The 144,179-nt window shown below is 36.8% G+C and overlaps 1 protein-coding gene and 1 non-coding gene across 6 annotated transcripts; both read left to right on the top strand.

Moving 5' to 3' along the window:
• The first annotated feature begins 28,195 nt into the window (after positions 1-28,195).
• BRAF (B-Raf proto-oncogene, serine/threonine kinase) lies at positions 28,196-143,694 on the top strand. Of its 5 annotated transcripts, none has more exons than XM_053925997.1 (20): positions 28,196-28,531; positions 54,745-54,846; positions 62,927-63,190; positions 74,316-74,419; positions 75,214-75,316; positions 80,773-80,921; positions 81,933-82,052; positions 88,235-88,394; positions 93,142-93,178; positions 96,878-97,014; positions 98,248-98,365; positions 100,689-100,773; positions 101,639-101,815; positions 120,945-120,991; positions 121,776-121,894; positions 125,707-125,838; positions 131,926-132,060; positions 135,875-136,028; positions 136,889-136,910; positions 143,429-143,694. In XM_053925997.1, exons 1-20 carry the CDS (start codon positions 28,406-28,408, stop codon positions 143,511-143,513), a joined length of 2,376 nt encoding a protein of 791 aa, XP_053781972.1. In that variant the 5' UTR covers positions 28,196-28,405; the 3' UTR covers positions 143,514-143,694. The 5 variants fall into 5 exon arrangements, with proteins under 5 accessions (XP_053781972.1, XP_053781974.1, XP_053781975.1 ...); XM_053926000.1 differs by lacking the exon at positions 136,889-136,910 and adding an exon at positions 94,573-94,692 and having other exon boundaries at positions 28,206-28,531; XM_053925996.1 differs by having other exon boundaries at positions 28,206-28,531; positions 74,316-74,428.
• Positions 83,269-83,372, top strand: LOC112299970 (small nucleolar RNA U13). The gene has a single exon (XR_002974345.1). It is a non-coding gene; the product is annotated as a small nucleolar RNA U13 (small nucleolar RNA).
• Positions 143,695-144,179: the final 485 nt, after the last annotated feature.

Below are 144,179 nucleotides of genomic sequence, written 5' to 3'. Positions count from 1 at the left end.
CACCACTGGCCTGTCATTATTATAAATTTGCTGGCCAAGACCCAGGCTGCTAAGGGCATTTGTCCTGATTATCCTCTCTACCCCAACCTGTGATGCATTTCATATTGTAGATTTTGTGAATGGCAGCCCCTGAAATTTTGCAGCCAAAGACAGTGGTCCTGCCAAGATTTATTTTAAGGATAATCAGTAAGTCTTAAAAGCTTCCCATGTCTTTAAAAACATGGTGAAATACACAGGCTAATATGTCTCTTAAGAGAATAATCTTAGAGTCCTCTTGATCTTAATCTTCCCAGCAAAAAACTTACATGCCCTGTGGGTGAGAAACTCTAACTGACATGAAGAACTTGGACTGGGCTTCCTCCTGTGAAGGCTCTTTAGGCAGTGCAGAGCCCGCCCGTCCTGCCCAGGGTCTGTCTGAGCACCTGTAAAACAGGCTGCCACAGCACATGCTTGTGGCCTGCCCAAGGGTGATCGCCAAGCCAGAGAGCACACCGATAGGCTCTGGAATGTCTGGCATGGTCTTCATCTGATCGCTTACCAGCCAAATACAACTGTCCAGAAATGAGGCAGGGCCATAGAAAAATATTCAGTCCAGTTCCTGGGCCAGCATCATGGAATCTTGTGTTAGATGGAAACAATCATTCTTCCTTGGTTATCATGTTAGCCCAGGCAGTGATACATTACATAAAATTTAAAAAAAATAATTATTAAAACTATAGAGACAAAAAATTCTTTCAATGTAAAGTAAAAACATCTTAAAGTAAACAAAATGTTAGATCCACCATGATTATAATTGGATAAAAATCAGTATAAACCTGGATAAGGTCTAAAAGGAATATCAAACTAAAAATGATTATCTCAGGATGCTAATGAGTATGAGTTTCTTTTGGAGGTGATGAAAATGTTCTAAAATTAGATTGTGGTGATGGTTACATGACTCTGAATATATTAAAAACCACTGAACTGTACACTTTAAATGGTGAATTTTATGGTATGTGGACTGTATCTCAATAAAGCTTTTATTTTTTTTAAACTATTTGCATACAAAAACCTTTTATCAGGGTAGTAAGATTATGGGTCTTCATCTCTCAACCCTCCCAACTTTATCCCTTTAAACAAAAAGTGGTTTCCTTGGACCTCAGATGCAAGGGATGAGTGGAATGTGAAAAGAGTCAGGGGCAATGCTAACAGGAATAACATCTAAAAAAGAAAGAGCAAGTCACTCCTATTGTCTCTAGGTTTCCAGTCTACTTCTAGTGTTGCTTATCGGCAAAGCCTAACAGGGAGCCAGCTAACAAAGGAGAAAGGTAGTTTGCAAAGTCTCAGGCCCAGCATCTCAGAGCAGAGAAGAAAAGATTTAAAAAGACAATACTTTGAGTTAAAGACAATAACTAAAAAATCAGCACAAATACACTTCAGCTAAAGAAATGGGGACTTTTGGAAGAAGTCATAGAATCAATAAATAATGCAAAGCCCAGAAATTAATAAAAAGTAATTTAAAGTTGGTAAATTTAAATAACTACTAATGGTAACTTAAAAATAAGTAATTTCTGTTCAATTTAAATTGATAGTCCACAAAACTACAAGGTTGAAAAGAGAACGGTGTTGACTAAAAAAAACAAACAATGCAAAGCGTGGTAACAGCCTGTGGCTATAGAACCCTGAAGCAATCTCTGGGCCAACCAGATTGGCTTATAAAGGACATTTTCTGCAGAGGCAGGGAGTCCTCACTGTTTCTGTCCAGTAGGATTCAGTAATTGTCTAGCAGGATTTGATAATTTCTAAAGATCTATAACCATTATCATCTCCTATTCTCTACTTTCTCTGAGCGGGAATTTTTATTGAAGTTATGCTGGTCTTCCCCACCATTGTATATTAGGTGTACTGGACACTAGAAATGTGTCTTTAAGCTTATAAGTTGCAGGACCACAAGAAGCCAAGTTCATACCTGGTGGAGAGGGTAGTACTCAGCTAGAGCTCAGGAAGTCACACTGGACACAGTCCATGGATGAGACCTCATGGCTGTCTCCCTTAGGGAAGGCAGAGTCGCTCTGTGTAAATGGAAGGAGGTTGTGCACTGAAAGATGTGAGGGAACAGTGGGAGGTGGTCTGACCCATTCTCACCTCTAACCCCCTTATCTCTTGCCTGCTGTACTAAGGAGGCTATAAAACTCTTTCTGGCCTTCCTTAATGCTACAGGAGGCCATTGTTGGGGAGGAAATATAATTTTCCCTCTATCCTTCTAGGCTCTCCTAGAAGCCTCCCTGTAACGACAACAACAACAACAAAAAGCTTAACAGAAGAAAAGTAAATTTAATTATGTACACGTGTATGGGAGCCCTACACAACTATAAGACCCAAAGAAGTGCCCAGAGCTGGAAGCTTTTATACCTTTTAGAAAAGAAAAATAAAATGTCAATAATTGACAAAACAAAGGGGTTGAGGGTAGAGTTACTGACAGGTGAGGAAGTAACAAGGTTTGTTTTATACCACCTTCTTGGCCCTAATTCCCTGTCTCTGTGATAAGTATGCCTTGTACCCTCTTGGTACAGGGAGGGTACTTTAACATGAGAGATTTATCTCCTGTTTCAGGGAGAAAAAGGAGGGTCAGAGTGTCCTTCTGGTACCAGCTCTTTCTTCCAAGCACCTTTAATTCAAAATAATATGCCCAAGTGCCATATTTTGGGTGACATATTCTGAACTCTTATACTATGTAACTGAGATTTGACTGAAATATAACAGAAATCTGCTGGAAACTTGAGAAAATGATAGCAGAACTCAAGAGTTAAAGATTTTAGCCTTAGATGATAGGCTTAAGTGATTAATGCATGTGGAAAGCTTTATTCCAGGAACTGGAATGCATGACCTATGTGACTCCAGGTGGTTGACTAGCAATTCAACCTTTGTGCCCCAGGGGTTCTGCAAGCAATGGAGATGGAATCTGAGCTGTTGATCAAGAGGTGAGGTACTAGGAGAATTGCCCCTGGACTGCAGATCTTATCCTGATTAACCTTTTTACCAAACCCCTTACCTATGCTTTCTTCTCCCTATAAAAAGGTTGGCTTGAAATGAAATGTTAAGATGATGTTTGAGGGTATATAAAACCTGCTGTCTTCTCATAGTGCCAGCATCTAAATAAAGCACCCATAAAGATTCGATCCTTGTCTCTACTTAATGGTTCTGGTAGTGACAGGCAGCCCAAATACCAACTTTTCTGCTTTCATATTCTGAGGACTGTAGTGGAATACCTTCTTGATACCTGCTTCCTGCTTTTCTTTTCCTCACTAGAACCCAGACATGAAGCTGGAGGTGGAGTAGCCATCTCCTAACCACATTCAACAAGATAAGGATAAAAGGCCAACATGCTACCAATGATGGGAAAGGAAGGGAGAGAAGGAAACAAAAATAAATAAATAAAAGAAAGGGCAAGTTAAGCTTTCATCCTAATTGGCATTATTAAGTAGCTGTACCCACCCAGGATAACTTACCTATGAACTTGTTATATGAAAAGACAACAACAACAAATCTACATGTTTAAACTTAGTAAATCTATACATTTTACACTAATAATCAGGAAAATGTACATTAAAATAGCAAGATACCTTTTTATGCTCATCAGAGGGGCAGAAATTTTAACGTCAGACCATGCGAAGCATTGGCAAGGAAGTGGACATACACGAATTTTTATACATCGCTGATGAAGGGTAAATTATTGCAACCACTTTGGAGAGCAACTTGGAAAAAACTAATGTAATTAAAGACAAACATAACAATTCTATTTCTAGATACCCATATTTTGCTGTGTATATTGCACTCCCATGTTTAATGCATACCCATGTTTTTGACCCAAACTTTCAGGAAAAAGATCTTTAATTTTTTAATTCAATTTTTTATTTATTTATAATTACATATTTGTTTTTTGTATTATAAAGGAATTTTAGCATTTGTTTCTGAACATCTTATGGTACAAGAAATTTCATTAACAAGTAATTACAAAACACAAGGACAGATATAAGGTATTTCAGGTACTGCCCATGTATAATGTGCATCCTTATTTTTCCCTCAAAAATTTGGGCAAAAAAGGGTGTATTATACACAGCAAAATATGGTAAATCCTAGATCCTTGCTATTTAATGTATAGACTTCGGACTCAAAGAATCCCTTGCATTTCTGCATAAGGAGATGTGACACATATATTTATTACAGAAGAAAAAAGGGAGAGGGGACACTTAAATGCCTATCAACAAAAGGATAAATATTGTTACATTCATATGACAGTTAAAATATACAGACTGGAGCTTCATAAATCAACCTGTGTGAATCTCAAAAACAATGTTAACCTTAAAAAGCAAGTTACAAAGTAACAAGTACATTATAATATTAGTTATATAAATTTTTTAAAATGCAAAATCATTCTATAAATTTTATGGATATTTATATATATGAAATACAAGCATAAAAATGCATGAGAATAATAAATATAAAATTCCAGATAATGATTACCTCTAAAAATGAGGGACGGTAACAGACTAGTGGGTTCTACCTGTCTTTTATTTTATTCAATGTAAATTGGAAGCAAAAAGATAAAATGGCAATATTCAATAAAGCTTGGTCATGGGTGCCCTGGTGATTTATTATTTTCTCTGTGTTGGTAGTATTTCACAATTTCAAAAGGAAAGAAAGGAAAAGAGAGATATTCAAAGCAAATACTAGAACAAGGGCAAGGTATTCTCAAAAAAGAAAAATAGACACAGAGAGGTTGTCAGATGGAAACATACCAATTGGGAAAAGAACAATCATAGGCTTCAAATGCTGCCTAAGTGTTGCAAACCCCTGTCTGCCTACCAATTAATTAACCCAGCCTCCTTCTGTGATTTGCCTGATCAGAAAGAAGAAAGGTCTTTTATTGCTGAACTTATTTGAGCCCCGAAGTACTTGAACATGCCCAAGGGAAGTTTTTAGATGCAATTCTTCATTCAACAAACTTAATAATGACTAGCTTCTTAATTTGTAACAATCTAGTTTTGATTAGTACCTACTTAATTTCAATAGAAAACTTTGCTCTTATAAGCTACATGCCCTTCCTGCTCCTTTGAACCACTGTCATAAAAAATACATTATATGTGCATTAACACATTTCTAATTATTGCTTTATGCCCATCTTTTAAATCAGATAGGAGAAATAAAGAGTTACAAACAAAAAAATACATTTACATTGTCTTTTATGTTTACCTATGCAATTACCTTTACCAGTGCACGTTGTTTCTTCATGTGGATTTGAGTTACTGTCTAATGTCCTTTTACTTTATCCTGAAGAACTCCCTTGTGTTTCTCATGGGGTAGCCCTGCTAGCAACAAATTATCCCTATTTTTGTTTATCTAAGCATGTTATTTCTCCATCTTTGAAAATATATATATATATATATATATATATATATATATATATGTATGAGGTTTGTCCACAATGTATCCAGCCATGTAATATGAAAAATAGAGACATTTATTGAAGAAGATACAAGATACAAGAAACATTGTACATAGGATAATGATGCCTCTGTCCCCTTCAAAGTAGGCACCTTGGGACCTTACACAGTTCTCTCAATCACCATTAGCTGCCCCATCGTATTTTCCTAAATTTCATTGACAATCTTAAATCTCTTCCCTTTCAAAGGCGATTTTAGTTTTGGGAAAAGCCAGAAGTTGAAGGGAGACAAATTTGGGCTGTAGGGGAGCTGAGTCACCTGGGTGATTTGATGTTTTGCCAAAAAACTCTGCACAAGAAATGACACATGAACAGGCGCGTTGTCGTGAGGAAGCTTCCAATCACTAGTTGCCCAAAGCTGTGGACTTCTGAATCATCTGAATAGTTTCCACAAAGAAATGTTCAAGCTTAACACAAAATCTGATGCAGATTTGTTATTCTACTTACTCAGTCATTTTGAATGCGATGGTCACACAGTACAGATGCTCACTCAATGGTGTCTATCCTGCCCACTGACTAGTACAGTGAAACTGTTATTGTTCACGCATTCACATTCCAGTCCACTTTCCTTGGCTGCCAGGTTACATCGATGTTGTGCTAACCATTCTTGTTATATTAACAATGGCTGGACTTTTTCCAGACAGACTTTGTATGTTCTATACTTTCTTGGGTGACAATATTTTTCTTTCAGCATTTTCAATATATGATCTCAATGCCTTCTAGTCTCCATGGCTTTTGATTAAAAATCAGATTATAATCTTACTAAAGATCACTTGTATGTGTTAAGTCACTTTTCTCTTGCTGTTTTCAAGATTTCCTTTGTTGTCTTTTGACAGTTTGATTATGATGTGTCTGTGTCTGAATCTCTTTTACTTTATCCTACTTGGAGCATTTTGAGCTTCCAGGATGTGTGAATTCATGTATTTCATAAAATTTGAGAAGTTCCTGGGCATTATTTTTCCAAATAATTTCTCTGCCCTTTCTCTGACTCTTCTTCTGAAATTCCCATTACAGATACGTCGGCACACTCGATGATGTCCTCCAGGTCTCTGGTGCTCTGTTCATTTTTCTTTTTCTTTCTCTTTTGCACACTGGATAATCTCAACTGAGTCTATCTTTAAATTCCATGAATTCATTCTTCTGAGTGTTTTAATTGGCTGTTGAGCTCTTCAAGTGAAATATTCACTTTTGTTAGCATACTTCTCAACTCCAGCATGTCTATTTCTTTTTTATAATTTCTATTGCTTTATTGATATTCTGTATTTTATGAGACATTATTCTTTCTCTTAGGCATTTATACATGGTTTCCTTTAGTTATTTGAACATATCTAAATTGGCTGATTTAAAATCTTTATGCAGTAAGTCCAACATCTGGGCTTCCTCAGAGAGAGTTTCTTTTGAATGCTCTTTGTCCTGTGTGTGAGCTATACTTTTATGTTTCTTTGTATGTCTCATATTTTTTGTTGGAAACTGCACATTGAAATAATAAAATGTGGTAATGCTGGAATTAAGATTCTGCCCCCTACCAGGACTCACTGGGTTTTTTTTGTTCTTTAGTGACTTCTCTGACCTACTAACTAGGTTAATATCAAACAAAATAGATTAAGGAATAAAAATTCAAAACTATTATTAAGGACAGAAGTTTCACAAGACTTTCTTCTCTTGGCTTCCATGACATAATGCTCCTGTAGTTTTCTACTGCTTTATTGCCTGCTCTCACTCACTGCCTTTCATGACTTCTGTTCATTTCCATGACCTCTAAAAGTTAAAGTTCTCCAGGTCTCAAAAACTGACTTTCTTAACCATCTTCACTCTCTCCTTAGTCACACAGATCCAAGACTTTACAAGAAGCTGTCAGACCCTTTTGCAAAAGGATTGTTCCATTTTACACTCTAATCAACAACATGTGAGATTCAAGTTCTGGTTGTTCACATCTTTGCCGAGAATTGGTGCTGTTCTTTTTAACATAAGCAATTTTGGTGGGAATATAGTAGTATCTCACTGTGGCCTTAATTTACATTTCCCTTATGACTAGTGATGTTAAAGGTTTTTTGTATACTTATTAATCACGTTTTTGTTAAGTGTTTGTTCAACTACTTTGCCCATTTAAATAATTTAAGATTGTCTTTTTATTATGATGTTGTAGTTCTTTATTTCTTGAGTACTAATCCTTTGTCCAAAATAATTTTGTGTCTATATTCTCCCAGCCTGTGGCTTGCTTATTCATTTTCTTAAAGGGTTTTTTGATGAGAAATCTAATTTACCATCTATTCTTTCTTTTCCAGCTTTATTGATATATGATTGATGAATAAAAATTATATATCTTTAAAGTGTACAAGATGATGTTTTCATATATGTATACATTGTGAAATGATTACCACAAAAAAATAACTAACATATCCATCACCTTACAATTACTTTTGTGTGTGTGTGTGCATGTGTGTGTATGGTGAGAACACCTGAGATCTCTCTTAGTGAATTTTAAGTATAAAACACATTGTTATTAACTATAGTCATCATGCTACATATCAGGTCTCCAAAACATTGATCTCATCATATAACTAAAAGTTTGTACTCTTTGATCAATACCTCCCCTTTTCCAATCTATTATTTTATGACTATATAGGCCTGTATTCCAGGAGACCTGCGTTTACCAATAAGTCACAAAGATATTCTCCTATCTTTCCTTTTAATGTTCATAAATTTTTGAATATGAGATAGTTGAAACAATTCTTAAAGGTTCATTTTATTTATGAGCTAGTTAAGGTTCATTTTTTAAAACCACATTGATATCCAGTTGTTCTAGCATAATTTATTGAAAGGATTTTCCATTTCTCATTGGATTGCTTTGGCATCATTGTTGAAAATCAAATAATTATATAATTGTGTGTCCATTTCCTAGATTTCTCTTCAAGTCTATTTATCTGTTAATTATTTGTTGATTCTTCTACCCATACTATGCCGCCTTGATTATTGCATATTTATAGTAAATACTGAAGTCAGATAATATTAGCCTTGAAAACTTTTTCTTCTTTTACAAAATTGCTTTAAATAAATTCTAAGCCCTTTTTGCTTCTGTACAATTTTTTAATGAGACATTCAATTAAAAGAAACAAAAGCCTAGTGGGATTATGATTGAGATAACATTGACTTTATAGATGTAATTGGAGGAAATTCGATATCTTAGTAATATTAAACTGGCCAGTCCATGTGTTTAGCGAAAGCGCAGTCCTCGTCCTGTGTTGTCTTTCCTTTACACTCACGTTACTATCACACTCAAAACGGTTCTGACTCCAGATGGGTGCGTTTCTTCCCACACCAAGCAATTCTTTGTGATGCCAGCTGGATAACTCTATTCTGACACTATCTGCCGGCAGACAACATTAGATCCCACAGGTTAAGCGTTCAGTCCCATCAGCCTGCTCCCCAACTCAGATACCAATTGCAGAAGGTGCTCAGGTTAGGTTACCCACAACTTCTGTATTACTTGGCTAAAATCAGAGGTTCCCATGACCTCCACCCTGTTAGATTTGATTATTTGCTTAGAACAGCTCACAGAACTCAGGGAAACAAACATATATCTGTTTATTGTATAATAAAGGATATGATAAAGGATACAAATGAATAGCCAGATGAGACCTTAGGGCAAGGTTTGGGAGAGTCCCAGGCACAGGAGCTTGGAGTTGGGGTGCATCACCCATCTAGTATGTTGTTGTGTTCACCAACCTGAAAGCTCTCTGAAGCCCATAGTATTGGGATTTTTATGGAGGCTGCATCACATAGGTATAATCAACTATGAACTCCATTTCCAGTCCCCCTCTTTGTCCAGAGAATGGGTGGGGCTGGAAATCCAAGCTTCTAATCAGAGCTCGGTCTTTTGGTGACCAGCCCCCAACCAGAAGTCATCCAGGAGTTCACCCAGAGTCACCTCATTAGGACAAAAGACATGCCTAGGGCCCAGAAAATTCCAAGGGATTTAGAAGCCCTGTCAGGAACCAGGGTCAAAGACCAACTACTAGAACAAAAATGCTCCTAGTGCTCTCAACACTTAGGAAACTACAAGAGTTTTAGGAGCTCTGTTGGGAGCTGGAGTCAAAGACTAAATATTAGAACAAAAATTCTTCTAGTACTCCTATTTACAAGTGTTTCAAGAGCCCTTTGTTAGGAACCCAGGGCAAAGACATGTGTATATTTCTTCTTACTTCAAACCATGAATGTGGTATCGTTTATCCTTTTTTTGGATCTTATACAATTTCTCTCAGCAATTTTTATAATTTTCAGTGTAGAGGTTTTACATATTATTGTTAAAGTGGAGTGTTTTTAAAAATTTCATTTTCTAACTATTTCCTGTCATATATGAGTATAAAACTGCTTTTTGTAGATGACTTTATGTCCTAACACCATGCTAAATTCACTTACTAGTTTTAATGGTTGCTTTCTGGAATCCATAGGATTTTTTCACATTTGATCATATTATCTGTAAATAGAGACACAGACTCAACACTTATATCCCATCAATATTCTTTTTTTTTTTTTACAGTGCTCTGTTTCTTATTCACAGAAAACTAAAAGTCCAGTTCTAGATGTTTCTCTTGAATACTTCATTTGTTTTATTAGTAAGCAGAGCCCTATAAAAGGTGGCTCCACCTAGTCCTCAGACTCAGGTCCATCTTCATCTTGACTAATCTGGAAGTATCGAAGTTCGTAAGTCTCCTAGTCCGATGCAACCACACAAAGACAATCGCAAAGACTTCTTCTTAAGGTATTTCTTTTTTTTTTTTCTTTAAGAAACAAATTTACTATCTCATAGGCTAGAAGTCCAAAATCAATGTGTCAGCAGAGTCAGTTTCTTCTGAGGGCCATGAGGGAGAAATCTGTCCCATGCCTCTCTTCTAGCCTCTGGTGAGTTGCTAACGATCTCTGGCATTCCTTGACTAAGTGATGATAGGAGATAACCTGTTCTCCCAGAACAGGAAGTGGGAGATCAGTGGTGGAGCCTATCTGAGGTGCTGCCAGGTTATACGTTTGTGCAGCTGGTTGCCAGAGCAATGGCTGGAGTATATTCGTGGGCCAACGTGACGTGAGGTAGAGCATTAGGGGTTTTCAACACAATGGAAAGAAATGCAGGCTTTGTCTTGAAATCAGAGTTATGTATCTCTAAAGCCCATATGCATGATCCCTGCAGGGAGACACACCATGTATGACACAGTCATTTCCAGTACTAAAAAAAAGGTGGCCAGTTTCCTGGGGCAAAGTTTGAAAGCTTTCTTGGCCACTGTCAGCAATGAACATATGGAGTTCATTTCATTGATGTTGGTAAGGTATTTATAAGAAATAGGGAAACCATGTTCTTTATAAGAACAAGTCAAGGACGAGACATGGGTAGTTTGTTTACTGATCATTTGTTTATCTTTTCTGGAAAAATATCTATTCAAATCCTTTAGTCATTCTTAATAGGATTGTTTTTCCTTTATTGCTGAATTGTATGAGTTAATTTATACAGGGTGGGGGGAAAATAGGTTTACAGTTGTGAGTACACGAAACACAGTTTATCCTTGAATTATTATTTATTAGTTATCATATTACTTTCCATATGAACAACTGTAAACATACCCTACCCTGTATACTCTGTATACTAGACACTTGCCAGTTACATAATTTGCAAATGTTTTCTCCCATTAAGTTATCCTTTCACTTCTTTGGTAGTGTCCTTTGACACATAAAAGCTTTTAATTTTGATAAAGTTCAATTATCCATTTTTTTCTTTTGTTTCTTGTGCTTTTGATGTCATACTTAAGAAACTATTGCAGGATCCAAGATCATAAAGATTTACTCCTATGATTCATTCTAAAAGATTTATAGTTTTGGTTCTTACATTTAGGTCTGTGAAACATTTTGAGTTAATTTTTATATACGGTATTAGGTAGGGTACTCAATTATGCTTTCAGATGTAGATATCCAGTTGTCTTGGCACCATTTGTTGAAAAGATCATTCTTTCCCTAATGAAAAGTCTTGATACCTTTGTCCAAAATCAATTGACCACAGATGTATGGGTTTCCCCTAGGCTTTTAATAGGCCCACTGTTCAAAGAAGAACTCCTGATTTCCACACCACCCCTCTCTCTGCCCCAATAATGAGTATGTATAAATTTGGTTCATTAGATGATACAAATATAATAAAGCTAACACTCATATTAGCACAAGCAAGCATGGGGAAAAAAAGACTACGAGAAACTACACCAGAGAATAGGATGGAAGATAAGAAAAGATGAGATTGGAGATAAAAGCAAGTCTGATTTATATAGAGCCTTTTAAGCCAAGGTATGTAAGTTTTATTCTAAATGCATTAGGAAGCCATTACATAGTTTTGAAGAAGAAAGTGAGATAAAATAATTTACATTTTTAGAAGATCAGCTGGCTGCCAGGTGAGTTCTGGAGCATAAAGTGGCAAGAATGGAAGTAGGATGACTTTTAGAATGTTATTAATAACTGGTATACAAATAATTATAATATGAGGCAGAATTCATTGAGTGCTATGACTAGGATAAAATAAAAGCATGAAATTGAAAAAAAAGAATGTTATTAATATCTAGGTAAGAGATGACAATCATTTACACGGTGTAGTAGAAGTGACAAAGAGGGGAAGTAGTTTCAGGATGTGTTTTGGGGGTAAAGGTTTGGAGGTAGAGATACTGGTTAGTGGTGCTGTGGAGAGGGAAACAGAAATCAAGTATGGTTTCTAAGTTTATAGCTTGAATAACTGGATGGGTGATTACCCAATTACACCCTACATTTGCTGAGATGTGTCAAACTGGAAGAGGAGAGGAACCAGTTGGAGGGGTTGGGTGAGCTTACTGGGAATTCATGTAGAGAGCAGGCCTAGACCCCGAGCTCCACGGGAGCAGTCATCATAGTTGTAATTAAGTTGAATGTGCTCAGATGTGTCTTGTATGTTGATAAAAAAGATACATGACTCTCATACTGAGAAGGTAAATCAAGGATGAGAGAAAGGCTTCTGGGGTTGTGAGAAGGGGAGGAAGTAAAGAAAAAGGGGAGGGGCAAGGAGGATATATCAGAGGTAGAGAAGGTAGTAGGGGTATTTGTATATATGTGGAAAGGATTATGTACTCTTCTGCACTAGGGATACTGGAAAAGCCCACTGGCGCATTGCATAGTCAAACTACTTTTCAGAAACAAATAATTTTTAATATATAGGGACACCAAATTTTTCCCACTTATCTATAGGGACCCGAGAAACACTAGAGGTATTCTGACCAATGGCATAAAGTGATGTTGGGCAAGATACTTATAATACATACATACAGGGTTGTTGGGAAGATTAAATAATATTATTATTTATTTTACTGCCTGGCATATAGTAATCTATTAATAAGTTATGATAATTATTATTAAATGTGAAAAATCAAAGATCAGAATTAGCAAAAATTAGTGATGGTAATAGCAATATTTTGCCTTACTGTATGTGTATGTGATATTTTTCTTATGTTTTTGCCTCTGGCTCATGAGACTGCAGTAAAGAAGACTGACAGATTCCTTAATGACTAGCAGCTTATGCTGTTATTTATAATAAAACTGTAACTAGTTAAATGAAATGGCATTATTTTAATTAGTGATACTTTAAGTATTAGTATTGTGGACATGATTATTTTTATGAACTGTCATGCAAAACAATTTTTAATACTCTTAAGTTAACAAAGAGAATGAAAAAAAATGAAGACACCAAATAACCATTGCCTACATTTAAATTACTCCTGGTTTCCATTTCCTCCACCTTTTTTCTCCTTTTTGGTCACAGATGTTTTCAACCTTATTAGAAATTTTAGAGATTTCTTATTTGGTTTAGGACAATGGTGTTAACAAATGCAATTTACTTATGTGATGATGATAAATATTTTAATTTAAAGACACTTTTTGACCACAAAATAAGAAGAACCAAACATTACTCCCACAATACTCTCAGACAAGACACCTCAATAACTTAGGAAACTTTTCTTTCTTGGTTAAGTTGACTGCACTTCTCCCACCAAGCAGAGCACTCTTAGCAAGGCCCATATGCTTAAGTGAATACATATATTTGTTAAAGATTTTTACTTTGAGTTCATAATGACAAAATGATTATAATTAATTCATACTTATTTTTCATTTTTCTCCCCATTATTTTCTGTCTGCCACATAATTGTCTGCTTTGCCTATTTTGTGGGGTTTTTTTTTTAAAAAAGTTTCTTTGAGCCCTGGCTGGTGTGGCTCAGTGGATTCAGTGCCAGCCTATGAACCAAAGGGTTGCTGGTTTGTTTCCCAGGCAGGGCACATGCCTGGGTTATGGGCCAGGTCCCTGGTAGGGGGTGTGTGAGGGGCAACCACACATTGATGTTTCTCTCTCTTTCTCCCTCCCTTCCCCCTCTCTCTAAAAATAAATAAGTAAATAAAATCTTTTTTAAAAGTTTATTTGATATTCTTCTGGGGAAATACACTGTCCCTCTTCATCATCATACAGAGATATGTGATGCCTTGTAACTTCAGTTATTCTCTCTTAATAACATAAAACACATGTTCTTTGTAAAGACTATAATATTAATACTTTTATGAGTCTCATCATAGAGACATAAAGGGAATAAAAAAAACAGTATTAGGAATGAGAAAGGAGATGTGCCAGGCACAGAGTGATTAAAAGAATTCTAAAAGAATACTATTAAACATACTTTTTAAAAATGTATTGATTTTAGAGAGAGGAAGGAGGAGGGGAGAGAGAGAGAAACAGACAGACAGAAACATAGATTTGTTGTTCCACTTAATTCATTCTTTCATTAGTTGCTCCCTGCATGCACCCTGACCAGAGATGGAACCCGCAACCTTGGTGTACTGGGACGACACTCTAACCAGCTGAGTTATTCAGCCAGATTCCTTAATACACTTTGATGTCAGCAACTTTGAAAACTTAGGTAAATGGATGATTTCCCATATAAATGAAACTGACCCAAAACTGATGGTAAACATGAATAGAACAAACACTGTAGATGGAATTGGAAAAGTGTTAAACTATAACATTGAAAAGTGCACCACAGCTAGATGGATTCTTAGATAACTTTTATCTATTCTTTAAATAGCATAAAATTTCAATGTGCTTTAAACTGTTCCAGGCTATTAATTTAAAAAAATAGAAAGCCCACTAACTCACTTTATAAAGTCAGCCAACTTTAAATCTATTTTTTGATATATTTATTGATTATACTATTACAGTTGTCCCATTTCCGCCCCTTCACTCAACTCCATCCTGCCTACCCCCTCCCTCCCACATTCCCCCCCTATAGTTCATGTCCATGGGTCATACTTGTAAGTTCTTTGGCTTCTACATTTCCTACACTATTCTTACCCTCCCCCTGTCTATTTTCCACCTATCATCTATGCTATTTATTCTCTGTACCTTTCCCCTCTCTCTCCCCCTCCCAATCCCCTATTGATAACCCTCCATGTGATCTCCATTTCTGTGGTTCAGTTTCTGTCCTAGTTGTTTGCTTAGTTTTCTTTTGTTTTGGTTTTAGGTGTGGTTGTTAATAACTGTGAGTTTGCTGTCATTTTTACTGTCCCTATTTTTTATCTTCTTTTTCTTAGATAAGTCCCTTTAACATTTCATATAATAATGGCTTGGTGATGATGAACTCCTTTAACTTGACCTTATCTGAGAAGCACTTTATCTGCCCTTTCATTCTAAATGAAAGCTTTGCTGGATACAGTAATCTTGGATGCAGGCCCTTGCCTTTCATGACTTGGAATACTTCTTGCCAGCTCCTCTTTTGAGAAATCAGCTGACAGTCTTATGGGAACCCCTTTGTAGGTAACTGTGTCCCTTTCTCTTGCTGCTTCTAAGATTCTCTCCTTCTGTTTCATCTTGGCTAATGGAATTATGATGTGCCTTGGTGTGTTCCTCCTTGGGTCCAGCTTCTTTGGGACTCTCTGAGCTTCCTGGACTTCCTAGAAGTTTATTTCCTTTGCCAGATGAGGGAAGTTCTCCTTCATTATTTGTTCAAATAAGTTTTCAATTTTTTGTTCTTCCTCTTCTCCTTCTGGCACCCCTATAATTCGGATGTTGGAACATTTCAAGATGTCCTGGAGGTTCCTAAGCCTCTCCTCATTTTTCCAAATTCTTGTTTCATCATTCTTTTCTGGTTGGATGTTTCTTTCTTCCTTCTGGTCCACACCATTGAGTTGAGTCCCAGTTTCCTTCACATCACTATTGGTTCCCTGTACATTTTCCTTTGTTTCTCTTAGAATAGCCTTCATTTTTTCATCTAGTTTTCGAACAAATTCAACCAATTCTGTGAGCGTCTTCATAACCAGTGTTTTGAACTGTGCATCGGCTAGGTTGGCTCTCTCTTCCTCACTTAGTTGTATTTTTTCTGGAACTTTGAAGTGTTCTGTCATTTGGGCCATTTTTTTTTTTTTTTTTTTGGTCTTGACATGTCTGTTACTTAAAGGGGCGGAGCCTTAGGTGTTCACCGGGGCGGGGTAATGCTGGTCGCTGTGCTGTGACGCTGTACGTGGGGGAGGGGCCAAGAGGGAGCAATGGCGCCCACTCCACTCTCCAGATTTCAGTCACTCCCTCTGCTACCCACAATCAAACTGGGCCCCTCTGGTGCTGGTTCCCAAGTGGGTGGGCCTGTGTACACTCTAGGCCCCTGTGGGTCTCTCCAAAGACCTCTCCCTTGAGGCTGGGAGTCTCTCCTGCTGCCACCCAACCCCCACGGGCATTTTCAATCAGAGGTTTGAGGCTTTATTTCCCCGCGCTGGAGCCCTGGGTTGCGCAGTCTGCTTCGATCCCCCGCCGTTCGTCCTGGTTTATCTGTGCGCGAGTGTGGGGCTGAGGGGTACTACCCGCCGCTCCGCCTGCCCCGCTCTCCGCCACTCTGAGTCTGGCCCTCTTGGTTATTCTGTGCACGAATGTGGGGCCGCAGGGTCTGCTAGTGGTCGGACTGCCTGCCCCATTCATCCCACACTCCGCCAGTCTCGGTCCCGCCACGGCCACGCGAGTCCTCTCCACCCCGGTGCCCGTCTCCGCCTCTCCTACCGGTCTGGATGTTTGTTTCTTTTTTATCTACTTGGTGTCGGACTTCCTTGCTGTTTGATTTTCTGTCAGTTGTGGTTGTGCGAGGAGGCGCAGTGTGTCTACCTACGCCGCCATCTTGGTTCTCCCTAAATCTAAATTTAATGAAGACAATACCAAAAAACCAGGAAACTGTAGACCGGTCTCATTTCTAAGAATATACATGTCCAAGTTTATGACTATAAACAGATGATTCCAAGCAATTACATTTCATCCAGCAATGTAATCAAGTAGTTTTTTCAGATGGGTCAATAATAGAAATTCTATTAATATAATCCATCATCTCAACAAAAGTTATATGCAGTATAATTCAGCAGTAGGTGCTGAAAAGATTTTTGATAAAATACAGTAGCCAGTCCTAATAAAAATTCTACTTACAATAAAAAGAAACTCTTACTATAACAGACTATTTACCAAAACCAACAGAAAATATTCTAAATAGCAAGACACCAAAACCATTTCATTTAAATCAATAACTAGTCAGGATTGCTGTATCAGCATTATTATTAATATTTAACACTGTCTCAGACACCTAGTACATTCAATAAGACAGAACAAAATGGTATAAATATTAGGGGAAAAGGAGATAAAACTCAAGAGTTGCCAGTAAAAATACTACTAGAATTAATGAGAATTTGGAAAGATGACTGAAGACAAGATAAATATATGATTTAATGGCTTTTCCCTATTCTTATAATAAGCATTTAAAAAAGGAAATGAGGTGAAATGCACCACTCATTATAGAAGAATAACATCTAAATCACTTAGAGATAAATTTGACAAGTGCAGAACTTATATAAAGAAAATATTATTTCAGATTATAAAGCAAGCTCTGAACAAAAGGAAAAGCATTCATGTTTTTGGATGAGAACATTAATATTAAAGTCAATTTTCCCAAAATGATGTATAAATTTAGTAAAATTTTAATTAATATTCTAATAGGGTATGGCTGAGGATTGGAATTGGAAAAAATACATTTAAAGGGTGTATGGAAAAATAAATGACTAATAAAATAAAGAGTGAAGGGAAATGTAGATTTTAGAACACACTGAAAAGTCACTGTTATCAAATCATTACAGAACACTAGAAGATTAGACAAAGATATCAATGGAATGGGATAAGAATCTAAAAGAAGTCTTAGGATATTTATAAAAAGTAGTATGTGATAAAGGTGTAGTTGAAATCACTGTGGGCAAGATAAATTATTTCATAAATGGTGCTAGCACAACTAGCTATATATTTAAAAGAAACTTTGATCTCTATCTTGTGCCACATATAAAAAGAAATTATGGATAGATAAAATACTTAAAATCAATTAAACAAGCAAAATCTTTGGTGGGAAAAGTCTAGGAAAATATTTATTTAATCAACAGGTAGAGGACCATATACATTAAAAAAAAAGACACCTATGACTCTATAAAAGTTTTAAACTTTTGTATTAATATATGTGGAAGATACATCATAATTTAAATAACAGACAAATAATAGATTCAGAGACAATGCTTATAATACAAAGGAGAGATAAATATTCAATAATTATAATGAGCTCTTACAAACTGAGGCAAAAGAGAATAAAAAACTAGTAGAAAAGTAGGCAAAAGATATAAACTGACAATTCATAGAAGAGAAGTATCTAATGATCAATAAACACATGATATTATAGTAAACTTACTAGTAGCCAGGGGAATGAAAAATTAAGTAACAATAAGATATCACTTTAAGCCTATCTGTCAAAAATTTTAAAAGGTGATAATGTCTATTATTGGCAAGAATGTGAGAAGAAGGAAACTTTTATATACTGTTGGTGGAAATAGGAAGTATCAGAGCCTTTGTGTAAAACAATTGGCAATATCTATTCAAATTACATTTATTTGTACCTCTCCAAGGAATGCCACACATGTTTTATATCCCAGAGGATTAAAGAGCATCAAGAGGGAGGATTACACATAAATAGATACTTCCTTCAGCTTTGTTCATAGTAGAAAAATTAAGTAGAGCTCTACCAGTTGACTTTGAGGGGTTATCATGTATTTTTGGCATCGCATGAAAAAAGCAAAATGCCCAATAAGGTCAAGTTGCCACCAAGTGACCAAATGGTCTCCTCAATAAACGGTGTCATATTAGGGGCTCAGTGTTGGTCCCTGTAGCTGGTAGGTAGGTAGCAGTAGCTAGAGAGGCCTTGGCAAAGAGGAGGCCATTCTGTTGGGCCCATACATAACCTCAGCGTCTGTCACTGGAGCCAATTCACTCATGTGCCCATTGTGCCAGACCTGGGATGTCCTATGACATAGGATGGCTGGTATTAACGGTCCTAATTGCTTAGACTTCCTTGTAGCTGATTTGTCAGCCTTCTCCTGCTAGACCCCTGATCATTGACCACTGCCCAGGAATCTGCAAGTACTCTCATTTTGGTCCATTTTTCCTTCCACATAAGTGGGTAATCGGTTGTGCCACTCACTGTTCTGCCTACTAGGAAGATCTCCCCTGCCCACTATTGCTCAAAGCCATCCCTAAATGTGAATATAATTCATCCATATACATATTCAATTTTCACCCATGTACCTAGCTAACACAACTATGAACCAAGTTTGAGCTTTTCCCTCCTCCTTTAGTTGGTTCTACTGGATCTCTCCCACAAAATAGCCATAGGTATGAAGGTAGGGGTACCTGTGCAACTGTGGTGGGTGACAAGGAGGTCCAGGCTACCTAATCCTGCCTTCTGGTCCTGCTCAAGCCTCATCCAAAATATACCATTTCGATTTTTCAGTGAACTGCTGCTGGGCCCGTCAGACTTTATAACTTGCTTGGCAAGTCTGACAAAACCTCTAATGGGCATTTCTGGACCCACGGCCCCTACACAAGTGATAAAATTTCACAGAACTAAATACACACACGGGTGTGCACACACATGTGTAAAAGTGGTGAAATCTGAATCACGAGTGTATTGCATCAATGTCCGTTTCATCCTTGTGATATTATACTACAGTTTTGTACCCAGTTAGGGGAAACTGGTTGAGGGGTACATGGGATGACTCTGAGTTATTTCTTACAACCATGTGTGAATCTGCAATTATCTCAAAGTAAAATGATTAATAAAAAAAAAAGATTACAGGGATTAAACTCAAAGGTTTTTGTTACATCTGTAGCAGAGAATATGGAATTAGTATTTACCTTTAAATAAGAAGGTCAAAAGGTGGTGCCACCAATTGAAATTTAAGAAGAAAAAAGGGTGAGCAGCTGTTGAAGCAGAAAGCGGGGAATGTAGAGATCAGTTTGGGACTTTGGCATTTGCAGTGTCTGTGACATACCCAGGTGCAAACATCTAATGGGTAGTTGGAAAGATGCAAGGTTGAGGCCAGGTAGAGATATCTAGATGTGATACAGATTTAGAAGTCTTCACTGTAAATAAAGCCAAAGGAATGGGTAAGAGGGTAAAAGTTCTGAGAGAAAAAAGTGGGCAAAGAATAGAGCCTGGGGTTTCATTGCCAGTTACATTGCAAATGGTGACTGCTGACCCCCAAAAGAATGGACATTTTGTGAGGAGAATCTGTAGTGTGGGGAGTCATGAAATCAAAGGTAAGAGAGATTTTTGAGAAAAATAGCTGAGAGCATCAAATGCAAGGCAAGGAGTGACACATACTGTGAAGTAGGGGAGGAGAATAAGAATGAATAAAAATGCACAGAAGTTTGTACTTGGGACAGCTGGAAGCAAGAGTGTTCACATCTTAAAGCTTCTACTTTCTCTGTGAAGTAGGAAGCAAGATCACAGAAAGGCTTCCATACCTAAGAATCAAAGACAAAAGCAAAACACAGATTTGAAAATAAGCATTAAAGACACTAACACACAATTCAGCAGTAGAGGTTCTGATGTCTGTTCCAGTCGGGTACTGTTAAAGATTTGCTCTTTAACAGTCTACTGTATTCAAGGCTCTCCAGAGCAATGGTGTTAAACAAAAAATCGAAGACTCATTATTGTCTAGATGACATAAAAGTCTAGCACAGTGTCTGGTACTCAGTGAGTACACAATAAATATCTGTTGAATGAATGAAGGAATGGAAAAATGAGACACGATAAAATATCTTAGGAACAAGAAAATACCAGGAAGATTTTGCTGCTACTGTTTATAATAAAAAATATATATACTTTGAATAATACTAAGAATTTAAGATACAAGAAAATTTCTAGTTGATACATAAAGAGATACTACATAGGGTCTTATTGAAACCTGAGTGAGACACAGCAAAAATCTTGTCTCATGGGCTCTCACTATCTATAAATCATAATGTAAAAACAATTTAACTCTAAAATATCAGAAAACAAAAGGCATTATCAAATGAGATTTATCAGGAATAGACCCTAGAAAGATAACATAAGGTAAAACTAATGCTATATTAATAGTAATAGATGCCTACTAAGTTTTTACTTGCCTGAAAACATTTCTTTGGGTACATGTTTTATTTCTTGTCAAAATGTTTTATTACCATAAGCATGTACTACTTTCATATAATAAAAGAAAATTTCCCTCCAACATTTTTTTAAAATCTCAAATGTACACAAGTTAAAAGAATAGTATTATAAATACACTACTTCTAAATGAATCCTTCATCCAGATCTCCAAATTGTTAATATTTTGTCACTTTTTTCTATCTCCATTTTATGACTTTTTAAAGTTGCAGACATATTTCAGCCCTAAAAGCTTCACCATTCATCTTATAAAAACAAGAATATTAAACTAATTGACATTAATTCACTATTATCACTTAATACACAGCCCATATTTAAATTCCCCCTATCGTCCCAAAAATGTCTCTTGTAGTTTATTTTCTCATTCAGGATTCAGTTATATTTCCTGTGTTGCATTTGGTTGCTCTTTAATTTCTTTTAATGGAGAATAGCCCCCTTGACATTCTGCCCTTGACTTTTGTTCTTCACGAAAGGGAACTTCTTGAGTTAGAGTTGGTTGTCCTATGTAATGTCTTCCATTCTGGTATGATTGTTTCCTCATGGTTCCATTCAGGTTAAACATTTTTTTGGCCCAAATACTACATAGATGATGCACTGCCACCAGGACTTACATAGCATTGAATTTTCACCTATTGGTGATGCTAAGTGTAACAGTTTGATTAATTTAGTGACTGCCAGATCTCTCCATTGCAAACGAATACTTCCACATTTGTAATTAATAAGAAGTCTGTGTGGTGGTATTATGAAAACATAAATCTGTCCTGCTTCCCAACAGTCTTTTTACTCAATAACAGTTTTAGCAACAATTAATGGTCCTGACCTGGAGTAATTATTACCTTGGTGGTTGCAAAATGATGATTCCGTCTTGTCCTTGCTCTTCGGTATATGAAGTTGCATCCTGTACAAGCTCAATTTATACATTTGATATGTTTTCTGCCCCAGATTGGAATCAACCATTTCTCAAAGGAGCCCTTGTTACTTTTAGTGGAGAACGGCATTTTCAAAATCGAAATCCAGCCATCAGGTATACTTATTCTACTCCTATATACCTCTTTCAGTGGGGCAGATCTAAGACTCTATCTCTTAACACATCTATATAGGGTCCAGCAGAAGTAATGTGAGCCTGCTTGAATGTGATTGGTAGGATAATAATATGGATATAATAATTTATAGTTTTAATTTGAACATTTCACCTAAAATGTCATATGGCATGCTTGAGTGTGGCATTATGTTACAGCATTATATGCTTATGATTTCATAATAAAAGAGGGGTGTTATTTGTGCCAGACCTCATATGGTATGTATATTATAGTGTATATACATGTATATATATATACATACTTATTTGGTTTACTTGTATATTTCTAATTCTGTCACTGTTTCTCTACATATTTACTAGCATATATTCTTATAAAAATTATATAATGTGTCTATGTATGTGTGTATATAAATTTTTTCACCTAAATCCAATGTTAATACTGCTACTTCCAATTTAAATCCAATGTCAATACAAGGTTCTTCTTCACCTTCTGTTTCCCATACATATTTCTTACTTTTTCCACATGAGAACCCTGATTCCCAACATCAATATATATTCATTTGCTCTATCCCACAGTAAATACAAATTGTTTCAGAATTACAAAACTAATATCACTACCAATCGTAAACTTTCTAAATAAACCTAGAGATTTGTTTGTACTTCATTTGTGGTTAGAATATATTCTGGTCAGTACTTACTCAGAAGCAGAAGTACTAGGAAATGTAAATGATAAGGAACGTACCACAGGGAGTTGACCTTACGCAATGTGGAGCTGGTTAAACAGTCTGTGTGAGGCCGGGTGTCTGCTGCTGCAACCTAAAATCCTCCGGGCAGATAGTCAGGAAGAAAAGGTGGAGGTGACGTGGAAGAAGCAGGGATACAAGGTGGAGCTGGGACTGCAATACAAGTCAGACTCTTACTACCCCAGGCTGTCATCACAACTCCAGAGTGGGGGTCCTACAGGAGATGCCGCACACCTAAGCGTGTACCCCATCAAAATGGTAGCAGTTACTGTCATTTCTGGCACACAGAGGAGAGCTGTTGCTCTAACAGTTACCCTCACAAATGCATTTCTTACAGCCGTGGTGAGTTTGTCCAGCCCCTCTCTGGGGATATATTTAAGGAGTGGGTAAGGTCTTCCCTTATGGAAGGGGATTCTGGGAAACAGTTCCCGTTTAGCTAATTTGACACAGTGTTAATCTATGATAGTCTGTAGTCAGCAAACTACATTCATTATTATATAATTGACTACATTAATTATTTTCTCTGTGTAGTTGCTATCAATTTGATATACAATTAAGTTTATTTTGTTAGATTTTACTTTTTTCACTTATTCATGTCTCCTAGAGCAAACTATATTAAAAACTATACTCAGGAAAGTCTCATTGCTATCTTTTCTCCTCCACTTCATTCTTACCCATCTTTATCAGGTATTAGTTTCCCCTTGTTTCTTACAAAAAGGTAGCATACTGTATATAGTCTACTATACCTTGCAATAAAGGCAAACTTAAAAAAATTTAACACCCAAAATTACTAAATTTGCAAACCATATTTCAAAGAATTCTATATCTTGTTAACACACCCAAGGGTAGTATAAGCAAGATGTTATAAGATGAAATAACATACTGATATAAATATCTTTTGATAAATGTTAGAGGTATATCTAACAAATTTCATAAATCTAAAAGCAGAGTCTTCCTTCAAGAATCAAAAAGTATGGGAAATACAGCCTGGCCGGTGTGACTCACTTGGTTGGATCGTCATCCCATAACTGAAAGGTTGTGGATTAGATTCCCGATCGGGGTACATACCTAGGTTGCAAGTTTAAAACCTGGTGCAGGCGCAGGTGTATGTGAACCCTGGTCTGGACGCATATGATCCCCAGTCCAGGCTCACACAAGAGGCAATCGACTGATGCTTCTCTCTCACACTGATGTTTCTCTCTCTACCTCCTCTTACTCTAAAAGCAATGAAAACAAAAAGTCCTTGGGTGGGAATTAAAAAAAAAAAGTATGGGAAAAGTGAGTTTAGTAGAGTTTAGCATCATGACAATGATGCTGAAAAGACTAAAAATCTAGACTTGGTGTAAAAAGATTTTATTTGAAAAGACAACAAAGGTTTCTGTTGACTGCAAGATTCATATGCACCAATAATTAGGTTGCTTACATGGTTTTGATATTAACAAAAGCACAGTTCCTAGGTCACTGCAATCAGAGATTCTATTCTTTGTTGATTGGACCAAATCTGGAAGAGTGTTCAATTCGTGGGACCACATTTTAAGAGGAACATTTAGAAGAGTACACAGAAAGAAAAGGAACCGCCTAAAGAATACAGAACTTCCTTCAAATATTTGAAAGCAATTACATAGAATGAGCTCATCCTATGTTCCTCTAAAAGACAATACTCAGATCAAAATATAGATATCATACGAAGAGGACTTCAATCCAACTGAAAAAAATAATTACAGTTCAATGTACAGTATTAGTGAAGTTCCCATCACTAAAGGATTTAGATAGAGTGTAGAATTCCAGGGAGGAGATTCCAAGTGTCTTTCTGCAGGAAGGTTGTGCTGCATCAACTCTATGATTCAATTTTTCTATTCACACCTAAAGAGCTTCTGAGAGTAGCCATCTATTAAATAAAACAGGATGTGTTATTTGCAGTGGTGACTTTGATTCATAAATAAAATATTAAACTGTTATTAGCTATACATCATTGAACATGGTTGGAGCTGTGGACACTTCCCAGAGTCTGCTTACTTGTTTACTTGTTCTCTAGTCATTGACCAAATTAATGTGGGAATCAGACCTGGCTGATGGGTAGAACAATCCAGTGTCTATTAGAATGCAGGATTCAAGACAGGAACACCAGTTGGAAATACACTCATCTCCAGAGAACAAAGGGTCAGACATACCAGCAAGACTTCTTAACGTTCTCAATCATCAGCTGGAGCAATGTTCTAAACAGTGCTTCTCACCTAGATTTGTTTTCCAGCCTCCTGTGAATACATGAATGCCTTGGGGGGAAAGTGCACTGTGAGCAAGACCTAAAAGAACTGTGACTAAAAGGCCTGTTAGACTTTAGAATGCAAGATAACACTGCTTTGGTGCCCATATGACATATTAAACACAAAGGGAGGTGTTCTTTCTCTTTCTGCTCAGAACACAAACTGGCTGGCCCAAGAACACAGTGCTACTGCTTTGTGTAGAGGGGTCCAGCACCTCACCCCTGCCTAAGGCAGCACTGTGACTTGGGGGCAAGTGCCCAGAAGGAGGCGGTTTGGGTGTGTCCAATGGTCAAGGACCTGCATTTATTTCTGCATGCAGTGAGGCTTCAGAAGCTAAAGAAAGAAGGTAAAGGCTTGTTCTTAGCACACTGGAATGCCTTAGTCATTTCCAGTAATAAAAGGGGGAGAATTTGAGTGTAGACTCCCCTGTGGAGAAGGTGACCATAAGGAGCCATTTCTACAGAGTAGCCAGTTCATGATTCTAAACATGACCTGTCTGCAAATTAAAGATATCTATAAATTCTTTGACACTTCTTCCATTGAGAGGCAGGATCTAAATCCCCTGTCCTTGAATTTGGGCTGGACTTCGTGACTTACCTGTATCCCATTAAATGCAGCAGAAGTGACACCGTATGACTTTGGAGGCTAGGTCATACAATACAATAAATACAGTTTTTACCTTGCTTACAGGGACACCAGCATTTGCAGCCCCTAGCTAAGCTGCAAGAACTCTGACTACCCTGAGGCAAACATGCCACGAGGAAGCTCAAGGCACATGAAGAGAGCACGTTTCCGTATCTCTGGCTGACTGCCCCAGCTGAGGTCCCAGCTTCCACCACCAGACCTGTGTGGAAATGTGCCTCCAGATGATTCCAGTCCCAACCTATTGAGACACCCCACCCCACCAGGCACTGAGCCTTCCCAGATGAGCTCCCAGACATCACAGAGCACAGACAATCCTTAGCTGAGTTCTGACTGAGGGGGTCACTTTATATTTTGTAAAGGGCAAAACTATCATATTTTATCCTCACAATGATACATTTAGGTAGGTCGGACTGGTATCACTATCACCTTCTCTTTAGAGATTAAAATGACAAAAAAAAAAACACAAACCCACAGGGATTTGAGCTCAAGTGCTTTGAGAGTATATAGCCAAAAACGTGGCATGCTGACTAAAATCCCGATCTTGGAACTCCAAAGTTTACGCTTTCTTGATATCTTCCTATCTGAATACAGTGGGGCTTTAGAATGGTCTAGGGAAACCAAATAAAACAGACCCAGAATTTGAAGACAAGGTCTGAAACTGTTGAATAAGTGGAAGCTAACAAAAAGCGATATTAAATAAATGGTATCAACCATTCTGTGAAGAAATAACCATGTAAGACATGATTTACCGATTGTCGCTGGAAAGGAAGGCTATATATAATTTAACATGGAACCAATGAAAAAATCATCTTAGGATTTTTAACGTCATGAGGCAGTGTTTTAATGTAATATTTTCAGAGGATGATTTCAAAAAGTGAAATAAGAGTGGGAGAGGATGTTAAAACCTGCCCATTATAGTCCTGATGACATCAAGGGGGAAAGGCGCCACGACGGGCTGGCGGTGCACCTTCAGTCTGCTGAGAAGTATAGCAGAGACGGGCGCTTCAGGCCACTGCTTGACGACATCATCCCTTTCGATCATCTTCCTGTATCCTACTTTTCCACGCTGCCTTTTACTTTACTTTTAGTTCCTCAGAGAGACCTTCCTTCTGGGAAACGAAGTGCAATGATACTTAGGTGCAAAGCATATGCCACGCTCACTGGAGAGGCTGTGCTCTGCACAGTTCCATGCGGAGGGATATTAGCACTCTGTTTAGTTACGCCGCCCCACACACTACTTACCTTGGGAGTGAGGCTCAGCGCCTGGGCCCATGGTGACTCTGTCAATAGGCAGACATCCTGCTTCAGAGATCAGTTGGAGAGGTTTCTGTCTCTGGAATCGTCCTCGGTACTATAAGGAGGTCCCTGGTGACTTCCCCACTCGTGGGAAGTACAAAAACGCAAAGTCCACTCAGGGCTTCTCATGACTGGATGTGTAGGTTCCTTCGGTGATTAACTTTCCTGCCACCTAGGAGCCCACAGTAACTTCCACCATGTTTGTCACTCCTATTTCTCCCTTCCTTAAATTGTTTTCTACCTCCGAAATAATCCTCTTTTCCTTTGGAACAAATGTATTTTTAATAATGAACCGGGTTTCTTTAATTCCATTCCGTCATTGGGCCTCTCAAAGGGATTTTACCTCTCCTTTCTTAATGGTTTTCATGCGTATTTTGCACAGAGAATGCCTTGGAATGTTCTGTTTATGAAAGGCGCAAAAGTATTTAAAGTATTTTGGTTTTCTTCAAAACAGAAACGATCAAAGTTTTGATGCTTCAGACGTCTAGAATGTTCTGTGCCTTGTGCAGGTCCTAGTACATGGACGGTGCCCCCTCACTGACATTTGTTAACTGAGTAACCTGCAAAACGAAAAATATTCTAAAAGGAAACATTTTATTCCTCCACGATGGCGGGGGGGGGGGGAACTTTTATATTTCCGTTTAGACTCAACTTTAACAGACCAAATCTTTTCATGAAAAGGATACAGGCATCATTCTGGTAATTTGGCTGCTCTTAATATATTTCCATCAAATTCTACTCGGCTGTTTCAACCTTGAGGTTTCAAGTCTAATTGTTATGACAGACATTCGTTGTGAAAGAAATAACAGAAGTAGCTTGGGCTTCCCCGTCCTCCCTCTAGGATTTCAACTTCTCCTCCAACACCAACCAGCCCTGCTCGCGAGCCCTACGTTCCAGAACAGACTCAGGACGGAGAGGAGGATAAAGTAGGAAACCGAAGCCACGGAAACGCGGGGCGAAGACTGGCGATCGCCACCGTGGGCGAGCCGCGGAGGAAGCCTCCACAGCCAGGGGCGCGAGGGCGCTCCTAGGATTACGTCACGCACCGCGGATGACGTCACGACCGTGACACGCGGGTGACGCCGTTGCCGCGGCGACTTCTAGTGGTCTCCGCCCCCTTCCCCCGCCCCCCGCCTAGCGTCCTTCCCCCAATCCCCTCAGGCTCCGCAGCGCCGGGGGCCGCGGGCCGGTTCCTGAGGTGGCCCAGGCGTCCCCCGCCCCGCCGCCGGCGCCGCCTCGGCCGTCCCTGCCCGCCGCCCCCCGCCCTCCGCCTCCGCCTGCCCCCGCCCTCCGCCGCCCTGCCCCCTCCCCGCCCAGCAGCGGTCGCTCGGGCCCCGGCTCTCGGTTATAAGATGGCGGCGTTGAGCGGCGACGGCGGCGCGGAGCAGGGCCAGGCTCTGTTCAACGGGGACATGGAGCCCGAGGCCGGCGCGGGCGCCGCGGCCTCTTCTGCGGCGGACCCCGCCATCCCCGAGGAGGTGAGTGCCGGCGCCCCCTGCCCCCCTCCCGTCGCCGGGCTCGGCTGCCCGCTGTTTATTTTGTGTGAGGAGGTGGCGCTGGGAGCTCGGTTGCCCTCAGCCACCTTCTCCTTTGGGCTCTGCGGGTGGGAGAGGGGCATCCCCCCCCCGCGCCCCGTCCCTCTCCGTCACGCAGCTCCTTGCGACGTAAACACACACCGCGGCTCTGGGGGGGTTCCCTAGCCTGCACCGCGGCTTGGGGGATCCGGCAGCGGCGCGGGAGCGGGAGGCTGTCCATAGGGGGCGAGCCTCCGCGTTGGTCCTAGAAGGTCACGGCTGGCTGAAGGGAGGCAGGCTCGCATCCCTGAGGTGTTTTCGTTATTTCGGGTGGGGGGAGGCAGGGGATGGAGGCGGCGGCTTCCAGGTGGAAGCTGCGGGGCCGGCATCCCGGCCCGAGTCGCCGTGGTGTCTGTAGTGATGACAGTGGTCCTGGGGATGGATGATGGGGCGCATCCTTGCCTCTCTGCCCTCCCCGACTGCCCTCCTTTTCAGGCCGCTGGCCTCCCTTCCACTTTCCTACTTGTTTGGGGGATTTCTCTTCGCCTCTGTTACCCAGCCGTTGCTTTTGTTTTAGTCTTGACTTTTTCAAATCTAAACCCCACAGTTTCCGCTCCCCTTCCATCCCGGTCTCCGCGCGCACCGCCGCCCCCCCCCCAGGGTCCCGGGGTTTGTCGGCGCTCTGCCGCCCCGTTCCCTCCGCCGGACCGCCCGCCCTCGGACCTCAGCTTCCACCGAAGGCCGAGTTTGCACTTCTCTTCCCCCTGGCCCTCCTGAGGCCCGCGACCTCATTCCGCCGCTCCCCGACATTGCTATCGGTGCTGATCTCGCACATCCTCCTGGACGCTGCGGAGCTGCTTGCTTTCCGAATCCTGAGGCTGTCACGGTTCCATCAGGTTTCCCTGGCGCGGCCGGCACTTCTCGGTCGGTTTTCCATTGTCCATTCTTTCTTTATTACTGCCCACTTAAAAAAAAAAAAAAAAGTAGGTTTGCTTTCTTTCTGTTGTCCTTCTTTTTGTCCCAGTTCATTTCTTTCACTGTTTAGCCCTTGCTTCTCTCCACCTGTTTTTGCGTTATTCAGCCTTTTTTAAAAAACCACTTGGTCACAGTATTTTATTTACATTGTGTTTTTTATTCCGGAAAATTTATTTCATGGAGTATTCGGCATTTTATCACATAAAATAATACACTTCACTATACTTTACTAATTCTGAGATAATTTATGGTGTAACAACTGTGCTTTACAATTACTTAGATAACGTGACTTACTCTGTTGACTTTGCTCAAAGTTCTCTTTTCTTCCTACTAGTTACATTTTGTTTCCCAACTCTTGTAACGTCTCATTCTTTCCTCTGTCTGTGCAATTCTTTTTCCTGCTTCATCATCTTTACTTTGGAAATTCATCTGCTGTGCTTGCCCTATTCAGTATCAGTTCACAATATTTGTTTTCCACTCTCTTTTACCACCTCCATCCATGCCCTCGAGGTGTCCTGTACCATCATTTGTTCTACTCTTAAATTTTCTCATATTTTTCTTCTTCCTTAAAAAAATTACACTATTTTCTACTTTAGTTTGCATTTTCTCTAATATCTGTTCATCCCAGCTTTTGGATTCTGAGGATAGAGTTCTTCCCTTCTTCCATTTCTTAGTTTGTTCTGTTTTCCTGGTCCCTAGCTGCCATTCATTCTGCCTTGTTTCCTGACTTTTGGTACTTAACTTGCTGAAGCTTCCTCTTGTCTTTCCCACACCTCCACATTCCTTCTTATTTATAAACAACTTTGTTCCGTTGGCATGGAAATTTATTTTTAGGATACATTGTTTTTAATGGATAAATACTAGGGGTCACATCTGCTGCCTATTTTTTCCATGAATCGGATATGCATGCTTTTGTCTTAACAGGCACAGGTGCCTCTAGGCTTGCTTTACTCTGAGGTGCATGTACGGTTTTGTTGAATTGTATCTAGAAGAATAGATAAATTAGTGGGTATAGGTTATGAAGTTGCAACTTTCTTATTATAGCATTGTTTACATTGAGAATCTTGTTTCGGAGTTATTAGAACAACTTGCAGTGATACAGAGAAGTCTTTAGTAAAGTAGAATTTCTGCTCTCTTATTTGAAGGGCCAGATTGAACTCTACTCCCTGAGGATTCTGACTAGGTGAGAGCTAGGGCCATGGGCTTCTGCATTTGACACACTTCCTAGGCAGCTCTCATGTATCAATGCTTGAGGACCTCTAGGCTAGATGAATTTAGGCTTAAATTGACAATAATTGGAAAGCATATGCTTATTTCCTGGAACCATAAGGATACTTTAATTTTAATTAGTTAGAAGTGTGTTCCACTGCCTCCCTCACCCAGGTTTTAATATTTAATAATGAATAGTTTTTCCTTTATATTTTTTACAGGAGCTGATAATAAATATATTTGATGGGAGGAATAAGTGATTAAAAATGGATCTCTTTTTAATATAAATTTCAATGACATGGATGGTAGAATAAATTTCTCGGACAAATAATTTTACATTTGGCATTGGTGTTAATTCAGTGGAAACTGAAATGTACTGTGGTCTTTTGAGATGTCTTCCTTATATGCACTTAAAGAGATAACCTTACGATTGCCATGTGCATGGGAAGAAATGAAAAATTGTGCTTGTGTAAAATGGCATGTTTTATTCTAAAGATTTACCTTACCAACAGTAAAGTGTAAGTTTAGAAATATGTTTCTGAGGGAGGTTTCAGCTGCACTAAAAAATTTCTAATTAGAGAGGGAAAGCACATTTATTATGTACAAAAAGTAAAAAAAAATCATCTATAATCTTGCCACTAAGATATAATTACATAAACAATATAATGTACATACACCCATACACTCTTTTTTATACTTGTATAATATAGTGTATGTGGTTTTGTAATATTTGTAACTTAACAATATAGCAAAATATTTTACCTACCATTAGATATACTGCAGTTTTTAAACTAAACATACTTTTTTGATATGAATTTGTTTCTTTTTTTTTTACTCTTGTTATCATATACCTTAAATATGAAATTATGTTGGGAATTGAACAAATTGCATGTCCTATATTTGTAAGTATTACTTTTATAGATGCTCAAAATAGAATATTCTGGTAAATGAAAGGAACTTATTAAATATTTATCAAATGAATGTGCTTATACTTTTGGCATTAAACATTTACTTCTAAACATTTATAGTCCCCTGATGTTACTTTCTGTCTCTCTATGACCATATGGTATAATAAATACATTGAAAAAATGTGTTGTAACAGGGTATGGTATTTATTAACTATTCTTGTGCTGTGCATCTGTAGAAGGGAGTGTCTTCCAATTGTACTGTTTTTAAGATCTCTTATTGCCAATCTTAGTTAAGTTGTATACTTATAATAATGCATTGACTAAGCAGTATTCTGGGATGGAATCTCCTTTATAATGAAGTCCACTCTGTTAAAACACATTTTTATGAACCAGGCCAAACCAAGGTGGATTACATCATACTCTTAATAAGTGGAAGTTCCACTAAGGTATGTGCCTCTGCAGTTCCGGCTACTGTTGTTAGTATACTTGTCTGGGTGTATTCAAAGGTAGGCAGAACATGCTTGTTAGGCAAAACTATAGAATAGCTGTGTGTCTTTGGTTTTCTAGTGTTCCCTTTCTGTGCTCTTTCTCCTCATTTAATGAACTCCCTCCTTCAGTCATTTACTCACCTCTTCTGATATCAATCACTTTTATATTTTGGTTATTAAAGAATTGATTGTTAGTAAACAGATAAGAAAGGAACGTTGGGACTGGGTGCTTAAATCCCTGAATGTAGTAAACCCGAGAGCAAACTTGATCTAGTGTATTTGGATAATAGGCTGGAAAAATTATATTAGGACAGGAGGCTAGAGAAGTCTGACTTTTCTTAATTCTCTGTCTCTTGCTTTCCTGATTAGGATGAATTAGGATCCCATCATAACAACTGGAAACCTGTGTTCTATGAGTTTGGGGAGAGAGGGAGGGAAGCAGGTTACTTTATTGTTTTTTTAAATATTTTGTAAAACGGTGCTTACCTTGTTTTTCCTTTTTCTCCAGTCATAAAGGTATTTTCTCCTTTAGAATTGCAAAAGTGCATTTTTGTTTCCTTTGACATCTTGATATTAATTTAGCTGAGTACTTAGTGAACATTTTTTGTCATAATCCTCTTGTTTTATGAAATCCAATATGTTCCTATACTTCCTATATTTCTGCCTCAAATTATCATTAAAATAAGCCTTTGTTGTCAGTAGCCCTTAGAGAATTTTGTATTCCTCCAAACTTGAATTGGTTTAAGCTCTTTACTCATTCTCTTTGTCTACTTTACGTACATTAATTATTTTGTTATAGAACTTCTGTATTCAAAATAGGAGAGCCTGTTTAGGAGCTTTTCTGGTTTTTTAGGAGAACTGCTTTCATAGTTGTAATGATAACGTTAATACTATAAGAACCAAAAAGATAGCCTCGTTTTTTCCTTAAATATTTGGTGGAGTAATTGACATATTCTTGGAGGTAGTTTTTATTTTTTAGTTTCTTTTGGCTACCAATCTAATTTACTGTCATACATAATTAGCATGGTAGGTCAGAAGAAACTCTTAATCTAACCTCCACCCTAACATTAAGCAATTATTTTTCCTCCCCTCTACCCTCTGAGAATCTTTTGGTTTCCATGTTTTCTCTTGGGCTTAAAAAACTGTTGTTCTTGTTCCTCCCCATTTCAAGACTATGCATCCATAGAGGGAGATGGATGCCCAGTAACATTACATTTCTTTCTGGGTCCTGGGAAAGCCCTCAATAACAGAATATAAAAATCACTCTGACCTCAATTAAGTTTATATCTTCCAGAAGATCTGGTCATGATTTTCACTTAAAGATTAAAAAACAAAAAATCAGGAAATGCGTTCATAAGGCATACCTCTCAGACACCTGAATGGTACAGGGTCATGTGACAGCTGGGAATGTAGGTAGTGCCCGGGGTTTTCTGTTCGTTTTGTAAGGAGTGTTACTCCAATTGTATTTGGCTACCTTGTGAACTTTGAAACTGCATTTCCAGGGAGAGAAAACAACATTTCGGCAGTCTTATTTTCCACTCTTGTTCCAAAGTTAGTGTGTTTTTTTTAAGAAAATATTCATCTCCTTATTATAAAAGATGCTTTAATTGTGTTTAAATTGAGAAATACTCTTGTTCATATTTTTTCTTGCACTAATTATTTAACCCTTAAATTAATAACACCACAAAATTTGACTTTTTAGAACAACTTAAATAAAATTTTAGTATGTTTTGAATTAGTCACTTACCTTTGAGTATTTTAAAACAATTTAAAATACTGCTGGGTTGTTCCTCCCGTGACCTAGAATTTTTAAACTGTGTTTTCTATGTTACAGAATTTCTTTTGCCAAAGTATATTTCTATTCTGGCTCATGGATATACTTTTAAAGTTAAAGGGGAATACTAGCTTCAGCTACATTGTAAATAGTAATTAGAACCTTTATTTTTTGTTTTGTCAACTTGGGTCTAATCCCTTTTCCCCTGTTTCAAAGTTTATATTCTCTAATTAGAAATCTCCGCGTAGCATAGAGGAAAAAAAATTATTAATTTAAGAGGAAAAAAATTGTTAATTTAAGAGTCATAACTAGGTATGGTTATTTTTTAAAGAGTAATTAGCTTATTTTCTGGTAATGTCAAATGAAGGTAATTTAATTCCCATTCATTATAAAAACATAAAGTACTATTGTTAATTCCTAAAGAACTCAAAATTGCCTTTTTACACATCATAAAACTGTATTTCCATGGAAATAGGGTCAGAGAACTTCAGGTAGGGAAGAGATTATGATTCAGTATAGTCCTTACATTCCTATACAGCAACTACTGAAAGTGTTCGTTTCTTTGTTTTTTACACGCTTTGCTTCTTACTTTTAAAACATTCCACCCATTCCAGCAAGTATCTTCTCATTAACAATAAGTCACACGATCTCAAGTTAAATAGAAGAAATGTATGGTCTACTGAATAGCTGCAAACAGTTTTTGATAAAATTAAGCATTCATTCATCATAAGACCCGAAACAAATCAAATGTGATAAATGGCATGTATTTTTTTAAATCAGGTTTTATAATTACAATTGAAGTATTGAAAGCAGTTCATCTGAAATTGGGAGAGATAAGATTGTCTATTAAAATTACTTGTAAAGTTGTAGTAGAGGTCCTGACCTTCACTAAGTTAAGAAAAAGAAAATTTTAAACATAAGAGTTGGAAAGGAAGAAATAAAACTATTATTATTCATACACCACATGATTTATTGGAAAATTTTTAAAATATCTACAAATTATAAACAATGAGTTGTACAAGAAACTACATTCTAGCAGCAAATAGGAAGGAAAACATAAAATAGTATATTTCACAATAGCATAAAAAATATGATGTACCTGGGAATAAGTCTAAATAATGGGAGTTCTGGCCAAGATGGAGGTGTAGGTAGAAACCCGTTGCCTCCTTGAACAACTGAAAGGAGGATGACAACGAATCTAAAAGCAATAAACAACCAGAAGTGGCAGAAAATTAAACTGCGTGGACCTCCGGACAACCAAGGAGTTAAACATTCACAAGACGGTTAGGAGAGACAGAGACGGGCAGCTGGGTGGAAAGGACCCGGGGCAAGGCGTCAGACCCAGCCAGTGAGTCAGAGCTGGGTGAAAGGACCCGCGGCAAGGCAGGTGGACTGCGCAAGTGAGCTGGGGCTGGATGAAAGGGCCCGTGGCAAGGTCTCGGACCGCGGCAGCTAGACTGGGCTGGGTGAAAGGCCCTGCGGCAAGGCTGTGGACGGCGCCAGTGAGGCGGGCAGACTATGCAAGGAAGATTGGTCTGGCTGAACTGGGAAACGTAGACTCAAACTAGCTGTAAACTACCGCAAGGGTTGCCAGGCCAGAAGAAACCCCCAGTCTCATGTGATAAAGTTCGTTGGGAGGAGGGGCTAGAGCCCAGGACGCCAGCCGCGTTGTTCCCTCTCTGACCCCTCCCCCACAGATAGAACCACAACTGCTGCAAAGAGGGTTGCCTGGCCCTGTGAATGCCCACGGACCTGCCCCCCTACAACATAACAGGTGTGCAGAGACAAAGAAATATGGCCAAAATGAAGGAACAGATCAAAACTCCAGAAAAAGAGTTAAGTGAGGAGGAGATAGCCAACCTATCTGATGCAGAGTTCAAAACACTGGTAATCAGGATGGTCACAGAACTGATTGATCTTGGTTGCAAAATGAAGGCTACCCAAAGAGAAATAAAGGAAAATGTACAGGGAACCAACAGTGAAGGAAAGGAAACCAGGATTCAAGTGAACAATCTGGGACAAAAGGAAGAAATAAACATCCAACCAGAACAGAATGAAGAAATAATTTTTAAAAAATGAGAAGAGGCTTAGGAACCTCTGGACAACTTTAAACATTCAAACATCTGAATCATAGTGATGCCAGAAGAAGAACAAGAGCAGAAGTTGAAAATTTATTTGAACAAATAGTGAAGGAAAACTTCCCCAATATGGCGAAGGAAATAGACTTCCAGGAATCCCAGAGAGTCCCATAGAAATTGGACCCAAAGATGAACACACTAAGCACATCAAGTTACCCAAGACTAAAGATAAAGAGATAATAAGAGCGTTACCTACAAAGGAGTGCCCATAATACTGTCAGCTGGTTTCTCAAAAGAAACCTTACAGGCAAGAAGGGGCGGGAAAGAAGTATTTAAAGTCATGAAAGGCAAGGACCTACATCCAAGATTACTCTATCCAGCAAAGCTATCATCTAAGAATGGAAGGGCAGATAAAGTGCTTCCCAGATAAGGTAAAGTTAAAGGAGTTCATCATCACCAAGCCCTTATTATATGAAATGTTAAAAGGACTTATCTAAGAAATAGAAGATCAAAAACTACAGACAGTAAAATGACAAACTCACAACTATCAACAGCTGACCTAAAAAAACAAAACAACAGCTAAGCAAACAACTAGAAGAGGAACAGAATCAGAGATTTGGACATCACATGGAAGGTTTTCAGTGGGGAGGGGGAGGGAAAGAGTGGGGGGGGAGATATAGGGAATAAGAAGCATGATTGATTGGTAGGCTTAAAATAAGACGGAGGAAGTTAAGAATGGTGTAGGAAACAGAAGTCAAAGAACTTATATGTATAACCCATGGACATAAACTAAGGGTGGGGACGGCTAGAGGGTTGGGGGGTACCAGGCAAAAGGGAAAAATTGGGAAAACTGTAATTGCATAATCAATAAAATATACTTTTTTAAAAAGACCTAAGATTTCTAGGAGCCTTATTGAAATGAATTATGTAAATCCCAATAATCCAGCCAAAACACTATGTACATGGATTGATAGGTGATATTGTATTAAAATTCTGTGGAAAATCGATAAAGGACTATCGTAGCCAAGACACTCCCAAAGGAGACAATATGGGAGGACTTACTTCACCAGTTATTAAGACTTGTTAGAAGTGAAGTAATTACGACAGTGTCCTGAGTAGTCTAGTGATAGGTGGAGCAGTGGAACAGAAGAAAACCTATACTTAATAGATTCCTTGATATATGATAGCTATATACTGGAAATTAGAAAAGCACGACCTTTTCAGTAAATGGTGCTGAAAAAACTAGAAACAATTAATTTGGATTTTACCCCATAATATTCACAAATTCTAAATAGGTTAAATGCCTGGATGTGAAATGCAAAAATATAAAGCTTTTATGAGAATGTATTTGGAGAGCTTTTTTAGCTTAGAAAGTTAAAGTTATATTTCATTAAATTTAAGATGTTATTCTAAGAATTGCCATTATTTCGTTTTGTATCTCTAGAATAAAACATTGCCGGTTAGCCATGATGTACTATTGATTGTAAAATGTATCTCAGTTTTCACTTTTAAAAATATTTTAGCATCTTACAAATGATAACATATAGTGCATTTCCTGAACACTCTTCCAGCAAAGGTGGATGCAGTTTAGGTTCTATCAATTAGATGAATTCCCACAATTTGGAAGACAAAAGGACAGGGAAGCTTTCTTTTTGCTGCTGTTTTGGCTAGATAGCAAAGTTGTGAAATCTGAGTGAGGAGAAGCTGTTGAGGTACCTGGAGTGAGCATTCCAATGTTTAATTCCAGTTTCCTGGGTCTGTAGAGGCAGTAGTGTCAGCAGCTGTTGAACCTCTGACTTCTGGTAATGTAGTGGCTACTCCTGATTCTCAGTCCTTCCATATTTTGAATGATAAGCATCCTAGTCCTTGTATTAAGTGCTTTCATGGTTTGAAATATCTAAGATGTTTTTTTTTCTTCTTTCATTGGGTCTTGCTTAATACATTTTTATTGGCTCAAGGTATTGTTTAATGTTTAATTTTATTTTTTTTAATTGTGGTAAAATATACATAACATGTATATCATTTTAACCATTCATAAGTGTACAGTTCAGTGGCACTAAATACATTCAAAATGAAGAACCATCACCATCTTTTCTACCCAAATTCTTTTCATCATCCCCAACAAAAACTCTACCCATTAAAAAATATTTCCTTCTTTCTCCCTTTTCCAACCCCTGGTAACTTTATTCTACTTTCTGTCTGTGGATTTGCATATTCTTGGTACCTCATGTAAGTGAAATCATACAGTATTTGTCATTCTGTGTCTGGCTTATTTCACTAAGCTTCATGTTTTCAAGGTCCATCTGTGTTGTGAAATATATCAAAATAACCACCAAACTGTTTTCCCACCAGCATTCCATTTACATTCCTGCCAGCAGTGCATGAGGATTCCAATTTCTTCACATCCACACTAGCACTTTTTAAAAAAATTATAACTATCTTAATGGGCATGAATTGGTATCTTATTGTGAGTTTTGTATGTAGGTTATTTTTTCTTAGTGACAGTTCCTCAAAAATTTATATAGAATCTGAAATCTAGCCCTGGCTGGTGTGGCTCAGTGCATTGAGTGCCGGCCTGCAAACTGGAAGGTCACTGGTTCAATTCCTGATCAGGGCACATGCCTGGGTTTGCAGGCCAGGTCCCTGGCTGGGAGTGTACAAGAGGCAACCAATCGATGTATCTCTCCTTTCCCTTCTCTCTATAAATCAATAAAATCTTTAAGCCCTAAATAGATTTACCATATGACCTAGCACTCCTGGCACTATACCCAAAAGAATGAACACGGACTGAACAGATACTTGAATACTGCAGGTTCATTGCAGCATTATTCACAATAGCCAAAAAATGGAAACAACCCAAGTGCCTGTCAACAGATGAATAGATTTAAAAATACCATATATACATATACAGTGGATGGTTATTCAGTCATAAAAAGAATGAAGTTCTGACACATCATATGAAATAGGTAAGCCTTGAAAACATTATGGTACTTGCAATAAGCCAGACACAACAGGACAGATATTAGATGATTCCACTTATATAGCATATCAGAACAGGCCAAGTCATATAGATAGAAAGTAGAATAGAGGCTACCAGGTCTGGAAGGAGGGGGAATGGGAGTCATTGCTTAATATGAGACAGGTCAGAATTTGGTGTCAGATGAAACCCAGTCTCACCTCTCACGTAGTGCAGAATTTCTCCAGCATCCCTGACAAATGATTAAGCATTTAGTTAAATATCTTTAGAGTAAGGCAGCTTGTTCCCTTGCTGAATATCTGTACTATTAATAAAGATATAATGTGGAACCCAAATATACCTTCTTGAACTTCTGTCTCTAGGTTCTAACATCATCCTAGCTTAGTCCTCTGGAACAGCACAGAACAATCTGTTTCTTCTTTTTATCTCATATCCCCATTCTCTCACTGTTTAACATACACACAAACCTTTAGACCTTTCTTTGACCCTGGTTCCTTGCTGTTTGCCTTCAGATGTATCATGGTGATCCCATCCAAAAACAGAATACCTTCCCTGACTCTGGTACCCTCTTGAGCTTTTGTTTTCTCCTTCTGGTCACTTAATGCTTTTTTGTAGTACTCAGATCATCTTGAAAGTCAGTCTTCCATTTCTTATTACACAACTGAATCTGTTCTTTCAAAGGCCATTATGTGTCTTTAACAGTCAAGTTACCCTCTGTGCTAGAGTGTCAGTTGTGTATTTCCAATTGCCTGGAGTACTTTGCCTTAATGTGCACTGACATCACAAAGTCTGCAAGTCCTAAACTATTTAGCTTGCCCTTTAGATTCCTCCTCTTGTAATATTCCGCACTTAATCATAATTTATACTTGAAATCTCAGAACACCTCTTCCTGTCTGCTTATTTTTTCTGTGCAGTCAGTGGACCCATTGTGATTGGGATTAGTGCCCTTACAAAAGACCTCAGAGACCTGACTTGTGCCTTCCTCCGTGTGAGATTACAGCTAGAAAGACCATCTATGAACCTCATAGTGGGTCCTCACAATCTATTTGGCACCTTTATCTTGGACTTCACAGCCTCCATAAATATGATAAATTTCTCCTGTTTATAACACACCCAGTTTATGGGGGAGGGGGAGGTTTAAAATTTAAAAAATAGACTGAATGGAATATCACTAGAGTATTCCTAATGTTTAGTACATCTTGTGACATGAATATTGGGCTTTTATAAAATATGTGACAAACGGATGATTTACTTTTAGATGATAATGTATCTAAATACTCAGCATATTATTATGCCCTACACATAGAAGGTACTCAATAAATGGCAGTTCTTTTCCTAGTAGGACAGTTTATACTTTATATTCATTGGTTACATTTATTTATTCATTTTTGTAAAATTGAAAAATAATATTGAGCTCTTTTGTGCTGGTGTGTGCTAGGTGCTGTGACAGAGAAATGTCAGTCTCTGCCCTCAAGGAGCTTACAGTATAGAGCACAGGTGGGAAACACAAGGCCTGCGGGCCGAATCTGGCCCTCCACCTTGTTTATCAGGCCTGGTACCTTGTTTCTACCCCGCGGCAAAGCTGAGTTCCTTGCCCCTTGCCCCTAGTTAAGGAGTAGTTACACTTATACAGTCCTAAAATTACATTCGGCCCTTTGAAGGCAACCAGGAGGGTGACGTGGCCCCCGGAGAAAATGAGTTTGACACCCCTGGTCTAGAGGTAGAAGCAGACCAAATAAGCCAAGAATTAAGGACAGTATTGTTTAAAATGTTCCCCAGGTGCAGAGGAATCACAAAAGAGGAGTACATAATTCAGAGTAGGGGTAAGAGATGGAAGACAGATTTCCTAGAAAAAGAAATACTTAAACTAAATTTTAAATATTTGAGATGTATAAGACCTTTATAAAGAAAAGTAATTAAACTTGGAGACATAAAGGAACCCTAAGTTAATGGAGTTACATACCATATACTGAGGATGGATTGGAAGAATATGGTAAAATGTCAGTTTTTCTTAAACTGCTCAGTAGATTCATTGAAATCCAAATCCCTGTAGATTTTCTGTGGAACTTGACAACTTGAGTAACAATTTCTATGGAAGTAGAGTCAAGAATTGTGAAAATATTCTTAAAGAACAGTAAGATGGGAATACTTCTTTAAACCATTTTTCTGTCAAAAAATTTGAATGCTTGCCATACGTGAGGCACTACTGGGCCCGTGTCCATTACCTTAGTGGATATAAGATATTCCTCCCACCCAAAGATCATACTCAAATTCAGTTCTAGTGATATCTAGGGTTTTTAATAGACCACTTCCTAAAATATTGCCAGGACTACCAAATAGACCACTTCCTAAAATATTGCCAGGACTACCAAGAAACTTAATCACTCTGATTTTATTATCTGATTTTTCTATTTAAAATTTTATTGGTTTTAATGTTCTCTCTTTATACTTTGTTTTATTCATTTTGTTAATTTGTTTTAACACTAAGAAGCCTAGAAGTAGATAGATTTTACTTTAAATAGATCTTTAAGGTGTCAATTGGATTACACAGCCTTGTTAGAAAGGGAGAGGAAGATCTGCTGAGTGATGTCCAGAGCAGTCACCTGACCTTGAGCAACAAGGGAGGGTTACCTTGAGGGTGCCACGGGCATGAGTTTTGAGGCCCAGCTGGAGTGTCTGAGGAGCCTAAAAAAGGAAAGGGAAGATGAATAACAAATTGACAGGAGATACTAAATAATGAATTTTATATACTTATATGGATTTAGGTGGGTAATACATGCTACCTGGCATGTTAGTTGGGAAAGGATGCACTTGCTTAGAACAATTGCTTACCATATTAAAGAAATGAAGTTGGACCCTGCCTCTTACTGTGCACAAAAATCAATTCCTAGTAGATTGAAGAAACTCAAAGCTTTTTTTTTTTTTTTTTAAAGGGGGTATACTTTAATAAGCTCAAGGCAAGCAAGGATTTCTTAAGACTTAAAACACTAACCATACAAAAGTTGATAAATATGACTGCATTAAAAATATTAAATAGTAATAGAAACTTCTGTTTATTAAGACCTTCTTAAGAGGCTAAGGCACAGAATAGAAGATAGTTGCAATACACGCGTATTGGTTACCTATTACTGTGTAATAAATTTCCCAAAACTGAGCAACTGAAAACAACAAACATTGATCTCAGTTACTGTGGGTCAGAAATCCAGGAGCAGCTTAGCTGGGTGGCTGTGCCTCAGGGTTCTCTCATGAGGCTGCTGTCAAGGTGTAAGCCAGGCCTGCACTGATCTCAAGGCTGGACTGAGAGAGGATCTACTTCTGTGCTCTCTCACCTGGATGGTGGCAGGCCTTAGAAGATCCACTTCCAAATTTATTCACAGGGGTCTCTTCACTGGGCCACCTCGCAGCATGGCAGCTGGCTTTTCCCAGAATGAAAGACCCAGGGTAGAGTGAGAGAGACTTCTTAAGATGGAAGCCACAATCTCTTTATAACTGAATCTCAGAAGTGATATATCACCACTTCTACCATATTCTGTTCTGACTTGCTTCTTATGAACACAGTAAGTCCAGCCTACACTCAAGGGGAAGAGGCAGTACAAGGATTTAGCTACCAACAGGTGAGGATCACTGAGGGCCATTTTAAATGTTACCTAACCCAGCACATAACGAATGGATGACTGGTATGAAAAATATATGAAGAGAACTGTGAATCACTAAGACAAAGACAGAACAACAAATAAAAGAAAAAGGGCAAAACCCCAGAGCAGTTAGTTATTTGATTAAAAAAAGAGAAGAAATTTAAATGACCAATAAAAATATGAAAAGCTGGTTAACCTCATTAACAATTATGGGACTAGAAATTAAAACAAGAGGTCACTTTGTGTAGACCAAACTGGCAGAAATGCAACATCTGACAATATCAAGTATTGGTGAGAATATGGAGCAGAGGGAGCTCTTCCACTGCTGGTGGTAGTGTAAGTTGGAAAAACCACTTCGGAAAATAATAGGATGCTCTACAACCAGCAATACCGTTTCTAGACATTACCCTCCATCAGTGGTGGTCAAACTTGACTGTGCCCCAGAATCTCCTGGAGGGCTTATCAAAACAGATGGCTGAGACCCAACCCTAGAGTTTCCGATTCAGTGGGAATGGGATGAAACTTGATAGTTTGTATTTCTAACAAGTTTCCAGCTGATGCTGGTGCTGCTCGCCCAGGAATCATACTTTGAGAACCAACTATTAACCTGAGAGCAGCGATTTTCAACCTGTGTGCTGAAAGAATATTTAAAACATGCAATACCTGACCATTTAGTCAGGGGCACTGACCTCTTTTACCTTAGATTGTTAAATTAAAAAATGACAACAGCCAATACAACAATAGCTGTCTGGTATGAATACCCTGTCTTAAACCTTAAATATATAGGTCATAAAATAGTTTCATCTTACTAGTCACATTACATAATAAGCTTGCATCTGATTGGTTAATTCTTTTTTTTTAATTTTTAATTTTGTATTGTTATTCAAGTACAATTGTGTGCCTTTTCTCCCCATCCCTCCACCCCACCCCAGCCGAACCCCCTCCCTCCCCCACCTCCACCCTCCCCCTTGATTTTGTCCATGTGTCCTTTATAGTAGTTCCTGTAATGATTGGTTAATTCTTGGTACCAGAAATCCTTACCATACAAGTACAGGCACCTGATTTTTTTAAAAAATCACTTTGGAGCAAAAAGATAATAAGGTAATTACTATTACCAAAGGGTAATAGTAAGGTAATTACTATTTTGGGGGGTGGGTAACTCCATCAAAATTATACCTATATTTTTTTGTCAAGTTGGTAAAAATATAATATATTCCATTGTATGCACATACCACAATTTGTTCATCCATCCATTCATTAATGGACATTTGTGGGTTATTGCCAACTTTTAGGAGGGTAACTTTTGATTGTTATGGCTAGTGCTTCTATGAATATTGGTGTATAAGTGTTTGAGTACCTGTTTTCAGTTCTTATCAGTGTATATCTAGGAATGGAATTTCTGGGTCATATGGTAATTCTAGGTTTTGGGGTTTGGGGGGGAGGTTTTGGTAATTTGAGGAACCACCAAACTTTCTACTATTTTACATGCAGCTTACCATTTTACATTCCCATCAGCAAGGATCCAGTTTATTTATATTCTCACCAGTGCTTGCTATTTTTTGTTTTTTAAAAATAATAGCCATCCTAGTAGGTGTGAGGTGATAGATAGCTCATTGTGGTTTTGATTTGCATTTCCTAAATCACTAATGATTTTCACCATCTTTATAGCTTGTTGGCCATTTTTTATATAGCTTTGGAGAAATGTTGATTCGAGTTCTTAGCCCCATTTTTTAATTGGGTAATTTTTGTTTTTGAGTTGAAAGGTTTATAAAAATATGTTCTAGATACTAGATCCTTATCAGAATGTGGTTTGCAAATATTTTCTTTCATTCTGTAGGTTGTCTTTTCACTTGCATGATAATGTTTTTTATACAAATGTTTTTTTTAATTTTGATGAAATCAAATTTCCTTTTATTTTTTTTTGTTGCTCATGATTTTGGTATCATAACTAGGAATCCATTTCCAAATTCAAGATCAAGATTCACCCCTTTGTTTTCTTCTAAGAGTTGTGTGGTTCTAGCTTTTATATTTAGGTAATTTATCCATTTTGAGTTAATTTTTGTGTGTGGTATAAGGTGTAGGGGTGGACATTTACAGAATAAAGTTTCTTCTGAGTACTGCTATTGCTATATCCCAGAAGTTTTGGTACGTTGTGTTTTCATTTTCATTTTCTGAAAGTATTTTCTAATTTCCCTTGTAATTTCTTCTTTGACTTTACATCTATATTGATAAGGCATATTGGTGTGTAGGGTTTTTTCTTTACAGTTTCTACTAAGGCTAATGTTGGCCATATAAAGTAAGTTGGAAAGTGTTTCCTTTTTTTTGAAAGACATTGTGCAGAATTAGTCTTACTTCTTTAAACATTTCGTAGACTTTGCCATTGAAACCATTTGGATCTAGAGATTTCTTTTTAGAAAGGTTTTTGAAATATGAGTTCAATTTCCTTGATACAGGATCATTCAGATTATTTCTTTCACTTTTTAGGGAGACTGGTTTGTGTACAATTTTTGAAGTATTGGTTCACTTCTTCGAAGTTTTTGAATTTATGTACATTGAGTTTTTCATAGTATAGTGTCTGGCAGAAGTAATGCCTATCTGAATGTGGTTGGTAAGGTAATAATATGGGTGCAGTAATTAATAGTTTTAATCACCTCAAATGTCATATGGTGTGCTTGAGTCTGATAGTGTTATGTTACAGAACTACATGCTTGTGATTTTGTAATAAAAAGGGAGCGTTATTTGTGCCGGAACCTGTACTCTCTTATTGTTAATCTCTCAATGTCTTTGGGGCTCTGTAGTTTACCCTTCTTTCATTGTTAATGTTAGTAATTTGTGTTTTTTTAATTGATGTTTTTATTTATTTTTTAAAGGTTTTATTTGTTTACTTTTAAAGAGAGGGGAAGAGAAGGAGAAGGAGAGGGAAACATCAATGTGTGAGAGACACACCAATTTCCTCTTGCACTCTCCCAATGGGGGACCTGGCCTGTAACCCAGGCATGTACCCTGACCCGGAATCGAACTGGTGATCTTTGGGTTTGCAGGCTACCACACCAGCCAGGGCTAATTGATGTTTTTTTAAAAAAAACAGCATTGGTTTCATTTATTTTTTCCTTTTTCCCGTTTTCAATTTTATTGATTTCTGCTCTATATTATCTGTTCTATTTTCCTTGGATTCATTATGTTCGAGCTCTCTCTAGTTTCTTGAGGTGAATTTAAGACCATTCACCCCCACCCCCCACCCCAGTATAGTGGTGTAAATTTAATGGTATAAATTTCACTCTGAGTACTAATTTAATTGCATCCTACAAATTCATTATGTTTGGATTTAGGTTTGCCAGTTTAGAAATGTTTTCTGTTAATTTCCTTTGTTTTTCATTACTCTGTCCTTTTTATTTTCATTCCATTTTATAATTGCTAGGTTAAATTTGGTAATATATTGTTAATATTTTTTTACACTGTGAGGGATGTTGGAGTGTGGTTTCGTTTTGACACAAGAATTAAGAAATGTGTTTAATATCCAAGTGTTTGGAGATTTTTCTGTTAATCTTTGTATTTCTAGTTTAATTATATTATGGTCAGAGAACATAGTGTATATTCTTTTAAACTTGTGAGGGTTTGTTTTATGATTCAGAGTATGATCTATCTTGGTGATTGTTCCATGTGCATTTTTTGTGGGAGGGGTTTTAAGTTATTTTATTATTTACTTCTTTATTTTTAGAGAGGGGGGAAGGAAGGGAGAAAGAGAGGGAGAGAAACATGGGGTAGGGGGTAGGGAGGGGCGGAATTGTGGACCTTTTGCTTTGCAGGACAACACCCAACCAGCTGAGCCACTCCAGTCAGGGCTCCATAAGCATTTGACAAGAATGTGTGTTCTGCTGTTTTGAGTAGAGTGTTATGTAAATATAATTACATAAATTCAGTGGGTTGCTGATGTTGTTCATTTCTTCTATATCCTTACTGGTTTTCTGTCTACTGGTTCTATTACTGATAGAGGATGTTGAAGTCATCAAGTGTAATTGAATTTGTTTCTCCTTTCATGTTCTGTGAGTTACTTCATGTTTTTTGAAGCTCCTTTAGTAAGTGCATACACATTAGGATAGCTGTATCTTCTCGGTGATCCTTTTATCATTGTGTAATGTCACTTTTTCCTTCTGGATTTTTTTTCTTTGATGTCTACTTTGTATGATATTGACAACACCAGTATAGCTATCTTTTGATTGGAGTTTGGATAATATACATATTTTCCACATTTTTACCTTACCTTTGTCATTGTATTTAAAGTGATTTACTCATAAATACCTTAATGTTGGATATTTTTTCATCCCTTCTGACAATCTTTGTCTTTTAATTTGTATTGATAGACCATTTACATTTAATGTAATTATCGATGTTTGGATTTAGGTTTACCAGTTGAACAATTTGTTTTCTGTTATTTCATTTTTTAGTCACATCCAATTTTCTTAATCTAATCACATGGAAGGCCATATGACTACTTCTATTCAATGTTATGAACAGAAATGATCTGTGTCACTTTATGTCCCACGTCTAATTGCCATTCTCAGGCCCTCCAGAGCTTTTTTTAAAAATATATTTATTGATTATGTTATTACAGTTGTCCCATTCCCCCCCTCACTCCACTCCATCCTGCCTACCCCCTCCCTCCCACATTCCCCCCCTATAGTTCATGTCCATGGGTCACACTTATAAGTTCTTTGGCTTCTACATTTCCTACACTATTCTTACCCTCCCCCTGTCTATTTTCCACCTATCATTTATGCTATTTATTCTCTGTACCTTCCCCCCCCCCACTCCCCTATTGACAACCCTCCATGTGATCTCCATCTCTATGGTTCTGTTCCTGTTCTAGTTGTTTGCCTAGTTTGCTCTTGTTTTTGTTTTAGGTGTGGTCATTAATAACTGTGAGTTTGCTGTCATTTTTACTGTTCCTATTTTTTATCTTCTTTTTCTTAGATAAGTCCCTTTAACATTTCATATAATAAGGGCTTGGTGATGATGGACTTCTTTAACTTGACCTTATCTGAGAAGCACTTTATCTTCCCTTCCATTCTAAATGATAGCTTTGCTGGATACAGTAATCTTGGATGTAGGTCCTTGCGTTTAATCTTGGGTAATGTAATTGTGATGTGTCTTGGTGTGTTCCTCCTTGGGTCCAGCTTCTTTGGGACTCTCTGAGCTTCCTGGACTTCCTGGAAGTCTATTTCCTTTGCCAGATGAGGGAAGTTCTCCTTCATTATTTGTTCAAATAAGTTTTCAATTATTTGTTCTTCCTCTTCTCTTTCTGGCACCCCTATAATTCGGATGTTGGAACATTTCAAGATGTCCTGGAGGTTCCTAAGCCTCTCCTCATTTTTCCAAATTCTTGTTTCATCATTCTTTTCTGGTTGGATGTTTCTTTCTTCCTTCTGGTCCACACCATTGAGTTGAGTCCCAGTTTCCTTCTCATCACTATTGGTTCCCTGTACATTTTCCTTTGTTTCTCTTAGCATAGGCTTCATTTTTTCATCTGGTTTTTGAACAAATTCAACCAATTCTGTGAGTGTCTTGATAACCAGTGTTTTGAACTGTGCATCTGATAGGTTGGCTATCTCTTCCTCATTTAGTTGTATTTTTTCTGGAGCTTTGAAGTGTTCTGTCATTTGGGCCTTTTTTTTTTTTTTTTTTTTTTTTTTTTTTTTTTTGTCTTGGCGCATCTGTTACTTTAAGGGGTGGAGCCTTAGGTGTTCACCGGGGCAGGGTAACGCTGGTAGCAGCGCTGTGACGCTGTACGTGGGGGAGGGGCCGAGAGGGAGCGATGGTGCCCGCTTCACTTCCCTCTGGATTTCAATCTTTCACTCTGCTACCCACAATCAAACTGGGCCCCTCTGGTGCTGGTTCCCGAGTGGGTGGGCTTGTGCACACTCTAGGCCCCTGTGGGTCTCTCCAACGACCTCTCCCGTGAGGCTGGGAGTCTCTCCTGCTGCCGCCCCAACCCCCACGGGTGTTTTCAATCAGAGGTTTGAGGCTTTTATTTCCCCGCACTGGAGCCCTGGGTTGCATAGTCTGCTTCGCTCCCCACCATTCCTCCTGGTTTATCTGTGCGCGAATGTGGGGCTGCGGGGTCTGCTAGTGGTCGGACTGCCTGCCCTGTTCATCCCACACTCTGCCAGTCTCAGTCCCATCACAGCCATGCGAGTCCTCTCCGCCCTGGTGCCCGTCTCCGCCCCTCCTACCGGTCTGGATGAATGTTTATTTTTTATTTCCTTGGTGTCGGACTTCCTTGCCGTTGGATTTTTCTGTCAGTTCTGGTTATGCGAGGAGGCGCAGTGTGTCTACTTACGCCGCCATCTTGTTTCTCCTCCCCTCCAGAGCTTTTGTTTGTTGGTTTTCTTCATTCGTTCCAGACTGGTGATTGGCAGAATGGTGGTTGCTCTGTCAACCTGAGGTCTAAGTGACTGCAATCAGCAGGGCTTCCCTATCTACCTGAAATGGGCATATAGGAGGAATGAGAAATAAACCTTTTTTGTTTTAAGCCACAAATTGGGGATTCTTGACAGAGCCTAATGTAGCCTATCCTGGTTGGTACACTTGTGGAAACTGCCCCTTGAAGGAACTTCTGCCATATACCTTTAAACATTTAATGATAATATCAGTAACTGGTGGTTGTGTTTTTGTCTTAAGCAATCTGTGAAATGCTTTATAGCTTGCTAAATACTTGCAATCGTCCCATGAGAAAAGAACTGTGATGAGGTAGGAACTTGCCCTATGGTCTCTCTCTCTTTCCTATATACTTTAACTTCCTTGGTGATATTAGTCATTTTCCTGGTTTGCATTGTCATCATTTCACTGAATATCAAATACTCTTGATTATAAAATGCATTGTTGTTTTATGTACAACCCCCCAAAAGTTTTGGTCCTCATTTCATTTTAGATTAAGTTTACCTCAGAGTCTGCTTACTGATTTCATGGATACCATGATGTTTTAATCTTTACCTGAGGACATACTTACTGATTTTAGAGAGAGGAGAAGGGAGGGAGGGAGAGAGGGAGAGAAAAATCAATATGAGAGAGAAACATTGATTGGTTACCTATTGTACACACTTGGACCAGGGATTGAACCTTGCACTGAGGCATGTTCCCTGACCAGGGAATCAAACCTGCAGCCTTCCATTTTATGAGACAGCATTCCAACCAACTGAGCCACACTGGTTGGGGCACCCCTTCCCTATTTTTATTTCACACTCTTTACCTGGCCAAAGCAATTGTGGGACTATGATAAACAAACTCTTATATCCTCAACCTCTTCTTTAACCTTAAATTGGTTCCAGACACCTGCCCAGCCCTTGATTATAGCACTTCTTCAGCCTTCTCTAGTGAAACTGTTTCTTCAAAACCCACAGACTCAGGTCAGGACCAATATAGATATTAGAGAGGAATGGCAATAAGAATTCCTAATATCTTGGTCTCTCCAGTCCAACTGCTAAGAAATGGGTCTTTGATTTAATGGGTCTAGGAAAATACCAACTGCTCACAGGCAGTAAAAATGTACTGCTTTAAATTTATGCCATTAACCTCCACGGGCCTTCAGCAGAGTCTGGCAGCACTGTGTTACTTCACTTTCCCGTTTAATTTCCACTCATCTCAAAACTCTCAGGGCTCCCACTCTCATCTGTGGATTTCACATCAAACTTTATTTTAAAATTAGATGCAGCACTCATCTCACAACCAAATCTACAGACCTATCTGTATTGGTCTTCGTGTTCTCTGTCTTCCTTCAGTTGTTTTCAGAGTTTCCCTAACAGTCTAATTCCTCTTCCTGGGACTCAGGTTCCATCTCTTCTTACTGTCTCTAGAGCTTCTTTCCAGCAGTTAGCATCTCTCTTTCACATCCTCAATTTCTGCCTTTCTCAGGTTTTCACTTCAGCCTACAAACGTGCTGTAATCTCCTAGAGCCCTGATACATAGGCAAATGTATGGAAATACGACCAAATAAATATGTTCAAATATATAAATTCCATCCTTCCTAGTGTCTTCTATCCACTGTTTTTGTTTCTGTTCTTACTCAATAAATTTTCTTCATTGAATAGTTTTTCTCCTACCTCAGTATCTGTTTCTTAACAATTTTTGTGATCTCTACTCTTTACCAATCCTCTAAATCAGGTGTACCAAACTCATTTTCACCAGGGGCCACATCAGCCTCACGGTTGCTTTCAAAGCGTCGAATATAATTTTAGGACTGTATAAATGTAACTACTCCTTAATTAGGGGCAAGGAGCTCTACTACATTCGTCCCTTTGAAGGCAACCACGAGGCTGATGTGGCCCCCGGTCAAAATGACTTTGACACCCCTGTCAATATTTAGACTCCATTTAGACCCTGAGTTTGAGTCTTCTGAACCTACACCCCTCACCCCTGTGGAGATCTGCTTATTAGTATACTGTGAATGTATCTCGTGCTTCACACCTCCTTATAGCCAGATGCCTCCTTGGTCATTTAATTGACCTCTCCTGTTGGTGACATAAGGCTTGATTTCTCCCCTTTGTTATTCCCCACTTCAGTCTACCCTCTTGCACACACTATAAAACACAGGTGGCAAAACACAAGGCCCAAGGGCCAAATCCAACTTTCCACCTTGTTTTATCTGGCCCAGCACCTTGTTTCTACCCAGTGGCTGCGCCAAGCTTCTTGCCCTTAGTTAAGGAGTAGTTACATTTATACAGTCCTGAATTAACATTTGGCCCTTTGAAGGCAACTGTGAGGCTGATGTGGCCCTCGGTGAAAATGAGTTTGACAGCCCTGATCTACACATTACTCCCATGCTCATTCCCCAACTCAAATCTTTTTTTATTATTTTTTTTATTTTTCTTTTCTGACTCCCATCCCTTAGAGGAGTGGTTCTTTATCCTAACTGCACATGAGTTTTATCTATGGAACTTCAAAAAAAAAAAAAAAAAAGGCTGTGGGTACTAGAGCCCTTAATTTACTGGATTGGAAAGAATCACTGAACAGAAATGATTTCTTTCTTATCCTATTCTGAAAACAGCTTAAATCTTAGCTCCAGCATTAATTGAGTACCTGTTAGGGCTGAGAACCCAGGATAAGCGATTAGGGGACAAAAGGTGAATAAAACATGTTTCTGGTCTCAAAGTAGTGAGTAAGCCTGAAATACAATCAAGTTTATTTATCAGGTTTTTACTGTAAAGCAGTTCTGCCTGGGTGGTCAATGAACTTACTATAGAGAGAATTTGTCTTAGATGATGAGATTGTAGGAAAAACAAGTATTTGGGGGGCTCAAAGGTAGATCAGAAGTTAGTTTTTGAACATGTGAAGTTTGAGATGCCTCTAAGCTTTCTTAATAGAGATATTAGTGACAGAGCTTGATTTAAAGTTTGGGCTTTATCAGCCCGTATTTGACATTATAAAGCCAGAAGATTGGATAAGATCACCTGGGGAGTAAATGTAGCTTGAGAAAAGCAGACATCTGCTACTCTTTGCAAACATGAGTAGTTTAAGGAGTCATAAAGGAAAATACTGCATTACCTGATTGAAGCAAAAATTTGAAAATTTTATCATCACTTCTCAAACTTTAATATAAATTATTTTGTTAAAGTTTAGTAGGTCTGAAATGAGTCCTGAGATTCTGCTACTCTAAAAAAATTCCAGAAGATTATACTGCATCTGGCCTATGGACCACACTTTGAGTTGCAAGACATTACATGACAAAAGAGATATAAAGTGAAAACAAGGAAAGACTGCAGCATTTGTAGGAGAATAAGGATTAATATCCAGAATATCCAGAATAAATGGTATCTATAAATCAACAAGAAAAAAAAAGGAGGGAAAAAGAATATGGATAGAGAATTTTCCAAAGAGAAATTTAAATGGCAAATAAAAAAATGCTCAGTTTTCTAGGAAATACAAATTAAACAGCAAGATCACCTTTTCCTCTCAGATTGGCAAATGTTTAGTTTGGTAATACCCAGTTTGTTGGGATTATAAGAAAAAGGGTGGACTCACACCCTGTGAGTAAGAGTATGACTTGGTACTTTTTTTCTTTTGGAAGACCATTTGGCATAGTTATTAAATTTTTAAAAGTGCATATCCTTCAGTCCAGGAATCCTTTGCTTTGATATCTAAAAGGGAAATTTGGATCTTTGTCCCAAAAGATAATTCAGAACTATTCATTGAAACATTTTGAAGTTGAGAAAAATGGAATAATTTAAGTGCCCTCTAGTAAGGGAATTATTAGATAAGCCAGGGGTCCTGAAACTCGTTTGCTCACTTTTCCCCCCCTTGTACATTTTTTAATTTTCTCACATTTTTTGTTATAATTTTAAGTAGTTTTAAAGGCCATAATTTCTAGTGTGTATTATATTTATGTTAAATACATTTTTGGTCACATTAAAACTGAAGGTGTAGATCATTCAGTTTAAAACAGAGTAATCTACCACATATGTAATTTGCAAAGTAGGTTCTTAAACCACTCAAATAAATTGAACTCATTTTTCATAAAAAATAGGATTTTTTATATATCTTAACATAAATATGTAACATGTACTTGTATTACAACCACTAGACTTCTGAATTATAGGTTGGCTGGCTGGATAAATGGGTAAGTCTTAGAGCCTTGCCAGTAATGTGTTTCATTGATAAAATAAGGTCTCACTCTTAATTTTCCCCTGCTTTTCTTTCAAGGGATTTTCCCTCTTCTTAGGTACTTTGGAGTGTATAAGTAAAGTTATTTATGCCCACCTAACCTTAGTTTACCATTGAAGTTTGAAGATCATTGAAATAAGCAGTGTCATAACTATTATGAAATGAAATGAATGTATCTATACTTAATATAATCATTTTTAAAATATTTTATTTATTTATTTTTTAGAGAGAAGGGGAAGGGAGGGAGAAAGAGAAGGAGAGAAGCATTGATCAGTTGCCTCTCACATGCCCCCAACCGGGGACCTGGTCTGCAGTACAATGTCCAACCTATTGAGCCACATCAGTCAGGGCTGTATTTAATATAACCATTTAAGAGGGTGTATAATAATAATCATTTAAAAAGGAATAAAATATATAGAGATATTGACATGGAAAGAGTTCTGAGAACTCTTTTTGTTCAGTGAAAAAAAGCAAGTGTTAAAATATTTTTAGATAATGATACTTGTTTTGCATGTATGCAAGTATTTTTTTACATTTGTGACAAGGCCCATCCAGAAAGTATCCAGCCATGCAATGTGAAAGTCCCTAGAGGCATTTATTGAAGAAGATATGAGAATATGAGATACAAGAAACATTGTACATAGGACAGTGATGCCTCAGTTCCCTTCAAAGTAGGTACCTTGGGACCTCACACAGTTCTCACTGCATCATTAGTGACTGCATCACGGTCTTCCTTCTGCTCTGGTAGCAGAAGCTGCAGAACAGATTTTGCCATGATGCGTTTCCTGCCAAGATCCTATGTCAAAATCTCAGACACAGTAGTTTTTGGAATCCCCAGATCAGCTTCTAGTTCTCCCACTAGTTGCCAGTTGCCAGTCTTTATTGATTGCAGCCTGTACATGTTCAACATTCTCAGGTGTTCTGCTTGTCGCAAGCCTTCCAGAACACGAATCACTTTCAACAGATTCTCAACCATCTTTGAAGCAAGTCATCGTTGTTCACACATGCGAATTCCAGTCCACTCTCCTTAGCTACCAGATTATATGTCACGCAAACTGTTCTCATTACCTTAACAATGGCTGGACTTTTTCCAGACAGACCTCATGTACGTGTTTATGTTCTTTTACTCAAGTAAAAAGATGTGGAAAGATGCATACGAAACGATAAACAGCACTTAGATTTTTGGTAGGGGGGCCAGGAATGTGGGAAGAGTAAAAAGAGATTCTTGTTTATTCTGAATACTCATGTATTATTTGAATTTTCTATAATTGAGACTATATTGTATTAATACTATGGAAAAAATTGTAAAATGTTAAGTAAAAGGGAAAAGCCACTGTACTTAACTGATCTCTAAGTTTTCTAAGCTCTAAATTTCAAGAATTGCTGGCAGTTACTGCAATATTTTAATAGAATTGTTGAAGTATTTCTAATTCCTATTCTAAATGATTTTTACTTAAATTGTTTTAAAATGTTTTTTTAGGTGTGGAATATCAAACAAATGATTAAATTGACACAGGAACATATAGAGGCACTATTGGACAAATTTGGTGGAGAGCATAATCCACCATCAATATATCTGGAGGTAAGCTTTTGAGTATTATAGTAATTTTGAAAAAAAATGAACTTAAAAAAAAGTATTTGTATAGATAATATTGGTTATCTAAGGGGGTGAGATTAGAAATAATGGGGAGAGCCTTGGCCTGTGTGACTCGGTTGGTTGGAGCATTGTCCCATGCACAGAAAGGTCACAGGTTCAATTCCCAGTCAGGGAACTTACCTAGGTTGTGGGTTTGGCCCCCAGTCAGGGCACATGAAGGAAATCAGTAAATATATCCTCAGGCGAGGATAAAAAGAAATAATAATAATGTGAAGAGAGAACTACTGTATTTTGCTGTGTATAATGCTCACCTTTTTGCCCAAATATTAAGGAAAAACAAGGATGCACGTTATACATGGGTAGTACTAATTCCGTATCTATATAAATGTTTTTAATTATTTTATTTATGCCTATGCATTAAAGTATAGCTCTAAAAAGCAGTAATGATACCTGTATGCAAAACAATGCCCTGGGATATGATAATTGATGTTGTTTCTAAATAGAAATAAATGAGAAATTAAGTGAAAAAATTAAAACGAAAGTTTTTTTTTCTCTGAAAGTTTGGGCCAAAAACGTGGGTGTGCTTTATACACAGGAGTGCATTATACATGGCAGAGTACAGTAGTTTTGTCTTTATTATGCTTCTTAATCTTGGTTCTCTTATTAAATGAATAGAGAAAAGAAAGCCTTCTGTAGTTGAGGTCAGAAAAGTAGTTACTATATTAAAAAATAGGGAGAATTTTGTAAAATTATTTTTTCCAGAACAGATATCCCCTAAATTGGATTTTGCTTTCTTTTAGGTAAAATTTATAATATTTAAATAGCTCAAAATTACTTCGCTTTACTATTTAATAGTGCCTTGAGGCTTTTGTATAAAGCCTTGAGTGTCATTGTCCTTAATCCTATGAGGTAGTAGTAGTCACTCTTCTAATCACAGATAAGCTTTCTTGGCATTAGTTTCCTTATGTAAGTCACTCAGGTTCCACAGCCTGTACTGCTTACCACTACACTATCCTGTCTCTCCCTATACAAGCTGGCTCCACTTTAAATACTAGCCATTTATTTAGGGATATAACCCTAAATATTTGCCATCAACTTCAGATGCCAGAGATTTTTAGGCATGGATTGATGGACTCCTAAACTAAATTTCTAATATAGTGATCTAATTACTTTTTAAAGGGCAAGGTAAATATTGAGTATTTCATTAGAAAGTAAGTTTGCATTTCTAATACATATTTGGAAGTTTGGAAATAACTGCTAATATACTATTCTTTTCTTCGTTGGCTTATTCCAGAGCACACTGCAAGTTAATGTCAATGCCAGGACTGGAGTTCATACCTCTGATTACTTTACTTTCTAATATTCCATGCTTTCTGTTTTACTTCTATGTCTGAGGAGGACAAGCAAAGGAATCATAAGGAAGAAAATAGTCCTGGGAAAAAATAGTAATTCTTTGTTAATCAGAATTAGATAATTTAACCAGCAGTTTTCTTCTGCCAGCCATTTCTCTGTCTGGGAGACATTTAATACATTTACATCAATAATCATGTCTCACTATAGCAGGAATTCATTGCCTCCTCCCACACACACATCCTTCAGGCTTTTTAGTATTCAAGTTATATCTTAGTAGGGCAGCATAAAGCAGACCATACCTCATAGGTTATGTCATTAGCATGTAGATTCTTATTTTTGGGACTAATACTATACAATTTCTCTGTAGAAGGCAGTATAATATAGTGATTAAGATGAACCATGGAGTCACGCAGACCCTGTGTGTTAATCCTACCTGTACCTTAGTCTGCATACAAGTTACCTAACCTCTCCATGTCACACCTCATTGATAAAATGGGAATAATATCACAGGTGGTAATTTAAGGATGAATTGAGTTTATAAATATGAAATAGCATAGTTCCTCACACATTAAGTGCTCCAAAAATTCAACAGATACATGTTGAGTGCCTGCTCACATTTATACTTTCCTAGGCTCTGAGGATATAGCAGTTTTTTTTAATCCTCACCCAAGGATCTGTTTACTGACTCGAGAGTGAGAGAGAGAAAAAGAAACATTGATGTTAGAGAAAAACATTGGTTGCATCCCATATACACCCCGACGGGTGGGGGGGGGGCTCTGCTGGGAAAACAACCCGCAATCTTGCAACCTTTTGGTGTACAGGATGACATTTCAACCAACTGAACCACCCATCCAGGGTGGGATATAACAATTTTTAAAAACAAAACAACAAAAATCTATATCTTTAAGCAGCTTGTATTTTAATCAAGGCATGGGATTACAAATTATAAATATATAAATTAGTTAAGATATTGAACTTGCATCTTTTGATACATTATGAAGAGAGGAGACTGGCTGGAGATGACAGTATTCTTCCCTGCAGAAAGTTGACTCAGGGTAAAGACCTGTGAGTACTGGTATTTGAAGTCCCTTTAGTAAAAAGCCAGGTCTGCTGATTACCCACTGAGACTCACTATTGTCCTTTCTGTCTCTATGAATTTGACTAGACTAGGAATCTCATATAACATGGAATTACAAAATATGTGTTGTTTTGTTAGTGGTTTATTTGTTCGTCCATACTGTATCATGTGCAAAATTTTCTTCCTATTTAATGTTAAATAATATTCCATTGTATGTGTACAGGGTGGGGCAAAAGTAGCTTTAGTTCGCTTGGAAAAATCATATAATAATTAGTAATATAAGAATAAATTCTTTTGCATACTCAGGACTGTAAACCTCCTTTTGCCCCACATTTTGTTTATCTGTTCATCTATCAATGGACAGCCATCAATGGTTGGTTGCTTCCATCTTTTGGTTATTGTGAATAAAGCTGCTATGAACACAGGTGTACAAATACTTGAGTGTCTGATTTTATTTCTTTGAGTTAATATAGGGAAGTGAGATTAACTGAATCGTGTGATAATTATGTATTTAATCTTTTAAGGAGTTGTTATACCGTTTTCTATAGCAGCTGCATTTTACATTCCCACTAACAATACACAAGAGTTCCAGTTATTCCTTATACTTGCCAAAATGTATTTTCTGGGTTTTGGGGTTTGTTTGTTTGTTTTTGATTTGCATTTCCCTCATGACTAATGATGCTGAGCATCTTTTTGTGTGCTTATTGGCCATTTGTATTTCTTCTGTGGAAAAATATCTATTCAGGTCTTTTGCCCATTTTTTAATTGGGTTGCTTTTTGTTGTTGAGTTGTAGGAGTTCTTTATATATTCTAAATATATATTCTGAATGTCAATTCTAATCAGACAGATAATTTGCAAATACTTTCTTTTATTCTGTGGGTTCCCCTTCACTCTGTTGATAGTGTCCTTTGATTCACAATAAAAGTTTTTTATTTTGATTACTCTAACTTGTTTTTCCTCTAGTTGCCTGTGCCTTTGGTATCATACCCAATAAATCATTGCCAAATGCAATGTCGTAAAGCCTTTCCCTATGTTTTCTCCTAAGAATTTTATAGTTTTAGTTCTTGTGTTTAGGTCTTTGATCCATTTTGAGTTAATTTTTGTGTATGCTATAAGGTAAGGGTCCAACTTTTTCATGTGCATATCCAGTTTTCCCACTGCCATTTGCTGAAAAATCCTTTCTCATTGAATGGAAATTTTGATAAATGCCCTTGTCAAAAGTTATTTGACCACATACGTGAGAATTTATTCCTGAGCTCTCTGTTCCATTGGTTTATGTGTCTTAACTTTATGCCAGTCCCACACTGATTGGACAACTGTAGTGAAAACTAAGTTTTGAAATCAGGAAGTTTAAGACCTCCAGCTTTTTTCTATTTGGAATCCCTTGACATTCCACATGAATTTTAGGATGGATTTTTTTCTATTTCTGCAAAAACACTTGGAATTTTAATAGGAATTGCATCAAATCTATAGATTGCTTTGGGTAGTATTGACATCTTAAGAGTCCTTATCTCTTAAATATGAATGGACATCTAAGAATAACTGGATATTTAAAGAAGGCTTTTAACAGGAAAGATAACAGCAGAAATGGTCAAAAGGTACTCAAACAATGCAGAGAGCAGAAGAAAACTATTAATTAACATCAGAGATAGGAGAAGACATAGTGATCTGTTCTTGTTTTATGGCTGTACTAAAGTAGTAAAAATAATAGAAAATCAATTGACCATAATGTGAGGCTTTATTTCTGGACTCTTAACTCTATTGTTTTGTTCTATATATGTATCCTTATTCTAGTACCACATGTCTTGATTACTGTAGCTTTATAGTAACTTTTGAAATCGGGAAATGTGAATCCTCCAACTTTGTTCTTGTTACTAATAAAAATACTTACTGGGTTTTTGCTATATGGTAGGCTCTAATAATTTTTTACATATATTACCTCCTTTAATTCTCAAAATTACTATACAAATGAGGAAAAACTAGCTACATAATGAAGACTGTGGTAAAACAACTAAGGAGCTGTAGGGAAAGAGTAACTAACTCTTTCAGATTTTTACCAAGGAGAGGTTTCAAGTAGACTTTGAAAAATAAGTAGGATTTTGATAAGGAATGGAGTTTTAGAAAAGCTTTCTCGTGAAGAAGCATCTGGTATCTGCAACCTCTTGGAGAAAGGAAATTTTGTTGGTGGCAGTGGTTGAGGTGTGCCTTGATGTGGGAGGACTTGGCTTACATTTGTAGGGTGAGAAAACAGATGAAGTGAGAATAAATGGGGGATAGCATGTGCCAAGTAAACATCCAATGCTGTCACTAAATTGAGAGCAGAAAAGGGATGGGGAAAGATGTGGAGAATGGCTTAGAGTAGAAGAGGAAGCTTTTATTTGAAGGCTTTGGTCCTCAGAGTAAATTTGAAGGTATTGCTGTTTTCTGAGTGAATTAAAGTCTGCGAACAGGGATGAAGTTAGGAGCTGGAGAAGCGTGGAAAAGGTTGGAATAAGTGTTGTGAAGAATTTAATATGATATCAAAAATAAGTAACGTTTTCAGGCAGTAGTGTGAAGGACTAAGTTCCGTAAGTTGATTATGGATCTAATTGGCCTAGCTTTATCATTTTCTGCAGCAATGTGTTGTATGTATAACTTGAGACAAAGAATGGAATAATTGAGTTGTAGGATTTACCCAAGATTGGTACTTAACAAGCAAGTTGGTGAAAGAATTAGCCAGAGAATCTTAAGATGTTACCAGTGGCATTGTTGAAATAGAGAGCCACTATTCTTTAGGGAAAATAAGACAACAAAGATCCAAATCTGAGAAACTTGAAGGGATTAATGTTGACCATGAACACATTACTGTGGTAGCGAGATGGAAACTTACGAAGGTAGGGTAAGTGTGTGTGCGCATAGTGCTGTAGGAGGTTCCAAACAGAGATCTCAGTATCATGTGGAACTCTTTTGTAAAGAACTGTATAGTATAGCTCTGGGTCTTGAAGGTAGTGTGGAAATAAATGCCTGTAGAGATGTGAGGTATAAGGAGCTTTAAGGGAAGAGTATTAAAAGAATAATCAACATCCACACTGAATGCAGCCAGGATAATAGGGTGAAATGAGCCAAGCCAGGTACAAAATAAGGTAGGCAAGTGCTTTGGTAGATTGCAGCTGTGACAATGGAGAGAGATAGAATAAGTAATTGTTTTATGCTTAAGAAAAGGAAGAGATACTGATAAATGCCGTGAAACAATTGTTTGTAAGCCACAATGAAGGGAACAGTGAAGGGAACTAGTCAAAAATTAAGAATAACATTTTGATAAATAACATTCAGAAATTTTTTATTGTTTACATGTATTACTTTTCCTAAGGCTAACTTTGTATAGTGAATATGCTGCTCAATAAATAATATTTGATCTATGGAAGGAGGAACTTCTGTCTGCCAAGACTGCATGTGTACAGTCTTCAAAGGGTAGGAATTTCATCAGTCTTTGTTTTTTGTAGACTGAGCCCCAAACAATGCCAGACACATGTAAATGTGCACATGTTCTCTGTCTCTCTCTCCCTCCTCCCCCCCCTTTACTTATTTATTTATCAAAGGCTCAATAAATGGATCATATTAAAAGAGCTGCCCTTAAATGATTAGTACTTGGAACTAAAAGTTATATAGAATATAGCGCAGAAAATTTTGGTTCTTATGCCTTGAAATGCTATAAAACATTTCATAGTCAAGGTAGAGCACCTTGTAGGTTGTAAAGAAGGCTCTTTACCTCAGTAGCTCATTTTAGTATTTTCTTCTTTGCCTCCCCCGCTCCCCCGCCCCGCAAATTATATGGTAAGATCTAGCATACCAGGTGCAGTGGTCTTTTTTGAAATGAAATTTTTCCTTCATTCTCTTCTACCTTTGATAATTCTTCCTTGCTTATAGAATGAAGTTCAGGGTTCATAGCATGATACTCTCTACAATGTGGTACCTTATACTTTTTTGGTCTTATTGTTTGTGCCTGTGTTTTTAGTCTTCATTTAAATTACACAAATATATATTGATTCCTTACTGTATCCCAGGTATTGTATGACATTCAGCTATACCAGTCAGTAATTTTTCCCTGTGTCTTACAATTTTCTACCTCCTTATTTTGTTACACAATTTATCCTGTACACAGTATCCTCTTCTCCCCACTTACTCCATCCATCTACATGATGTTTTAAGACCCCTCTCCTTCCTCATTCTTTTATCAAGAATGTTTTTTATTTGTCATGATAGCATTTGTACAAATAAAAATAAACTCATCTGTTTCTCTGCAGCCCAGTAATGAACTTGAGAGATGAGTACTGCCATTTCTAAATCTTTTATTCTCCCTGTTGCATAAATATTTATAGTACTGCATCTTTTTGGGGTGCTAGGGAGAAATGGTGGACCATGGTGTTGGGGAGGGTGATTACCACTGTCTTAAAGAACCATGGACATGTATATTTCAGTTCATTCCATCTCTTTCAATATCATTCCGTTTTCAGCATTCTTCTCACTCTTAGAATATGATATATGTGATCATTTGACCTTACAGCCTTAGTCAAAAAAGGACAGTGGTCCCAGAATTTCTTGTCTGTATTTTGTAAGCCACCTTTCAAATAAAATTTTATTCTCTAAGCAGTATTTGATGAAGAAGGGGGTCATCAGAAATCCATAGTGAGAGGAATAAAGTATTTTAACTGATAGCTATTTCAGAAGGAAGACAGCAGTTATGTATCTTCTAACCCATAGGTGGCAAACACAAGGCCCATGGGCTGAATACGGCCTTCAACTTTTTTTTATCTGGCCTGGCAGCAGCGCCAAGCTCCTTACCCCTTATTAAGGAGTAGTTAAACTATTGTGAAGGACACATGGACAAAATCGGGGGGGATGGTGGGGGTGGGGGAGGGAGGTGGATTCAGCTGGGGTGGGGGGGAGGGAAGGGGAGAAAAGGCATACAACTATAATTGAATAACAATAAAAATTGGAAAATAAAATAAAATAAAATGGCTTGTCATATCCCCATTTAAAAAAAAAAAAAAACAAAAAAAAGGAGTAGTTACATCTATATAGTCCTAAAATTACATTTGGCCCTTTGAAGGCAACCTTGAGGATGTTGCCCCCGTTGAAAATGAGTTTGACACCCCTGTTCTAAGCCCTATTGAAGAGGTTTTGGTGATAATGGTGAACTCTTGCATTGTGTACCTGAGTCTTATTTTTTGACAAATCTAATAATACCTCATCTGCTTTACAACTTGTCTGTTCTCTGAGCAGGGGAAGTGGGTGTAAAATTGTACATGCTTACAACTTTTGGGAGGGGAAATATTTTAATGAAGAGGGTATTTATCCTTGATGTAGTATTTTATACTATCTTCATTTATTAATACTCAGATATTCTAGACATCTCTTTTATATATGTGTGTATCAGTTTCTCAATGTAATATAGTATCTTATAACAAAAGATTTATCAATTTAAAGGTAAAAGTGTTTATTTACAGTACTTTCAGTGCTTATTTTATAACATAACTTAAAACCCTGTTAGCTAAATTATAGAGAGGTTATAAACAAGGACTTAAATTTTATATTTCCATTTGTTACTGTCAGGAAAAAGTCCAGATTCAGTGTAAGTCTACTTTATTTTATAGGCCTATGAAGAATACACCAGCAAGCTAGATGCCCTCCAACAAAGAGAACAACAGTTACTGGAATCCCTGGGGAATGGAACTGATTTTTCTGTTTCTAGCTCTGCATCAATGGACACCGTTACATCTTCCTCCTCCTCTAGCCTTTCAGTGCTACCTTCATCTCTTTCAGTTTTTCAAAATCCCTCAGATGTCTCACGGAGCAACCCTAAGTCACCACAAAAACCTATTGTTAGAGTCTTCCTGCCCAACAAACAGAGAACAGTGGTGAGTCAACTTTTAATATCATCATTGCCTTTTCTTTGTATTTTTCAGAAAGACCAGTTGTTGAAAATGAAATATATTATCACTTCATACTCAGTGGTCATGCAAATTGAATCATCCATTTCAAACAAGGGAGGAAAAGACAATTATTTGGTGCCAAAGTCTGTGTTCCTTAACTGTAACAAATAGTATTGTTTTTAGTGTCAGATTTGACACTCAAGTGTAAGTACTAGTTCAGAATCAATCAGAATTTTAAAACTAGTACTTGTTTGTTGTCTAACATCTATTAGCTAAGATTTATTTTTCACCCTTGAGAAATCTCTGTTTGGATTTATTTTTCCTCTTGTTTACATAACTTTAAATTGTTGATCATTAGTGTCACCATTGGAACAGAGTACTCTGTGAGTAACATTTAGAGCAAAGAAATCTGCAGAATTATTTTAGATGGTCTGTAATCCCCAAGTATAGCAAATACTGTCAGTAGACTTAGTAAATAATGCACCTGAATATATTGCTACTTTTATAATGTATATGGTTGCTTTTGACAGTAACAAAAAAACATTTCATTTTCCAATACAACTAAAGTCAAAGTAGTTTTTAATTATTTTTCTGAGACAGCATCAGTAGTAATGCTGGTTCTTCGTGGAAAGTTTGTTCACCTGTGTTATAGTGACCCCAGTGGGGTCAGTTTTTCACCATGTGCAAGAAAGGGATGGATGTGAAGGTCAGTCAGTGTATGGGAATACAAGACTAGGCCCTCAGCCAGTGTCACAGCTGTAGTTGGGACTCAGATCTCTATATAAACCTGAGCTTTGAGGAGAAAGGCTTCACCTTCAGCGAAAGGGTGAACTGGAAGAAAATTTATTCACCAACATACATAAGTAGCAATGAAACTTGTCTGTCTTTGCCAGGGCTCCAGATAAAGGTTAAAGATTACCCTGTGAACTCTTAACTATAGATCTGGTTTCACCATAGTGTGGGGTTCTCAACCTAAGAAATTAACGTAACAACTGCTCCTAGAATGGTAATAGCACTCAGGCACATGGCAAAAGCAAATGCAAATCCTTCCTGGCCCATTTAGATCTCATGGAATTCACAGAGAAAAGGCCCTGCTGACAAGCTCAAAATCCCAGTTTATAAAATATACAAGGAAACTGTCTACCATTAGTGAGTTAGAAGATTTAGAAACAGCTGGATTAAACTTCTAAGAAAGAACAAAATAGAACTTCCAGGTGGTTTTTAAATTTAAAAAAGAAGGAAATCTTACCTTTGTGACAGCATGGATGGACCTGGAGAATATTATTCTAAATGAAATAAACCAGTCAGAGAAAGACAAGTACCTTATTATTTTACTATGTGGAATCTAATGAACAAAATAAACTAACAAACAAAATAGAGACAGACTCATAGATAACAGCATACTAACATCCTTTGGAGGGGAGGGGGATGGGCTTGGTGAAAAAGGTGAAGAGAGTAAGCCAAATAAATAAAGTTATATATACAGTCAACAGTGTGGTGACTAACAGTGAGGGAGGTAGGAGAGGGTAAAGGGAGGATAGATGGTGATGGAAGGAGACTTGATTTGGGGTGGTGAACACACAACACAATATACAGATGGTGTGTTATATAATTGTATTCCTGAAACCTGTATATTTTTATTAATCAATATCACCTCAATAAATTCAGTAAAAAATTTTTAAATTTTTAAAAAGAAAGAACAAAATAGAAAAGTCAGTGGATAACAGTTATCAACCATGAAGTATTACTAAAAATGGTTGTAAGTTGTCAAGTTTCTGCACCTTACATTTTACAAGAAACACAGGGGGTTGGGCACCATGAGGAAACAAGCAAAATCAGAATGTGGACATCTTGTAAGACAAACCACCTCAATGTCATGGAGATTAAAAGATTGGGGATTATTCTACACTAAATAAGACTAAAGAGGCATAACAACTAAATAAAGTGTGTGACCTGTTTTGGTACTAAGATGGGAAGACCTGTAAAAGGCATTCTTGAGACTTGGAAATTTTTTAATGTTGACTGAATATTAGATGCTGTTATAGAATTAATAATTTTAAGGTGTAATAATAGTTATTATGAGGGAGAATATCTTTATTCTTAGAAAATACATGTGTAAGTACTTAGGGGTGTGTTGTTATCATGCCTGCAACTCCCCCCATCCTCTTTTTTGAAATATAACTTAAAAATGTACAAATCTCAAGTGTCTGGTTCAGTGACATTTTACAAGTGTAATTGCCATGCAGATCAAGACACAGAACATTTCTAGTGTGTGAGAGGATTCTCCTGTGTTCCTCAACCCCAATTCAGTACCCACCCTTAAGAGTAACCATTATTCTGACTTCTAATCTCAATTAATTAGGAACTTACTGTCAAATGGTATGATGGAAAACAAAATATATAGAGAGAAAAAACAAATATGAAAAAATAATAATTTTGAACCAATTAGAGAAATTGGATGGCATTTGTACTATTCTAATTTTTATATATTTGAAATTTTTCATAATACAATTAGAAAAATTCAAACAACACAGAATAAAGGAAAACTAGAAAGTCCAAAAGAGACAGTTGTCACTGGGGGAAAAATGAACGTATTGGGGCAGATTTGAGGAAGTAGCAATGTAACACTTTAAATAAAATTTCAATATGTGAAGATAGCTACAGCCCTGGCTGGTGTGGCTCAGTGGACTGGGCACTGGCCTACAATCTTTTAAAAAAAAAAAAAATTGTTACAGCATACTACAGAGCTGTGTTAAAAATGCTTTATGGAAATTATAATATCTATTCTTAAAAGTTCAGTGCAGCCCTGGCCAGGTTGCTCAGTTGGTTGGAACATTGTCCCATACACCAAAAGGTTGCAGGTTCAATCTCTGATCAGAACACATACCATGGTTGTGAGTTTGATCCCCTATTGGGGCATGTACAGGAGGCATCCAGTCCATATTTCTCTCTCACACTGCTGTTTTTTTTCTCTCTTTGTCCCCCTTCCTGTCCTCTCTAAAAGCAATGAAAAAAGGGCCTCAGGCAAAGATTTAAAAATAAAAAAAAAATTTAATTCAGTGGATTAGGTAAAAAGATAAAACCCAACTGAATGAAGAGAGAATTAATGAACTCTGTAAAGCAAAAAAAAAGTTATAAAAAAATACAAAGAGCAGTTCAGTGGTATGAAGTAAAGAATGAACAATTTCATTATGTGCCTCAGGAAGAGTTCCAGAAAGTGAGAAGTAAAGTAACAGAGCAAAATTTAAAGAAATGATGGAAGACATGAATGTAAAGATTTGGAAAACACAAGTCCTAAGTTAGATAAGTAAATTTGAATCCATACTTACAGATGTAACAAAATGAAAGAATATTGTTTCAAAAGCACTTAGGGGGAAAAAATCTATAAAAGAATTTCAATTAGATTAACACAGATTTCTTCATGGCAGCTGTAGAAGCCAGAAGACAATAGAATAATATACACAGAGTGCTGAGAGATGCCTATGAGTCACTCAGCTAAAGTGTGAGTTTAGCTAGCATGGTACACTATGAGTGGAGGCACTGTAAAGACCTTTCTAATGAGGAGTTTACCTCTCCCAGGTTCTACTTGAAGGAAGTACTCAAAAATTTCTTTAAGGAAAAAATCAAACACAGGAAGGAATGAAAAGTAAGAAACCGAAAACTACAAAATTTGTAGAGGAAAACAAAGGATAAAATCTTTATGACCTGGAATTTGGCAATAATTTTTAAAATATGACACAAAAAGCACAATCCGCAATGAACATACAGTAGTTCCCCTTATTCAAGGGGAATACATTCCAAGATACCCAGTGGTAGTTGATGAGTTTAATTTATAAACTAGGTCCAGTAAGAGATTAACAGTTATAACCAATAATAAAATAGAACAGTTATAACAGTATACTATAGTAAAAGTTACTTGAATGTGGTCTCTCTCTCAAAGTATCTTACTGTACTATACTCACCCTTCTTGTGATGATGTGAAATGATACAATGCCCATGTGATGAGATGAAATGAGCTGAATGATGGAGACACTGTGGCAGAATAAAGAATGCACTATAAGAGTTACTTGAACACAAATACTGAGATACTTGGACTGTCAATCTGATAACTTTGATGGCTACTAAGTGGCTAAAAGGCAGATAGTGCATACAGTGTAGATACACTGGACAAAGGAATGATGCATGTCCCTAGTGGGAAGGAGTGGGATGGCACAGGATTTCATCACCCTACTCAGAACCACTGCACATTCAAACTTACGAATTACTTCTGGAAATTCTCATTTAATATTTCAGACCACAGTTGACCATGTGTAATTGAAACCTCAAAAAGTGAACCATGGAGAAGGGGGGACTATTGTATTGATAAATTGGACTTCATCAAAATTAAACACTTCTGCTCTTCAAAAGACAATGTTAAGAGAATAAAAAGACAAACCACAGACTGATAATCATCTGTTGAAGAACATGGATTCAGAATATATGAAGAGCTCTTAGAATTCAGTAACAAAAAAATAACTCAATTTAAAAATGGGCAGAGAATTTGAACAGGTACTTCACCAAAGAACACATATGGATGGCAAATAAACACATGAGAAGATGCTCATATCATAAGTCATTAAGGAACTGCAAATTTAAAGGCACAATATACCACTACACATCTACTAGAATGGCTAGAATGAAAGTTGGCCATACCCAAGTGTTGGTGAGGATATGAACTAATAATTTTAATAAACAGTTGGTGGAACTGTACAATGGTACAACCACTTTGGGAAACAATTTGGCACTTTTAGTAATGCAATCCCTTTCAAAATCTCAATAGCACCTTTTTTTTTTTTGCAGAAATAGAAAAGTCCATTCTGAAATTCATGTGGAATCTCAAGGAATCCTGAATGGCCAAATATTCTTATAAAAGAGTAAAGTTGGAGGTCTCACACTTCCTGATTTCAAAACTTACTGCAAAGCTTCAGTAATCAAATCATTGCTGTAATGGCATAGACAGACATATAGACCAGTGAAATAGAATACGGAGTCCAGAAATAAGTTCTCACATATATGATCACAGGATCTTTCACTAGGTACCAACATCACTTAGTGGAGAAAAGACAGCCAGTTCCATAAATGGCACTTGGAAAACTGGGTATACATGTGCAAGAGAGTGAAGTTGGACCCTTACCTTACATCATACACAAAGCTATTTCAAATGGATTAATGATGTAATGTAAGAGCTAAGACTAATACTCTCAGAAGAAAACGAGAGAGAAAACACAACATTGGATTTAGCAGTGTTTTCTTGGATATGACAGCAAAATCACAGGCAATGTAAAATTAGAGAAATTGGGCTACATAAAATTAAAAACCTATGCCAATCAAAGAACACTGAACAGAACGAAAAGTCAGTCTACGGAATGGGAAAAAATATTTGTAAATCATATATAACAAGGGGTTAATATTACGAATATATTTTAAGAAACTCCTACAGCTCTAAACAAAGAACCCGTAACAACCCTATTTTAAAAAATGGGCATCTTCCAGTCAAGATGATGGCCTAGGCAGACGTGGCTCACCTGTTCATACAACCGCATCAAACTTACAACTAAAATACAGAATAAACATCACTCAGAAGCATTGGAAATTGAATTGAATGAAGTCAGACAACTACAGAATTAAAGATGCTGCATCCATACAGGATGGTAGGAGGGGTGCAGACACGGAACAGGCCGGTCCCACACCCATGTGGATAAAAATTTGGGAGGGAGGAGTCCCAGACCCACACCAGGCCCCCCAGCCCAGGTTGCCAGTGCCAGGAAGATAAGTGCCCACACCTCTGACTGCAAAAACCAGTGGGGATTGAATCAGGAAAAGAAACTGCTGGAGCCTCAAGCAGTTCCTCTTAAACAATCCACACACTGACTCACTTACCCAGACTCACTCCCTCTGAGCTCCAGCACCAGGATGGCAGCTTGAAAGGCACCAGTGATATAGAGGGAGAAACTGAAGTGTCTGGCATCAAGGTGAGCAGAAGCCATTGTCCCTTTCCTAAATCTTCCCCCCCAGAGCTGGTAAGCTGGTACCATAGCTGAGACTCCATCATCCTGGCTAACACTGTTTGACCGGCCTTGGAGATCCCTAGAGACCCTGCCCCACCCAATTTACAGGCCCACCCAAGCTGCTTTTCCATAAGAAGGCTGGTCTTTGCTCCTAAATCCCATCAAACAAGCTACAAGTGGCATCAGTGAGCTCTAATGGCAGCCAGATTAGATTCACAGCTTGGCTTCACCTCGGAGTCTCTACACAAGCAGCAGCCATCTCAGATTGCTTTACAGCTCAGGTGCGGTGCCCCAGGCGAAACACCAGTGGGGGCTGACCTTGGCCTGTACCACCCAGGAAACCCCAGGGCCAGTGCACCCAGTGCACAGCTACAGACCATGTGGGAGAACCACCACCCTGCCCCTGCACAGTTGATCCTCCACAGAGGACAGAGGTTGGTGCTCAGTGGTCACAGCCAGTCCTTGCAGCTGAATGGCCTGGGTAAATCCCTCCCTTTGACATGCCAGCATCAACCAAGGCTCAACCACAGAAGGAGGGTGTACTTAGCCCACACAAAGGGCACACCTTGAGCACACAGCTTGGGTGATACGATAGGCAGCGCCAGTGGACCCTACAGAACACCTACTACATTAGGCCACACTACCAAAACACAGAGTCAAAGCAGTTCTACCTAATACATAGAAATAAACACAGGGACACTGCCAAAACCAGCAGACAAGGAAACATGGCCCAAGTGAAAGAACAGATCCAAACTCCAGAAAAAGAGCTAAAGGGAATGGAGATAAGCAATCTATTAGATGCTGAGTTCAGAACACTGGTTTTAAGGATGGTCAAGGAACTTAGTGAGGACCTCAGCAGCATAAAAAAGACCCAGTCAGAAGTGAAGGATACACTGATTGAAATAAAGGACAATTTACAGGGAGACAAAAGTAGAGTGGATGAGGCCCAGAATCAAATCAATGATTTGGAACATAAGGCAGGAAAAAACAACCACCCAAAAGAAGAAGAAAAAATTTAAAAATGAGGATAGTACAAATGGCCTCTGGGACAATGTTAAGAGGTCCAACATTCACATCATAGGGGTGCCAGAAGGAGAAGGGGAAGAGCAAGAAATTGGAAAAATATCTTAAAAAAAAAAAAAAAACAGTGAAAGAAAAATTCCCTAATTTGGTGAAGGATATAGACATGTAAGTCTAGGAAGGGCAGAGAGTCTCAATTATGATAGAAGCAAAAAGGCCCACTCCAAGATACAACATTATTAAATGGCAAAGGGTAAAGATAAAGAGACACTCTTAAAAACAGCGAGAAAAAAGAAAGTTAGTTACCAGATAGTTGCCAGATGGGAGGGGAAAGGGGGAGAATGGGTGAAGAGGTAAAGGGATTAAGAAGTACAAATAGGTAGTTACTGAATAGCCACTGGGATGTGAAGTACTGTATAGGCAGTGGAGCAGCCAGAGAACTTATACGCATGACCTGTGGACATGAACAATGGTGGGGAGATTGCCTGAGGGATTGAGGGGTGCTGGGTGGAGGGGGGCAAAGGGGGAAAATTCAGGACAACTGTAATAGCATAATCAAAATACAATTTAAAAATTCTCATGGAAGCACTGTAAAATGATATCTTTTTAACTATTTTGAATAATAAGGAGAATACTGGTTTTACCAGAGATCTGTACAAAAATGTTCTTAGTAGTTACTTCTAATAGTCCAAAACTGAGTATAACCCAAATGTCCATCAAGGGGTAAATGGCTACACAAATTGTGGTATATTTGTAGAAAGTGATGCACTGAGACACACAGCTATAGTTTAACAGTATAGTGTACCAATAGTAGGTTTGTCTGGATCAAAGAGAGAAATTTACATTTGTAATTTTCATAGGTACTTTCAAATTTTGCTTCATAGGTCTAACTTAATTTTACACAACTACCAGCAATGTATGAGTTGCCTTTTTACCACCACCACATCAGCAGAGTATGTTTTCAATCAGTATGGTAAATGAAAACTATCTTGGCAGGTTTGAGCTTGCTTTTCTCAGTGAGGTTGAACACCACCTTTTCATATGCTTAAGGCCATTTATATTACTGTTCCTATGAGCTGTCTTTCACATACTTTGCTCACTTTTTTATTGGGTTGTTGGTCTTGATCTCAATTTTTCAGGAGCTTCCCTTATATAAGATAGGCCTGTTATATGTGTTGCAAATATTTTGTCCCAGTTTGCATTTGTCTTTTGGTTTGCTTATAATGTGTTTTGCCATCTAAAAAGGCTCTTAATTTTATGTAGCTGAATTTACTATTTTTCTAATGTAGTTTCCAGATTTTGCATCATAGTTATAAAGGCCTTCTTCTTTTGAGGTTGAAAGGAGTTTGCTTTGTTTTCTTTCCATTCTTTTATGGTTTGTCCCTTCCTACTTTCAACATTTGAATTCTTTGCTCTATTTATAGTTTATCCTCATATACTATATCAGGTACGGATAAACCTTTTTTTTATAGATTGGTTCCAGTTGTCCCCATGTCAGTTATTAGAAATTTAATCGTTACCTTATTTTAGATGCTGCGTTTATCTTATCCTAATTTCCTTCATGTATTGGAATCTGTTTTGGTTTTTCCTGTTCCACTGGTCTCTCAGTCTTTTGAGCAGGCACTATCATGAAGCAGCAAATAGTACCCCAAAAATCAGCCTACAGAAGTGGAATGAAGAAGGAGTGACTGATGACTTTACCTCTGTGAAAGAGTGGAAACCCAAATTTTTGCTTGCTGATGAAATAAACATACACCTTGGAATCAACCTGCGCAGAGAAGCATAAGGGAGCATAGTATATTTGAAAATGGCATTATAGAAATGCATGAGGGAAATTACGAAAGAAACTGAAGGGTTGATGGTCCCAGTTCATTTATTGCCTTATATGCCATACAGAATTTGAATTTTGCCTTATAAATAATGGGACAATTTTCAGCAGACTAATGAAATATAAGATTATATCTGGAGGTTCTAAATCAGAGTTCTGTCTATGGCCATACTACCCTGAACCAGCCTGATCTCGCCTGATCTCAGAAGCTAAAAGAGTTAGTTCACTGGGCTCCTTGGCAATCCATACAAGTTCCATGAACCCTCCCTGAAATTTTCTGTCAGAGAGACCATCTGAGTCATTAGATTCTCAGAAGTCTGACACACACAGAAGTTAAAAATACCTTCTTTAGAAAGATATCTATACCATGGAATAGGATAGATTGAATGGGGTTTAAAACTAAAGATAGGGTTGCTAATCAAGAAATTTTTGCATTGGAGTAGGGAGAATATGAGTAGCAGAGGGGAAGGGTGAGTTTTCCCTTCAGTTCATTGTTTCTGGAAGGTATGGCTAATGCGTGGTAGTTGTGTTCTCTGAAATTCCTGCAAACACTGAATTAGTGAAGGGCAACTACAGGGTTACTATTATGTAAATGAGCCAGAGATGGCCTCTATCTATTGACCCCTAGATGGTTTATTTTTTTCAGTCTGCTGGGGCCCATTTGCTTAAAAGCCTGCTGGCATAGGACACGTTTAGAGTATGAGAGCTGGAACAAGAAGGCACAGTGTCACCTTGTTTAGTGTCAGCTGGCAAACTGCGCATTGGACTCGCTCCTCTGCACTTGTTCACATAAGCATTGCAAGTACTGGTTTGGGGGTTACAAATAAATTTAACGAGTAGACAAATCACAAATACAGAATTGCACAAATAAAAAGAATGAGCTGTACTATTTCAGTCTCGTGCATACTTCCAATGATGAGTCTACTCCGTGAGATACTTTGATACTTTTCCCTTGCTGGGTAGTTTTAATGGTTATATTGAGCTAAATTTGGCGTCCTGATTTTTTTCTAGTCATGGGTCCTAATTTGGCTTTCTGGATTGTTCCCCCTTCAATATGCTATTTAAATTCAGCTGTCTTATATCTACCCTTACTCCATTTTTTCCCCTCTAGCATAAAGATTTTCGGTTTCTTTGGGAATGTTGGGATTGCTAAGTACTTTAAGTAATTTAAAAGAATGAAACCTTTAATTTTATTGTCTCCACTTCTCCCCCACCCACACCATTAAAACTGCCCAACCTGAACTCGCACTGCCTCACTTAAGTGCACATTGTGTTTGTCAGTTCTCTTTCAGTTATAAGTTACTCAAATTCACTGGGAGTTGGGGACATAGGGTAAAGGTCAAAATAGGGATTATTTCAAATACGCAGAAAGATTCTTTTTATCTCTTTCTAGTGGCCCTTCCCTCTCTACCACCAGTGTCTCTCTACCTCTCCCCAGGTCAGCTTCATTCTGTAACCAGATTTTCTCAGTGCAGTGGGAAAGATGGCCCCTGGGGGCTCCAAATTTCTATCTGCTTGTCATGCTGTAACTGTACTAGAAGTCTCTCAACCAGTGCCCATCTATAAGTTTAGTTTTGGGGTCATATATCTAGTCCTGGGTCAGTTGCTATTGCCACGGATATGGAAAACTGATTAGCCAGCTTATGTCACATGTAGCCAGAAAAGTAATGATGCTTGATTGAGATCCTCTTCAGTACCTCTTGAATTTATAGAAAAGGGCAAGTTCCATGAGGATATAGGGGTGCTAGGCAACTAAACAACATATATCAATTATGTACATTAAGACAAGTATTTTCTTTCTCCTACATTTAAGATCAGTAAGACATCTCTTAAGGACCATCAGTGTGATGAAGGATTAAACAGTTTTTATCTTTGAACAATGCTGGATGAAAATTGATTTTGGTTTAAATGTTGACATCTATTTTTCCTCAGTCATAGGTACATAGGGATCTGTTATATTTTCTGTTCTCTTTTGCATGTTTAAATATTTTATAATTTTAATAAAGTAAAATTTGTTTTAAGTTGTAAATAATAATAGATATTTGTCATAATCTCCCTCATATTAAGTTAGCTGTAGAAATGATGTTGTATCTGACATAGTAATCCATGTGACATTCAAGGTATTATATTATGAAGGTAAGTTATTGAGTTATTTTTTAATGATATGAAAAGCATAATTTTTTCCTTTACCTCATATACATTTATGATACTGCAGGTACCTGCAAGGTGTGGAGTTACAGTCCGGGACAGTCTAAAGAAAGCACTGATGATGAGAGGTCTAATCCCAGAGTGCTGTGCTGTTTACAGAATTCAGGATGGGTATGGTTTGTATGTGATGTAAAATTCTGTTTAAAAAAAACAACTCAGACATTAAACTTTGGGGTTTTCTCTAAGATCTTTATCTAAACCTTAGGAATTGAAAATCAACTTTAGAAAACAATATTAAATTAAACGAATCTTGTAAGTAAGAGTTAGTATTAGATATTTTGTGTGTGACCGTAGTGTTACTCTGGTCAAATGACTTGACTTGGAATTTGTGATTCTTAAAATTTTTAAACCTTTTAGAATGTGACTTATTTGAATAGTGGCCTTGTTCCCACTCCCCTATTTTTAGTACAAACTCATAGTTTCACAAAGGCTTATCAATTAACATTTTATATTGAACCATTTTTCTTTCAGAAAGCATCTAAAATCATGCCAAGATACCCCCCTCCCAGTTTTGAATTCCATTTTAAAAATTATCCTTTTTGGGGCATGTTGTCCCTTGACATACTTTTTCTTTGGATAGATATATCCGTACCTGTGATTTTTTTTTTTTTTTTTGAATGCCAGGAACAATCCATTTTCTGCTGTTGTAGGTCTTTTCTGGAGCTGACTTGAAGAAAAGAGTACATCTCTTTACCCTGCTGTTTGTCCAAGAGTGATACATTTATTTGGGGTAAACTTAAAAATTAATTCATTGCCATTTAAACTTCTAACGATGGAAGACCAGGGAGACAAACCTCCCTCACCATTACTAGCCCCTCAATAACCAATTTTCATATCTTCAGCATGAGGTATATGAGTATTTTTAGGTGTGATTACCAAGAAAGGCTTCTGTCTACACTTTTCAGAGAGAAGAAGCCAATTGGCTGGGACACTGATATTTCCTGGCTTACTGGAGAGGAATTGCATGTAGAAGTATTGGAGAATGTTCCACTTACAACACACAACTTTGTATGTACCTTTACATTTTTTTTTTGAAATGTCAAAATGTTTATGTTCTTGTGAATGAATTTTTATGTCAGAAATAAGAAATATGGATGAGTAATTTGGGGATTGATATTTTACTGAAGTTAAGAATCAGTTCTGTTCTTTAAAAAACTTGAATTTAAACTTAAGAGTTTTACTTCAATCAGTATACCTTCTTTTGAATTTAAAAAAGCAATACATGCCTATTATTAAAAGAAAATTTAAAAATGTGAAGTATATCAAGTAAAAATGAAAATACCATGTTAGAGATAAACTAATAGTAATCAATTATTATGTAGTCTTCCAATTTCTTTCTGTGTATACAAACATGTATGCTTATATCTGTGAGCCTAAGGTTTTCTCCTTTCTCTTTTCTTCTCCATTCCCCTCTTCTCATTATTTTCCATTTCTTTCCTACTCTTAAACTAGAAATGGAGTCTTGTTCTTTGTGATATTCTTTACCTTTTAAAAAAATCAGCAGTACATCATGAGTATCTTTTGATGTTAGTACACCTAGCTTTATTTTTATGATTGCATAATAGCCTGTAAGAATAGTATAAATTCAGTACATTTAACCATCCCTCTATTAATAGACATTTAGGGGTTTTTTTAATGTTATGTACAGGCCTAAATAGGATCTTTCTGCATGCATCTTGACATACTTACATAAATTTTTCTGAAGGATTGGTTAATGGAATGAAACAGCTCTTCTTGAGGACTGAAAGAAGACGTTAAAACTCCATGAGGACTTCTCCCTTTAGTTTTTGCATTTGCTAGAACCTAGCCTAAACTAAGTGTCACCAATATGAAGCCTGAAAAGTGAGATCTCTCTACCTTATAGATTAGGACAGTTCCCAGAGCTTGAGACTCTGTCCTCTAAAAGGGGAGGCAAATGCAGGATTAGAATGATCTATAAGACAGGAATGAATTTCTTACTTATCTGTATACAGGGTCCAGCAGAAGGAACGCCTGCTTGAACGTGGTTGGTAGGGTAATAATATGGGTGTAATAATTTATAGCTTTAATTTGAACATTGAACCTAAAATGTCATATGGTGTGCTTGAGTGTGATATTATTATGTTACAGAATTATGTACTTATGATTTTGTAATAAAAAGTGGAGCATTATTTGTGCTGGACCCTGTATATGGAATTTTAACCATAGTTAATTTTTTTCTAGATGGGTAGTTAATGCTATGATTTTGGCGTCAAGTGTTTTCCCAGGTGCCTTAGTGGTTAGTACAGCTGGTCTCTTAAAGGAGACAATTGATGAGATGACTTCCTTGGGGGGTTGTACTTTTAGGGCTCAATTAGTGGTAAATAATGAAATCAAGTGTTTCAATAATTAAGGCATCTTTTGAACAAGTGTAAAATACACCTAATATCAGTAAGATTTACTGTGTAGCAAATAGTTTCATAACAGTGAACTGGGAAGTTCATTACTGTTGAGATTTTTTAAATTCAGTATAGAATTTCGAGTGGTGTATAGGAATCCAAAAACAGTTGAGCTTACATTTCGTAGTGATTACTACTCTTAATTATTCTTAGGTAGAAATTGGATATGGGAAGGTAAAAGAAGACCTAATTTGCCAGCTGGAAAATTGTGTTAAAATAGTGCCTCTGGAAGGTCCTTGCCATAACAGTTCAATGAAAGCAAACTGCAGGTTAACCCAGAATACGGACATCTTTTCAGCACAGTTGGAGACCTGCCAGTAAATGTTTATGGAAAACCTTCCTTTTGCCAGCACCATGTCTGATCTGGGAATATAACAATGAATAAGAAAAACAGTATCCTGTAGAGACAAATGATTTAATAAGATAACTTCATAAACACTTGTAATTACTGTGTATGTATAAAGTGCTATAGATACACAGAGTAGAGGAGTCAGGAAGGTTTCCCAAAGGAAGAGTAAGCTAAGGTCTAATGGATGAGGTGAGAGCAGATGAAAGTGAAGGAAAGAGTACTCAAGGCAGAGTAAATAGCAAGAAAACAGGTTGCCTTTTCAGTTTAAAAAAATACTCAGAATGGATGGTATGAATTTGGGGAGGGGGATGTTACAGGATAGCAAGAGTTAATGGGTAGAGTAAGGAGATTCCTTGTAAGCCATTTTAATGATTTGGACTTTTCTGTAAAGTAATTGGAAATTTAATGATTGTGAGCAGGAGAGAAGTGTGATTAGATAAAGTGTTTTAGAACAGCTGCTCTGCATGTCATAGATGCAAGAGTAAAAGCCTGTACTTGATGCTTCTTAAAAAGGGAAAGAATTTCTCTCCGCATCTCTGCTGTATTTTGCTGGTTACTCAAGAAATGCTGCTGATGCCTTACGGTTTGATAGTGTGTTATAAAAGCAGTTCCTTCTACACTTGCCTACATCCCAGGAGTCCTTGAGAACTGGTAGGGTGAAAGGGGACAGGGAATGTAGCCCTTCCCATTTTCTATAGGCACTCAGGTTAATGTCTTCCGTCAGACAGCCCACACTTTATAAATGGCGTGCAAATTGTCGGGTCTTTGTCTCCCATTAGTTTACCAGAATAAACCTAAATTGTGACCCAAAAGAAAAGATACACCTTCCATCACTCACCTTTATTGACAAAGGTATACTCATAAATACAAGGTGCGGCAAAAGTAGGTTTACAGTTGCTCATATGGAAACTAATACAGTAACAAATAATAATACAAGAATAAATTCAGGTATTCACAGCTGTAAATCTACTTTTGCCCCACTCTGTATATGTTACTTTTAATTTACACTCAAGTGCATACCCATGTTTTCTCCTCTTGATTATTTTCCTCTTTCTGCTTCCCTCCCTTGTCCCCTCTGTCCTTGTCTCTCTCTCTTTATTCTCCTTGACATATACAAACAACCAGTTACACATAGTTTTCAAGTATAAGCCAGTGACAGGAAGAAAGACTGCAACTGAGTGAATTAACACAGGAAGAGAAACTAGGGTTTCATGACACTCAACAGATTGTCAGGGGAGTGAAGGTGTGAGTGGTTAGCAAAGAGGAGCAGATGACTGTAAAACGCTGATTCCTGTCTTTTTCTATGCTCCACTTCCTGAAATTACACTAGCAGTGTAAAATATTGTTGGCTTTGGTAAATAGTGGTCACATAGTCAAAAATCTTCTGATTTCTTGTATATCCAGAGACAAGTGGAAGAAGAACAAAGCTAAAAACAAGTGGTTGCTTTTTCACCTCCCCTAGAAAGTGATAATAGGAAAAAGAGGAAGAAAACAAAAGCCATTTTTAAAACAACCTAAATGTTCTCAAAAGCCAGAATGGATGATATGCCAAGATACCATTTTCTTGATGAAACATTTTTAAAATTTTATCCTGTTAAATAAGTGTTTATTGAGAAGAGTTTCGTAAACTTTGGGTGTCGAGATCAACTTAATGGCTTATGAAAGGCATTTACCATATTTTGCTATATATAATGTGCACTTTTTGCCCAAATTTTTGAAGGAAAAATAAGGGTGTGCATTATACATGGGTATTACCTGAAATACCTGATCTTGTGTTTTGTAATTATTTGTTACATAAAATTTCTTTTATCATAATATGTTTGAAAATAAATGCTAAAATTCCTTTGTGATACAAAAAACAAGTACCTAAATATAAATAAGTAAAAAATTAAATTAAAACATTAAAATGAAAGACTTTTTTCCCTGCAAGTTCAGGCCAAAAAACATGGGTGTTCATTATACACAGGAGTGCATTATACGGCAAAATACACTTATATGTAGTTAGAGTAAGTATTGTTATATGAATACAGATGTGTCCTAGGTCATAATGTAAAATACATTTTCTATTATGTTTTTTTATTAAAACTGAAAAACTGAGGTGAACTGAGAATTTTCAGCAAAGAATAAAGAACAAAATAGAAGTTGCTCATGCTCACACCACTCTGAAGTAGCCATTATTAACATTTTGGTATTTGTTTATTCTTCTTATATTTTCTGCTTCTTATTTACACAGATGAATAGTTTTGAAACAATTTCCAGCTTTGGTAGTTACCAAGGTAGAGCCTCCCTTAAAAAAAAAAAAAAAATAGAGCCACCCTAGCACAGTTCTGTTTGTGTGACGCATGTTGTAATGTAGATCAGCAATTTTCAACTGGTGTGCCGCGTGAATTTTTAAAATACATACTACCTGATTATTTAGTCAGGGGCACTGACCTCTTCCCTTAAACTGTCCAATAAAAAAAATGACAGCAGCCAACACAATAGCCATCCAGTGTGAATGAACCAAAATATACCTTTTTTTCTGTCAAATCGACAAAAAGATAAATTTTTTGGTGTGCCATATAATTTAAGTAATTTGTTTATGTGTGCCATGAGATAAAAAAGGTCAAAAATCTCTGTTGTAGATCATCTGCCTCGTGTGGAGTTCTTACATGTTGTCTTTTTAAATTTTTCATAGAGGAGAGTTCAGACACATTTAGGTGCTCTAATCCTCTTAACAAAATGAGAACTTGTTGAAAGTCATCATATTGTCCTTGAGGTGATTTTTCCTTTCCCTTATCCCAGTTTAGGTACTAGTTTAGGTACTACCTACTTACTAGTAGGTACTACCTACTTACTAGTTTAGGTAGGGTTGTTGTGATTTTCATACTATTACAAATAGTTTTTTTCTTTTCTAAATAATTGTTTTTACATTTTAATCAAAGTATATTTACATTTTAATCAGATGCATGTAGTTTTAAAAGTAGTGCAGAGGGGCTCATAATTAAAAATAATTTGTTCTGCCATCTCTTGCTAGCCTCTAATGCCACTCTCCAGAGGAAATCACTCTTAACTTTTAATGGTTTCTGTTTTAAGCTCTTTTGGTGATTATTAAGCCACAATTTCTTGCTTTATCAACTTTAAACTTCATTTACTGATTACTGATGCCATTGGGAATTAGCTCATTCATGACATTACAACCTTTCCTCCTCCTTCCTTCCTCCAATGTGTTTTTTTTTTATTTGGGGGTTTTTGAGGCTCCTCTGTTGGATACCTTTGTGACTTTAAATAGTATTAGCATGCTTTTGTTTTTTATTCTCTTAACACCAGTAAACATCTCATAACTCCTTTCTTTGTATAGTTATTACATTGTACCCGAATAGTTATTACATTGTACCCTTTTCCTTCCTTTTACTTCTATTCCCTCCTCTTATCAAATCTCTACTTTTATTTTTATGTAGTCAAGCTTGAAATTAGTTTCCCGTCCTTCATTCATTTCCCATCAAGACTTGAGTTTTTTAATTGGATATTGGGTAGGAGATAATACATACAGTCTCTCTACTAGTTTGAACCCCCTGGTTTTCATTTTAGTATTTTAGTATGTAAGGAAGTTGTCATGATAAAAACATATGAAAGATTTATTTGAAACCAGAGAATGAATAAGTTGATTTCTTAAAAGTTTCTTGCGAGTTTTTTATATCCTCTGTGATGTTTTGCAGGTACGGAAAACATTTTTCACCTTAGCATTTTGTGACTTTTGTCGAAAGCTGCTTTTCCAGGGTTTCCGCTGTCAAACATGTGGTTATAAATTTCACCAGCGTTGTAGTACAGAAGTTCCACTGATGTGTGTTAATTATGACCAACTTGAGTAAGTAATGAAAAAAATTTCTACCATTTTATGTTTAATTTTTCTGAATGTGAAACTACTGTGTCTTAAGAGTGTGTGTGTGGGGGGGGTTCTGTCCAATAGAGTTGTTATAGGGAGTTTTTATTTAAAGTGGGTCTAGAGAGTAATATGTACAATAACCTGTACTTTACTCAAAAATTGTACTTCTGGTTCAGCTACACGTTTTTTTTTATGTTTTATATTCTCTTGTAATTAATAAGGATCCCTTGCCCATAGAAATCACTTTGCTAGTTTTAGATAGTTTAAATTAGATAATTTGGGGGAGGAGAGGTGTTGTTTCAATTAAGTTAACAGTTATATTTTTGGACCACAGATAAAGGGATCTGATTCTGTCATCTATTTTGTAAATTGTGTTTCTCTCTCTCTCTCTCTCTCTCTCTCTCTCCCCACCCCACCCCCCGTGTCTCCTTCTCTCCCTCTTTCCTTTAACCCCACCTGCACCCCCAGTTTATTTAAAAGTAAGATATAAAACCTTCGTACCCAGTGTATTTCTTTCTAAAATTTCTATTTGCTTTCTATGCTAGTTTCTCTAATAGATTAAACTAAGTCTGTTTTAATATTTTTGTGTGCTGTTGCTGCTGCTAAAGACTTATTACTTTTCTTGATCACTTGAACAAATAGAACTCAACTCTGTATTTTAAAGTGTATTATAATGATGTGATCTAACTTTGCAATAGTTATGTTTTCTTCTAATTCCTTAACTATAAAGCATGATTTTCCCCCTCTGATGTGTAGGAATTTGCTGTATAGAACAATTAGTTTTAGATTCTGAGCTTGCCTTTGAAAATACAATATAATTTTTAAAATAAGCCTTTAGATAAAAACATAACTAACTGAATTAACACTCATTTCTAAAAATGGAATTTGATCTCAGATATTTCTGTTAACTCTATAATGTATTCTGATGTATGAAGCTTCTGGGTTTTGCACAAGTTAGGTTTGTTTTGTTTTGTTTTTGTTTCTGCCTCACAGTTTGCTGTTTGTCTCCAAGTTTTTTGAACACCACCCAATACCACAGGAGGAGGCCTCCTTAGCAGAAACTGCCCTTGCATCTGGATCATCCCCTTCTGTACCCCCCTCCGATTCTATTGGGTATGATTTGACTCCTGCTATTCAGTGACATGCTATTTGAGCTGATTTCTTTTGGATCTTTGGTTACTATAAACTTTTTTAGCATTGGGATTGTTAAAGAGGGACATTTTTTTTAGATAACTTATTTTATTACACCAGTCAGATAGTTAATGTGCATTTGGTACAGATACTTGGGATTAAAGCTGACATAGACTGTTTCAGGACGTCTTGAAAAAATCAAGCAGCAGATAACTGATTGAGTCCTGGCTGGTGCTCATCACTTTATTAGGTAACATCAGATACAAAAGTACATGACTTCCATTTAGAAAAGTAGCATTAACATGAGACAGTGGCAAACAATTTAAAAATGGTATATAATTAAATTCTATAGTTTATGACATAGTATTTTAAACTTATGTGATAAGGACAAGTATTAGTGTGTTTACAGAGAAGAGGGTAATGAGCAAGAGTAGTCAAGAAAACTTAATGAAGAAAGTAGGATTTGAATTGGACCTTAAAGAATTCTAAAACTGAATGAACCTAGGAAATAAAAGCATGGTGATTAGGAGGTGGAGGAGGAAGGAGAAACAGCATAAATAAAGGGAATATCAGTGGTATATTTAGGAGATAATAAAGAGAGCCTAATCTAAGTCAAGAAAGAGCATATGTAAGAGTAGATTATGGAGAGTCTTGGAATTTAGGCTGGAATTTACACTTGGCATAAGAGGGGAGAAAATAATTAAAGGTTTTTGAGCAGAGTACTAACCTGATGAAAATGGTTTTAAAGAAAGAATCACTTAACAATGATACACAGTTAGATTGATACAGAAATGTCTGTGGTAAAGAAGGCCAACTCGGATTCGTTGGTTGTGAAGACAGTGAAGAACAGTGAAGATTTAACTGGAGGGGTAGCACCAAGCAGAAGCAATGAATATTCATAAAGTGTAAAAGAAAAAAAAATTAATAGCATTATTGATCATTTATGGTGGGTAAAGGAGAAAACTCACTTTAAAGATGATACAAAGTTACCGACATATTCAAGCGTCATGTGAGGGGGGAAAAAAGAGATGATAATGAGTTTAGAAGATGCTGGGTTGGCCAAAAAGTTCGTTTAGATTTTTTTCCCATACAATGGCTGTTGTAGTGCTTAGGGTCTTTAACTTCATTCAAAACAATGTTGTTAAATTGTATTGTGGAAGCTTTCATATCAGTGTGCATTTAAAAAATAAACATCAAGATGCTTTTGTAGTTCCTAAGTGTGATGATTGGGTGTTCATGCTCTCGTGTGACATGTGCCTCCCACAAACCTTGATATGACATCAGCACATTACCTGTCAAACATGACAAAAATAAAATAAAATGTCAAAATTGGTGAATTTTTGTGTAGCCATTTTAGTATTGAAGAGGAAAGAAGATGTGCAACATTTTTGGTGTGTTATGCTTTATTATTTTAAGAAGGGTAAAAACAACTGAAATGCAAAAAAAGATCTGTGCAGTGTATAGAGAAGGTGCTATGACTGTTTGAACGTGTCAAAAGTAGTTTGTGAAGTTTGAAATTTGGCCAAATAATTCTTTGCTGTGGGTCTGTCTTATGCATTGGAAGATGTTTAGTGGCACCTCTGGCCTCTACCCACTAGAAGCCAATAGTGGGAGATAGCCAACATACTCAAAATATCCAAATCAATAGTTACTGGTGAAAATGAAAAATATGTCTTTTATTTTTTGGAAAAATCTAAACGGACTTTTTGGCCAATCCAATACTAGTTTATTTTGGAGCATTTCTTACACAGGTCTGCATACTCTTTCCCTGTGAGATTTGAGGAAGCATAAATTATACTATATCTTGAGGCATACGGTTAAAAAAAAAAGCCCCTACAAATCATTCTGTTCTTGACTATTCTAGAGATAATTAGTTAAGATCAGAAATATTTAATGTCAGTTTTAACCCTACTTCCTCTCACTCTTCACATTGTAATGCTATTTCTTCTACCCAGAGAAATAAAAAAAAATTGATACTCCCAGTAGACGCTTAATTTTTATGAAGCCAACCTTTCTGGAGGTTTCATAGGCTAGAAAATTGAGCAAAAAACTTTTGTTATGAAGGCATGGATGTTTTACCTATTTTGGGCTGCTAGAAAATGCAACCCCTGTGTTCTCTTGACAGGTTTTAACAGTTAGTTACCCATTCTGGTGGAGTCATCTTATTCCTACTGTCTCTTATCATTATTTGTATACAGTATATATTTCTTAGGAGACCAAGTCAAAATGTTTTGTTTTGTTTTTTTTTAATTAATCATTTGACTATGACATTTATTCCTGACAGATTCTATAGACTATGATGCCTTTCTAATGGCAGGTCCCAGTTCTGTGAGCAGAGTTCCAGAACATTATAATGAAATTAGCTTGGCCTCTCTGAAGGTTTATAGTGGTAATGATCAGGACATTTGCCTACCGGTGATGGGAATGCTAAATTTAAATTAAGAAACCACTTGCCTATGCCATACTTTATTCATAGCTAAACGGAAGTAGATTCTGGTCTTGAGCAAATGATTAGACAGATGTTCAAACTTTTGTTTTCCTGACGCTCTCCTGTCACAAGTGTATACGTGTGCCTGTGAAAGACAAATGCCAATCCTGTTCTTATCAAAATTGCTTTGCATTTTGTTAATAGTCTAATAACAATCATAATGGTCATGAAACACATATAATAATAGAATGTAACAAGGACATACTGGAGAAGTGATACATTGCCCAATTTGGATAAAAAGTTAGAGGTACCTACATTTCTACTTTTAAGTAATGCTATGGAATGTATAAGTTTATGAAATGTTGGCATTTTAAAATTTGCATATCACTAAACAGAAGTAGTCACTTTGCTTCAAAACTGTTAACTATTCTAGATTAAAAACAAGACCTGAACTAACTGGTAATTTGCTAAAGAGTGCTAGAGGTTAAAAATTCTTTTTATTTTTAATTTAATACTGCTTAAGAGTTTTGCAGCAAGATAGGTAGAAATATCATGAGGAGAAAGCCAGTTTGCTGACTGCCAACGTACTTCACAGGTATAAATTGCCTTGGTCTGAGTAAAGACCTGCCAGCATGGAAATAGTTTTTATCATTTTCCAGAAATGATGAGAGTCAGGGACATACTGGTTTACATTAACCAGAATCAGAAAACAGTAATTCAGAATAACAGGTAATTAATTTCAGTGAGAAGTAGGCCTGTTGTGTACACCAAAGTTCTTGTGTGGGATGGACCAACACTCACCCTGCTTTTGGAAAATATTTATCAGAAATCAAATTATAATCAAAAGGTTGTTTCTGTTAAGCATGAAATTAGGCCATGCTTCAGATGTTTAATGAAGTCAGGATATAATATCTTGAAGTATTCTCCAAAATTATAATATACTTGCCCTCAAGGCTAGATAAATTGACTTTATGAAACATTGCATACCTTGCCCTGGGTGGTGTTTGAACCAACTACCAAATTATACTCTTTCTGACTTGTGTAATAAGCAGATATCCTTTTTGTCTAATATATCCATTTTTTTCCTTTAGATATGATAATAAAATTTATCAGATTAAATCAAGTTTTTTGTTTTTCTTCTGGACCAGTGTTTTTTGCATACATACTTCTGATTTGATATGCACTACATATTGCTGACTTCATTTAGCAAGTTTCAAAAGTGAGTTGCTGTCGCTTAGGCCTACACCAAATTAATTATATTAATTTAGAATATCTTGTAATTAATTCAAGCTTCTTTTACCTTTAACTCTTGCCTTAAAGTATGCTATTACCTTGAGTTTTCAAATCAGCCTATAAAATAGCTTTTCTTATTTTGCATATATTTTATTGATTATGCTATTACAGTTGTCCCACTTTTTTTCTCCCCTTTATTGCCCTCCTCCCTGAAGCCCCTCTCCCACCAGCATTCCCCCTCCCTTAGTTCATGTCAGCGGGTTGTACATATGAGTTCTTTGGCTTCTCCATTTCCTATACTATTTTTAACTTCCCCCTGTCTGTTTTGTACCTACCATTTTTGCTCTTGTTCCCTATACCTTTTCCCCCATCCCTCCCCCACCTCTGCCCGCTGTTAATCCTCCATGTGATCTCCATTTCTGTGATTCTGTTTCTGTTCTAGTTATTTGCTTAGTTGGTTTTGGTTTTGGTTCGGTGGTTTGGTTGTCTTTTTATTGTTCACAGCTTTGATCATCTTCTTTTTCTTAGATAAGTCCTTTAACATTTCATATAATAAGGGCTTGGTTTTGATAAACTTCTTTAACTTGACATTATCTGGGAATCACTTTATCTGCCCTTCCATTCTAAGTGATAGCTTTGCTGGGTAGAGTTATCTTGAATATAGGTCCTTGCCTTTCATGACTTTAAACACTTCTTTCTGGCCCCTTCTTGCCTGCAAGGTTCCTTTTGAGAAATCAGCTGACAGTCTTATGGGACTCCTTTGTAGGTAACTGTCTCCTTGTCACTTGCTGCTTTTAAGATTCTCTCATCTTTAATCTTGGGTAATGTAATTATGATGTGCCTTTGTGTATGCTTCCTTGGGTCCAACTTCTTTGGGACTCTCTGGGCTTCCTGGACTTTGTGGAAGTCTATTTCCTTCACCAGATTGGGGAAGTTCTCCTTCATTATTTTTCAAATAAGTTTTCAATTTCTTGGTCTTCCTCTTCTCCTTCTGGCACCCCTATGATTCAGATGTTGGAATGTTAGGTTCCTAAGCCTGTCCTTATTTTTTTGAATTGTTGTTTCTTCATTCTTTTCTGGTTGAATGTTTATTTCTTCCTTCTGCTCCAAACCGTTGATTTGAGTCCTGGTTTCCTTCCCCTCACTGTTGGTTCCCTGTATATTTTTCTTTATTTCACTTTGCATAGTCTTCACTTCGTCCTCTATTTTGTGACCACATACTCTCAACCATTTCTATGAGCATCCTGATTACCAGTGTTTTGAACTGTGCTTCTGATAGGTTGGCTATCTCTTCCTCCCATAGTTCTATTTTTGGAGCTTTGATCTCTTGTTTCATTCGGGCCATATTTCTTTGTCTCTGCGTACCTGTTATGTTGTAAGGGGCAGAGCCTTAGGTATGCACCAGGGTGGGACAACCCATGTTGCTGCTTTGTGGCACTGTATGTGGGGGAGTGGTCCGAGAGAGAACAATGCCACTGGCTCAGTTCTTGGCTAACTTTCAGTTACTTCCCCCACTACCCACAAACAAATTGGGGGCCTTTCTGGTGCTGATTCCCAGGTGGTGGGTGGGTTTGTGTTCTAGGACCCTGTGGGTATCTCCAACGAACTCTCCTGTGAGGCTGGGAGTTTCTCCCATTGCTGTAACCCCCACAGATTTTTACAGCCAGAGGATTTGAGGCTTTCTTTTCCCATGCTGGGACCCTTGGTTGCGTGGTCTGTCTTGCTACACATCCTCTCTGCTCTCGCTGCCCATCTCTACCCCTCCTGCCAGTCTGAATGAATGTTTCTTCTTTAACTCCTTGAGTGTTACACTTCACTGCAGTTCAATTTTCTGGCAGCTCTGGTTATTTTTTGTTTTTAAATTTGTTGTTGTCCTTTTGGTTGTACAAGGAGGCAAAGTGTATCTACCTACGCCTCCATCTTGGCCGGAACTGTGTAACTTTAAAGGACAAAAGTTTCTTCAAGTCATTAACCACAGGTAATTTCTAGCTGTTTGTAGATTTTCCTGGAGTTTTCAGGATGAGAATCAGTGTTTTTATCATTTATAGTCCCTGGAGGGTCTGCTTCAGCAAAGTAGCTTTGTCAGTTATAGTTGTAGGCATATATTAGTTTTTCTAACTAATACTTTCAAAACTCATTTCTGCTGGGTTTTTAATGCTTTAGTTTAACAATTTTATTTGAGAATATGAAAACAAGGGAATCTTGCCCTGGCTGATGTGGCTCAGTGTATTGAGTAGCAGCCTGCAAACCAGAGTTGCTAGTTGGATTCCCAGTCAGGGCACATGCCTGGGTTGTGGGCCGGGTCCCCAGTAGGGAGTGCTCAAGAGGCAACCACATATTGATGTTTTTCTCCCTCCCTTCCCTCTCTAAAAATAAATAAATAAAATCTTTTAAAAAAAGAAAACAAAACAAAACAAGGGAGTCTTTATATCATCCATTTTTTATGTTGCTATTTCCATAAAGTTGCTCTGAATCTTATCTTCCAATGACTTGATTTTTCCAGGCCCCAAATCCTCACCACTCCGTCTCCTTCAAAATCCATTCCAATTCCACAGCCTTTCCGACCAGCAGATGAAGATCACCGAAATCAGTTTGGACAACGAGACCGGTCTTCATCAGCTCCTAATGTGCATATAAACACAATAGAACCTGTCAATATTGATGTAAGTATGCAGCATTGTTAGAACTAAAAAAAATTAAGGTGTACTTATTTTTCTGCTACAGTTATAATATAAATCAGAAATAAGTACCATCTTTTAATAACCATAGTATTGAGTGGTAGACTTTTATGAATTACAAATCAGAAAAGCTTTCTGATGGTATTAAATGTGTAACTGGTACCAAATTGCAGGCTTATTCTGATTCTTTTTTTCCTTATGACACCATCTGTAAAAGTCTTATCTTCATTTATTTAACAGATAATCCACTTGGCCATCTCATGGTAAAGAAAAAAATAATAATACAATTGCAGGGTTTTTCTTTAAATCAATTTGAAATCTTCACTTAAATTTCTAAAAGTACAAGTTTGAATTAAATAAGCCTTAGCGACTAATCATTATGTGTTTGATATGTAAAGCTACCTATATCTTCTTTACTCTCTTGAATATACCATTGTATTTCATCTCTATACACATCTTGAATTTTGGCATATTTTTTTAATGTAATTCGTCATTTAGTTTTAATCATTGTTTAAAATACATCTCTGGTCTCATCATCATATATTGTAAGCTCACCTCTTCAGTTGTTTTGGCTATCTTCTCGCTGATGACTCTTTAATTTTTTAGTTTATCTTGCACACTGTAACTTAATTATGTACATTAGTGTCACTTCTTCAATTAGATCTTAATTTCTGGACAGCAAAACCATTCTTTGACACCTATCTTAGAACTAACCACATAGTAGGTTATCAAAAAAAATTCGTATCTGTAAAAGAGTTAAAAAATGGCCCTAGTTGGTGTTGCTCAGTAGGTTGTGCATTATCCTGCAGACTAAAAGGTCATCAATTCAATTCTTGGTCAAGGCACATGCCTGAGTTGTGGGCCAGGTCCCCAGTTGGGGGAATCAAGAGGCAACCACACATTGATGTTTCTCTCCTTCTCTTTGTCCATACCTTTCCCTCTATCTAAAAAATAAAGTCTTAAAAAATAAAAATAAAGCAGTAGAAATTTCCCATAATACAGACCAGGGGTCAACAAACTCTTTCTTAAAGAGCCAGATAGTAAATAATGTAAGCTTGTGGGTCATGATTCTAATGACAGCTATTGAACTTTGCCATTGTAGTGTGAAAGTAGACATAGATAATACATTATAAACAAATGGGCATGGCTGTATTCCACTAAAATTTTATTTATAAGTACAGGTGGGCAGGTCACTGTGCTTTACCAGTCCCTGATATAGACAAAGAGAGGAAGAGATGAGAAAAAAGATGAAACACAGGATCAGTCCAAAAGGACTGGTTCATTTCATTGAGTCGTCCCCATAACTGAAGTGCCCTTGTTGTCTGAGCTGTGCTGAGCTGGGATCCTTGGAATAATCTTGGAATTAGGAATCATGGAATCTTGGTATTATGTTTTCTAGAATTTGTGTGTTACAATAAATAGTATAGGTAATCCTTAATTTCTGAAAAGTAATTATATTTAAAAAGGAAATTGAAACTGTTTCCCCATGTAAACAGGGGGCTGGAGTTAATGAGGTGGTTATGTGTGTGTGTTAGAAGACGGGTTGTTCTAATTAAAGTCATTCCTTATGTGAGTCCTCATAATTAAAGGTAGAGTAGAGAAGCAAAAATTGTCCGAACAGGAAAATATTCACTAATCAACAGAGTACTTTAATATTAGTTTCTACTCAAATATCCCTTCCCATTTAATACCAGCCTGCTTTTCAGCTCCTTTACATCAATATCCAACATTTCGTTGAAAACATATAAACTGATGGGACATCTGGCCAACAAAAAAAAATAAGGATTTTGTGGAAACTATAAAAAGTGACTTTGGAGAACTACTCAAATTATAAAAAGCCATTGAGAAATATGCAGAATTAAATTATTTCAGTTAATAACAGAAAATCCCTAAGCATGAAAATGTAATTGATCCTTCAAGAGAGAATGATGTAAATATCAAAGGATTGATAAAGGATAAAGTCCTCTAAATTTTTTATTAACATGATTTTTGTGATAATAAAAGATGAATTTGAAACTAAGAATTTCACTTTGTGCTATCATAAATTTGGTATTATGACCAAAAAAATTTGATTCTTTCTGTGTTTATTCTAAAAATAAGCATATTTTTAAATTAAAACCTAGGTAAAAGAAACCTTATAAATTTTAACTTCCATTTTTAATGATAAATTCCTAAATCAGGCTTTCTTTCCACTTTTTACTATGAAATTTTTTCTGTATTTTAAATGACCTTTTCCTAATAGTAGTTTTTCTCAACCAGTAATGCCTTCCTCAGTCCAGCTAGACCTGAATATAAAGGGAGAAAGATGTGGGAGAGGGGGATATGGAAATAAACAGATAGTGAAATAAGAAATCAAATCTTATTTGTAGGTTAGGTCTGTTCTCAGATGTTCAAAATTGTAACCTCATCTTTACTTTCAAAACGAACATTCTTTTAAAGATTTTATTTATTCATTTGTAGAGGGGGGGGAGGGAGGGAGAAAGTGTGGGGGAAACATTGATCAACTGAGTCTCTCATGCCCCCAACTGGGACTGCAACCCAGGCATGTACCCTTATCAGGAATCCAGCCTGGCGACTCTTGGCTTTGCAGGATAACGCTCACTGAGTGAGACAACACTGGTCAGAGCTCAAAACAGTCTTTAGAGCAGTGATTTTCAGTCTTTTTCATCTAATGGCACACAAACTAATTACTAAATTCTGCGGCACACCAAAAAATAGATTGTGTTGGCTGCTGTCATTTTTTTATTTGACAGTCTAAGAGAAAAGAAGTCAGTGCCCCTAACTAAATAGTCGGGTATTGCATGCTTTAAAAATTCTTGTGGTTGAAAATCACTGGTTGAAAATCACTGTTTTCACTTTAACTCTTACTGTTACCACCCTTCTTCTATTGTCTTAGGCTTGAATTTGGAGTGTCATCTTTATATCTTGCATTTTCATCCTCCCCTATAATCAAATAATCATAAGATATTACTTATCCTTTTGACATGAATCTGAGATGTGTTCTTAACAACCACCACCATGTGGGCCCATATTTTTTCATTTGAACTGCTTACTGCATTAATCCCCTAAATGGATTTCCTGTCATTGATTTCTTTCTCTCCATTTCCATTCCTTATGCTGCTACCAGCTTAATTTTTTTATAACACCTCTATCATCATCTCTTCCCTTGTTCCAAAACTGTCATTGATTTCCAATTGATTATAGGATAAAATATAAACCCTTTAGGCATTTTCGTTCAGTATGAATCATTTCATTCAATTTCAGCCATTATTTATCATTTTTTATTCCAGTAAACAAGATTTAATATTGGCTTTGGGACAGACACTGTGTCAGAATTGGGAGTTAAGGATGAATTAGCACACAGTCTTTACCCTCAGACAAGTCACAATCTAATGGATGAATCAGATGTATAAATAAATAATCACAAAGATATAAAATGACAGTTTATTGGAGCAAGTAATACATTCTACCTGGTTGGTAGAACGTTCATAGAATCTATCTAGGAACATTTAGCAGAGAAGGAGGAACATTTAAGCCAGATTGTAAAAGATGAATGAGTAGAAGTTTATTAAGTACACTAGTTGGGGTTTCCGGAAAAGAGGGCATGTGTTATGGAAACAGTATGTGCAGAAGTATGGAAGTACCTTTACACAGAAAGTTAGTGAGACCACCAGGATTTTATATTTATTGGTAGCCATACAACCCCCAACATATAGCACCTTGTTTACAGGTATATGCGTATTTGTTGATATTCTGTAGACAGTGCCGAAAGCTTTCTGTAGTACACTGAACATGATAGAAATACATTTGTAAAGAATTCACTCTTTGTTTTAGCTCGTAAACAACAAGCTGCCTATTTGCAAAGAACCTGTGAGCCTATTTAGAGACATTTGGGGCCATTCAATACTTCACGTTTAAGTTATACTGGGTAAACAGACTAATCTAAGTTCTGTCTAGTAAGGTCCAAATTGCATTGCTTTGCCAGAAGACTCTTCCCCCAACATTGTCCTTTGTAAAAAAAAACTGTATTTTAATAATGACAAGTTTTAACAAAACCTTTGTTGGAGCCATTTTGATTTTTCCCCTTATATATTTTTACACATCATATTTTTATTACTGTAAATAGTGTATTCTTTTTTTGTATTCCTTTTTTAATTATATTATAAACATGTTTTCATGATTTCATCTTCATAATAATTTTAGTTGCTGCATAATACTCATTAAATTTATACACCATAATATACTTAATAAACATGTCAATAAGCCTAGAAGGAAGTAGTTATTTCTGATTTTTTAGTATGGTAGATATTGCTACACTAAACATTTTTGTGCATATAATTTTTTTCTTCTGAATTATTTCCTTAGGGAAAAATTTCCAGAAGTGGAATTACAGTATCAGAGGGTATGAACATTTTATGGCTCTTAATATGTGCCAGTAGAATTTTTTTAAGAATTGATAAAGCCATTGGTTTTGAATGGCCTGAAATGGATTTCAGCTTTTGATCAGGACTAATAATCCCTTCAGTATAGGGTTAGGTTGGCAAGTGCTGCAGATCTTGATTTTATCATGTTCACTAGCTAATTCCATATTCTTTCTGTTTTGTGAAGTAATTATAAAACAGTTGTTATTTTGAATTAATCTTTCTATTAATGCTTAGTGGAAAATTCAGTCTTTTTATTACTTTCTTACCACATGCTTTTGAATAAAATATACATTACTATTTATTTGTAGGACTTGATTAGAGACCAAGGGTTTCGTAGTGATGGAGGTAAGTGGTGATTTCAGTTTTTAAAACCTCAGGGAAAAATGCAACTGCTTTGCTGCTTGTCTCCTTTATATTTGCTTCTTTCATGAAACAGACACAGAGAAAAATGTGTAGAGAAAAAACAAAATTTTTTGGTTTTCTTTAGTATTTATCGTTTATATCTAATAAAATTTTAACATTTATAACATGAGTAGAGAAAATGCAGAAATAAAAAGGAGTCTTAAATGTACTACCTATGGTTTTAAAAGGTTATCAAGAAGATATTCCTAGTTATTTTACCCACCTTATTGATTTTAAAATCATCTTTGGAGATGTCCAAAGATGAAGATACAGAATTCCCCTAGAGTACCTCCACCAATACTTAAAGGTTGTGTTTAGAATCCATTAAAACTTGATTTTCCTAAATCATTCTTGGAGAATCCCTTAGACTGCCTGTCACAACTTCTCAATTTGTTAGATATTGTCAACTACTTCCCTTCAATCTTCTAAAAGGGTTTGAAATGTACATTTTATAAAATGAACCCCTAATAGAAAAGCCCAGTTGCCTTTTTTTGTCCAGTAAATAAAATAAGCAAATAAGAAATTAAATTGAGATTTCTTAAAGAATCTGAAATTCACTCTAGCACTCAGTAAAAATAGAGGGCATAAGAAAACATTGTTTAAGAAAATACTTTTTAAATAAGAATTTACTCCCACATAATGTCTTCTAAAAGATGGTATTTGAAAGTATCTTAAAGTTTTCTTTCAGATCGTTCTCCATGCTTACCTTTTCACCTGTCTTCTATCTAATAAGGAAGACCTGCAATACCTGCTTATTTTGCTTAGAGTTGGTCTCTTTCATTGTGATCTGCTTTATCTTCAAAATGTCTAAGCCCAGTCTCAAAAATATTTTATATTGAATAAACATGTGTAAACCATCTTCTATTGTGTTTCTATGTACCTATGAAGCTACCAAAGTAAAATCCCTGCATTATTTACATTGGACGTAGTGTTTACTACAGCAGATAGTTAAAAAGTGGTTTTTTTGTTTGTTATTCCATGAACCCTCCGATTAATGTTGCTGCCAGTTTGACTTTCATATGTCTTAGTAGCTGTGGCTCTTGAAAATTTACCCAATACATCCAGCATTTAAATGTTGCCATCATTTTAGCATCACAAAGTTAACTTAGTCCTAAAAACAGCCTGCTTACTACCTAAAATGAAGTGGCATTTCTTGTCCTTTTTTATGAGTCACTTTTTTAAAAATCATTGGGATTTTATGAAAATAAGCAGTTTTTTTAAACATCCAGAATTATTTTGTGAAGCAGGCTTCGACTCATTTATTCCCCATGACTTCTTTCATTTCTTCTGTGTCTGTCTTCCTATGTTTGCCTGCCCCTCTCTTTCTCTTCTAACAGCCCCTTTGAACCAGCTGATGCGCTGTCTTCGGAAATACCAATCCCGGACTCCCAGTCCCCTCCTACATTCTGTCCCCAGTGAAATAGTGTTTGATTTTGAGCCTGGCCCAGTGTTCAGAGGTAGTTGGGCTCTTCTTTCTTGTTTTCACCCAAAGCAAACTAAATATAAACTACAGATACTGTTTGTGCTTCACCCTCACAGCATGTGTTTGTAAGTGTGAGAGTTTTCAGTACCTGATTTCTGCTTGGCCTGGCTGGAATGCTCTGAATGTGCTTCTCACACATACTCACTACCACAAGCTTTCTGTATGTTGTCTGTCATAAATTTTAAAAGCAAGAAAAGTCTGAGATTTCCATCTTGTTTTTTTGTTACATTACTTTTTAGTCTTGATAATGTCTTAAACTTAGTGGGTGGCAATAAATAATGTGGGAGGGGTGTCCTTTGAATTTCTTTTATTTTAATCCATTTAGGTGGTCACCTTGATGACTATTAATATTTGTTAATAATTTTTGTGGTTTTTAAAAAGTAAAAATGAAAATGGAAATCCTTGTTGACATTTTATTAGACTTTTGGCTTTATTTTTTCTGTAATATCAGCAGTGTTCTTTTTTAAAAGTAGGACATGTGTATTTTTACATTATATCAAAGGTAGGGAGCTTTCAAAAGATTTTTTAATATATTTGGGGTATTTCAGCATACTTCAGAAAACTTGAGGAATGATACTTTTAGTTATACCTTAATATGAGGAAAAAATGAGCAGTATAATTTCAATCTCTTATTTTATCTTGCCATATGTCAGTGGTTAAACCGATTTTTTAAAAATTTAAGTCAAAATTCAGACAGGAGTTTGCTATAAATAGTTTTAAAGAATTTACTGGCTTTTGCTAGTTAGTGTCTTGCCACTTATTCTAAACATGATGGTGGTGGTGGTGGTGGTTCAGATTTTTGCTCTCAGTCCAACTGTTTCTCAGAAAATCCATAGAATGGTCTGGAAGTCATGTAGTACCTGTAAGTAATAACAGTGTAGTACTATGTAGATCAGAACTGTGAAGCCTGGGCACACAGTTAAGGCTTTTTGATGTTGAAAATTATCAGTGGAAGATAGAAATGGATTGTGCTCTCGTTAATAGACATTCCAGATAACATTTTCTTTTAGAAATTTACATAGGAGATTATCAAAATTCCAAATGGTAACGTATGTGACATAGCAATGATAAAATTTCTACCAGATTTATCATGAAATTTTGCCATTGGTATCCCTGTTCTTTGAAAGATAGTGACTGTGCCCCCCTTCAAGAATAGATCTTTTCAAAAAAAATTTTTTCTTGAAGTCTTTTGTCCTGTATGTGCAAATATTTTTTGACATCTCAGTCCTACCTAACTGTAGTCAGGCTCCATTAGGAATCATTGTCCTGAACCCCTCTGAACCAGGTGCTACTACTGTAAATGAACTTAGAATTATTGCCACTGAGTCATCATTTGAAAACTACCCATCAGAAAGGTATGCAACCCTGCCAGTTGAGTCCATTTGCAAAGAATGCACCCCTTGGGCTCAGTTGGCTGGTAGAATATTTGCATTTCTAGTAACTTGGCTGAGAGGCCATATCACTTAACTTTTCTCTCACTTGTGAAGGCAGGGATTTTTCAGAGTCTTGAGAAACCTGCTAGCTTTGTTTACACTAATGTTGTATGCAGGCAACAAATAATCTTTGTTTAGTAAAATAAGCCTTCCGGAACTGATGAAACTGACAAGTATCTGTCACTCTTAAGTAGAATAGCATGTGGTGTAAGATTTTTTTTTATTTTAGTGGCTTATATGAAAAGGCCAGATATTTTCAACATTAAGGCCATTTTAGAATATGTTTCCATTTGGGGATTTCCATCTTTTTTTATATTGATTGGCTGCTGAAGCAACATAAAATAATTAAAAGCTTATTTTTCATATTGGCTTTTAAATTGATTTTGCTTTTTTATTTTTTATATCAAAGAAACAGAATCTTGGGAGTATTATTTAGTATATATCTTTTATATTAGATTTTTTTTTCTTAGAATATGCACCAATAAGCAAAGTGTATATCTGTAATCAGATGTTTTAAAGGTCATTAAATTGGCCAGAAAACTGAAAGAAATTATAGTGCTAATCACCAAATGAGGCCCCTTTTTGCCTCTCCTTTCTAAAGGGTCTATGCTTGAACATGCACTGCATTTTTTAAACAAGTCTAAATCTCCCCTGACCCTCTGCCCCCAATAAAGTAACATACTTGGTCATCCTTTAATGGATATATTTTTCCTTTCACTAACTTAGGATCAACTACAGGTTTATCTGCCACCCCCCCTGCCTCATTACCTGGCTCACTCACTAATGTGAAAGCGTTACAGAAATCTCCAGGACCTCAGAGGGAAAGAAAATCATCTTCATCCTCAGAAGACAGGAATCGAATGGTAAGAGTATATGGTACCTTTATTCTTCTGTGTTCTTCTTTATAGAAGTCATAGCCAAATCTAATGTCACCTTTTAGATATATCGATATGTCCATATGTGACACAGAATTCCCATAATCAAATAAATTTAAGAGCTGGTGATTGCTTAAAGCATATTCACACAACACAGATTTTTTTTTCTCTCAACTCTAATGTAATTGAAGAAAAGGCAGTTTTGAAAGGGTAAGAATACAGTTGACTCTTGAATAACATGGATTTGAGCTATTTGGACCTACTTACGTGCGGATTTTTTTTAATAAGTAAACAGTCGTCCCTCCATATCCCTAGGTTTTGCATCCATGATTCGGTGAACTGAGGGTTGAAAACAGTATTGGTCCTGAAACCAATCTTCAACAGATACCAAGGGATCATTATGGTTAGGTTTTGGGGGAAATCAAAAGTTACATGCTGATTTTCAACTGTGCTAGAGATCTGTACTCCTAAACCCCACATTGTTCGAGAGTCAGCTGTTGTGTTCTGTTTCTAAAATAAGGAAAAAGACTAAGCTAGCATTTTAGGAAGCATTATTAGGCGCATATGTTCTAAAGGGCTTCTCTGAAATTCAGATATCTACTAAATGACATTATTCCCTATTTGAAAAAATAACTTTCTGAAGTCTGTATTCAAAATTAATGATTTAATTTTAGCAGTAGTGTAAATAATAGTATATGTTGGATAGGTGGAAGCTTTACCCTACCAAAGTGGTTGTTTATGTTGGCAGTTTTTTAAGAGACCAGATTAGGTAAGATATGAGGAAATTTAGCACTAACTGGAAGAAAGTAAGTAAATAAATTATCAATGGTTACCATAGTATGTTAACTTGAATTTTGGACTTTTGGAGGCAAAACTAGTCAACAGATATATAGTACTTATCTTGCCTGTAGTTGTCCTCCAAATTACAGGACTTCCATTTTACTGATTTTAGTAAGATATATATATATATATATATAATTTCATACCCTATACATAATTTTTGATAAATTGTTTTTATCCTAATACTGACTTAGGTCTTAAATTTAAGTTCCATATTGTAGGAATCATACTTCTTTCTTCCAGAGTGTTCTTTTTTCTTTAAAAGATATTACTGCTTTCTAACTTAGGTACCCTTCAGACATTGGAGAAAGCATTTAGTGTGAAACCTAAGGTTTTCCTTTTTGTTTGCTTTTGCTTGACTTTTGCACTATTTTTATCAAGAAAACACTTGGTAGACGGGATTCAAGTGACGATTGGGAGATTCCTGATGGGCAGATCACAGTGGGACAAAGAATTGGATCTGGGTCATTTGGGACAGTCTACAAGGGAAAGTGGCATGGTATGTATCTATTATGGTGACCTTGTCACAAATTATAATAATATGATATATCTGACAACTTTTATTTTAAAAATCAAAGGGAGTATTCACTCTGTACATCATCAAACTTTTTTGATTATATTCAAGAGTTACTAAAGGTTTCTAACAAAAAGTTTCAAACAAAAATATTCAACAAAAACTGATTCACAGCAACCAGGTCTCCTATCATTATATTACTTAACAAATTTTTTTAGATAAAATGTCTTTATTGTTTGAAGTATAAAAAGAATAAACATTTCACTTCTTAGTCATCTCAGTGAGGTTGTAAAAATACAATGCCACTTAGTCTGTATAAACTCCTGAAAATGTCTAGAAGTTCATACTTAATATAATATAAAAATGCACCTAAAACACAATGAGATGATAAAAAAATGAACTCACTGATACAACTGAACATTTAGTTATAACTTTTAAAGATGATGATTCTCCAAGTGAGCTAATTCCCAAGTATTTTTTTTCTTTGATAATTTTCTGCTTCTATTTTATTTGTATTATAAACCACAAGTATATTAAAAGTTCATTACCAGAGGGAGAAATGGAATGGAAACATATTTTAAAATGTTCGGCCTCACTAGTTATCAGAATTGCAAAATCAAAAAGTAGAAATCATTTGTGCCTCAAGTGGACAAAGATTATTTTTTTTCATTGGTCATATTTAGAGTTGTAATTATAATGTTGCTTGTGGGAAAATAAATTGCTACAAGTTTTCTGGAGAGAAATTTGACAATATGTATGTGGGGCCAGTAATTCCATTTGTAGAACTTCATAATAAGGAAGTCATTGGACAGGAACAAACAGATGTCTGTACAAATATATTAATTAGAAATTCAATATTTATGAAAAAGGAAATTAAGTGCCAATTAATAGAGTATTATTTAAATAAATTGATAACTCCATATATGATTATACAGAAATTAAAATAGTATGGTAGATTTATATTTATTGCTATGGAAAGGTATCTATGGTATATTAAATTTTACAAAGAAGCATGCATAATATCCCACATTATCATGCTACATAGAAATATATTTAACAATTTTAAAAATGATCATCAGTATTCGAATACATGTATTTTTAGGTTATCTTTTTATACAAATTCATAAATAGTCACACTGATACATAAAAAAGCCTAGCAGGATATTACATCAATATGTTAACAATGGTCATTTATGAGTGACATGGTTATGGGAAATATTTTTTCTTTATGCATTCAAAATGTTTAACTTTTTTACTATGAGCAGTGTATGATTTTGATAATCAGGAAAAATAATTTAATTGTATTGAAATATAATATACATGGAAAAAAGTTAACGTAAGTGTTCAAGTAGCTAAAATCTCACAAAGTGAACGCGTCTGTAGTCAGTAAACAGGACATTACCAGCATTATAGAAGTCCTGTTAATGTCCTCTGCCCCCAAGGGGTAACCCCTGTCCTGATTTTCACAGAAATCATATGGTGTGCGCTCTTGTGTCTCACCCCTTTCACTCAACATTTTATAAGATTCGTCTGTATTTCCATATTTAGTGGTAGGTTACTCATGCTCCATTTAGTATTCCATAGTGATTCCTTTTTCTGCCTACTGTGTGATGCACATTTTAACAGTTTCCCATTTGGGCCTGTTACAAATGCTGCTGCTGTGAATATTCTTAGAGCGTACATGTCATTTGATGAACATGTATGTCCAGTTTTGCTGGGTATACACCTAGGAAAGAATTGTGGAGCTACTGGATATGCATACGTTCAGTTGTAGTAGGTACTGCCAACGGTGTTTCAAGTGGTTGTACCAATTTACACTCTCATTGGCAACATGTGTGAGTTGTAACTGTTTCACATAAAGGTTTTTTTTTTTAACTAATGGTTATAGTTTTAATAAGTTTGGATCTGAAAAAAAATGTTAACTACTCTGATAAAGAAGTTTTGTAGTTTTCTATTTCAGCCAAGCTCCATTGGGCCTGTCATTTGGAGTTTTAACCTTTAGTTAGTAAATTCATCTCATTTGATATTGTTAAATAACCAGGAGAAAAACAAAGTTAGCTGGTTTTTTTTGGATTGGTATTTTGTAATACTAGTATAAGAATATCATTGTTAGTTTAGTTCTTATCCTTAGAAAATTAATGCAGTTAAGGTAGGTATGGTATAATTTATTATATCATAAGTTATACCAAAAAACAGTTTAATAACGTGTGGATTCCGGCTATGGTAATTAGTGAAATATCCAATAATTTTTTTATATTTTTAAATTTTAAAAAACAGAATGACATTTAGAATGACAATTACTTTTTAGGTGATGTGGCAGTGAAAATGTTGAATGTGACAGCACCCACACCTCAACAGTTACAGGCCTTCAAAAATGAAGTAGGAGTACTCAGGTGAGTTAGTGTGAATTACTGTTTTCCAGAGAAGTTGTCTTTAACTCCTGTTTCCAGTGGTCACCACTGTTAGCTGTAAAGACTCACTCAAAATGGTTAAAACAGAGTTTGCATATATTTTGTCTTTAACCATATTCTTGTAAGTGGTATGCAGTGTTATATTGGACAGCTGGTAGAAGAATTAAGCCTAGAGTGAATTAATGGAAATGTAGTAGTCTGCTTATGAGAAATAATACTTCCACTTATGAAAATAAGACTCTCAAAATTCTAATCTGACCAGAACACATTTAGAGATTATATCATGTCCTGGAACTTGAGAAACATTAACAAACTGGAATATGTATAGGCAAGGACAACTTATATGGGGACGATTCTAGAACTGTAACTTCAGGGGAAAGTACCAGTAATCAACAGAATTGAGGATATTGGATCCATAGAAGGCTGTTGTGTTCTAGGGTACAGACTCTTATTCCAGAGAGCAGGACAGGGAAGCCAATGGAGGAGTTGTGGAAATAGGATTGTTTTCTTAACCCAAAAAAACTTGCTAAAACTAGAACCACTATTAGAAAAAAGAAGAGTGGGAAAAATATGTGTTAGTCTCAGTGATGAGCTTCCCATAATTGAAGGTATTTAAGTAACCTCTAGTTTCCTATCTGTCTGGTATATTAAAAAAGATATTTCTGGAAAGAATAGAATGTTGAACTAGACAATTACTAAAGTCTCTTCTAAATTTATCCTTCTTTTGCCTTTTTAAAAAATACCTTTTTCTGACAACATCTTACTGATAGACTACTTTGGCCTTATTTTTTAAGATTTGCTTAAGTTTATCAACATTTACTGTTTACTGTCACATTTCTTTTTATAGGAAAACTCGACATGTGAATATTCTACTCTTCATGGGCTATTCAACAAAGCCACAACTGGCTATTGTCACCCAGTGGTGTGAGGGCTCCAGCTTATATCACCATCTCCACATCATTGAGACCAAATTTGAGATGATCAAACTTATAGATATTGCACGACAGACTGCACAGGGCATGGAGTAAGTTCCATTCTGTTCAATATCTTATAAATTACTTTTGAAGACCATTGAGGGAGTTTTAAAGATTTTAGCTGATAATCTTTTGGATTGCTTTTTAAATTACTGTCTAGGAACATATGGACACTTTTAACTAATAGCTAGCAATATGATACTATGAAATAAAATGGTCTGTACTATAGTATTTTAAACATAAAGTATTAATAAATGTGACTGCAAATTTATGTTTAATATGCTGTGATATAGCTAAGCAATAATGTGGTTCAGAAAACAAAAATAGGTGAGCAAACAACCACTAAAAGTTATTAGCAGTTATAGAGGTATATAAAATAATTATTTTCTCCAAGTGCCCATATTTTCTATTGCAAAATGGTTATTTGTATATAACAAAATAAAATGAAAATCTGCATTCTGATGCTCTTTGAGGATTTCAAGTTGAATTGTTCATATTGACTAAATTGTGCTCTGTAATTTAAAAGATAAAAAGTAAATTTTAAAATTTACCATAGGTCAGAATCTGAATCTATTCCAATCTGAAAGATTATATTAAAATCTTGTGATGCGTAAGCCATGGCAAAAATAGTAAACATTGAGAGAGAAACAAAAATTATTCTCTCCTCCCTAACCCCCCCCCCCCCCCCCAGCTAAGCGCACTCTCTCCTCAGGGACTTTGTACTTGTTATTTTCTCTTTGGAATACTTACGGCACAAATATCCTTAGAGCTTCTTCTCCCCATGTCTCTGTTCAGATGTCACTTTTTCAAAGAAGCCTTCTCTGAGCACCTTAAATAACTAACTAATGACCCTACCTTACCCTGTCACTCTCTATACCCCATCTTTGTTTTTGTATTTTAACTCCCAGTCCATGAGACGTATTTGTTTATTGTCTTGTCAACTGCCACTAGAATAGAAGCTATATGAGAGCATGGACTTTGTTTTGTTCATTGTTTTATCCCTAATGCCTACTAGAACAGGGCTTGGGCTGTGATAGGCACTCAAATCATATCTGTGGAATTAAAAAATGAAGAAGGATTACACACAACTGAGTATTATTGTTAAGTTTGCTTTTTAGAAGAAAGAGAAGCCAAATTCTTCACATACCAAAATTGAGAAATGTCAAGGAAAGGAAAAATAGTCAATGAAATAATAAAAGGATAGCAGAGGGGGAAAGGCTTTTGCTATAATTGGAGGCAGCAAAAATAGTCATAAAAATTACTTTTAGAAACAGTGATGGAGCAGTCAAATGCCAGTATTGATTAAGACAAGAAATGACAGAGAAGATTACTATCAAATTGGAATAGTTCTGTAGACTGGGGGATAGTCAGCGAAGAGGCAGTGTTTTTCCATTGTAAGTATAAACTTTGCAATCTATTTATTTACTCTTGGAATACTTTGCTTACATTTTAAGTAACACTCACTATATAATGAGTATACCTGGCTATGAATGTAGAACATGGCTATGTGTGGTAGTTACCAGAGGGGAAGGGATGTAGGAGGAGGACAAGGAGGGTAAAGGGGGTCAAATACAAGGCAACAGAAGGAGACTAGACTTTGGGTAGTGAGCATACAATAGAGTGTCCAGATGTCATATTATAAAGTTGTATACCCAAAATTTATATAATGTTAGTAACCATTGTTGCCCTAAAAAATTTAATTTTAAAAAATTATGTTTTACAAAAGAGAAGAATTCCATTATATAGTATCTGAAAGGAATAAATTTTACCAAGGAGGTAAGAGATTGTACTCTAAAAAGAACAAAACATCTCTGAAAGATATTAAAAAGAAATGAGGTTTGGTGTACTTAGCACCACTGAATTTTACACTTAAAAATGGTCCAAATGGAAAATTTTATGCTATCTATATATAGTTACCACAAAGTTAAAATCAGTAAATAAATAAAATGGCTATGTGGGTTTCAGATAAGGTGACAGATTTATGCTATCTTTTGAAACTTCACTAAAACTATAATAAAGGATTATTTTTTAAACATGAATTTATAAGATTGGAGATGACAGAGAGGAAGGAAGTAATAGCAACAACATTTTAAAAGCTGGAGAGCAGATGGAGAAGTAAGTGATCTTGGACTTAGTAGATCCAAAAAGCTAAATCATTAGTTGGCAACGAGGAAATAAAAATTAACCTGATTTGTACCACTGAATCCTCAAAAGTCTGGGAATTGGCAGTGCCACGTATCTCTGGAAGAAGGGAGAGTACATAAATGAAAAGGGCTGTCTCAGAATCTTGTCTCCTGCTCTGTGCACTGGGTGACTGGCCCCCCCCTACCCTGGCAGTAGACTGGAAGCTTATTCTCTGGAGAGAGAAGAACAAATATTTCTGGACTGGGGACTTGGACTTGGACACTCTACTAGAAACAGGGACTGAATGATGAATGGAGAGTTCCCCAGACTCTCTTTTCACTTGTTTCCCAGAATGCTAGCAGACAAACCTTCCCCTTCACACAAGATGTTGGAAGAGTCTTCTGCAAAGAATCTTACCAGCCAAGAGGAAAGACCCGAAGGTGGTGGCAGAGATTCCACCTAGATAACTGCACACGGAAGTTCAGAAACAAGCAGCCCATCTATAAACTACAGCTTTCAGACAGCTTTATAGTCCCTCCCTCATTCTGAGTAAGACCAATTATCTCTGGCCCACCTGCCATCAGAGGGAAAGTCTCTGATGCCAGTGAGAGAGACCACAACAAATGGGGATAGGGAGGCAACTAGGAATAAATAAACAGTGCAAGAAGAAATGCCCTTCCCCCAAAAAAGCCTATCAGTCTCCTCCGCAATAAAAGATTTTTCTATCCCTAAAACAAGAACAGATGTTTTAAAAGACACTTTCCAATAACAACAAAAAAATGTTAAAGTGTTGATATTGACAGTATACTGGAAGTGACATCCTTTGCAGGTAAACTTAACTTTTAAATGTTTGGTTCCTCCTCCCCATCCTCCACCATCATTTCACAAAGTCCATAGATTTTAAATAGCCATTAATAATATACTTTTACAAAGCCCTCATTTCAAAACAGTCAGCCCCTAAGTGTTTCCCAGATACTGTGAGGGTGAACTAACAACGTTCCAAACTGTATTCTGAAGTACCAGGGTATACACAGAATAAGAGCATACTAGCTCATTGTATAGTAAGCTGGATTGCAGTCCCTCTTAAGATAAAACCTGTAGTCATTAACAAAGTTAAATCATTAGGACTCTGAAATGTGTCACCTTTATTGCATTACAGAATATAAGCAGACAGTGGATGGGTGACATTTTTCCTGTGTAGTTCTGTCTTTCCACAGTGAAAGATCATTTCTGATTCCTAGGTTTACCTGAAGGGAGCAAAGCTATTCTAATAGTAGATAATTAGAGACTTACTCTTAGGAATCAGGGTTCATATAGTATGTTTATCAGCTTCTCACCTGACAGTCACTGATTCAGCCTAAGGGCCAAGATATTTCTGGAATATTGTTACTAAAGAAAATTCAGGAATAGTCATTCATCATGTCATTTATTTGCAGGACTTTCAATGTCAGTGTAATATTTACGGTATAATTTTTAACTTAGCTTTATTAGGAAATTTACTAAGTGTTAAATCAAGGAGGCACAAAAAGGAAGTTATGGTCTGATGTTATACTCACAGAAGTGTTATATTCTGAATATAAGATGATTAAAAGTAATTTGGGGATAAAACCTCACAATTTACTTTAAAAAAAAAATAATAAAAGGCATGCTTCCCTTACTCATAAAGAAGTCTACTTAAAGATAGGATGAATTGAAGCTGAAAAGATGGTGCATGTGTATTAATGATTGAAAATAATTCAGTCATTAAAGAATTCAGTTAGTAAAGAATCACTGACTGATCAAAGAATATCAATAATGAATATGATTTTTTGGTGGGTAAAAACAGTAATAGAAAGGAGGATGCTTATAATCAGAAAAATTCAGACTAAAACAAGTACTATTTTTTTACCCACTGGAACTGGCAAAATGCCTAAATTCTGACAAGATCACATGTTGATACAAGTTAGGGGAATTGTTTACTGGGACAGGGCTGATACAACCAACCACCCTGGGGTTGTTTTGGAAGTATCTGTTAAAATGCAAAATGAGTGGTCTACCCCCAAGAAACACAAGCTTTTGTTCCAAAAGATGTGTATAGGAAGAGATGTATTACAGACAAACATACTAGTATTGAAAAATTAGAAACAATGACCATCAGTAGAGGACTGGATAAATAAAATATTAGTACATATGTGCAGGGGAATAGTATACAGTAGAAATATATATGCATCAACATCAGATTTAAAATGCGTCAAGTGAGAATAGCAAGATGCAGCATGAAACCACTTAAAATTTTAAAAACAATATTTTTTATATTTGGGGTTTTCTAAGTCATACATATGTTTATATGTGAAAGTATTAAAATAAGGATTAGAAGGCACACTCCAAGCTCACTAGTGGTTGGCTGTCTCCAGGAATGGCAAAAAGGGGTCAAGATGGGGGCAGCTATCAAGCAGAAGTGCTTTAGCTTTACCTGTAACATCCTAATTGTTTGTCTTTTAATAAAAAAGATTCTACAGTTATGTTTCACTTTAATGACCTTTTACAAGGGTAAACTTTGAAAAAAGACAAGAGGAAAATGTGTAAAAAGTTGAACAATATTGATTATGGTAAAAATATGAGTGAATTCTACATTATCCTTTTTTGCAGTTTTTCTTAATTTCAAAATAAAAGTTATAAAGAAATATATAATCAGAAAATGTAAACATAAGTAACCACCAATAATCTACTGTCAAGAGAGAATTACTATTAATATTTTTGTGTGTCTTTGTTCCTTCAGAATTTATTATTTTAATACTATACACAATAGTTTGTTGTTCTTGCTGTTTTTAAATATGGAATCATATTGGGTGTTGCCTTTTTTCACTCCCTCCTATTTTAAACATCTTTACTGGTCAATAAGTACTATGTTCTGACTCCCTCTCTGCTTATACTGGTAACTCACTCTCCCCCTCTCTTTTAAAAAATTATTTTGGAATATTTTTGGGTTTTTTTAATATTTTATTTCCTTTTTAGAGAGAGGGGAAGGGAGGGAGAAAGAGAGGGAGAGAAACATCAATGTATGGTTGCCTCTCATGTGCCCCCTGCTGGGACCTGGCCTGCAACAAAGGCTTGTGCCCTGCCTTGGAATCAAACTGGCAAGCCTTTTGGTTTGCAGGCTGGTACTCAATCCACTGAGCAACACTAGCGAGAGCTGTCCCCACCCTTTTTTTTTTAATGCCAACTATGTTCTGTGGTTTGGGTTTTTTGTTTGTTTGTTTGTTTTTGTATATACATAGTAATGTATTTAGCAATTACAGTACTTTCTATATGCCAGACATTTTTCTGTATACTTTACATATACAACCTCATTTAAGTAACAAGGGTACAGAAAGGTCAAGTAACTTGCCCAGGCACTTAGATTCCAGAGTACTTTCCCTCAACCTTTACGCCAACTGCTGGTCCAATTTAGTCAGTCCTTTTGAACAACCTCTAGCAGGCCCTTAATGTCATACAGGGGTCATACTTTCAGTTCCATAGTTTATTCACTCTTCACACCTAGACACTGTCCTCAAACTTCAACACCTCTTCTCCAAGAACAGTCAGCTTACCACTTCACTAAGAAAATTAGAAGCACCCACCACATTGTTAACCCACCTGCATACATTCATGCTCAGTTTTTCTGCCTTGTCACTAAGAGTAAAAGCCAGTCCTTCCATTTTGTGCACTAGGTCCCTACTCATGGATGCCTTCTGAGCAGATCCACCCCTATTCATCACCAGGTTTTCCTTTTCTACTGGATTTTCTCCCATTTTAAAACATTTTTCTTATAACATACATTTGGGAGAGCATTGACATTTATTATCTAGGTGGAAGGTGTCTGATTGTTCATTGTATTATTCTTTCAACTTTTCTGTTATGCTTAAAAATTTCATAATATAAAAGTTGTGGAGGTTTCTTCCATGATCCCACTTCCCTCTCAAGCTATCACCTCATTCTTCTTCCTTCCTTTACAGTAGATCTTCTCTAAAGAGTTGTTGGTGCTCACTCTCTTGATTTTTCTTCTCCCCTTTTATCCTAGACCCTACTCCAATCAGTTTTGCCCCAACCCTCCACTGAAATATCTCCTACTAAGATAGTTACCATGTAGCTACATGTTCGTTGGTTCAGCTCTCAGTCCTCAAGTTGCTTGCTCTATCAAAAAACATGATGAAATTGATCTCATCGTTCTTCATGAAATACATTCTGTTTCACTAACTCTGGAGAGGAAGGGAAAGAGGAAACATCGATTTGGTGTTCCATTTATTCATGCTTTCATTGGCTGATTTTTTAATGTGCCCTGACTGGGGCTTGAACCCACAACCTCAGTGTATTGAGATGACACTCTAACCAACTGGGCTACCCTGCCAGGGCTACAAAACACTATCTTAATCCCTTGCTACTCACAATGTGGTCTGAGTAGAATTTGTATACCACCTGGAGCCTTCCAGAAATGCTGAGGTTTAGGTACTACCCCAGATCTGAATTGGAGTCTACATTTTAACAAGATCCCTAAATGATTTGTATGTCTATTGAAGTGTGAGAAGCACTACTCTAAAGCATGTTCTCCTGATTTTTTCTTATTGCCTGTTCCCCTCAGCTGGTTCTTCCAAATCAACTCCTTAACCTCTGTAAATGTAAGAATACTCAAAGGATTTTCCTTCCCTTGGTGATCTCATTTCACTGTCATGGCTTGAAATACTATTTAATTACCATTTCTGTGCTAGTCTCCAGCCAAGTCATATCCTCTGAACTCCAGACTGTCATATCAAACTGTCTGCTCAACCTCTCGATTGTCTAGTGGGCATCTCAAATTTAATACACCTAAATCTGTGGTCCTGAACTTTTTTCTCAAGCTTGCTCTTCCTGCATCCTTTTCATCTCAGTAGCTGGCAGCTGTTCTTTCAGCCACTTATGTCTAATGTTTTGTAATTACCTTTGACCTATATTTTTCTCACACCACATAACCTATCTATTATCAACTCTTGTTGTTTCTGTCTCTAAACTATCTAGAATCTTACAACTTTTCATCACCTATTTTTCTGTCACTCTGATTTAAGCCGCCATTATCTGTTGCCTCGATAGTGCCTGCTTCCACCCGTAACCCACCTCCAGTTTATTCTCAAGACAGCAGCCAGAGTGGTCCTTTTAAGACTTAGGTCAGGCCTTGACTGGTGCAACCCAGTTGGTTGGGTATGGTCCCACTGAGCCAAAGGTTGCTGGTTTCATTCCCGGTCAGGGCACATGCCTGGGTCGCAGGTTCAGTCCCCAGTGAGATCAACTGATCATTGTTTCCTTCTCACATCGATGTTTCTCTCCCTCTCTATCTCCCTCCCTTCCCCTCTAAAGATAAATAAATACAATCTTTTTTTAAAAAAAGACTTAGATTGGGGTAGTGAACAACACAATAGAGTGTACGGATGATGTGTTGTGGAATTGTGTACCTGAAACCTATATAATTTTATTAACCAGTATCACCCCAATAAATTCAATAAAAAGCTAAAAAAATACCTAGGTCATATTATGTTGCTCCTCTGCTTCACATTTCACTCAGAAAGAAAACCAGACTCCTTACAATAGATCTTTCTCAGTGTGACCACCACCACAACCCTCCCTTTTCCACTGCCTTTTCTGTTAACCTCTCTCGACTCATTTGCTATTCTTGTCCCTCATATTTCCTGTCCTGTAAACCACAGTTTGCCTTCTTGCCATTCTTAGAACATGATAAGCACATACATGCCAGGGCTTTGCCCTTGCTAGTCCCTCTGCCTGCTGTGTTCTCACCCCATAGCTGCATGACTCTCTCCCTCCCCTCTGAGTCTTTACTCAAAATGTTCTTTGAAAAGAATCCCTCCCTGGCCTAAAATTATAACCCCCTGCAACTCAGCATTTCCTGTTCTCCACCTGTCGGATACTTTATGTTCTACTGATATCTTTTTTTATTTTCTGTCTTCCATACTAAAATGTATCAAGCATAGAGATTTTCCGCTTTATCTTCAATACTTGGGAGAGTTGTTGCTTAGAATAAAGTGGGCTTTCAATAAACATGTGTTAAGTAAATGAAAGAAAGAACCCATAGAGGTAAACATTATTATCTCCATTTTTACATGTTAGGAATCCAAAGCTTAGTGAGATTGTGTAATGTATCCAAAGTCATATGGCTAATGAGTGACATAGCTGGTTGAAACCCAAATCTGTGTGCTCAAAACCCATGCCCTTTTCACTATGCCTCTCTGGTCATCTCACTTAAGTCCTTGGACTCTGGTTTTTCCAACAGCCTACACAGAATTATCATTTTGCTTGCCTCACAAAGAAGAAATGTGATAGTTGTGAAACCAAATGATGTAAAAAAATATCCTGCAAACTTTAAAATGCCAAACATGTACAAGAGGGTGATTGTAATTCTGTTTTCTTATAAAACTTTTATAGTGTTTGCTTTTAGTTTTAGGTCTTCAGTCCACTTCAGATTGATTTTGCGTGTCTGGTATGAGGTAAGGGCTGAAGATATTTTTATTCCTTTATAGATATCCAGTTGTTTCAGCAATATTTATTGAAATGACCATTCTTTCCCCCCCACTGAGTTACCTTGCCTTATAAATAAATGCCATGCTTCTGATTATATGTGGTTGGGATTATGACTTTTAAGTATGGTTTTTGCTAATCATCAGTGTCATGATACTCCATGTTTACAACACATTCTCATTTATTTTCCTTAGGCCGGTGTTCTACTTAGAAGCTATGAGAGTGTTTTCCAAAGGGGAATTATATTCTCACTAATGCAGGTCCCAGCTAGGAAACAAAACACATAGAAATATATTCATGTACTTACAAGACTCAATATTGTTAGATTGTCAATTCCTAACAAACTAATCTATGGATTCAGTGTAATCCCAATCAAAATCTAGACGTGCTTTTTTGTAGAAATTGACAAGTTGATCCTAAAATGTACATGGAAATGCAGTGGCTAGAATTGTCCAATTTTGGAAAAAGAACAAAATTGAGGGACTTCTAGCGTGAGATTTCAAAGAATATATTTGTATGTTTATAACAGTGTTTTTGTTTTGTTTGTTGCCAAAGCTATTCATGGGGAAAGGATAGTCCTTTCAACAAATGTTGCTGGAACAACTGGATATTCACATGGAATAAATAAATAAACTATTAACCCTTACAAGACATAAATATTAACTTGAAGTGGATCAAAGAACTAAGACAAAAGGCTGAAAATGTAAAATTTCTAATAGAAACTAGGAGAAGCTCTTTGTAGGTTAAAGATAGGCAAAGATTTCTTAAAATACAAAAAAAAAAAAGCCATAAAAGAAAAAATCAAATTGGATTTTATCAAAATTGAAAACTTTTGCTCTTTAAGATACACTTAAGAAAATGAGAAAAGAAACCACACACTTGAAGAAAACGTTTGCAAGATATATAGCAGACTTGCATCTAAAGCATATAAAGAATGCCTAGAACTTTGTGATAAGACAAACTACCCACTGAAAAATGGGCAAAGATTGGAGTGCTCTTTTAGCAAAGATGTAAGAATGGCAAATAAGCACATGCAAAGATGTCTGACACCATTAAACATTAAGGAAAGGCAAATTAAAACAACAAAACACAATTATATACCCAGTAGAATATTCAACAGTTCCAAGTATTAGCAAGAATGCAGAGCGACTAGAACTCATATGTTTCTGGTAAAGATTTTAAGTGGTACAACCACTTTGGCAGTTTCGCTTAAAGTTAAAATTAGTATATAAGCCATTCTAATTCTACCTCTGTACCCAGGAGAAATGAAAACATAAATCAACAACAAAGACTTGGGTAGGAATGTTTGTAGTATCTTACTCATAATCACCAAAACCAAGAAAAACCCAAGTATCCACCAGGTATATGGATGCATACAATCCGTGTGTGTATCTCAGAGTCATTATGCTGAGCAAAAGAAATTAAATTATTTTGTTCACATGAAATTTTAGAAAAGGAAGTCATTAATGATATTCGCCTCTGAGGACGCTGTTATTAATTGCAAATATTTAAGAAGAAAGTCTTGGGAGTGATGGATATTCATCCTGATTAAGGCTGTTCATCACACAAGTGTATATACTTAAGACTCAAACTCTACATACAAATTGGTGGCATTTTGTGTTATATACAAACTACACCACATTAAATTTGATTTTTTTTTAAGTGTGAGAAACTGAAAAATCTAAATAAAAATAGAATTTGGACCACTGGAGTACAACTGAAAAATGTGTGAACTCAAGGGATTTTTTAAGTGATAAATGAGTACTGACTGCACAGGAGTAGCAGAATGCCATTCCCTTCAATCTTGCTCACTTTCCACACTGTGATTATGAGGGGAATGGAGGGCATTAGAGTACAGAAACGAAACTCTAATTTCAAACTGTTTGGATAAAATAACATTTTGTCACCACTATCACACATACCAGTCCACAGTCAGCTGCTCAGTTCTCTGTGGGTGTCTGAGGAGAGATTAAGCTTGCTACACGAAGTCTGTTGACCTTTTTTCAAATTGTGTAGTGTTGGGTGATGGGACAGAAATGCTGATGTCTACATAGGCCAGTTCTCTAATTTTAGAAATAGTTCAAAATATAAGAAAACAACAAATTTAAATGAGAGATAGTTGGAATTCTAAAGACTAGACTGGTAAGTCAGGCACATGGTATGGCTATAATATTCAAATTCAGCAAGGCATTTAAAAGATATCTCATGGACTTCCGGCCAAGATGGAGGCGCACAACCAAAACAAGGACGACAACAAGTTTAAAAACAAAAAACAACCAGAACTGACAGAAAATCGAACTATATGGAAGTCAGACAACCAAGGAATTAAAGAAGAAACATTCATCCAGACTGATAGGAGGGGCAAAGAGGACTCACGGCAAGGCAGCAGCTGGAGGACCAGGGCGGGCAAGGCGGTGCCTGGTGGACTGGGTGAGGCGGTGGCTTATAGACTGGGTGGTCCCACATTCGTGCGCAGATAAACTAAGAGGAACAACTAAGGAGAGAGGCAGACCCCATGCCGCAACCCAGGGTTCCAGCTTGAGGAAATAAAGCCTCAAAGCCTCTGACTGAAAACACCTGTAGGGGTTGAGGCAGCAGCAGCAGAAACTCCCAGCCTCATAGGAGATCTCGTTGGAGAGACACACAGGGTCCTAGAACATACAAAAGCCCACCCACCTGGGAATCAGCACCAGAAGGGCCTAATTTGATTGTGGGTAGCCGGGGAAGTGACTGAAAACCAGCAGAGAGTGGAGCAAGCGGTGCTGTTCCTTATTGGACCCCTCCCCTACATACAGTGTCACAACGCAGCTACATGGGTTGCCCTGCCCTAATGAACACCTAAGGCTCCACCCCTTACTACCTAACAGGTGCACCAAGACCAAAAAAAAAAAAAAAATCCAAATGAAAGAAAAGTTCAAAGCTCCAGAAAAAAATACAACTAGACAACAAAGAGATAGCCAACCTATCAGATACACATTTCAAAACACTGGTAATCAGGATGCTCCAGGAACTCACTAGCTACTTCAACAGCATAAAAAAGATCCAGGGAGCAATGGAGGTCACATTATGTGAAATAAAGAAAATTCTGCAGGGAACCAGCAGTGACAGGAAGGAAACCAGGACTCAGTTTGGAGCACAATGAAGAAAGAAACATTCAACCAGAACAGAATAAAGAAACAATTCAAAAAAAATAGAGGCGTAGGAACCTCCAGGACATCTTGAAACATTCCAACATCTGAATCATAGGGGTGCCAGAAGGAGAAGAGGAAGACCAAGAAATTGAAAACTTACTTGAACAAATAATGAAGGAGAACTACCCCAATCTGGCAAAGGAAATAAACTTCCAGGAAGTCCAGGGAGCTCAGAGAGTCCCAAAGAAGCTGGATCAAGGAGGAACACACCAAGGTACATCATAATTACATTCCCAAGATTAGAGAGAAAGAGAGAATCTTAAAAGCAGCAAGAGAAAAGGAGAGAGTTACCTACCAAGGAAAGAAGTATTTGAAGTCATGAAAGGCAAGGACCTACATCCAAGATTACTGTATCCAGCAAAGCTATCATTTATAATAGAAGGGCAGATAAAGTACTTCCCAGATAAGATCAAGTTAAAGGAGTTCATCATCACCTGGCCTTTATTATATGAAATGTTAAAGGGGCTTATCTAAGAAAAAGAAGATCAAAAATATGAACACTAAAATGACAACAAACTCACAGCTATTAACAAGTGAATCTAAAAAAAACAAACAAAAAGCTAGGCAAACAACTAAAACAGAATCACAGAAATGGAAATCACATGGAGGGTTATCAGTGCAGGAGCAGGGGAGAGAGGGAAAAGATACAGAGAATAAGTAGCATAAATGGTAGGCAGAAAATAGACGGGGAGGTTAAGAATAGTATAGGAAATGGAGAAGCCAAAGAACTTACATATATGACCCATGGACATAAACTAGAGGGGGGAAATGGGTGAGAGGGGTGTGCAGGGAGGAGGGGAATAAAGGATAAAATGGGACAACTGTAACAGCATAATCAATAAAATTTATTTTTTTTAAAGATATGACATTTTTTAAATTTTTTATTTATTGATTTTAAAGAGAGAGATGGAGGGAGAAAGAGAGAGAAACACTTGATTCATTGTTCCACTATTTTACGCATCCATTGATTGCTCTCCTGACTGCAGATCAAACCCGCAACCTCAGTGTATTGGGACAATGCTCTCAGCAACTGAACTACCCAGCCAGGGGCCTCTAATGGTATTTTTGAGGACAAGATTGAGGGATATAAGATTCATTGAGAATTTACTAAGTTCATAACTTTATAATGTTCATACCTGAAAATTATGAAGCTAGAAGGAGATTTTTCTCCTTATTCATCTATTGACTATGACTAGTATACTTACAAATAACTCACCATTAGCACACTGATCTTTTAAAACTTACTTTTCTGTAAAAACTAAATTTTAATAAGCTGAAGTTATAAGCCATGTCTACAAAATATGAAATATTTGAGTCCAAAGAAACAGAAGTATACAAATATTGGATGAAGGAAATGCTTTGTAAGAACAGTGCAATTACAACCCTTCCTAGGATTGTAACTGAATATGATTTTAATAGGAGTTAATAGCATGATTATGGCTACTATAAAAATCACAATGGCTGATTTAATAAATTTTTTTACTCACCATAACAAACATGAAGATGAGTCTGTCTTGTTTTTTAGATTCCACATACTATGTGAAACCATAACAGTATCTATCTTTCACTACGTAATTAAAGAAACTATATCCATCCAGACTGATAAGGAGGAGCACAGGCACAGAATGGGCTGGTCTCACACCCACGTTTGGTGGATAAAAATCTGGGAGGGATATCGCAGGAGCAAGGAGTCCCAGCCGCACATCAGGTCCCCCATACCAGGGTTCCAGCACCAGGAAGATAAGTCCCCACAACTTGTGGCTACAATAAAACAGTAGGGATTGAGTTGGTGGAAGAAACTCCTAGAGTCCCAAGCAGTTCCTCTTAAAGAACACACACATGGACTCCCTCTGAGCTCCAGCACCAAGGTAGCAGCTTGAAAGGCACTGGTGGCATAGAGGGAGAAATTGAAGTGTGGCATTGAGGCCTTTGTGCCTTTTCTGAACCCTCCCCCCCAACAGAGACAGCAGGCTAGTGCCACATCTTAGACTCCATCAACCTGGCTAACACTGCCCCACCCTGAAGATCCCCAGACTCCACCCCACCCAACTGTCAGGCCTACCTAAGCTTATTTTCCTTATGAATGGCTGGGCTTGGCTAATGCTTCACAACTTCCTAAATCCTCTGGAGCAGTCAACACCCCGACTCAATGCACCCCCAGGCCCAGCTCAACTAGTAGGCATCTCAAATTGCTTTACAGCTCAGGCAGGGTGCCCCCCCTGGACAAAACACAGGTGGGGGCTGCCCTTGGCCTGCACCACCCAGTGGACAACTATAGACCACGATGGAGCACCACCACCCTGTCCCCCTGCACAGCTGATCCTCCACGGAGGACAGGTTGGTGCTCAGTCGTCACAGCCAGTCTTTGCAGCTGAATGGCCTGGGTAAATCCCTCCCTTTGACCTGTCAACAGCAACCAAGGCTCAACTACAAGAGGAGGGTGTACTCAGCCCCACACGAAAAGCACACCATGAGCACACAGCTTGGGTGATACGGGAGGCTGTGCCACCGGAACCTATGGGACACCTACTACATTAAGCCACACTACCAAGACAAGGAGTCAAAGCAGCTCTACCTAATACATAGAAACAAACACAGGGAAGCTTCCAAAACGAAGAGACGAAGAAACACAGCGCTAGTGAAAGAACAGATTCAAACTCCAGAAAAACTGCTAAAGGGAATGGAGATAAGCAATCTTTCAGATGCACAGTTCAAAACACTGGTTGTAAGGATGCTCAAGAAACTTAGTGAGGACAGCAGCATAAAAAAGACCCAGTCAAAAATGAAGTATACACTAATTGAAATAAAAAACAGTTTACAGGGAAACAAAAGTAGAGTGGATGAGGCCAAGAATCACATCAATGATTTGGAACATAAGAAAGAAAAAACGAATCAGTACAACAAAATGAATCCAAAAAAAAAAAAAAAAAGATACTATAAGCAGCCTGTGGGATAATTTCTAGTGGTCCAATATTCACATCATGGGGGTGCCAGAGGAAGAAGAGAAAAAGCAAGAAATTGTATATCTGTAAAAATAATGAAAGAAAACTTTCCTAATTTGTTGAAGGAAATAGACATGCAAGTCCAGGAAGCAGAGTCTTAAACAAGGTGGATGCAAAGAGGCAAGACAGATCATAATTTAAAATGCCAAAGATTAGCCCTGGCTGACGTGGCTCAGTGGATTGAGTGCTGGTTTGCGAACCAAAAGATCATCAGTTCAATTCCCAGTCAAGGCACAAGTTGGGTTGTGGACCAGGTCCCCAGTGGGGGCATCCAGGAGGTACTGGTCAGTGTTTCCCTGGCTGTCTTTCTGTCTTCCTCTCTCTCTAGAAATGAATAAATAAAATCTTTTTTTTTAAATGCCAAAGGTTAAGATAAAGAGAAGCTTAAAAAGCAGCAATAGTGAAGCAGATAATTACCTACAGGGGAGTTCCCATAAGGCTATCAGCTGATTTCTCACAAGAAACTTTGCAGGCTAGAAGGAATTAGCAAGAAATATTCAAAGTCATGAAAAGTAGGGGTTTACAGCCAAGATTGCTCTGCCCAGCAAAGCTATCATTTAGATTCGAAGGGCAGATAAAAAAGTTTCCAGATAAAAAACTAAAGGAGTTCGTCATCACCAAACCATTATTATATGAAATGTTAAAGGTACTTAAGAAAAAGAAGATCAAAACTATGAACAATAGAATGGCAATAAATATCTATCAGCAGTTTAATCTAAAAAAACAAACTAAGCAAACAAGAACAGAGATGGAATCATAGACACAGAGAGTGTTTCGATGGTTGCCAGATGGTAGGGGAGTGTGAGGGAATGGGTGAGGATGGGAGGGGATTAAGAAGTACAATAGCTCTACAGAACCCAGCCAAGGGGATGTAAAGTACATTACTGGGAATGGAGCAGCCTAAGAATGTATGTATACTCATGACCCATGGACATGGACAATGGTGGGGGGATTGCCTGAGGGAGTGGGGGATGCTGGGTGAAGGGGACAAAGCGGGGGAAATTGGGACAACTGTAATAGCAAAATCAATAAGATATAATTAAAAAAAAATATTCCATGGTGTATGTGTCTGTCCGCGTGTATATCTCACATTTTCTTTATCCATTCATCGACACCTAGGCTATTTCCATGTCTTAGCTGTTGAGGATAATTCTGCTGTGAGCATGAGGTTACAGGTATCTCTTTGAGATCCTAACTTAAGTTCTTTCTGATACATACCCAGAAATGGGATTGCTGGATCATATGGTAATTCTGTTAATTTTTTTGAGGAACTATCATACTTGTTTTCAGACTACACCTATTTATGGTTCCACCAATACTGCAGGAGGGTTCTCTTTTCTCTACATTCTCACCAACACTTGTTTTCTCTTGTCTTTTAATAGAGCCTTTTTAACAGGTATGAGGTGATATCTCATTGTGGTTTTGAGTTGCATTTGCCTGATGAGTAAGTGACGTTGAGCATTATTTTCATGTACCTGTTAGCCACCTCTATGCCTTCTTTGGAAAAATGCCTTTTTCCATTGGATTGTTTCAGTTTTTGCTGTTGAGTTGTATGAGTTCTTTATATGTTTTGGATATCCCCCTATCAGATACATGATTTGCAAGTATTGCCTCCTAATCAGTAGGTTTCCTTGTCATTTTGGTGGTGGTCTCCTTTGCACTGAGGAAACTTTTTAGTTATATATGTAGTCCCACTTGTTTAGTTTTGCTTTTGGTTATCAAATCCAAAAAAAATCATCACCAAGGCCAATGTCAAGGACCTTACTACGTATGTTTTCTTCTAAGAGTTTTAGAGTTTCAAGTCTTATATTCAAGGGGAAGAATAAGATGAAGATGTCACTCTAGTGCTTGTTGATCAGATCAAATCTAGAGTACTGTATTTAACTTAGGGCATTACATTATTCTTTAAAAAAAATGTTGAAAAGCTGAGTCTTGGATAAGAGCTTCAAAGAAGCAGCATAGAGAACAAATTTTACTAGATGATTTTTCAACTTTTAGATTAAATGATTCTGTAGGTAAGGAAGGAAACTCCTAAGAGAAACCAATCAAGAGAATGATAGTCATTCAGTTTATAACATATGTTTTTTTCTTTTCTTACCACTTTTGTAAGCCTATAAGATTCTTGTTAATATCTTTGAATGGTAAGAAAGAGGTCATTTAATTATCCTAAATAATGGTTAGACTTCTGTATCATCTGGAACAAGTTCATTTATTCTTTTTTCCTTCACTACCCTCAACCAGTTATGTGTTTGTCTGTTTCTTTTTTGGCATCTTTGTTGTGACTGTTGTAACTGGTGCTTAGGAATATATGTTCTGGTGTCAGTGTCTTTACTATTATAATTACTATGGAATATTATATTATGTGGGGATTGGGGTATGATATTCATCCCATTTTTTCACCTGGGGAATTTGAGTCCCTTTTCTTTCCAACCTTCCACTATATAGACCTGAATTTCTGTTCCTTTGCTGCTTTTGTTATAGAGATGTTACAGGAAGATTTATTAAATGAGATAAAAGTTAGGAAAGCAGATTGTAAATAATAAAGGATTACACAGGATAAGGTAATGTTATGTCAAGTTGCAGATATATGCAACTTTGACCTACAATAGATTTATGCCAAACAATTTCTATTAGTTAAATCACTAGCTCAGCAATCATATTTATATCTTATGTTATCTAGTACTTTCTTGGTCAGAAATGTTCTCTTTTCAGCCCTCTAGTAGGTAGATATTTCTATCTACCTTATTCTTGCTGTATTTCTTTGTATCAGAGTTGTTGAAAAGACTACCACCATTCATCAAGAATACCTGTATCTTCCCTTGCTGTAACGTCATTACGCTGCCACATTTTTGCACGAACTACCCATTTGGTGTTTTTAATTTCAGAGACCGAAACTCTTTCAAACACTAACACATTTTCTGTGAACTAAATACCAGCTCTCTGACTGAAGCATGGAGCTCCACCACCCACACACTTATCATTTATCCCCTTTCTAATGGAGACAGGGTCTCCCCATCTAGAAAAAGCTTTAGGTTGAGACCAGTTTTTCTCCATTTGTTTTTATCTGTGTCTGTGCAGAACTTTTGGGTTCTAAGTAAACTTGTATCGTAAAATGACACTGGCCCTAAAATGTCATGACAGCAAGATAATTTTAGATTGTGGTCAAAGCTGTGAAGGAAATAAACTGTGAAGTAAGAGAGCGATTGGAGGAGAAGGGGTTACTTTGTATGGACAGTAATTTGAAATGAAAATTTGTCAGCAAAAAGGTTTCAAAATCTTGATCTGTGGGAGGATGTGGATGTTTAAATGAAGATGAGAAAGTATAAATTATAATCTTAACGATTTGCAAACTTCTATTTTTAACAGTGATTTTATAGTCTCATTTTAGGGCAAACCTTATTTCCTATTGGACATTGTCAAATTTCAGAAGCCTCATTTCTCTGTCTTCTCTAGCATTAAATGAAGAAAAATAACCTGGACTAAGACATCATATGCATTCAATATAGTTGATTCATCTGACGTGTTTTAAATACCTTATGCCAGGCACTGTATTTGGCACTCAGGATAAATAGAAATAAACTAGACACAGCTCTTTTCCCTGAATGAACCCAACTAAAGGAGGTTTTAGGGGTAACATAAATGATTTCCCTTATCGTTGACTTTAAAGTAGATTCAGTGTGGCTGTTACAGAGGGAGTTTGCCACTTACTAGTTTAAAGAAGGTATTTTAAGAGTATATAAATGCTGCCTTTAAGAATGGTTTCTTATCAATCAAACTTTCATATTCTAGTAGAGTTTTACATTCTCGGTAGAAAGTGAACATAGGTGAAAAAATACACGAATCAAGCTATTACAATAATTTCTATATAACTGAACAGTGAAAGATCACTCACAGTTGAGTTAGTTACAGGAAAGCTTCACTCAGGAGTTAGAATGTATGTTCAATCTTCAAAGATAGGTATGAATAGGTAGAGAAGAGAATGAAAGCTGATCCTGGGGGATGGATGTAGGGGGAGATATTTAAGGTATATTTAAAGGACATTGATAAATAAGTTTGACTGGAGTGAAAGGTTTGTATGGGTAAATAGTAAAAGATAAAGCAAAGTCTTTTAGTAGAAAACAAGATTTTGGGTGTACCATACTACTAATATGTTCCTCTAATCCTAAATTCATTTACAGTCTATTTTAATATTTCTTAATGTAAAAGGGTTATCACATTGTACAGTTTGCAGTTGTATCATGACTCTAAATACATCTTTGTTTATACCCCTAAATAATGTTCTATAAATTTTGAGGCCAGAGTATTTAGCCCTACTCAGGTTAAAATGATGTTTTGTTTTTCAGTTACTTACACGCCAAGTCAATCATCCACAGAGACCTCAAGAGTAATAGTATCCTTCCTGAAATTTGTCTGCGAAGTTTGAAAACATCCTGACTTTTTCTTCTGCATTTTGTCTTCAAATTATGTAAAAAGTTTCATGCTAAGTTCAATGTGCTATAAAGAAAATTAATAAGTGGGTTTGTGTTTGTGTGAGAGTGTAGTAGAAAAAGGTACTACAACCTGCTTTTGGTTTCTGAACGATTGAGCACTACAACAAAAATCTGTCACATCTTTATGGTAGTAAGGCTCTTTTTTATTGCTTGCTTACGTTCTGTCAGTACTGTAAAACAGGCAGTTTTGTAGCTGTCTACCAGTGCCTTTCAGCACTCGGAGCTTGCTCAACAGTAGGTAAGATGTACCTGAAGGCTCTAAGTTAAGAATAACATGAGGTGAGAAAAACATAATTTTTCCTTCCATAAACTTAGATTTTCCTTCCATAAACTTAGATCCTGTTTGCCAACCACCTTCATTCCAGTGACGAGCCTTTACCACTTCCCCACAGTGCCAAAAGGATATCTGAGCCTATGTTACTAAAATCTTCTGGGGAAGTTTCAGGGTCTCCCAAAAACTTCAGAAAGTGTCTCACCTTTTTCTACTACATTTCAAGCCCCTTAGACCTCAAAAGCAGGTCATACAGGCCAAATAGACCTAATTAATATAAAGCACTATACTTTTTTTTAAAGAGTATCATATTACAGAATTCTAGAAATTAGATCTCCTACCTAATTTTTCGTTAACTCTAGCTCTGATAGGAAAATAAGATCTATTGTTTTCCTTTACTTACTACACCACAGATATTTTTCTTCATGAAGACCTCACAGTAAAAATAGGTGACTTTGGTCTAGCCACAGTGAAATCTCGATGGAGTGGGTCCCATCAGTTTGAGCAGTTGTCTGGATCCATTTTGTGGATGGTAAGAATTGAGGCATTTTTCCATTAATTTATTTTTTGGACCCTGAGATGCTGCTGAGTACTAGAAAATCAATGAAGGTGTCAGCGGTAGTATTTTCATAGTTCCCAGTATTCACAAAAGTCAAGCTGGTCTTATTTTTTATGTAAATAGAGCTTAACTTTTTTCTTTATCTTTATAAACAATATTTTAAAACTAGTTTCAGTATTTTTTAAAGAAAAGTATGTATTTTTTAAACACTTTAAATTTTATTCAAAATTGTCTCTAGAATATTTTATGTTCCCCATGTTCCTTGTACCCTATTTCAAAAAAGAAAAATGTATGAATTTAAGCAGGTGTGACCTGCAGCCATTATTAAGGTTTTGTGAAGAGAACTGCTCCTTTTAAGGGAGAGGCGGCTTCACAGTCTTATTTAAGCCTAAATTGGAAAGTTACTTCCTTTAGACTAGAAAAAACCATATAATTATAGGGCAGCTGGGAGAGGAGAGACAAAAAATGAGAGGTAGGTTTTTAACACTGTCAGCTTTATGTCTCCCTGCATAGCTCATTCTTTCTCTCCCTACTCCTACTTCTACTTTGTAGAAAAGAAGAAAGAGAACATATTAAAGAAGGGAGCCAGAACTTCTGTGCAGTTACCCTTCAGTAGGCTAGAACAGGGCAGTCTAGGAATCATTCTCTAATCCTGTTGTTCTCAAAAGGTCCCTAAGACCCTTTTTATAGAAGTCCCCAAGGTCATCCTTGTGTGAGCCAGATTGTTCTTCATATTCTTCAACCACAACAACATATCACAACAGATTGAATGCAGAAGCAAATATATGACTCGAGCTGGCTGCTATTAAACCAGATAAAGCAGTTTTATTCTTCTCACTGAAGTGTTTTTGTTTTTGAAAATGTAGTTAGTGTTTATTAAAAATGTATGATTTATGTTAGTATCTACTGGTTGCTATTTTATTATTTAAATGAATTAATAAATATGTTAATAGTTTCTCAGTTTTAGTGTGAGAACTATCCACAAATATAATGTACATAAACTCTTTGGGGGGTCCTCAGTAATTTTTAAGACTGAAAGAGTACTGAGACCAAAAAGTGTGAGAACTGCTGCACCTTAATACAGGGTATCCCAAAATATTGGTGCAATTTTTTAATAACAGAATCTGCAGGGAAGCTGTAAGGGGCTTTCAAAGCCACATTGACCTAAATTCTTTGAACTCTCTGTAGCTGTCCTCAGGAAGGGAATTGCAAAGTAGGAATCTGAAGTAGTCAGGATAAGCCTAGGGTTAGGTGGAGCTATGATTTCTTGTAATAACTGAAGTTAGGTCAAGTTGCAGGGTGGGGGTTGGGGAAATTGGACTTAGAGGTAGGAGGTATGTGCTGTAATGCTTTGTGTGACTCTTACCCTGTACCTTTCTTAACCTCCTCCCAGTCTCCATCCTTAATGTTGGGTTGGACTAGTGGATTTCTAATGCCATTTCTATTTGTAAGATTCAGTAATTAGAGCTAGCAAAAATTTTTCTTTAGTATATGTTTTAACTGTTTTAATAAATAATTATGAACAAGAAGCTAATTATAATTGTAATGCAGATCTCAAGCACCTTTAAGGCCCACACCTGGTTAAAAAAAAAAAAATGACAGTGTATCCTAAGAAGACAGGGGAGACAACAGAATTTAAGTACTGAAATTGCAAAACCATTAAAATTATAAAGAAATTATACATGTTTTAAAGGTGTGTTTATTTTAACTAGTATGGGAGAGAGACTCAGTCAAGTCTTCAGATTTGTCTTTTTTCAAAAGCCTTAGTAGATGAAGTTTTCTATTTTCTTCTAGTTTCTTTTTTGTTGATACCTGGATAGATGAGTTCATCTTTTATTCCACCAAGCTAAGTTTTAAGATAAGAGATTAGCCAAAACTACACTTCATTGTTGAATAAATCCTTTTGGGTTGATAATGCCTTCAGAAACAACTATAGATCATTCACTGACTAGGAAAGAAGAGTTTGGCAAAACTAAGGTTATGTAAGTCCCTGGATTATTTACAATAGTCCTTTCAGCCTTGTTTTATTTATATTTTAGAAGAGAAAGAAACCTTGGTAATAAAAGTTTACAAATTAAATTCCTAAATTTATTGAGGATTAATAATGCATCTTGTAAATGGATGACATACCACTTTTCATCAAGCCAATTACCAAACAACAGCGAGGTAAAACTAAAATTTAAAGACAATTTTTCAATTGATGTATTCCTCTGTTCTTCACAAAAATTGTATTCTGGCTTTGATAGTTATGTGTATATCACAACCAGCCTCTCAGTATTCTGGCTTGTTCATTACATCACAGTTGTATGTGGTTAATTTCGTACTGTAAAAGCAGTATCAGTAAAATGTAAGACAGAAGCAAGTAGGTGCAGCCTTCTCCTCCACCCCTGTCGTTCCCCTCTCATCAGGATCTGCCACACATCTTCCATCAGTGGTTCTCAACCCCAGTTGGGCATTAAAATCATCTGGGGACCCTTAAGAACTGGCAGTGCATCCCCAGCTTCTGATGTTATACCGTTGGGCTGAAACGTAGTTTGGACCTTGAGAGGTTCAAGGCTGTATAGGCAGTTCTGTGTGCAGGTGAGGCAGAGGGCCGTTACTGCCTGCCTTGTGAGATAGTCTCACCTGCCTTCCTCTGACCAATAACCAGGCTTCTTATACAGGTCTTTCGGCCATTATTGCAGTTAGTCCTGGTTTTGGTATCAAATTAGTGTTTTCACAGAGTTTTTATTTTATTTTTCTTTAATATTTTATTTATTTATTTTTAGAGAGGGGGAAGGGAGAGAGAGGGAGAGAAACATCAATGTGTGGTTGTGTCTCATGTGCCCCCTACTGGGGACCTGGCCCACAACCCAGGCATGTGCCCTGATTGAGAATTGAACCAGCAACCCTTTGGTTCACAGGCCCACGTTCAATCCACTGAGCTGCACCAGCCAGGGCCACAGAGTTTTTATTAATACTCTGCAATTCTCTTAATTCCTTCCAAATGAAACAATACAGAAGATTCAAGGTGAAAGAACTCTTTAAAGCTAATATTTAAGCAACCATTTATTGTATTGCATGTAAGTAGCCAATAAGAAATCTACCTATAGAATATAGTGACTGGAATGCATAAAAATGTAGTAAATATTATTTGTTCTGTATCTTTGCTCAAGAAGCAGCAGCCAAAAGATTCTTTATCCCACCTTCTACATAATCATCTGCTGTCTATTCCTTTGTTAATAAAACATCCTGGTGTGTTTATACCACTTTTGGAGACAGGAAAGGGTTTTAGAGTTGAGTTTGTCAGTCTTGAAATTTTACCGTTATTGTCTATAAGGTACCCTGAGATGAGGAGAATCATTTGTACCAATGGGAAAACTTAAATCCTAAGGCAGTTACCATAGTGGTTGTGCTACTCCCAAACATCTTACAACCACAGGTATAGTATTTCTTTGGTGAATCAGGAATGGGAAGTGGGGACTGATTCTTGATAGGTAAGTCAAGGGAAGAATTCAAATGTCGATGATATTTTGTGTAAAAGAGGGAGGCTGCTAAAATTATAAAAAATCTTAGTAATGCAGACAGAATCTCAGCTTAATACTGCCTCTTCTAGAGTTTACAGAGCATTTTTTCACTCTTTCTTAATCAGGTCTATCTCTTTGACCATTAATAAGAGAATTAATTACATATTAGATGGGTTACTTAAAAGCATTTTTCTGGGAATTGTAATACTTTGGTTTTCAGTTTTTATTCAGTTGAAGAAAAGAATAAACAAGAATATTTTTCTTTTTATGTTCTAACAGGCTCCAGAAGTAATCAGAATGCAAGATAAAAACCCATATAGCTTTCAATCAGATGTATATGCATTTGGGATTGTTCTGTATGAGTTGATGACTGGACAGTTACCTTATTCAAACATCAACAACAGGGACCAGGTAAATATTTACCATCTCTTGGGGTTTATTTTATGACTTATGTAAAGTTCCAGTTCATTGTAGAAATGAACTGGTTAAGGATAAATCTCTTGGTCTTTGTTACCAGTTTAGGTATCTTTTGTATATTTTCAGTTGTAATAACAGCATATGAGATCTTTCCTTGAAATGTCATTCTTAATTAAGTGTGGTAATGGAGCGAGATTCCCGATCTTCTGATTGGAAACTGGAGGTACGACAGTAGCTATACTTCATGTTTCTCGACCATGGCACAGTTAGAAGCATGATCTCTGCTGCTGCCTGAGCGGGGACTCAGCCATGAACTTCATACCACATTATTTTTTAAGTTAGGAAGGTTTCTTCAATTTTTTTTTTTTAATTCTTAAAACCAGGTAAATGAAAGAACTGTGACATCATGCTTTCATTTTTCTATACTGAGAATTCTAGTAGGAGGAATTTTTTTTACTTCACTCTTCCTAAGTTCCTTTTCTCTGTCTCTTACCTTCCCAAATGTACTAATGTAGCCTTATGCAACTCTTTGCCTTTTCTATGCCAGTCATATTAAATTCACTTAGACTTTTAACACTGGCCAAGAAAAAGGAATTGTCTTTACTTAAGTTACCTTGTATACCTCAACATTTTAAAAGTGAATATGTAGGGGGAAGGGTGGTGAGAGAGCACGATTGCAACAGTTAATATATTAAAAACAGTAGTTGACACTTAAACTGTGATTGAAATTAAATAATATTTATACTTTATATTGTATCAGAATCACCTGGGTAATTTGCTAAAAAAAACCAAAAAAGTGGAGATAGATGCTGGAGCAGATTCTGATTCGGTGGAATGGGGTCCTAGCACCTGCACTTTTTAAGTTTCCCAGGTGATTCTGATACATACCAAGTCAGGAGTCACCAATCTGAAGAATTTTTATTTTAAGTGCTAGCATTTTATGTGTTTAATCATAACCTCCCAACCTAATGAAATAATAGTTCTGTGTATAAATATGTTATTTCCTTTAAGTAGTTTGTGTTTTAGTCAAGAGCTCAACCCTCAGTCTTTTCGGTGATAGCTCTGCATAGCTTTCTCACTAAGAACTTCCACTGTCTCCCTGACTGGTGTAGTTCAGTGGATTGAGCACCAACCCGTGAACCAAAGGGTTGCCAGTTTGATTCCCAGACAGGGCACTGGGTTGTGGGCCAGGTCCCCAGTAGGGGGGAGCGCAAGAGCCAACCACACATTGATGTTTAAAAAAGAAAGAACTCCACTGTCGCATGATAGCAGAGGAGTAATCTAAGTTATTCTGCAGCTGATAATGTGCTCATTGAATCACCATGTTGCCCTTAAATAGTGACCTTAATTCTGTGTTTTGGAAGTTTTTTTAAATGTCCATATTTCTACCCAAGTCAATACAAAACTAATTTTTTTAGTTGCTGTTTGGTCTTTCTATGTCATACCTTTAGAATACTGAAACTTAGCTTTGAGTGTTTAAAAAAAATCTCTGACCTACCTTCTGATGATCCGATATTTTAAGCCTGTATAAAACTTAAATTCAGGACGGACCAAATTGCTAGCTGAAGAACACGATTGAAACCTAGTACTTACTGTACTAGTGACAGATACTGGATCGCTGAGAGAACTGATCTGCTGATGGCAGTCTGAGGAGCAAGACTGTCATCGCCAATTTGCAAGCTCTGTGTGCTCTGCCTTCTACAGTCTTACTCCCTCGGCCACACAGCGTGCATAATACCCTGTACCACATTCACTTTTCCTACGTATATTTTTCTAAAGGGATTATGAGGAAATTTCAGTTTAGCTTTACTTGACATCATAGAGGCTACAAATAATACAAATTTATGAACTTAGATGAAATCCAGTTGCCAGTGCATATGCTTATTTTAATAAAACAATAAATTTATATTATGGAAACAAGTATTATTATCTGCAAAATATGGATAAAAGTATCCCAGAGTTCTGCACTCATCTACTTCTCGGCATTTTAGGTACTTTGTCCTTCTTGGGAGTATAGTAAATGCTGTGGCAAGGGCTTACTCTCCATGAGAGAAATGAGTGAGTGACCAGCAGAAGGGTAAGGAGGTAAATAAGTGAATGATCAACTTTACTAGTTGATCCTTACTGATAGTAGAGAGGCTTGTGGAATTTGCCAGTCTAAAACCAAGTTTGGTATTTAATAAAGAAAACTGAGGTAAAAGAATGATAGACTCTTGCCATTTCCACTCTGCTTCATTATCTCTAGTCTGCTCTCTTCATGTGGCACTTTCCATGAAATTCCCTCTTCTGAATTGATAACTCTAGTCATCCTCAATGAAATGTAATCCCAGGTGTTGCTTCATTCATCTCCTTGATTTGAGTTTTCTTTCTTCCTCTTACACTTTGGTCTCCATGGCTCTCAGATAGACTTCCACTTGAAAATCTAGGACTGTTCTTTTCATGGGCAATGGGAAGCTGCTGCTTTAATACATAATAGGAGCTGTTCCCCTATGCTCTCACCCTGTAGTCAGAGGTGGAGGTGGCAGTTTTAATGACAGTAAATTCAAGGCGGGACTCTGGTAAAGCAGTGTGATGTAAGGGCAGACTTTGGATTCACAGCCTGCATACCCTGGTCACATTAACTGTCTAGGTATATATTTTTTTCAATTATAAAAATAAGAAACTGGGCTAAAGAATTTCTTGCAGTTATAAAAATCAAATTCTTTCCTAAAACAGGTCTCTTAGCTCCTTGAGGGATGACCAGCCCTATGTTACTTTGCAGAGTAGCATGCCTTCTTCCTTTAGTTACCCTGTTGCTGAAAATCTGAGAAATTGCTTTGTCATTTTTTTCCTCTTTAAGATTCCAGTTTTTCTCTAATTATTGTATTCTTTGCTTTTTCAATACAGCTTCTCTACTAAATTGAGATTAATAATGTGCTCATTTAAGCTAGGTATATTAACTGTCTACCTCCGTGGCTTTCTTTTCTTGGAGTAGAAATGCTCTGTCATCTTAACATAACGTTCATCTGTTATTTCAAGGGTATTCCAGTTATTATTGCTGTGTAATAAACCACCCAAAATGTAGCGGCTGAAGGAAATCATGAATCTGCAATTTGGGCTGCTCTCAGTGAGGAAAGTGTATATCTCATATTTCGCTGGTATAGTCCGGGGTAGATTCACTGAGTGTTAAAGGATCTACTTCCCCAGTGGCTCATTCATAAACCTGACAAGGTGATACTAGCTGTCAGGTGGAAGCCAGGCAGAGCCCTCAGTTCTTCTCCACCTGAGTCTTTCTTTATGTGCGTTTTTTTTCACAGGAAACTTGGGATTTCTCACAGCATGGTGGCCAGGTGCTAAGCATAAGATCTCAAGAGACAGGAAATGCTAAGTGTCAGTGTCTTATCAATACAAATTATTTTAATAAAAATTTCTTGAATGCCTACTATATGCAAAGCACTGGGACATAGAGGGATACAGAGAGGAAGGGAACACAGGCTGCGCTCTCAGTGGAGTGTACAGCTCTGTTGGGGTAGTGCAGGGCTGTGATACTCAGGATGAGCAGATGTATACAGAGGACGGAGTGCTGAGTGTGGGTTGAGAATGAAAACAGCCAGTCCCAGAGTTTCAAACTGAGCCACTGATGATGTAGTGTGGGTGCCACTTGAATATTCTATCCATGGAAGACATCCAGGAAAGGCTCTCTGAAGTTTAAATAATTGCAAAGAATGTAATTTCCCATGTATTACATTAACATTTCAAAAAATATATACTCTGGTTTCTCTTCAGAACGTACAAATCTTTCGCCTTTTTAACATTTCAAAATAAAGCCATTATAGCCTTCTTTTAAATGTACTCAGTAAAACCTAAAAGTCATACCGATTGGATATGTACCATCACTTGTTTAAAAACTACAAAAGCTCTTCATTAATTTTTGGAAATCTTACATGGCTCTTTTTTCCTTATTGAGCTACTTGTATTCTACTTTCCCCACAAAGTTTTTTCCTAATGTAACATAGTTTTATGCTTTAAAGCCTTCGATTGATCACTTAAGTTACATCTCTGCAACAACAAAAATAAGTACTTAAGTTAGAATTAAAAAATTTCCTGTTATTTTTATCAGCTCTGAATGTTAATTTTCTTAAATCATGAATTATGCCATTATTAATAACTGTTAATGTGTAACTGATGAAAATAAGTGTTGATTGCATAGAAACATCAAAGGTAAAATGTTATTGGACGTGTGTCTCTTAATGAACAACATGGGGCATTTCAATTCATTTATATATCTGGATAAACATGACTTTTGCTAGAATGAGCTGAGACTTAGCATCAGTCCTTTTCCTTGTGTTATTGTTAAATAAGCACTGAGAAGTAGTGTTCAAATAAGTAAGAAGATGAGAAAATCAGGGGTTTTGTTATAATTGTATGCAGTCCCCAAGAGCACCTTCAGGTTCAGTAATTAAGTCTCACAGAACTCACTGAAAGTTGTTAATGACTGCATCAAAAGGATGCAGATTAAAATCAGCCAAGGAAAGACAAGCATGGGGCAGAATCCACAAGAGTTCAGGTTCCGGTTGTCCTCTCCCAGTGGGACTGTGGACAGCACTAACTACTCCCAGCAGCAACATGTGACAACACGCACATAGTACAGCCAACCAGACACTCACTCAAGCCTTGGAGTTCAGAGTTGTTATTGGGGCTCAGTCGTGTAGATATACTTGACGACCTCTGTGGCCCACCTTAGTCTTCAGCGCCTCCAGAGGCCAAGCTGATACCATGTGAATCTAAGCCCCCTCTATAAATCACATTCATAGCATAGACTATCTGGCATCTCCCAGGGCCCCCAGGTAAACAAAGACAGGGAGGATATTCCAAGGGGTTAGGGATTGCCTCCCACGAACCAAAGGCAAAGACCAGCCCTCTATGTGGGCAAGATTAATTCTTTACCATACACCATACCACTCATTATCTGAACACATTTAACATACCAAAAATTACACAATAACTTGTCATTAATCATTATTTTAATAATCAGCTGACAATTCAGTTCATTTTACTGAAAGCAAAGAATTGGAAGCCAACTGTCTTGCAAAAAGAATGTTACCCATCCATTGGGGCACAGTTAGACATCAATATTTGGAAGTGTCCCTTGGGTACCACAGCAGTTTACACCCTGGTGTGCTGTGTACTATAGTGAATTTACGTATTGGTAAAAGGTAACTTGTAAAGTGGGAGAAGGAGGACAAGCTTTACACCTTCACTTTAGTTGTACTAGGCAAATCAGCTTATAGTTAAACAAGGCTTATTATAGCACCAAACAGGAAATAACATAAAAGTAGGATATCAGTCTTGACTTTCTTAATCAGCTCTGCCCTGTAACAAGCTCTCTCTTATTGGCTCTCTCTACCTTAGCCTCTAATCTGTCCCTATTTAACCTGTTCCATCTAAGAGTAAAAACCCTCTCTCCTCCCTGAGTCCCAAGACTCCTAACATCTGTCTCTGTCTACTATCAGAAGAGCTGAAAATTAAGAAATTACAAAAATTACAAATCTCTGCACCCAGGGAAGATAAGCCTTTTTACTTATTAAACAGAAGATTGTAGTTTTCTCTGGAGGTGGCTCTAATGCCCCATTAGAGTTTACTCAACAAAAGAGTTTAAAATGTGGGTGTAAAAACAACTGTTAAAAAGGTTAACTTTTTTGATTCTGCTACATACAATATAAAGAGCTTAGCCTGATGCCCAGTAAATTATTTAAGTAGGAAAAAGGCACATTCTGATCTGTGTTTCACAGCAATGACCCTGCCAGTGGGAAATGGATGAGTAGAGACTGGAGCACGGAGAGTAATTAGGAGACCTTAACCAGTAGCCCACAGGTCATGAAGATTTCAGCTTGCAGCCCAAGAAGTATTGTTTCCCAGTCTTGCAACTGTCTTGCAAAAGGTGTAACAGTATCTAGGAGTCAGAACATTGGCCCTGTGTTTTTATATAAGGTACATACAGAAAAGCACACGTCTTAAGGGTACAGCTTGTTGAATTTTCAGGGTTTATGTATTTTTCAACTTATCTACAAGTTTTATGATTTGCCTTTTTTTTCTTCCCAGATAATTTTTATGGTGGGACGAGGATATCTATCTCCAGATCTCAGTAAGGTACGAAGTAACTGTCCAAAAGCCATGAAGAGATTGATGGCAGAGTGCCTAAAAAAGAAGAGAGATGAGAGACCACTCTTTCCCCAAGTAAGAAAAAACTTTGTTATCTAAGAGGACAGACTAATATTCCAGTGCAAATTTTTAAGCATTTCTGAGAGCACATAGTTTGGATTTCATGTATTTGGATTTTGTGTGATTGTGTGCAAACTCCAGATGAGTAAACATAAAGACGATTTTATAAAGATTGAACAGTGATACAGCTAGAAACTTGGGATCCCAGCTCAAAATATTCAGAAACAGCGTGCTTTTGTCTAGCCATTCTCAAAAGTTAAGTTTTTAAGTAAGTTTTTAAAATATTTATAAATTTATTTAAACAGCATAAAAGTTACATGTTAAATAATGTTTTTATGAAAAACAATTATGTTTCCTCCCCCCTAAAAAAATAGGGAGAAAAGTAGCATTGTTTTACATTTTTGCAAATCTCTGCAGAAAGAAGACAATTGGATTCTTTGGTTTGAATTCACTATGATGCAATATCTTATATCATGTAGCCTTTGAAAACTCCACTTACACATGTAAAATAATGACAGTAACAAAGACAAGTAATATCTTAGTGCTATCTATGATGGAAATAGTTTTGTCACAGACCACATTTAAGTGCTGCTTTAATTCTTCTTGATGGTAAAGAGATTCCAAACTTCCCTTTAATACAAGGTCTTTTTGAGGGACCTTGTATTAAAGGGACCCCTGAGAGACCTTTCTCTGATTTTTGGAAATTTTCCATTTCTTATCAGTTTAAGTTATAAGTAAGGGTAAAGCCCTTAAGTTCATAATCTTTGAATAAGCCTCACAAACTGGAACTAAGTACCTGAATAAATTCAGCTTAGAAAGTTTAGCTGTAGTAGATATTATAATGTAATATCCCACTGGTAGTGTTTTACGATGCTTAGGAAGTTCCTGATAGCACTATATAAATGTGTGTCAATCATTCAATGCAGTTTTCAAGTGCTGGCTCCCATAGTTACTCAGCTGCCATAATTACTCAGTTGGTCCTTTCTAAACCTATGCCTTTGAATACCCAGTCCTAGCTGAGGTTCTTAGACAAAGGCCACTGTTACAGGAATAAGTGAATCTTTTATTCCTATCTAAAAAATTAAAGGTAGAATTTATAATTTTACCAAGTCTCTTGGGGGCTGTCTCAAAATGGGGAGGGGAGGTTAATTGGTTGGGTGCGTAGACACATGTTTTACAAATTGGAATTCTCAGTAACTGTTCTTTTGAGAACGAGTTGTTTTCTTAACCCAGAAAATGACTGCTTTAAGACTATCAAAGTAAAAGATCAGTATTGTTGGCCACTGTCAAGAGGACCCCACACCATGTTCTTTTCACATCCAGGGGCTAGGGTTTCGTAATTGAACTGGTTGATGTCCGTTAATAATGCAAATTAGAGACTTAGGCCCACTTTTTAAAAAGGTATTAATGGGACAAAATGTTCATATTCCTAAATATAAATAACATCTCATTCTTCTCATGGTATCAGAAAATGAAATGCACACATGAATTTTCCACATTCAGTATTGAAGACTACCCCTTCTAAGTATTATTTTTTAATTTTCATTAGAGAATCTCTTTCTTGCACCTTATGCAAACTTAAATTTCAAATGGCCAAAGGTTTACATATAAAAAATAAAACTATAAAAACATGAAATCATTTTATAACCTTGAGGTAGGAATGACTTTTCTAAGCAAAAGATAAAATCCAGAAGTTATAAAGGAAATGATTAGCAGGTATGACTTTATTAAAAGTTTTTTATCTTTTATATAGTAAAAAATAATATTGAAAGGAAAACACGAAAAAATAATTATAGCATGTATAACAAAAGTCAAATATTTGTATTGTACAAAGGGCTCCTTTGAATCAATAAGTAAAAGATAATCAATAGAAAATAAGCAAAAGATATGAACTGGTGATTCACAAAAGAAATAACAAATGGTGAATGAACTTTAGGACAAACTGTTAAGAGTTCAGGGGTAATCAGTAAAATGCAGAGTAACACAATAGTGAACTATGTTTGATTTTCCGCCTCACATTGGTGGTAGCCAGCATGGAGAACAGTATTGGAAAGTGAAGAAGAAAGAGCCTTTTAAATTTTTTAACAGTGTTGGAGGAATGTAAATTGGATAGGCCTTTTAAAATGACTTTGTAGACTCCATAAACTTAAAATACATATACCCTTTGCTCTGATAATTCCACTCCTAAAAACCTGTACTACAGAGCCTGTACTACATACCTGTACTACAGAGGTATGTACAAAAATGTTTATTTACTGTAAAAGGAAAAATTAAAGACATAAAGATCAGGATAGCTCTGTAGGTGGCAAGGATATCAGTAAGGAAAAAAGAAATTCAGAAAAAGATGGGTGTGATGCCAGTTTAAATGGTGGTGAGTTTGGGGGTGGGCTCTGCTTTCAAATGTGCATGTTTATGCATAGGAAAAGTCCAGAAAGAAGTATAGACTCTTTAACAGTAGTTACCCCAGAAGGTAGAATTTATACTTTTCTATATTGTTTGAATTTTGATTTGTGTTACGCTTGTAATTTTTTAAAAATTGTAACATTGCTTATTTCTTTGCCGCCTTATGCTAATCATTATACAGATTATAGTTTAACGGTAGCTCAGAAAAATAATAATAGTAATAATAATGCTCCTAAAGTTTTGTTGAGTACTTACTATGTGCCAGGCACTGTGCCAAACCCTTTATACATAAGTCTCATGATTATGTTGGTACAGTACCACACTGTATGCCTTGAAGAGTCATAACCTCTTTCTTTATACCTTAAAATATGCTGAGTTTCTATGTTTTGTGTGTTGGTGTCTTTTTGTAGAGCTTTCCTGTCTTCTTCGCTCTTGGGTTGTCACGTGTCACTTCTCACTTCTATGCTGCTGGCTGTCTGGGTCTTTGCGGTCCTACTTTTTTTTTTTTTTTTCCTTCTCATAATAATTTTTATTCAATTTGTTTAAACTAAAAAAAGCAGGTCAAAATAGTTTCCTGAAGAACATAATTACATTGTCTCAAGTTTAGGGAAGATTTTTCTTCTTCATTTTTGAATTTCTGATATTAAAGACACATACCATCGTTAACATTTAAAAAAAATCTCCAGACACTTGGCTGAGGAGTCCATTGTCACGTAGTTGTCATTGCCTCTTTGGAAATGAAATGGACAGGTAACAGTAGCTGATGATTCAGATCAGACAATTTTCTGATGCCCATGGTGTAATTGGATGTGGAGGAGACTGAAGATACACACCAGCCTCTTGGTAGCACCTAAATGTGGGGGGTGGAGGGCTCCACCCGCAGGGCCCCCACCACCACCACCGGCCACCACAGATGAGAATAAGTCTACTGAGACATGATCTGCTTGGGGAGGAAAGGTGTCTGATCTCTCAAAGGGGGAGGGCCTGCAGTCCTACTCTTAATACTGTGTGTAGGACGCTTCCCATTGTGATGTTCCTTTCAAGACTGAGTTGCTCTGACCTTCTGTTGTGAAGTCACGTAGTGCTTTATTTAACATGCTCTCATTTTCCCCGAAGGGACTGTGGTCTGTGAGAAATAGGCATTTCACTGGTTTAAATTTTTTTTATTATTTACTGTTCCAAGGCTGGCAAATGATCTAAAATGTAAATAATAGCCAATTATGGGTTAATTTCCCCATTCAGTTTACAGAGATTAAAGCTGTAAGTAGTTTGGTAGCAGTTTCCTAAGTATTTTTCTGGGCATTTAGGATAATACTGAAAACAATGTAAGATTTCAGGTGCTTTCCTGTATGATGGGGCTCTTAAAGATTAATACCACCTAGATTTTCATTCTTCTTTTTTCTTTTTCTTTTTTGCTTTTTTTTAGATTCTTGCCTCTATTGAGCTGCTGGCCCGCTCATTGCCAAAAATTCACCGCAGTGCATCAGAACCCTCCTTGAATCGGGCTGGCTTCCAGACAGAGGATTTCAGTCTCTATGCTTGTGCATCTCCGAAAACACCCATCCAGGCAGGGGGATACGGTGCGTTTCCTGTCCACTGAGCTGAATTAATGCAGGGGAGCATACAGGAGGGTAGGGACAAAGGATAATGAACATGTTTGCTCATATATTAGTTAAATTAAATAGGACTTTTTTTAAAAGTGAACCAAAGAAAAACTTATGTTTTTAAAGACTGGATGTAATTTTTCCCAATCCAAAAATTCATACTTAGTATTGGATTTTCAACCTCCAAGGGTTTTTTAAATGTATAGACATTGCTAAGAAATTGCAGTGCCTCTTCCAGATGCTTTACTATCCCCAGTTTGTTTTGTTTCCTTGGTTTTTCTAATTATTAAACTTCAATTAAATTTTTCCCATGCACCTTTTGTCATTAGCCCCTGCCCGTCTGTCAGGGTCTCCAAAGAGCAGCGACACTCCTGTGCATGCGTGTGCGTGGGGGAGGGTGACAGTAGTGTCGCCTGTGTCAGGCGAGGCAGACTGGACAGATCACATTCAGGAAGTCACTAAAATTGAATGGGCTTATTTTTATTCTTAATATTTTTTCTGTAACTATTTCTTTTTATTATAGTTTGGAAAGTGTGAATGTCCTTTATTCCCTTAAAGCAATAAGCTAAACTAAATCTCATTTTATAAATTGTGGGTGCGGGTAACCAAAGCCATCATGAGGAGTGGCATTTTTGACATGAGTAACATGGTTTGACTTTGGATTTTTAATGGGGAAATGTTATAAATTGGAGTTCTTTTTAGATACTTCTTTACATATTAAGGGTATCTTACATATATAGAAGCCGGATTTCCTTACAAATGCACTACCTCCTCCTCCCCCAGAAAGCTTCACAGAATCCTGTGAGAACTCTTAGGTTTGTTTGTTTTTCTTTTAGATATCTGGTTGCCAAACACCAGGTAATGGATTTTTTAAAAATTATTACTTTAAATTATCTTACCTCCCGTGATGCCTATTTTAGCAATCACCTGATCCATGTGTCTCATAACATTTCTGTGCTCCTTATGTTCTTTGCCCAGCAATTCTACTTATTATGAATGAATACCACTCTTTTTTTTGTGTTCTGTGCTACAAAGTATTTGTTAGCGCTTTCTAATGCTTACATTGTCTTGTGGAGAAAATGACTGTAATATGGCAGTCAATATATTCTTACTGTGAACCATAATCTTATTGGGAAGCAGCATTGGTGTTATCTTATCAAAGAAATTGTGTCTCTACTTCAGAGTCAGCCTAGGGACCAAAAGCAGCCTGTTAAATATATCTTCATTTATTCAATTTGGATTTGTGCTGATTTTTAAATATAGCTGACAGTTCAAAGTTATTAAGTCACAGAGACAACATCTGCATAAATGCTATCTTCTTTGAAGCCAATAAAGAAGAAAATTGGAAAGACTTTAAAGAACTAATAATGACTTGGTTTTTAAGTACCACGAATTTTTTTAACGTTTTTTTTTTTAATTTGAATAGATTAGATTTCATCCAGGAAAACTACTCAGTGATAAGTATGGCATACCTTTAGCCCCTCATTTGGGTAGCTTAAGATAAGTAATGCCATTCATGTTTTTAGAAATCGATTCAGCCCTAGCTGGTGTGGTTCAGTGGACTGAGGGCTAACCTGATGACTGAAAGGTCACTGGTTCAATTCCCGGTTAGGGCACATGCCTGGGTTGTGGGCCAGGTCCCTGGTTGTGGGCGCCTGACAAGCAACCAATCGATAATTTCTTTTTTTTTCTTTTGTTGTTGTTTTGGCCATTGTCACTTTTATTTTTTAATGTTCTATTGTTTATGCTATTATAGTTGTCCCAATTTTTCCCCCTTCTCCCCCTTCCACCGAACCCACCCCCCACTTCCATAGTCAGTCCACAGAGTCCACACACCATTGTCTGTATCCATGGGTCCTTCATGTATGTTCTTTGACTAATCCCTTCACCTTCTCTCAATCAGTCCCTACCTTCCTCCTCCCCTTTTATTGCTGTCATTCTGTTCTATGATTCTGACTCTGGTTCTATTTTGCTCTGTAAGTGAGATCATGTGGTTATTTGTCTTTCACTGTCTGGTTTATTTCACTTAGCATAATAGTCTCCAGTTCCATCCATGCTTTCACAAAAGATAGGAATTCCTTCTTTTTTTATGTTTCGTAGTATTCTGGTATGTAAATGTACCACAGTTTTTTAATCCTCTCATCTGTTGATGGGCACTTAGGCTGTTTCCAAATCTTGGCTATTATAAATAAATAGTGCTGCTATGAACACAGAGGTACATAAATTGTTTTGAATTGGTGTTTTAGGATTCCTAGGGTATATTCCCAGCAGTGGAATCATTGGGTCAAAAGGCAGTTCCATTTTTCATTTTTTGAGGGATTCCCATACTGTTTTCCACAGTGGCTATACCAGTTGCATTCCCACCAACAGTGCACAGGGGTTCCCTTTTCTCCACATCCTTGCCAGCACATGTTGTTGATTTATTAATGATAGCCATTTTGGCAGGTGTGAGGTGCTATCTCATTTTGCTTTTGATTTGCATCTCTCTGATGGCTAGTCATGTTTAACATTTTTTCATGTCTATGGGCCATCTGTGTGTTCTCCATGGAGAAGTGTCTATTCAGATCCTTTGCCCATTTTTTAATTGGATTGTTGGTTTTCCTGGTGTTGAGTTCTATGAGTTATTTATATATTTTGGATATTAAGCCCTTGTCCAATGTGTCATTGGCAAATATGTTCTCCCATATAGTCAGTTCCCTTTTCATTTTGATGATGTTTTCTTTAGCCATGCAGAAGCTTTTTAATTTGATGTAGTTATATTTGTTTATTTTTTTTCCTTTATTTCCCTTGCCTTCAGAGAGATATCAGCAAAACTATTGGTACAGGAGGTATCTGAAATTTTACTACCTGTGTTTTCTGCTAGATTTTTGTTGTATCACAACTTATATTTAAGCCTTTTATTCAATTGGAGTTTATTCTTCTGCATGGTGTAAGTTGTTCTAGTTTCATTTTTTTGCACATACCAGTCAGTCCAGTTCTGCCAACACCATTTATTGAATAGACCATCTCTGCTCCATAGTATGCTCGTGCTCCTTTTGTCAAAAATGGATTGAGCACAGAGACAAGGGTTTATTTCTGGGCACTCTATTCTGTTGCAGTAGTCTCTATGTCTGTTCTTATGCTGGTACCAGACTGTTTTGATTAGTGGCATTGAAGTATAGTTCAATATCAGGTATTGTGATCCCTCCAACTTTGTTCTTCTTTCTCAAGATTGCTGAGACTCTGCAGGGTCTTTTTGGGTTCCATATACATTTTTGGAATGTTTGTTCTAGATCTGTGAAATATACCATTGGTATTTTAATGATTAAAAATTATACATTGCGTTGAATCTATAGATTGCTTTGGGTAGTATGGACATTTTAATGATGTTAATTCTTCCACTCCATGAACACAGTATATGCTTCCATTTATTTGTATCTTCCTCTTCAGTGTTCTGTAGTTTTCCGAGTACAGGTCTTTTACCTCCTTGGTTAAATTTATTCGTAGGTACTTTGGTTTTTGTTGTTGTTGTTGTTGTTGCTATAGTAAATGGGATTTTTCTCTTAGTTTCTCTTTCTGATAGGTCATGTTGGTGTATAAAAACGCCATCAATGTCTGAATATTGACTTTGTATCCTGCTATGTTGCCAAATTCACTTAATAAGTCAAGTAGTTTTTTGGTGGAGAGTTTGGTTTTTTGTGTGCAATCCCATGTTGTCTGTGAAGAATGACAGTTTTACTTCCTCCTTTCCAATTTGGATGGCTTTTTATTCTTATCTGATTGCTGTGGCTAGGACTTGCAGTACTATATTGGTAAGAGTAGTGAAAGTGGACACCCCTTGTCTTGTTCCTGATCTTAAGGGAAATGCTTTGCTTTTGCCCATTGAGTTCCGTGTTTTTCTACCACATTGGTGTTTCTCTCCCTCTCTCTTTCCCTCCCTTTCCCTCTAAAAATAAAATAAATAAAATCTTAAAAATAAAAAATAAATAATAACTACTTAACACACCAGCTTAAATGGCCTTTCTCTCAAGTTGGGCACTGTCTTAATATAAGGAAATGATCTGCCCTTTTTTTTTAAAATACAGTATTATGAAAAGGGTACCTCGTATCTAAAACATTTTGTCAGTGTATAGGTTTATTTACTTGAGAATTATTGAACATTTCTGTAGCCCTTTTTATTTTACTAAGTATTTTGTCTCTCCTATGATCGTTTCTCTAAAGAACTTAAGAAATCCAGTGTGTCTGTGCCAGAATGTTCCTCATCCTTTTGAAACTGCCTGAAAGGTCACCGCAAAGAAAGAATGGGGCTTATTCTGATTATAGATGACTGCCCCCACCATCTAAAATATGATTGATTGATCAGTGGGGGGCACATAAGAGGCAACCACACATTGACGTTTCTCTCCTTCTCTTTTCTCCCTCCCTTCCCCTCTGTCTAAAAAGAAAATCTTTAAAAATAAATAAAGTATGATTGATTTATATACAAAATAATATATTAGATTTTTCTTAGCACATTTTATCTTTAATGGGAAATTTTATCAAATTACATGTATAACAGCCAGTGAAAAATACATTCAATTCTGGAATAAAGAGTAGTTATTTAGTAATATCTTAAAGCTAGTTAATAAAAACCCTTAGTTTTCAAATGAATAAACCATGATATTTGAGTTATCTAAAATCACAGGGTCTTCCCAAGTGTACTCTGTCCTATTCCTAAATAAAGTCAAATGGAAAATTAGGGCTTAGGTTCTTCTCAACTAGAAAGGAGGTAAAAAAAAAAAAATTTATTTTGGCCTCTGATTTTCCAGTTAATAATTGAAGTAATATAACGAAATTTTCAAAGAAATCAGAGTATCTGGGTGTTTCACTTCAAATAACTTCACACAAGCAGAGTTGACTCTTACTTCAAATAAAATAAGGTAGAAAGTGCGATAATAGAAATTTCCAGATAATGCAAGAAAGAATAAACAAGAAAAGATTTTCCCCCCCAAAAAAGCAGCTCTATCACCTGTTATCCCCATCTTTTTCTTAAATTTCTCCATGATTTCAGGAACATATATAGAAAGAGTTTATTGATCCCTAAACTGTATGTTGTTTTTGTCTTTTTTTTTTTCCCCTGGACCTGAAGTCTGATTATGGAAAGAACTGCATTCTATTAAAAGCAGTATACTCTGGTAGGAAGATCTTTAGTGTTTGCTTTATTGGTATTTGATTTGGACTTTGCTAGTAAGATTTTGTGCTTTGGGGGTTTGTTTTGGGTGTTTTTATTTTTAAGGTTAATATTCAAGTTTTTAGAGTAGAATACTCCTCAACAAAATGGAATGTCTAATTATAATAATGAGTAAGAAACATTGAAGGTGTTTTTTTTAAGGTACATATTTTTTAATTCATTTTTAGAGAAAGGGAAAGGGAGGGAGAAAGAGAGGGAGAGAAACATTGATGTGAGAGAAAAAGATCTGTCATCGATCAGTTGCCTCTGACGTGTGCCCCAACGGCCCAGGACAAACCCACAACTGAGGCATGTGCCCTGACTGGGAACCAAACCGATGACCTTTCACTTTGTGGGACAACGTCCAACCAACTGAGCCACTCCGGTCAGGGCTAAAGTTATGTTTCAGTGTGTTATATAAGATTTGGCTTAGAGTTACCATTTTCTGATATTCTCACTTAATAAATGAATTCTAGCCATTTTTTTAAAATAAAGATTTCTGTTAAGTAAATCCTGTTTTACACTGTCTCCCCTGAAAGAGATTTAGATTCTGCTAAAGTGACTCCTCATATGAATGTTGAAAATTGCTTTAAAGAAATGTATTAAAATACTGACAAAAATGGCAACCTTAAAACCATAAGGAATTCAAACCATAATGAGAATGTTTATGTATTTCTTGAGTCTCTATTAATATCATATCTTCCTATGGTTTTACTTTAAATATTTTACTCTTCAAGGTCTTAGTAATTGGCTTTTTTTTTTAAGTCAGCACCAAACTTCCTAGATTTTTAAAAATTTAAATAAGAGGCAATAATTCTTTTACCCTTCCTTGATCTTTTGACTTACAATACTTTGGTTAATTGCTTGTTAAAAGGAACTTTTAGATGGAAAGAGATAGTGTCACTATCAGCAGCCCAGTTAGCAGTTGTATTCAGAATATAAAAAGAAATTATTAATCATTGAAAATTGTTTAGGAGTTTGTTAATTGTTAAGACCCTGGAATTTGGAGTCAGCACCTGGCTTTGCATTCCATCTCTGCCATTTTCTAGCTATGAGATCTTGGGCGAGTTACTTAACCACTGTAAACTCCATCTTGTTGCTCTGTAAAATAAAGAGCAACCTCCCTCATAGAGTTAGTATGAGGGCCAGATGCAAACATATATGAAGCCCAAAGGGGCCCTGGTACACAACAGGCACTCAAATAGTTGCTGATATTAGCAACATATGATCTGAGTTGAGGTTCACTCAGCCAGCCATTAGCAATCTGTTGATTGTTGGAACGTGCCAGTGTTCTCTAGTAAGCAGAACCTAATTGCAATCGGAAAGTGAATAGGTTATGCTTGAATAGTGTACTCATATAAGTAATTGCATGGGTCCTTATCAGAAACTGCTATTACTAAAGAATGATGTTAAAGCTGGCTAAATTCTGATAATCCCCAGTTATTGACCAACCCCCCAGAATTAACTATAGTGTGTGTAACAAGAAGAACCGACGTCTAGTCCCAAGTTTTGAATGGCAGGTGAAAAATAATGGCCCCTCTATGAAGCCCCCAACTTCAGTAAGCTAAAAGAGTGTCGTCCTTCAAACTGACTTTGTGGTTTAAAGAATTCTTACGCTGAGAATCATGTCCAGTGACATGTGCCTATGTGTAATTTGTTGATTGTTGGGAAGGTGAAATGAACTGGAAGATGGCGGGTCTGGATTTTCCTTCCTTCAGTCAAATGTGTAATGTGGACAGATCACTTCAGCTCTTAATTTTCTCTTTTGCAAAATGAGGATAAATTCTAATTCTTCCTTTCTAATAGTGGCATTATAATGAAAATTAATTGATAATTCAGGGGCAAAGTATTCTACAAATCAACATTACTATTTTACAATCAGTTTCTGAGATATTTTGTTCATTGGAACTGTTTTCAGCTTGATTAGAACCATAGCATGTAAAACCCAACTAGGAAATTATCTGCAGACTTGATGTTTAATTGATGTAATAGAACCGTAGTCTATGTCCTATCTAAGTTGTCTTCTTTTATGGGTTTCAGGCATTTTTGCTCTTTAAATTAGCAGTGATGTTGGTTGATTTATAACAGATAGCTAGTCACCTTTCAGTGGTGTCAGTGAGTATTTTTTGTGTCTCTAGGTTAATTGAGATAACTTTTTTTAAAATTAGCTCTTGTCCTCCCTCTACAGGAGAATTTGCAGCCTTCAAGTAGCCACACCATCATGGCAGCATCTACTCTTACTTCTTAAGTCTTGTGTTCGTACAATTTGTTAACATCAAAACACAGTTCTGTTCCTCAGATCTTTTTTTTAAAGATTCAAAATTTTCAATACATAAGCTGGTGTGGAACAGAATGGAATTTTCCATCCAAGAAAAGAGGGAAGAATGTTTTAGGAACCCGAATTCTCTGCTGCCAGTGTTTCTTCTTCAACACAAACACCATGTGCACACAAGTCTGCCCACTCCCAGGAAGAAAGAGGAGAGACCCTGAGTTCTGACCTTTTGATGGTCAGGCATGATGGAAAGAAACTGCTGCTACAGCTTGGGAGATTTGCTCTGGAAGGTCTGCCGGTCAACTGTGCCCTTCTAACCACCAGATCAATGAGTGGCTGATCATCTGATGGGGCAGTTGCATTCACCAAGCATTGTTGTCTTTCCTGTTCTGGGATTCTGTTGTGGAGCTCTTTGCCCTAGCCACCACCGGTTAATTTCTGAGGGACGGAACAAAAATGCAGCATGCCCTTCTGTGTGGTGCACGTCCAGTCCTTGACAGATTTTTATCAAAATGAGCTATTTTATCTAAATGGAGGATGAGAGGGGAGACGGAGCTACATTTTGGTGCAAAGGAGAAGGGAATGCTGCATCTTTTTCCTGACCTCCTGGATTTCTGGCCTTTACTTCCTTGCTCATTGAGGGTGTCTGCCTAACCAAACAGGCAGG

This window comes from Desmodus rotundus, chromosome 6 (assembly GCF_022682495.2).
Source record: "Desmodus rotundus isolate HL8 chromosome 6, HLdesRot8A.1, whole genome shotgun sequence".
Lineage (NCBI taxonomy): Eukaryota > Metazoa > Chordata > Mammalia > Chiroptera > Phyllostomidae > Desmodus > Desmodus rotundus.
The sequence above is the reverse complement of the archived record's forward strand: the minus strand, read 5'-3'. Positions and strand labels throughout refer to the sequence as shown.

Bases quoted from the DNA above. Each gene is read 5' to 3' on its own strand.
- BRAF (XM_053926000.1), top strand. From the start codon at position 28,406: ATGGCGGCGTTGAGCGGCGACGGCGGCGCGGAGCAGGGCCAGGCTCTG. The intron at 100,774-101,638 runs GTGAGTTAGTGT...TTCTTTTTATAG, and splicing joins AATGAAGTAGGAGTACTCAG to GAAAACTCGACATGTGAATA. The intron at 120,992-121,775 runs GTATCCTTCCTG...ACTACACCACAG, and splicing joins CAGAGACCTCAAGAGTAATA to ATATTTTTCTTCATGAAGAC.